The following is a 141,794-nucleotide window of genomic DNA, read 5'->3' on the forward strand; positions in this document are numbered from 1 at the left end:
ATGGAAGGAAGTTGGGTTTCCTATGTGTAAAGTAAAACACCTCTATCCCAAAGCACCCCAACAATGGGACATAAGTGTCACAGAATAAAGTCATATCTGAAAGCCTCCTGGCATCAGTGTGAGTGCCGATATGGGAGAGCACGTGCAACATGGCATATTGGGTTTTAAAAACTAACACAAGAAGTCAGGTGGGTCTATTGGCTTCCATACTGTGAATCTCAAAAATTCTCAGACCCTACTTTATAAGATTTGGTTAAGACCATTCCCCATTTTAAACAATGAAGGGACTTAGTCAAGAATGTGAGAACTCTACTCCACCCATACTTAAGCATACTTTAGGGGAAGATAAAGTTGTAAACTCCTTGCTGAACAATGAAAAGTACTTAACCCATACTTATAGTGAGGCAAAAGTCCTTAAGCTGGGCCTATTTTTAAATCTAATACAAAGGGGTGCTAAGTACCTATAAAGGTCAGGCAACTTGTTAACTTACAAGGGACAAAGAGGTGAGAACTTACTCAGAGATTTGAGTCTACTCAGGTGTGAATTACTCAAAGTTTAGTCTACTCAGGTGTGAATTCAGAATGGTCTGTCTTTTGGGAAATGTCTGTAGATGTAAGAACTTAGGGGAGGTGACATAGGAGAAAATTTGCTTTAAAAAGGAGCTCAGAAAGGGCTCTGGGTTGCATTTCAGCTGGGAGATCATTCAGCTGAGAAGCAGCTGGAGATTCAGATGGGAAAAGCTGAATTGGAGAAAGCAGCTGGCCAAAGCTGCCTTGAAGGGCTTGGTGGCCGAACTTGTTTGAGCTAGCTGAAGCTGAACTGGTGTCTCTCTGAACACTAAAATCTTGCTTTGGACAGATCTTGTGGTGAGTTGATAAAAGACTGACTGATCTCTCTCTTAGGGCTTTCAGCCTAGGCTGGCCTAGACTGGCCTAGGCTGGTCTAGCCCTTTTATCATTATTTCCTCTTACTCTCTCTCTCCCTTTCATTAATTCCTTAATTTGTATTAATTAAATCTCTAAAAAACCCAGCTGGTTTGGGTATATTTCATATTTGGGAATTTTTCCCTGGCGACCACTATATTTTTGATTTGAAACCATATTTACGCGGTCACAATTTAAGCCAACCACTCTTTTATCTGTCACAGGTTATGCCATACACTACTTTTAAATGTTACAGTTTATGGCTCCAACTATTTTAATCATTACAATACCTGCCATGGGACTGGCATTTTTCTCTCAGAGCTGCTTCCTTATCTCATCATGCCAACTCTGGCAAGTGGCAGCACCACCTGAGCAAGCTAAATGAAGTATCAGTTCTATTAAGGCTGAAATTTCTCTCTCTCTCTTACTCTTTACAAATAAATGCTTACAAATCTGATAAATAGTCTCTATATCAAGTTTTATTTATAATACCTATCTCCCAATTTCTTCCTAGTGTGCTATTAATTTGTTTGTGAGTTTCACTGGCCCCATTTGTCCTTTGTCAATCCACCAGCCATAGAATAACCCAGCATCATGGATCTCTTCTACCTGTTTCATCTTCTCTAAGAACTTTCCAAGTCTACTAGGTGTACTGTTGCCTTAGATCAGGTGCCTTTATAGTCAGCTTTTGTAATTTATCACCCATGAGCTTTTCCCTTAGAAACCAGATCTTTGGGAGACAACTGGCATGTTAATGTTATACCCTTTCCCCTCTTTTCTAATGCCATCCTTGCACCTCAATAAGGGACTACCCTCTCTAGTTTGGCATCACCCAGAGAATAACCTTCTATGCAAATAGATTGTGTTGATCCATAGAAAGATAAGTCTTTCTTGGATCAAAGAGGGGACTAATAAGTTTGATTATTGATTAGAAATTACTAATTGATGAGTATAATTATTAAGTTGAAACTGTTGTTGATTAATCTAACTTTGTAGTGAGAGATGGTACCAGGTATTATTATTTAATAGCTGAGTTGAATTGACTCTACTATTTAGGATTAATAGTAAGCCAACTATTTAAGTAGATAGATAGATAGATAGATAGATAGATAGATAGATAGATAGATAGATAGATAGATAGATAGATACATATAGATAATATACATCTATCCCGCATATAAGAAGATACTCATGTTAACTATTTAGATATCAGAGTGACTGTGTCAAAATTCCCTGCTGTCAACAACCTGCAGTTTATTGTTAATTTGCAATTTCAACCCCTCCCTTCTGAAATACCCTTTTCCCCTCATTTCTTCATAAGCTAACTGAAAACTGGCCAAGGGGATGGAGATTTCTTGCTTTCAGCAAGACTTTAGATCTCTTTTCCAGAGGACTATGTAAGTGGGAGGGGGGATAAGGGTTTATTTCTAAAAGGGTTGAACTGGATTATTTAAGAGTGTGGTTGCCAAGAATTTAATTTATTCCAAAGAGATTTAGTTATAATTTATTTACAAAATGTAGAAAGAGTGAAGTAAGAAAATCAGAGAGAGGATAGGGTAAGATATCTAGCTTAAGCACTAAGTAGTTAAGAGTTAGCTTTTCACTCACCACATGTCAGTTCAAAGGAAGAGATGTTAGAACAGCCTCACCAGGAACAGGGCCTCAGGTCCAGCCTCCACTTCAAAGAATGAAGAATTGTCTCCAGCCTCTACTCCAAAGAATGAAGAATTGTCTCCAGTCTCCACTTCCAAAGAATTCTGAGACTTCTTCACTTCACTTCACTTCACTTCTGAGACACAGAACTGTGTCTCACAGGAAGTGACAGCTCCTTTTAAAGATGCTTCTTTTGCATCACTTCCTGTGTCCTCCCCTAATTTTATGTTTATTAATCACAGTTGAAGCTTTGCTTTAAGCCTGCCCAGGGGTAGTTAGTTTAATTCTGATTCATCACTCACTACTGCACACATGGGTCACAGACTCCCACTTAATGATTAAGTGCAATATTTATACTTTTGGTGATTAAATCTAAAAATAGGCAGGGGTTATAATTTTAATCTTCATAATCAAGGGAGAGTTAATTTTAATCTTCACAACTATCAAAACTCCCTTTCCAAACAACATGACCACATGATGGACATATATTCTAGTGCAACCCAATATTGGAGTTGTCAGTGGCCCCACCTTAGATAAACTTTGATCCTCCCTTCCTTGCAAAAAGTTATAAATCACCCATACTGGAAATCCCCAGTCAACCCCCTACCCTGGATACCCATTTCTCAATTTGTTTCTGAAGTCTATGATAGAATTCCTTGTTTTGGTTTTGTTTGTTTGTTTGTTTTGTCTATTATAAAAATCTGTTGAAGTTTATGCTTAGGGTCTCAGACCAAACTGGATGTGTCTGCAAACCCATCGACTTTGTATGCCTTACAAACATATTTAAGTCAATGCATTCAGAAGTTTTGTTCTCCACTGTTTACAGTAACAGCAATATTGTTCAAGGATCAACTATGAAAAACTCTTGGCAATACAATGATCCAGGACAACTCTGAGGGACTTATGACAAACAATGCTATTCACCTCCAGAAAAAGAATTGTTGGAGTCAGAATATAGACTAAAGTACACAATTTTTCACATGTTTATTAGGGTTTTTATTTGGGGGTTTTGATTTTATATGATTACTTTCTTACAAAAATGACCACTATGGAAATGTGTTTTGCATGATAATAATACATCATAGAAGAAAGCACACAAAGGCAATCGTCATCCTTGGTTACCGAAAGACTACTACTATACTAATACATGTATACCCCAAATCAAATTGTTTGCCAGTTCCAGAAAGGGAAAGGGAAGGGAGAGAGGGAGACAATTTGGATCATATAATCTAGGAAAACTTATGTGGAAATTTGTTGTTACATATAATTGAAAAAATAGAATATAAATATAAAAAAGAAGCTTTGTTCTCTCGGTCTTTTTTTCTTCACATCTGGCTGAGATGCTCAGAGTTATATCCTATTTCTGTATTTCCCAGGCATAGGGTTATAAAGGCAAAGGGGCCAAAGATTTAGGAAAAGCAGTTTTAAACTAGAAAAAAACACAGAACTATTAAATAGTCAGAAAAACCACTCTTTAATTATGGAGAGGAGTTCAGTGCTAAATTAAGCCACCTCACAGGACTGCAATACAAATCCAGCTTTGGTCACTGAACTCCTAGGAGGGCCACTGCAGGAGATGACAATGACATGGACACTGTACCCCAGAAACCTAGGAAAACTATTGTCAAGGGAACTCCCTTGTTGTTTTTCTAACTCTGAGACTAAAAACATCCAATGACCCCACCTAGAGTCCTGAGATGACTATCTTCCTTTGATCGTCCTCTAGATGGTCAGAAAGATGCACCTTCAGACCACACCTCGATCCTATCGGACATCTGTTTGTCCCCTAAAACTAAGGAATCTTTATGTCCCCAGGCATCACCCTACCTCATGCCTGAGTGACTAACTGTTGTGAAGAATGTGTAAAATCCCCAGAACCGATGTCATGGGGGGAACAGCCTTTCCTTTCATGCTATCCTCCCAGGGAACTGCTCCCCATCTTGCTGTTCTACCTTGCTATCCTCCTGGCCACTCTCAACATTACTTTCTAAATTAATAAATCTCTTTTGTTTTTTTAAGCTAAAATTTGGAGTCATTGCATGCTTGCAAAAGGCATCCTTCCCGAACCCCAAAGGGTATCCTTCCATGCCCATAACAACAACTCCAAGAAGCAAAAGAATTTGGGGGACTTATATACCATTTGGGGAATCCAGGGTCAGGGAAAGATGATTGATTGACATTTCCATGGCTACAAGGAAATGTGAATGTTCAGCCAATACCAACTGGATACAATCAAGCTTGGGAAAGGAACCATAGAGACCTAGGGTATAAAGGAAGGGGCTATTTACAATGGATTCTAAAGGATGGTCACTACCCAGGTGTGGGTCTTCTTCTGGGATAAAAGAACATTTTAGCATTTGATTAAAATCTGTTAACTCCACCTAGCTAAATCCATTAAATATCAGAAAGTCTGTTGTTTTCCTTCAGAGTGGGTTCTCCTGGGAACTGGGCTAAACTTGGGATCTCCAGCTTACAAGCTAATCCTAAAACTTGGGGTTCATAAGATCTTACTAGGCTACCAGTTTGGGGATTTCTAGATTCCACATCGACAGCAGGCAGCAAGAAGAATCAGTCAATGATTGCTACTTCCCAGGAGTCTGCATCATAAATATTAATACCAAAACAATGTTCCTGAGAGGCTCCCTGGTCTAATAGTTTATTGTTTCTCTGTATAGTCAAGTGATTTTGTAAAGAAAAGTGAAAAACAAGGAATTCTTCAAATATATCCATATCAGGAGAAAGGAGGGGCTGCCAATAATACCATTGTATTGTGAAGTATGGAAAAATAAAATAGAAGGAATAAAGGCAGGGCATGTTTGCTTGGAAACCCAGTCAGACCTCAAAAGAGTTTTCTAAGTTTGTCTTGGGAAAAGTATCCATTTTCACTGCTGAAGCTGTCACTTTGAGACAATTGGACTCTGTCTCTGTTTCTATCTCCTCCCCTCTCCTTTCTCCCTCTCATTCCTTCCTTCTTTCTCCCTATTTCTCTTTCTCTCGATCTCTTCCCTTTTTTCCTGTCTCTCCCTCTTTCCCTTCCTTTTTCTTCTGATGTCCCTCTCTTACTTTTCTCTCTCTCTCTCTCTCTCTCTCTGTCTCTGTCTCTATCTCCCTCCGCATTTCCCACTCCCATTGTCATAAAAATAATATCCCTCTAAGGTTTAGAATAGTTCTTCCTGGCACCTGCTTGGCCCCATTAGCCACTCACTTGCCCAAACATACCTTCTGACTATCTCTGAGTCATTTTTGATCTTGTGTTATGTCTTGGCTATTCATCCCTTATCAGAGACACAGGACTTCTTGGTACTTTCTTGGTGCAGAAACTTTCTCTTATCTAGAATTAATTCTCTAGGCATAACTTTGAAAGTCACCTGATCTGGTTCATTCTCTCACTAATGACATGACTTTTTAACATTTGGATCATATCCATCTGGTGTTTATTGTGGTTCATGGTGTCAAATGATAGTCTAAAACTAATTTCTGCCCAGTTGCTTCCTAAGTTTCCAAGAAATTGTGGTAAAGAAGGGAGTTCTTTCCTAAGCAACTTATATTCTTTGGTTTATCAAACACTGGGTTATGGAGTGCAATTATTTCTGATTCTTCTATTTTTTTTTAACTAGTACCAAATATTGTTACTACTTGAAATCTAGAAATACTACCATTTTCCCATTATTCCCTTTCCCCCTTTCTTTATACTCCTTGATATCCTACCTATTTTGCTTTTTTTCTGGCTCTACAAAATATCACCTTGGCAGTTTGGTATAGCAATAAATGTGTGTTTAATGGATTTATCATTTTTATTATATTGGCCCAGTCATTTATCACTGGAAATCATTCCAATTATTTGTTGCCTTTTACTGATTTAAGAAGCATTCTGCTTCCTGGATTTAGTTATTTGCATACACTGTACACATACAGAGATGGAGGAGAGGAGGAAAAGAGAGGGAGGGAAAGAAAAAAAGGAGGGGGGAGAAAGACAGAGACAGAGAGAGAGAGAGGAGAAATTTCTGAGTAGGTTCATTTTTTATCCTGCCACTTCACTGATTCTATCCTAATTAGTATTTTTGCTGATTCCCTTGAATTTTCTATGTAAATCATCATGTTGTACAACTGGATTTCTTGGCTTACATTTATGCCTTCCATTTCTTTCTCTTGCCCCTCTTTTGCATTTCTAGTACTATGCCAAATAACAGGGAAAGAAGAATTCTTGATCTACTCCTATAGTTAATAATAAAAAACTAAAGTATTCCCCTTTGCATATGATGTCAGCTTTTGGCTTTAAGTTTCTTTTTAAAATCATAATAAAAGTCCTTCTGAATCTGTTTGATAAAATTGACAGTATGGTGCCTGAGACATAGGCAGCATTCAAAACATATCAATTAGCACCAATTAGTAGACTTTATCAAGTGCTCTTGATAGACATTCTTTGAAATAGTGTTTGAGAAGTTGTTTCTATTTTGTTGACTCACTGTCCAGAGAAATGGGGCATCTCTGTCTTTATTAATCTCTTTCTTGTGTCAAAATATCACTTTACATTATTTCCTGCCTTTTTCTTTGTTTCTCTCCAAATGATGTGGCTTAGTGCAAGGGCTTTGGCAATAAAATTATTGTTATTATTATAATTAAATTATCATTATCACCATCATCCGTAATAATCTTTTTGTGTCATAGGACCTATTGGGAGTCTGGAGAAACCTATAGACTATCCAGAAATCTGATGTTAAATGCATAAAATAAAATATATGGAATTACAAAGGGAACCAATTATAATGAAATACAGTGGTCAAAATCTTTTTTTAAAAGATAGTTTTAAGCACCCCTGAGTAGCTAGGTGGTACAGTGGCTATAGAGTGTTGGACCTGGAATCAAGAAGACTCATCTTCATAAGCTCAAATGTAGCCTCAGACTCTGGGCAAGTCACCCTTGCTATGTGGTGCTAGACAAGTCATTTCACCCTGTTTGCTTCAAGTTTCCTTACCTATAAAATGAGTTGGAGAAGGAAATGGCAAAGCACTCCAGTATCTTTGCCAATAAAACTCCAGGGCTGGAGATGAGAGGTCCTAGGTTCACGTTTGAGCTCTGACACACCTTAGCTGTACAACTCTGGGCAAGTCACTTAACCCCAGGTGCCTAACCCTTACTACTCTTCTGCATGCAATTAATACTTAGTAATAATTCTAAGACAGAAGGCAAGGGCTTAAAAAAACCTGCTGGCATAATAGGCAAAAAGGCCACCTCAAGGCCAGGAAGATATAGATTTATGCCCTGCCTTTGACTCCTAGAGGCTTTGAGACTCTTAAACAAGTCACAATCTCTAGGTCTTCTAGATAACCACCTAAGAATAAAAATTACTGAAAAACTGACACCTCTCCCCCCCCATTGATGGAGAGATTTTCTATGTATATCCTATACATTTCAGATATTTATTCCTTCATATATGATATATGTGTATATATAGAAATAGATAAACACACAGATACATAGACAGACAGGTCAATGAATGCAGGGCTAGTCCCTACTTCTCCAAATATCAGTCCATTCTAATTTACTAAATGGGTTATTACAGCAATCAGGTTCCTCCTTTTAGTGCTTTTAAAAAAACGTATCCCTTGACAACAGAGAAATGAGTATCCTGATCAATTTAATTCTTCTTGCAAGGCTGTTAAGGTCTTTTAAAAATTCTAGTTTCAATCTGATACTATCTGGAATTGCTGACACCGCTTCCTGGTGGTCTTGATGGGACATTAAAATGACCGACCAGTGTCATCCACATTCAAGTCAGCCCTTCCCAGATTGTATAGTCCCTAAGTAGAGCTTGCATTTAGTTCCCTTCCTCAGTGATGTCGCCCTTCACCCTGGGCTCAGCTTCTGCCTCCCCCTTAGAGAAATGGGCATCTAGAGAGGAAGCTGCCATCTGACAGTGAATGAGGAGATGGAAATTAAGGCCTAGACGTTAAGTGACCTATTCAGGATCCATAGGTAGCAAGGAGTACCATCAGGCTATGAACCTAGATCAGTAGTGAACAGAGAGAAGGAGACTGGTAGATGGAATCTCAGAGAGTAAGGGTTATTCTCAAGGGTATTGGAGGGGCCAGTGTCCTTCTTATATCTCCTTCAGGCTCCAAAAAGCTCACTTCAAATTCTGTGGACCTACTAAGTAAGGAGTCCTTAACCTTTCTGGTGTCATAGTATCCCCCTGGCCATTTGGTAAGACACCTTCCCAGAATCATGCTTGTGCCTCTATTCATAATTAAAGGAAATTCAAATTTTTAGCTAAAGATTGGGAAAAATAAAGATGTCTATCTATCAAGATACAGATATCTATAGATCTGTGTCTATCTATCCATCTGTCTGTCTATCCCTCTATCTATCCCATCTACCTATCTATCCTATCTAATCTATCTGTCTGTCTATCTGTCTGTCTATCTATCTATCTATCTTTTTCTCCATCCAAGGTCTTGTACCCTGAAAGGGAAAAAATGGATTATTTATTATATAAAAGGGTTGGACTAGATTGTATTTAAAATAGGGACACCAGGAAATTATATTAATTCTATCTATCTTTTTCTCCATCCAAGGTCTTGTACCCCTGAAAGGGAAAAAATGGATTATTTATTATATAAAAGGGTTGGACTAGATTGTATTTAAAATAGGGACACCAGGAATTTATATTAATTCTATCTATCTTTTTCTCCATCCAAGGTCTTGTACCCCTGTAAGGGGAAAAAAGGGATTATTTATTATATAAAAGGGTTGGACCAGATTATATTTAAAATAGGGTTGCCAGGAATTTATATTAATTCCAAAGAGATTTATTTATAATTTATTTACAAAATATAGAAAGAATAAAGTTAGAAAATCAGAGAGAGGATAGGGTAAGATATATAGCCTAAGCACTAAGTAATTTTACTCCTGGCCCCTGGCTCAACCCAGGCAGGGGAGTTAGTCCTTAGCTGGCATCAGCAAAGCCAAGGACCTGGGATACAGGGAGCCTCTCTCAAGAAGACAGGTCCCTCCTGAGGCTAGTTTCTTCAGAAATCCAGGAAAGGAGTCAGCTTTTTTACTCACCACGTGTCAGTCCAAAGGAAGAGATTTAAGAACTGCCTCAACAGGAACAGGGTCTCAGGTCCAGTCAGCAGATTTTTCTTCAGCCTCCACTCGAAGTAGAACTCCCAGTAGAACTACAGAAAAATCCAAAGTCCAAGTTGAACTCCACTCAGGAAGTTGTCACTCCCTTTTTTAAAGACACTATCTTTTGTGTCACTTCCTGTGTCTTCCTCCACTTTTTACATGGACAATTCATAGTCTAAAACTTTGCTTGGGACTGCCCAGGAGGCAGTCAGTCAATTCTGATTCATCACCCACCATTGCACACATGGGTCACAGACTTCCCACTTAATCATTAAAGTGGGATGTTTACACTTTTGGTGATTAGATCTAAAAATGGGCAGATTTCCCTACCCAACTTTTAAGTAGGGTGCTTAGACTTTTGGTGATTAAATCCAAAAATGGGCAGGGGTTACAATTTAATCTTCACAATGAGGAGAGAGTTAATTAGTTTCATTTTCACAATCAGGGGAAGAGTTAAATTTAATCTTCACACCTCTTACAGGAACCTTTGTTGCTGTTCTGTGTCATCCAATTCTTTATGATCCCATTTGGGGTTTACTTGGCAAAAATACTGGAGTAGCTGGCCATTTCCTTCTCTACCTCATTTGACAATAAGGAAACTGAGGCAAAGTTAAGTGCCTTGCCCAGAATCACACAGCTGGAAATCTGAGGCCAGATTTGAACTCAGTTCTTCATAATTCCAGGCTGTGCCACCTAGCTTCATAGGGCCCTAGCTTAAACCAAATCAAAAGTGATGGGGGGGAATACATTGTAAGCACTTAAGAAAAACTTTTTCATTCATTTATTTATTCATTCATTCATTCATAATTTTCCCTTAGTGGAAGTCTCTAGAAAAGCCTAAGTCTTGGCCCAAGCCAGAATGAAGAAGAAGAGATGATGGGAAATAGAATGGGGGCATCACTTTGAGAAGACGAGGGGAAGGCCAAAGTTTGTCCTCCTCATCCTTGGTGTTTCTGCTAAGTGGGAAGGAGAAAGGAGGAAGGAAAAGACAACAACTAAGGTTGGAAGATCCTCTAATTTCCAAAGGGATTCAGGGAATGGTAGTGAGAGACATGAACGAATGAATGAAAAAACACAATTCTTAAGTACTTACTGTGCACAGATTGTACTGTGCTAAATGCTATAGATACATGCAGAAAAGACAGAACCTATTCTCAGGGAATTACCATCCTAGTGGGGGAAATGACACATATGAAATCTCAACATCCCACCCCAAAGTGAATCACCCTAACATCCCCAACTCATACAGTGAATCTGGCTGGGGGATGACACAGATGAAGCCAAAAGATAGAAATGGCAGCTAGGTGGCACTGTAGTGCACAGAGCACTGGGCCTAGAGTTAGGAAGACTCATCTTCATGAGTTCAAATCCAGACTCAGACACTTATTAGCTGTGTGACCCTAAGCAAATTACTTCACCTTCTTTGCCTCAGTTTCCTCATCTGTAAAATAAGCTGGAAAGGAAATGGCAAACCACTCTGGTACCTATGCCAAGAAAACTCCAAATAGAATAAAAAAAGAGTCAGACATGTCTGAACATAAAATAAAAACAAATAGCTCCAAAGGAGAACTACTGATTAAACATACATGAAATCACCTCTTTTAGAATGAGTCACCAAGAGATCATGGAGTTGTGTGTTTTTTTAATATTCATTCTGTATGCCTTTGTATTCCTGTGGATAGAGAGAAAATGTCCTTTCCAAGATTTGTTTGAGAAGACAGGCATTCTTTGCCAAGTACAGGAGTTCCTAAACTGATTTCAGGAGGTCTTTGAACTCAGATGGGGGGAAGACGGAATCTTTATTTATATTAACTTCTAATCAAAGTTTAGCATTTCCTTCAAATGTTTAAAAACATGATAAAAAAAACCCTTTCCTTCCACCTTAGAATCAATACTATATATTGGTTCCAAGGTAGAAAAGCAGTAAAGGCTAGGCAATGGGGGTTAAGTGACTTGCCCAGGGTCACAAAGCTAAGAAATATCTGAGACCAGATTTGAACCTAGGCCCTCCCATCTCCAGGCCTGACTCTCAATCCACTAAGCCACCAAGTTGCTCCTCTAAATACATGATTCTGAGAAACAGTCCATAGGCTTCACCAGACTGCCAGAAGGGTCCATGGTTAACAAAAAGTTTAAGAATGCCTGGATTCATTTTTCAATGTTGGCTTCTTTCTTTGTGTTATTTCTCAGATGCTACCCAAATATTGGGGTCTTTGAGCTTTTTTCTTCCATAGCATCTAATCTATTGGCCAAAATGCTGTGTTAGCATCTCCCTACCTCAGTCACTCAGACTTCAGAATTCTCCAAAAGACCAGCCAAAAGCCTTGTTGGACCCTCTGACAATAAATGGCATCTGTCAAGGAATAGATGCCTGGGTGCCCCCTCGGGAGATCCAACCCAGAGCCCAAGGGCAGGTTCCCTGTGGATGGGGAGCTCCTCTACTTTGCACCTGATTCGAGCTAACATGCTTTTGGAAGCAGCAATCCTCAGACCACTGCAGAGCCTCCTAAGTGAGCCAAGGAGTTTGGACTTTCCATCCCCACAGGAAAGAGCAAGGAGATGAAGAATAATGGCTGCTGGCCAGATTATGCTAAGCAGTTGGTGGGGCTGCTTACCTTTAGAGTTCCTCCAGAAATAGCTTTAGCTGGAACAGACTGCAAATGGGCCCAGAATCAATCATCCCTGAAAAACTGCCGTTTAAAAACAAAGTCTTTTAAGAACTCTTTGACTCCCTAGCGTTTAGCTCCCATTGAGTGCCTAATAAATGCTTGTTGGCTTAGCTCTGAGCATCTTCTGAAACAAAAGCCCGCATCTTCGGATACGAACATCCTACTAGAGGTTTAGGATTGATTATGAGTCATGAGACACTGGAGTCTCTGAGCAATGGAAAGTCAGTCTCACCCAACAGGTGAGGCAGGAGCTGTGTGAGGAGACCACAGCAGACTATAAACAAGGGATTCGTAAGGAGAAGCAGAACACAGGAGAGATCATCAGAGAAATATGTTGAGTGGAGGGAAGCCTGTAAAGTGTCAAGAATAAGGGGTTAGCCAGTGGAATTGCTCATCAGCTCTGGGAGTGGGAAAGGGGAGGAGAGGGAGAGAACATGAATCATGTAACCATGGAAAAAATATCCTAAATTAATTAATTACATTTTAAAAAATGTTTTTAATTTAAAAAAAGAATAAGGGGTTAGTAGGAGATAGCTCCTATGATTCATTAGTAGCTCATAATGCTAAGGGAAAAGAAGGAAGGCCCTCAGTTTATTTTGAGAAACTCTCCAGTGGTAAGTCAACAGGAAAGCATGCCTACGCTGTACATGATACATGATTTGGACCACCTTAGCATAGATGAGGCCTTTCCATGTTTATGGCCTGTTTAGAGTATATGCCCAGGAGTCAGGTGGCTATGCCAAAGGCTATCAACAGTTTTTATTTCTCCTAATTCCAAATCACTTTCCAGAAGCATTGAATAGTTCCACCAACAATGAAAAATAGGTCTCAAAACCACTCCAGGATTGATTCTGTCTTCTTAACATTGTCAGTTTGATGGGTAAAAAGTAAAAAGCTCAGAGGGTTTTTGGGGGGGGGGGATTGGTTTATACTTATCTTGTTATGATTAAAATTGTCTTAAGAGGCTGATTTGGGGGTAAGAATATAAGTTTACCAATTATATCAGGTTTATTGGTTAGGCCAGCATCATAATCAATAAAAGTGATATACAATAATATGGAATTGGGTCTTGACCAATGACACATGTAAAACCCAATGGAATTGTGTGTCAGCTATGGGAGGTGGTTGGGGGGAGGGGAAGGGGAAGAAAAGAACATGATTTTTGTAATCCTAGAAAAATACTCTAAATTAATCAATTAAATAAAAAAAATTTTTTTAATTTAAGTGATATAAGTCTCCATGGTTTCTCTTATCACCAGGGATGACCTGGACTAGGTCAAGGAACTAAAAAGGTTAAAATTAATGATTGGAAGATGATTATATGAAATTATGTGGTCACACATTTATTATATCTTGAGTCAGAAGTCACAGTATTTATTATATCTTGAGTCAGAAATTTATTTCCAAATAGAGAGGAAATAATAAAGAAGAGAAATGAGAGGGGGGTAGAGAAGTTATCTATTCTATCAACCTAAATGTTTTGCTCTGGGTCTGCTTAATCCAGGCCGAGATTAATTAGCTCTCAATCAGGAAGGCTGGTAGTGAATAACCAAGTGGCCTCCTCCAAGATGGAAGCTAGTCTCTCCAGAAACTAGGAAAGGGGTCAGCTTTTTATTCACCCAACTAAGTAATCCAAGAGTTAGAGTCCAAGTAGAAGTCGAGCTCCAAGCCCACAATCCAAATCATAGTCTCCAGCAAAGCTCCCTTGAAGACTATCTAAGACTATCTCCAGAAGACAATCTCTTCAGACTATCTTCTCAAAGACAATCTGCCCTAAAGGAGTTTGGGGCTTGCTTTTTATGATGACTTCTTGTCCCTTCCCCTCTTCACAGGGGCCAATAACAGTCTAGCACTGCCCAGGGGGCAGTGTCTATAGGATCAACTTCTTATCTTCTGAAGGTTAAGTTCTCATCAAAAAGATTCCCAGATTCCTGATTTGATTGAATTTCTAAGGATGTGAATTCTCTAAGTACCTTGCTAGCTTCTCACCTAGTACTAAGTAGGATGTTCAAAAAAAGACAGTAGACTGTCTTCAGTCTAGTGAGGTATTAAGTAGGGGTACTTAAGTTAGTGTTAACTCAGGATAGACAATAGAGTTAATAATTCTCTTTCACAGAGCTTAATAAATATATTTTTAGAAGCTCATTATTCAGTCCCTCTCTTGAACATCCCAAGATATCTTTAATTGAAAATAGCCAATTAAATGGTGGTCCATTCAAATGTGGTCTCAGACACTTCCTAGTTGTATAACCCTGGGCAAGTCATTTAACCCCCATTGCCTAACCCTTACCACTCTTCTGCCTTACAACCAATACATATATTGACTCTAAGATGGAAGGTAAGGGTTTAAAAATAAAAAAATGATCCATCAACTTATCCTCTTTATCTTCTCCATTTATTAACCAAATTCTGTTTAAAAGGAAGGACATTCCTTGGAATTCCCAAGGCAAAGAAAATGCAAAAAGCAGCAGATCGGATGGCACCTTTAATATAGACAGAAACACAGGAATACACAATAATTCTCCCTAATATATAGGAATTAATATAGTATATGAAAAAAAATTCTCACAATCTTTACAGTTAGGGATTTGGAATATGTTCTTAATCACTTTCTTCTGTAAAATGTTCATATCCGTCCATCACTTGCCTCTTCATCCCTTAGATTTGAGTCTATTTTCTTTTTTATTTTAACCCTTATCTTCCATCTATTGATTCCAAGGCAGAAGAGCAATAAGGACTAGGTAACTGGAGTTAAATGACTTGTCCAGGGTCACACAACTAGGAAGTGTTTGAGACCAGATTTGAATCCAAGACCTCCCATCTCTGGGCCTGGCTTTAAATCGACTGGGCCACTTAGCTACCTCTTGTGCCTATTTTCTAAAGATCATAAAGACAGACTTTTATCAGATCGCTTTCTCCACTAGAAAGCTCTTAGTTACATTTATTTTTTTTAACCCTTACCTTCTATCTTAGAATCATACTAAGTATTGGTTCCAGGGAAGTTCAATAAGGGCCAGGCAGTTGGGGTTAAGTGTCTTGTCCAGGGTCACCTGGCTAGGATATCACTGAAGCCAAATTTGAACCCAGGATCTCCTATCTCTCAATATACATACTGTTTTTTTTTTCTTTCATATAAAGGCTTCTAAATTTTTGATACTCAAAGCCTTATTTTAGGATCTTTTCTATGCCTTTTGTTGGTTAAGATTCCTCTTCCTAACCACAGTCATGAACAGTTCTTCCATTCTCCTACAATTTTTTTAAAATGCCATCTTTTCCATTCCTCTTGAACTTATAGTTTTTAAACTATAAAGTGCTGATCTTCCTAAAATTTAAATTATATGTATACTATATAATTATAGAAATTACATATCTATCACTATGAAAAATGCTATCCACCTCCCAAAAAAAGAATTAATGGAATATGAATGCAAATTGAAGCAGACCATTTTTCACTTCATTTTCTTTGTGGGTTTTTTTTAATATGTATCTTCTTCCATATCATGACTAATATGGAAATGTTTTGCATGATTGCACATGTGTAGCCTATATTAAATTACTTACCATCTCAAGGAGAAAGAGGAGAGAAAGAATTTGGAATTCAAAATGTTAGAAAACAAATGTTAAAAATAGTTTTTATGTGATTGGGGGAAAAATGAAATATTGCTGAAAAATAAAATAAGAAGTTACATCTCTATTTATATAAATAAAAATTTTGACATAATTAATGACAAAAAATGCTCTCCACCTCCAGAGAAATAGCTGATGGAATCTGAATGCAGATTGAAGTATATTATTTTTTACTTTCTTTTTTGGGGGGGGAGTCCTATATTTTTCTTCACAACATGAGTAGCATAGAAATGTTTTATATAACTTCACATGCATAACCTATATCAAATTGCTTGTCTTCTCAATGGAAGAGGAAAAGAGTGGGGGAAGGGGAAGAATCTGGAACTCAAAATTTAAAAAGAAATGTTAAAAACTGTTTTTACATGTAATTAGAAAAAATAAAATATTTAAAATCAAAGTAATTTTACCTTATATATTTATTGATGCCTTAATTTCAATACCACATTCATTTCTGAATATCCCCCCCAACATCTCTTTTCACAAAAGTTTTTAAAATGAAAGTGTGGCATTTCAGCAAAACCAACATTTGAAGGATCTCTGGCAACATAAACTGGGCTCTTGCCACCTTCCTCTCTATTCAGTGAAAGGGAAAAGTCTTTTTCCTAACTCTTAGCCAGGGCAAACTTTAGTCATTCCATTTACCCTTTGGTAATACCCATTGGGCATACTGCTTCTGATTCTGTTTTCTTCCTTCTAAACCATCCATACGTCCCATACAACTTGCTTGGCTTCTTCTCTGGACCACAAGCCTACTTTGCTTCCAATTCTTTGTTAGCGCAGAAAGTAATGCTAGGAATATTTGGATATCTGTGGGATCTTTCAGTTTGCCTCTGACATCCTTAATCTTTGTCTAGCAGTAATATAAAAGAATTCTGAGCCTGGAGTTGGGAAGACTCATCTTCATGGGTTAAAATCTGACCTTAGACACTCCCTGGCTGTGTGACCCTGGGCAAGTCACTTAACCCCCACTGCCCAGTCCTTGACACTTTTCTGCCTTGGCATCAATACACAGCACTGATTCTAAGATAAGGGTTTAAAAAAATATACAGAAGGCATCTGGCCCTGCACTACTTCTTTCCCCTGAGAGTAGAAGGTAACATCCTTCAGGCTAGGACATGTTTGGGACTTTTGGGTGCAGAGAATATGGAATAACGGCTAAATGTGCATTTGGGGGCCAAGAGGAATGGGTCTTCTGGGTATACAAGTGTCTCATTAATGGGTCCCTTCTCTCAATGTTGCTTCTACCAGTCAGTCAGTTAATAATCATTTATTAAGCACCCACTATGTGCCAAGCAGCATGTGTCCATCCATTGTTATCACCAGTATTCTTCCAATAAGCGGAAACTGACCACCTCCCAAGGCAGGCATTCCACTCTTGGGCAGCTCCAACTTGGGGGAAAGCCCTTCCCCCGAGAGCTCGCTTCAATCCTTCCCGGGCTTAGGCTGCCTAACAAGGAGGGAAGAATCTCTGGAGCGCAAGTTACAGTATACGACTGAGAACCCTGGAATCACATAAATAGCTGCCAGGAGGAGGTGGTTTTTTCCTGATGGAGAAAGATTTTTATAAAGACAAAGTGCAGCCTCGGGGTTAGAAGAAGGGCCAAAACAGCCAAGCCTTATTTGCCAAGGGATCCTGTCCAGGGAGCATTTATCAAGCACCAACATGTTGCTGGGGACTAAAAGTACAAGGAAAAAAATGGGAGTCCTTGCCCCGGAGGAACTTATATTCTGTGCAAGAGACAACATGTGAAAGGGATGTAGGAACTCTTTGCAAGAGGACCCAATTAAATGTCAGTTTTCACCTGCGTTCAAATCTGGCCTCAGACCCTTCCTAGTTGTGTGACCCTGGGCAAGTGACTTTAGCCCTCAAGGCCTAGCCCTCACTGTTCTGCCTAGGAACTTCTAAGACAGAAGATGAGGACTTAAAAACAAAACAAAACACTAGGGGGCTCTCGGGGTCAACCACTGAGCTCTCTACCTCCCGAAGCTGCTTTTCTCCCCTTAGCTATGCCCCTTTGGGGGTTGGGAAAGCCCAGCTGGTTTGTACTGACCCAATCAGAGGTCTGCCCCCTATCCTACACTTAATTTCTCTGCCTCAGGACCTGACTGGGGACCACCCCTCTTGGGCTTGGTTCAGAGAAACCCACTCACCATCTTCGAGCTTGGAGCCCAGTCCTAAGGCTGAAAAGGATTTCTGGCTGCCCACAAAAGACAGAAATCTCTCCAGTGTTACTCTCTTTGATCCCTCAGAATTAGTCTGGTCCAGAATGGACTTAGCTGACCTTGAAAGAGGAGGCGGCGCATTGATCCCAAGGGAAAAGAAAGGTAGAAGCCACTGATAGGCACTGTAGAAAAGAGGGTGTTCTGGGCGTGAGCATGCCCGATGAAGGAGGGGGAGAAACCTGGAAGGGAAGGGTGGAGAGGAGGCTCCTTACTACTGTCAACATGGAATCTAGAAACTCCAAACTTGTGGCCTAGTGGGATCTGGTGAGCCCCAGGTTTCAGGACTAGCTTGTAAGTTGGAGACCCCAAAGTTTATACTTGTTCCCTGTTTTCCCCTGAAGGGAATCCCAGGCTAGCAGTTTCAGACTGAGTGGAGGACCCTCAGGTGAAAGACAATCCACTGTAGGTGGGGGCTAAGCCCAAGCCAAGTGGCTCTTCTTGTCTCCAGAAGCCTCTCCCAGTATATCAGTCAGTCAGTTAATAATCATTTATTAAGCACCCACTATGTGCCAAGCAGCATGTGTCCATCCATTGTTATCACCAGTATTCTTCCAATAAGTGGAAACTGACCACCTCCCAAGGCAGGCATTCCACTCTTGGGCAGCTCCAACTTGGGTGAAAGCCCTTCCCCAGAGAGAGCTCCTTCCAAGGATCGAACTGGGGACCTTCAGCTTACAAGACTGACACTCTGCCTACTGCACTAAAGAGTCACCCTAAAGGGTTGTTTTGCCAATTACAACTGGTGACTGATTCTTCCTCCCCTGTCTTCCTGGGCCAGATGGGAATGTTTCCCAATCTGCTTCACCACCATCATCATCCTCACTAGCATGTATAGTACTTTTAAATTTTGCAAAGCCCTTTACAAATATAATCTCATTTAATCTTCACAACTATGAGAAGGTGGTGCTATTATTATCTTTATTTTACAGTTGAGGAAACCGAGGCAGACAGAGGTTAAGTGTCTGTCTGTGGTCATAAAGTTATTCAGTGTCTGAGGCTGAATCTGAACTCAGATCTTCCAGCCTCTGCATTATTGGCTTTCTGACTCATTTTTGTTTTAAAGCTGCCTTTCCTAAGATAAATGTGGTTAACCAATACATTGCATTATTAGTCTTTGCATTTCCTTCCTTAAGTGCAGCAGAGGAAAGGCAGTGGAGCTGAGGAAAGAGAGACTAATTTAGAAAGATAGATTCATATATATTTTTATGACTTTTCTGAGCAAGAAGAAAAAATCCAATTTCTAGAAAAATAAGTTTAATAGCATTGCTTGGGAAGATATAAAAGGTGGGACTTCACTTCCTTCACCCATTGTTCTTTTCTCACAGCTGACTGGAAAGAAAAAAACAAGCCAATCTTAAGGAGTGGAACAAGGGAGTTAATTTTAGAGAAACTTGCCCCTCCCCTAGGAGCTAGGAAGTAGTGTCACCAACTAGAGGTTAAGAGCCTGTGAAAAAAAGTGGCTTTAAGAGCCCCTATCCTATAAGTAGTAGTAGTCTCTCTGTGATGGAGAATGACTATCCTATACATTGTAACTACTGCTAATTGCTTATTATTATTTTTATTTCCTGGGTAGTCCCAGGACCCTGCTGAGACACATTCCCAACTCTAATAAAGTGTCTGAAATGCGGTTGGGAAGAGTGTAGGTTCTCAGTTCAAATTCTGACTGTCACTTAATCCTCTCTGGGACTCAGTTTCCCTAGCTGTAAAAAAAGGAGGAGACTGGTATAGACTGGCCTGAGGCATGGGCATTCCAGCTCTAATCCTAAAATCCTATGGCCTATGGGCCTCAGTTTCTCCAGCTAGAAAAGAAAGGACTGGCCTGTGGGGGGCCCTAACAGCCCCAGATGCCAGAGGGCCTTAGTGGTGATGTCATGGCCTCTTTAAGAAGTCCCGCCCCCGTGCTCTCCAACCGGAAGTTTCCGCTCACCCGCAGCCGGAAGTGCACCTGAAAGAGCCCATCCAACATGGCTGCCAGCTGCTCTTCCGGAAGCGGCCACCCAGGATCTCAGAGGCACCGTCCGCTCCCAACGCTCTAGTACTTCACGGCGGCTGTCCATGGTGCCCTCGTCGGCCCCTGGAGTCTCCGCTTCCTGTCAGGCCTGGGCCGCCGGGCGGGAGGGGAAGCCGTTGGAGGAGGCGAGCGACGTTGGGGGGGGGAAAGGAACACGCGACGCTCTGGGCCGCTTCCGGGCTGCCTCGATGGCCGCGCGGGCGGCGCTCTAGGCGGGCGGCCGCTTGCTCTCATGGGCCGCTCGTGGTGCTCTATGCTCTGGTAATCCGCCGGGGGCGGGGTCGGAGCAGTCTCGCGAGAGCCAGGAGGGGGCGGGTGCGTGGTCCCGCGGTGGACGGAGCCCGAGATGGAGCCGGAGAGTCTGGAGTCCAGGATCAGTGAGTGACCCCCCTGGGGGGCGGGCGCGCGGGCCGGGCCGGAAGCGGAACCGGAACCGGGGGGCGCACCCCTCTCCCACCCACTTTGGGCGGCCCCCCTTGAGTTGGTCCTGGGCCCCCTCAACTGTCTGCTGACGCTTCCAGGAAGCTCCTCCTTAAGCAGCTTCCAGGACCCCCAAATCGTCCATGATAGCGCTCCAAAACTGCCTCACCTCTCTTGACTACTCCCAGGGCGCCCCCACAAGGGCCCCCGATCCGTTCCCAAGGTCCTCCCCAAAATGCCCAGAGAGCCCTCAAAACTTCCCCGAGACCACATCCCTTACCTTAAGTCTGTCTTTGTAATCCCACAATGCGCCCTACATCCCCCTCTATAGTTATCTCTGAACCCCTAGGTAGCCCCCAAATATGTCACCAGGATCCCCCAAACTTCTTTGAGACCCTGGGCCACTCTCCAAATATGGCTTCAGAAAGAAGCAACCCCCACTTAATTCGTCTCCAAGATTCCCCCATCCGACCCTCCCAAATGTGCCCCCACCACCACACCTGGAATTTCCAAATTTACCTCAGTAACCACCTTCCACTACACCCCAAGAGTCTAGCCCATTACATTCTTGCAGGCCACCTATTTCATTCCTCTAAATTTGCCACAGAACCTTCCTTTACACCAGCCTCCTGATCTAAATCTGCTTCCAGAAATTCCTGCACAGCCACCCCTCATCTCCAGCCACCCACCTAATCTTCCCCCCACATCCCTTAGGGAACTCCCCAAACCTGTCCCAGGTCTTCCCTCCTTAGACTTACCCTCCTGAGACTTCCATCTGCCCTCCTAATCCTGGCTGCCCCCTGCAGTCTGCCTTTAGCATGCCTCATGCCCCCAGAAACGCTGGGGGCTTTGGGGCTGCTCCCCAAAGTCTCCTACCAGCACCTTTACCCCTTCTGATACCCCTAGCCTAGCCTTATCAAAACTGCCATAGATACTCCCAGACTGTTGTCCCCCCTCCCCCCCAAAAAAAGAAACCTGCATTCCCACCCATCCCTAATTCTCCCCTCACACACACTGAAGTTGTCCCCATAACCCACACCCCAAATGATATTCTCATTCTGTCCCCCCAAAACACTCATATGACCTTCTAAAATCCAACCAGACTTCCTCCTCAGACCTATTACAAAGTTAAGAACCTTACTCTAGCTGCCCAAGACTTCCTTTGGCCACCGACAAAAGGTTCTCTTCATCCTCTCACGTGTGCCCTCTCAAGATGCTCCTTATCTCCAGCTTCCTTCCCACACCTCTGCCCCCCCCCCCCAAATCTTCACAGGCCAACCCTCAAACTCCCAATGGTTTATGTTTCTGGGATGCCTCCCCCTGACTGCCCTTAGGCACATACCTGAGTAGCCTCTCACACCACCTCCAAAGGCCCCATGGCTGCACCATATTCCCTTCTGAATTATTTTGTGGTCCCCAAAAATACCACTAAATCTTCATCTTTACACCACACATTTGAACTGGCCCCCTGGAAGAACACATGTTCCCACCAAACTTTGCCCAAATTTCTCAGACCCATTTTGTTGATGAGAAAAGATGGATTTAGAGGAGCTCCTGACTTGGCTAGGTCTGAACAAGGGGATCTGAGAGAGACCCCACAATTTAGGGAGGTCAGACCTAAGAATCTGTAGGGGGATGGACAGGGAAAGACCCTACTCCTTTCTTCAAAGGAATAATTTAGGGGGAGATTGAGGTGAAATACATGGAAATATATAGGGATATCAGGGAAGATGTGGCAGAATTGAGGGAGACATGGTTTTAAAAAGGATGGGGCATATCTGAGCACTATGAATTTGAGGATTCAATATATCTGAACTTTCCCCTCCACTCCCCTGGGTCCTCATGACTTGATACCCACAACTCTACCACTTAGACACACCCCCTGTCCCCTCCTTTACCATGTGCCTAGGTCAGCTGCTACCCTTTTTCTGTCCCAGCATTCCAGAGCAGGGACTCTAATCTTGGTGTCTCCTCTCCCTGGCCCACCCACCCCTGGAACACATGCCTATATTTCGCACTTCCCCCAGGCCCTCCCCCCAGTCATCTTGGCCAGGAAAAGGCCTCCCAGATCCCTCATCCCATTGTAGACCAATTATTCAGGAAATAGAAGACCTTTCCCCCCACCCCACCCCCAGTCTCCTCTGTGGAATCTTTAGTAGTTGAGGGAGCTTGTGAGCTCGTCAGGGATATGGGCCCCCTCCCCCTCCCAGGATCTGCCTTTATGGTTAGGAAAAGGTGGGTGAAAAGAACCTGCTCTTTTGAGTCAGGCTCTCTGAGGTTGGCCTGTCCCTGGCCAGGCCTGAGCTTGGGTATCTTCACCTACCTTCTGTGCCCTGGACCTTGTATGGACCATGAATGAATGAGATGAAAGTTGATAACTTACTTTGTGACCTTGAGGACATTACTTGAGCCTTGGGTTGTTTGGGGTTTTTTAATGTTTTTTTGTTTGTTTGTTTGTTTTTGACCTTGATTTCTTTATCTACAAAATGATAGGAATTGGAATAGATGTTTCATAGGATCCTGACCAGCTATAAAATTCACCTCCTTGGAGGGAAGGAACTCTATGTCCCATCAGTGAAATTGCCCATACTTTGCATTTCCAGCCTGAGAAATACAGGCCCAGGGAAAAGTCCTCTTGGAAGGCTTTGGAGGGTAGCCTAGAACCCTGTCCCTCCTTCCACTGTTTACTTTTCTTTCGGTCCCAGGATGAGTGGAAGGAGAAAGCTGCCTGGCAGCCCCTAAAAGTAGTCTCCTTGACTTTTTGATATAGCATCTCTTCTGGGTCTTTTTCTCTTCTTTCCTCCAGATGTGAGTTGGGCTGTCTTTGAGGAAGTCATTGTTTCAGGCCTTGGGACAGGTATCTGTCCTCTCCTGGGCCTAGTCCCCAAACACTATTCAAGGGTGTAACTAAATTAGCATATTAACCAGTAGCATTAATGGGGAGCCTCACTTAATTTAATTCAACAAGCATTTAGTAAACACCAGCTGTTTTGTAGATACTTGCAAACAAGGCCCTGTTTTCAGGGAGTTTGTGTTCTGCTGGCCAGCCAGCTGGAGAGCATCATCCTATCTCAGGCCAGTGAGTACTGCCCCACAGGTCTCCCTGGGAAGTGAACATCTTCTTAAAGGTACAGAGGTCCCTCTCCTGGATCCCTTAGAGCTCCCAGAAAGGGGCCCATGCCCAAAGGGACAAAACAGCCCTTTTTCCTTATCAGGGAATCCCCAAAGCAGACGTCATCAAGCTCTCATATTCTTAAGCTGAATTTGAGGCCCAAATCTTGGTGTCGGAAGGGTTCTGCCTCATACCTTGGCCAGGGTACTTCCTAAGTTCTGAGGTGGCCCCTGCCTACCAGCTCCTATTATTAGTTGTATTACACCAAATAGATTACACAGCTTGTCCTCTCTCCTTTCAATAAGTCCATGAGGGTGATAGACAAGGATTGTGATTCCCTTTTGATGGATGGAAAAACTGGGTCAGGAGTGTGAACCTTGCTTAAGATCACAGGGCTGTTTGGAAGCAGAACCAGGCTCACTTCCAGGCCTTCTTGATTCTCATGGCCAGAACTCCCCAAAGCAGCTCAGGCAGACAGTATACTCACTCTCTTTCTCTCTCACTCACTCACTCAACCCCTATCAGAATCCCTGGACATGATTCCCAAAGGTAAAAGAAAGGTGATGATGTTGCTAGAATTCCCTGCTACCATCTTGTCTCCCCCACCCTCTTGGGTTTAGTGGAAGGAACACTGGACTCAGTTGCTGAAGGCTGAGAATCAGGGCCTAGTTCTGGCACTTCCTACCTCTGTGTGATTTCACCTTGCTGAGCCTCAGTTCCCTCATTTGTAAAATTGTGATGGTGATCTTTTTCCCAAAAAAGGGGAGGAAACATTAGTTGCTTCTGACTTGGGGGATGAGGCTGGGGCTTGGGTAGATCCGAGTGCTCTACAGGGGCTGGGGACAGTGGCTCCTAAGGTCTTGCTTTGTTTCATCTACTTTATCCAAAGCCTTCTTCAGGCCTCCACCTCCCTTGTCTTCTGTGCCTGTCATTACAGTTCATTCTTGCTGAGGCCAAGCTAGTCACTTGCCCAGAGTCACACAGCTCTAATGCAAGGCCTAACTCGTGACCATTTTCTTGAACATTTCAATTCCCAGATGTCTGGGAGAGGAAGCATGCTGGGATCCCTAGGAATAGGGCAAGGGCTATCCCTTCCTATAAACCCTAGGAGAAGGGAAAGACTGGGGACCTTCTCTGATTAAGCACCACTGGTTCTGCTCCCTGGTGCAGACAGAGCAACAAACCCCCTCAACAAGGAGTTGGACTGGGACAGCATCGATGCCTTCTGTGAGCAGCTCAATAAGGAGCTAGAAGGGTAAGACATCTCACTACCTCTCTTCCCCCTTCCCCCCCACTGCAGGGGGTGTGGCAATTGGGGCTGGGGTGGAGAAGGGTTTACTCCCCTCAGCACCAGGAAGATCCTGCATTCTTGGGCTGCCTTCAGTCACTGCCTGCTTGTTCCTATGACCATCCTGTGGCCACAGGGAGATGGAGACAGATGTGCTGGCCTAAAGGAGCTCCCCACCTTCCTCTCCATAAATACCCCAAAACATGAGGAGGCAGTGGAGCTGCAAAGGCAGGTTCCCCTTGTGGGGAGTGGCCTTTCCTCTTTGTCTCTCTTTCCTACAGGCCTCCACTGGCCACTCGCCTGTTAGCCCACAAGATCCAGTCTCCACAAGAATGGGAAGCTACCCAGGCCCTGACGGTGAGAGGTCCAGGGAAAGGGAGGTCCTGCCCCTAGCCTGACTCCTGGACAGGCCTGGGGTACCCAAGGCTTGAAGCCAGAGCTAAAGCAGGTCTGGCTAAGGGGATAATGAGTAGGAATCTTTTTTAAGAGTTCTATTGGTGCCTTTTATTTTGACCTTACAATTATTACTAGATATCCCCTCTCTCCCTCTCCAATCCTATATACCTTCTCTCATGTTAAAAATTTTAAAAGGAAAAAAATTAAAAAATAGTGGGGCAGTGAGGTGGCTCAGTGAATTGAGAGTCGGGCCCAAAGATGGGAGGTCCTGGGTTTAAATCTGACCTCAGACACTGCCTAGCTGTATGACCCTGAGCAAGACACTTAACCCCCATTGCCTAGCCCTTACCACTCTTCTGCCTTATATACACTACCAATACATAGTATTGATTCTAAGACAGAAGGTAAGGGCTTAAAAAGAAAAGAAAAAAAGAGTGGGCCAAGGCGAGCTACCCCATTGACCACATTTGAAGTTAAGTCACATTCCATACCTTCAGCCCCCAGGCTCCATGATAGGTAAGAGCTCCATTGTCTTATCTCTTCTGGGCTGTGCTCAGTTTTGTTCCAAGGTCCCAGACCAGAAGTTCACTGCCCTTGGGGCCTAGAAGCCAGAGAAAGTAGATGAGAGGAAAGAAAGGACATCTCACTATTCCCTGGTCAAAAGGGCCTATCATCCCAGCTCTACATAGAGGTCTCTCCTGAGCTCTCCATTGTCAGAGTGTAGGGTTGGGGCCAGCAAGCCAGGAGGGGAGCCTAGCCCTATCAGCAAAGGAAAAAGGGCCCTGTTGGCCCAGGCCAGAAAAGTCCTGGAGCTGGGCTTATTCCTATAGAGATTGGGCTGATGGTCAGGGAGGAGAAGCAGATACTGCCTTGCCTGACCTTGTTCCACCTTCAGGTTCTGGAAACATGCATGAAGAATTGTGGCAAACGTTTCCATGATGAGGTTGGCAAGTTCCGCTTTCTCAATGAACTCATCAAAGTAGTATCCCCAAAGGTGGGTTCTAGTAGACACAGACATGGGCCCACTTCCCTCTGCCCACCCCACTCCCCAGGAATTTGGGCTCTCTCCATCCCATCCCTCCCCATGGGCCAGGGTATGAGCCCAGGGTATTTGGGGTGGAGGTACCCGGGGTTAGAGATTTATATGACTGCTCCATCCTTGTTGGGTGGGCCACCCCTTGAAGGTCCCACAGCTGCTTGCTAATAAGAGACTGAAGAATAAGAACCATGCTCAGATGGGACCTTGTTTCTCTTCTCCTCCCTTCCCTCCCCTCCCTGTCTCTGTCACTCTGTTGCCCCTATCCCACGTATTCCATATTTGTGCCTCCACCCTGGGTGCCCTACGCCTTTTACAAATCAACAGAGATGACTTAAGCGCTTCCAGCTCCCTCCTTTTTCTCCTCCGTCTTGGGAGAAGGAATGGCCATGAGGGATGTGTCAAATCCGTGGACCAGAGGGCTCCTGAGAGAGTTGTGGGGGCAGTGACCAGGTCTGGGGTCATGGGGATGGGAAAAGGGCCTTGGAGATGGACGAGTCAGGGGTCTTCTTCCTCCTTCCTGGCACAGTATCTGGGCACCCGCACCCCAGACAAGGTAAAGGACAAGATTCTGGAGCTGCTTTACAGCTGGACACTAGGGCTACCTCAGGAGGTGAAGATTGCTGAGGCCTATCAGATGCTGAAGAAGCAAGGTAAGCAAGCCATGCTTCCTCATCTCCCAGGTGAGCACCTGACATCCCTGAGCAGAAGAAATCCCAAGGCTGATAGAGTTAAAGGATAATGACTTGAAATCCTTGTCCCTCTTGGGCAGTCAGAATGACAGTTGTCCCTAGATAAGGCATGAGAACTGTCTGGCCTTGGGCCCAGTGACAGGGGTCTGGTCCGTATGCTATTCCCATAGGGATTGTGAAGATTGATCCCAAGCTTCCAGATGACGCTCCCTTCTCTGCACCCCCCACGCGGCCCAAGAATGGGATCTTTGAAGATGAGGAGAAGTCCAAGGTAAGGCAGCTGCAGAGGGAAGCTGACTACTGCTTTGAGGCAGCTTTACCTAAGCCAACATACCAGACTCTTAGGTTTTGTCAGAGTGCAGTACAAGCCAGGAGGGGGACCCAGCCCCATCAGCATCAATATCCCAACCTTTTCCTTCAACCTCCTATCCTAGGCAGATCTGGGTTAGAAAGTTGGATGGCCTTGCTGAGAAGATATGTATGGTAAATGGGGTGCTCCCAGTCTTCCCACACCTCTTTGCCAGCTCCCATTGGCCAAAGTTTCCCTCCCTTCCTTCTTGGGCTCTGTTCCACAATGGCCCTTGACCCTGCCCCTCACACCCCCATTCTCCTGTGTTCCCAGATGCTGGCCAGGCTGCTAAAGAGCTCCCACCCAGAGGATCTGCGAGCGGCCAACAAGCTTATCAAGGAGATGGTCCAAGAGGTGCCTGACTGCTGAGTACATGGCAGCTACAGGGAGGGGCCTTCAGAGCTCATGGGGAAGGAAGGGGGAATGTGACTTGTTTGGGGCCAAAGTAGTAGGTGAAAGAGATAGGGAGAGAAAATGGACTTGAGTTTCATGAGGGCCAACACCTCCCTTCTTTAGCTTGGGCAAGTCTCCCTTCTCTGAGAGAGAAGACTGTAACAGGTAGGGCAGTGGATATAGTACTTGCCCCGAGAGTCAGGAAGACTCCTCTACCTGAATTTAAATCTGGCCTCAGACACACTTCCTCACTATATGACCCTGGGAAAGTCACTTCACCCTGTTGGCCTCAGTTTCCTCATCTGTTAAATGACTTAAAGAAAGACATTGCAAACCACTCCAGTATCTTTGCTAAGAAAACCTCAAATGGGGTTTCCAAGGTTTGGACATCACTGAAACACCTAAACACCCTCCTCCTAGAGTTGGGAAGATCCCCTGAGAGGATGTCCAAGAAAACACCTTGTTAACTACAAAGGCCTATTATGATGCCTAGGCCAGACAGAAGCATAGAGTCCTGTGCCAGGGGCCCAAGCACCTAATGAAGGCCTGTCCTGGGACCCTAGAGCAAAGGTTGGCCCTGGGATGGGAACCTTCATCACACTGGCACACCCTTATACTCTCACACACTGTCCTCCTGCCTTTACCATGTCCTTCCGTTTCCCCACCAGGCCAGCTAGGAGAATGACCATTTGTTTCCCATCTCTCACACATACCCATTGGCAGTCCCACTCCCTTAAGTTCATTTCTTTCCATCAACTATTTAATCATCTACAGAGTTGACTCATCTCTTTCCCCATTTATACATCAGGAAACTGAGGCCCAACGTTAAACAGAAAGGTCAGGATTTGAACCCAGGCTCTAACTCAATGAGTCACATTCTTCATGTAGAGTGTCCTGAGCCTTGGGCACTGCCTGAGAGGCCTTCCAGTAGGACAGACAGCAACCTCAGTGGTTTATGGAGGCAGAAGAGGGAGGTGCAAGCTCAGGAGACCTGTGAGCCATGTGGACATGGACACACCTCCCTCCACCCTTTGTTCGGCCTGTCCCCAGGATCAGAAGCGGATGGAGAAAATCTCCAAGCGGGTCAGTGCTATCGAAGAGGTGAATAACAATGTGAGACTACTGACTGAGATGGTGACCAGCTACAGCCAGGGCGAGACCTCGGTGGGCAACGATGAGCTCATGAAGGTGAAGCCTGGTCTTCTGGGGCCTTCACCCTGCCCCCACCCCCTGTGGCCAGGGCTTCTCTCAGTCCTGCTTTCTCTTCCCTTTGGCCTTTCAGGAGCTGTACCAGCGCTGTGAACGGATGAGACCCATGCTGTTCCGTCTGGCCAGTGACACTGAGGACAATGATGAGGCCTTGGGTGAGCCTGGACAGACAAGGGCTGCCTGCCTGCCTCCTGCCCTCTCTGGGAGGTCTGCAAGTTCAGAGAGTAGCCACAAGGGGGCCCTTACTGCTTAGCTGGGCCTCCCACTGCAGAGGCAACCAGGATTTCATTTTGAGCCTCTTAACATTTCCTTAGGGATTTTTTGGAAACCCCTGGGCGAAGCCATGAGTCACAAAGCCCTAGCCTCGGGCCCTCCTCTCCTTTCTAGATTAGCCATGGCTCTCTCCTGGGTGGTCCTACAATTCAGTAAATATCCATTAAGTACCTACTGTGTACAGAGCCTGGTATTCAGTGCTGAGGGAGAGCCAGGGGAGATCCCTGAGCAGTGCTGACTCTGGATTCCTTCCGCCTCTCATTTCTCCCTCTTGCCCAATCCCAGCTGAGATCCTGCAGGCCAATGACAACCTGACACAGGTGATCAACCTCTACCAACAGCTGGTGAAAGGAGGAGAGGTCAATGGAGACACAGCTTCTGGCCCCCTTCCAGGTGAGCAGATTAAATGTGCCAGCTAAGGAGAGGGCAGGGAGAAAAGAGGGGGCAGTGATTATCCAAGATAGCTACAGAGAAAGGGGAGAAGGCAGCTCTGAGTACACAGGTTGGAGGGGCAGGGTGGAGTTTTGCTGGGTAACAAGCATGAGGGTGGTGACAAAGGTCTAGAACTCTGGTAACTTAGGATGTGTGACTCTTTTCTCCCTTCTCCCCACAGGTAGCACCTCAGCTCTCCTGGACCTCTCTGGACTGGACATGCCTCCAGCAGGCTCAGCCAGCCCTGCCCTACCAAGCCTGGCAAGTGGCTTGGCCAGACCAGAGCAGCCCACCTCTGTCTCCCTGCTTGATGATGAGCTCATGTCTCTAGGTAAAAAAGGTGGGGAGGGGCAAGGGTCTGCTCCCTAGAAGGGGCAGGGATATGGTGCCACACCCCATCTATGCGCTGCTGACCCTTAGATCTACAACAACCACTCACAGAGGCCCTGAGGGGAGTCAGGCCAAAGGCAAGAAAGAGGGTTTGACTGAGAAAGGAGAGTGAATCCCATTACTGCTCTCTTTCTAATAATATAACTTAGCTTCAGGTACTGATGGGGGAACCAAGCCTGGGAACCCATACCAAAGAGGCCTGATGAAGGGGGTCTCCAGCCAAAGAGCCTCTCAGGACTCTGGCAGGCCCAAGTCACAGCCCCTAAGCCTGGCCTCTAACCAGCCTCCTTGGGCTTGAGGGACCCACAGGATAGTTCTCCCCAAACTGTTTCTTTCTGTTCAAGAAAGACCTCAAGAGCTTGGGAGTCACAGTTGCCAGAAGGGAGGAAGGTAAAGACAACTCATTGACTCTTAATTCCTGGGTGCTGCTGTGCTGTGATGAGGGACTGGTGGTTTGACCAGATTCCTTCTGATCTTCCCCTCCTCCCCATTGGAGCACATTGGGCAGCTGGCCTTATGGGAAGGAGGTCTGAGCCTATCATTCTACCTCCTGCTTTTAGCCCCAGGAGCTTGAGGAGCAAGCCAGACAGCCAGCTACAACTGCTTCCTTCTGGTTTTCTCTCCCCAAAGCCCCTATGTCCAAAGGGAGCTTTGGGGCCAGCCCCAGAAAGACAGAGCAAGACTTTGGGTCTCTAGGTCTAGGCTAGGTCTATGGTCCTCGGCCTTATCACTGAGGACAGGACCCTAGGCTCTGGCCTCCCAGCCTGAATAGGCAGGAGAATGGAAAGCTAGTCTATTCCTATGCTGGCCTGATGAGATGGAATCAAACTCTCTGAACTCATCCTTCAGTTAGAGTTGAGATTCATAGCCTTAGAACTGAGCAGACCCACTGAACCTTGCTGGCTGGGACCTGACCTCACTGTGTCGTCCCATTAAGGATCAGGATCATCTCCAGGGCCAGCCTGGTTCTGAGCCTATGTCTGGTGGGAACCAGTAAGAGAGCTGCCCTTCCTCCATTCTTCCCTGTGATTGGGGTGGCCTTGAAAGGTAGCAGGCAGAGTCCTGCAGTCTGAAAACCCAGCCAGGCCTTGCATGCTTTTCCTGCCCCTTCCTCTTCTGCCCCCCCCCCCCCCCCACACACACACACACCAGCTTTTGGTTTTAGTTGGTGATGAATAGAAATAAAGGAAGGGGAAGATCTCAACTTCTGTGGTTCAAGGAGGGAGGAAACTAGCCCAGAGAGCCTTGACAGCTCTTCTGCTCTTTGGAGCGCTCTTTGTAAGGCCAGCCTGAGCCTCAAGCCTGAAGAATGCTAGCAATCATCAGCATAGTAAACCTGTCAGGTAGATGCAATTGTTATGTGCATTTTACAGATGAGGAAATAGGGGCACAGAGTTGAAGTGACTCCCAGGGTCCCCCAGGTCCTAAGTGAGTTTGTTTTCAGATCTTTCAGCCAGTATATGCCCTTGCCAGCAACCTCAGCAAGATAGATCCCTCCCCTCCCTAAACAGGCATCCCTTTGTGACAAAGAGTTCTGGGCTGGCATATGTCCAGAAGTAATGAGTCCTGAGAAGAGCTATCTCACAGAAAGTAACCCTGGAAAGATTGGAATAGGAAGACACCAGACTTGTCAGGGACATATTCAACCCCCATTTTGTGAGCCATGAGTTCAGAATAAGTCACTTCTTGCTCCATGAGCTTCTTTCCTCATCTGTGAAGAGGAAGGAATCCTGTTTGCAGCAACCCTCACAGGGAAGACAAGGTTTTGGAAGCCTCAGTGACCTCAGAGGGGAGGTCTTGGTAACATGGATCCTCATGCTCCTCACTCAGGACCTTGGGCATCATAAGCCATAATGATGGGGCCAAAGCTCCCCAGCACCCTGGTGTGCCTAGGGATGGCCCCTTGGTGGCCAGCCTTTCCTGACCTCAACCTTCAATTTGCCTTTGCAACTCTTCCCATTGTTCTGGGGCTCTATGGGGCTCATTCCTTGGCCAGAACCTTCACATAATGAAAAACATTTCAACCCATCCTCTGGTGGGTTGCATTAGATGTCTCCTAGACTCCCTTCCCACACTGAGATTCCAATTCTGGAGGACAGGGATGTGGCAGGGGAGCTTGAGGCCCAGTGTAGCCTTTTCCATAAAACCCTGTTCTTATTCTCATCCTTTTGTTCTCAGGCCTCAATGATCCCACACCCCCATCAGCCCCAAGCCTGGACAGTGCAGGATGGAACAGCTTCCAGGTAGGAAAGGGAAAAGGAACAGGTAGTCTAGGAAGCCTGCCTAACCTGTACGGCCTCCTTAGAGAGAGCTAGGAAGTCATGGGGCAGAGCCCAGGTCAGAGAGGGAAGTGACTGCTCAGAACAAAGCAGGAGAGGCCAAGCTTCCTTGTGAGTCTGAGGACTAGCCGAAAGCATAGGGCCTGGCTTCTCCCTTGGAGAGAGGAGCCACACTCCAGACTGTTTTCACTTTCTTCCTGGGGCAGGGCACCCCCTCTGACTGACCCAACCCTGTGGGGCTTCCCAGCCAAGTAGATGGAAGGAGGGTCAAACACCTGGGGGGAGAGGGAGGGAATAGGTGAGTCCATTGGTTTCCAGCTCCGCTCTCTCTGCTCTGCCCTTGCCAGTCATCAGAAAGCTCTGAACTCGCCAGTACAGCTCCCCAAACCGATAGCCAGCCCTTGCCCCAGATGCCTTCATCGTCCTCCAGTGGGCTTGATGACCTGGACCTCCTAGGGAAGACTCTGCTACAACAATCCCTGCCCCCAGAGTCTCAGCAAGTTCGGTGGTGAGGATGGGAGCCCCCAGCCCCAGCCAACTGGGAGGTAAAAGGGCCAGGCCTGAATATACTCAGTGCCCAGCCTGGCCCCAAGGTTGGGTATCCCACAGTGACTGATACTATTCTCTGCCAGGGAAAGGGGTAGCATGGAAGAAAGAAGATGAGTTCTGGTTCTTGGCTAACAGCAGAGCCAGGCCTTGGGACATCAGACCATTGAAGTGCAGCCCAATGTCACAAGTGTGACATGAGGGGAGCAACAGGCCTTGAAAACAGGCACAGAGGATGCCTTCAGCCTCAGCCCTGGAGTAAATGAGAGCCCACTTGCCTCCTTCCCATCAGCACCCACCTTCACCTTCCTCTTCTTCCTCCAAAGGGAGAAGCAGCAGCCAGCCCCTCGACTCACCCTTCGTGACCTCCAGAACAAGAGTAGCACCAGTGCCCCAACACTGCTCGCCAGTGGTTCCTGTGATCCCCTGTCACCCCCACGGCCCCCGGAGCCAGCACAAGAGATCTCCCTGGCCAACCTCACTGTGCCCCTAGAGTCTATCCGACCCAGTAAGTGAAGGCAGGGCTGGGGAACCACAGGCTTTGTCCTTACCCAATGCCAGCCTCTTTCCTCCTTCCCCTCTGCATTAAGAATTTGGGTCTAAGATGTGGCTTCTGTCCTGGCAAAAGCTTTCGACCTCAGACCAGTCCCTTCCCCAGTAAGGACCTCTGCCTGCTCATCTGTAGAATGGAGCTGGCAGTGTATCCCTTGGCCAGAGGGAGTAAGGCCGGTGTCCATCCGTTCTCTTGGCATGTGTGCCCATAGCCTATAGAACAGATGACAGAAGGTGGTCAGGGATGATATAAACCTCATACTCCCCACAGGAGAGTGAAGGTTTGGGGGTTTCTCTGTTATCACCAGATTGTGTCCCCTCCCTAAACCTCCACCCTAGGATACTATCATTCTGGCCTTGGAAATGCCCCTGGGGACCCATAGCCACTCCCCCACAACTCCTGCCCCTTCTTTCTTCTTCCCCCTGCCCCCATGCCCCGGCTGCAGGTAGCATCTTGCCTGTAACTGTCTATGACCAGCATGGCTTCCGAGTCCTCTTCCACTTTGCCCGGGACCCTCTGCCCAGCCGGCCTGATGTGCTGGTAGTGGTGGTTTCCATGCTGAGCACAGCCCCGAAGCCAATACGGAACATTGTCTTTCAGTCTGCTGTCCCCAAGGTGACCTCTTCATGGGGGGGGCTAAAGGGGAGGAAATGGGGATGGAGGATGGGAGAGACCCTTTCTTTCACCTTCAGTGGTGACTAAAGTCATAGGAGACTTCTCTGTCTCTAGGCCTCAGTTTCCACATCTGCTCACTGAGGATGTTGTACCAGAGTCCCACCCTAAAGTCTTTCAGGAGAGGAAATGTTGTGGCCTCCCCTTGTCTCTCGCCAGGGCAGGAGAAGAGGGGGGGAAGCCCAAAGAGTTGAGGGGTTGGGCCAAAGGGCCAGCGTCGGATGGCCTTCTGATACTATCTGTCCATCCCCAGGTGATGAAAGTAAAGCTGCAACCCCCCTCAGGCACTGAGCTCCCTGCCTTCAACCCCATTGTCCACCCCACAGCCATCACCCAAGTCCTGCTGCTCGCCAACCCCCAGAAGGTAAGCAAGAGCAAGTAGTTAAGGGTCTCAGACTACTGGAGAGGGAGTGCTCAGGGGCCAGAGCCCTAACCCTCACCCAAATCCAGGCCTTTCTACTCATCTGGGATTCTCTCTCCTATCCTTCCTCCCCAGGAGAAAGTCCGCCTCCGGTACAAGCTGACCTTCACCATGGGTGATCAGACCTACAACGAGATGGGAGGTGTGGACCAGTTCCCCCCACCTGAGTCTTGGGGCAGCCTCTAGAAGCTGGCTGGGAAAGGAAAGGTTGTATGGGAGGCTCCAAGGAAGCCTGTCCTCCAGGGTGGGGACGGGGGCCCAGCCCAGACCTCCTTGGGGCCTCTACTACCCCCATTCTCACCCTCTGTTGGTTAGGACTTCACTTGGAAACCTGTGCTCCCCAGGATGGGGACCAGCTCCCCCCTCTAGCCATATACACTGGGGTCTGGTGCTTCTCTCCCCAGTGTTTCTCCTATGACCAGCTCTTCCCCACCTTCCTCTTCCTCTTCCTTACTGAGCTAAATCCAGAAGGAGAGGCAGAGGCTAGAGCTTTCCCCTAGTACAACAGCCTCATCTCTTACAGATCCATCCCTTAGTCAGGGACATCCTACTTGGTCTGTTGAGATGCAGGAGGGCAGGGCAGGGAGGGTGAATGAGTGTCTGTCCCTTCTGGGCTTTGGGAAAGGTTTGGGTGGTCAGGACCCTCAGCACCACTGTAGCAGTCTTGGGAGGGGGCCAGGCTGAGGCACCACGGGATGACCCTGGAACTGAATGGGGCCGGAGCCCTGTTCTCTTATGCCTTATGGGAAGGACCAGCCATAAGCCAGGGGTGGCCTTACCAGAGTGGAGATTGTTCTACAGGACCCAGAGCCCTGGGTGTGCCACTGCCGCTGCCGAGCCTCCCCCTCTCCCTTCTCCTATGAGGGATAGCACTCCCATAGGAACTGGGTGGAATTTGGGGGTATTCACCTCCACCTGTTTGCACTTCTCTGGTGTGGGATTAGACTTTCTTTCCATTTGAGTCTATCTCTGGCCACAGTCTGGGTGGAGCAGGTGGCTGGGGAAGGAAATCCCAGGTCACCTGCCTTCCTTCCTCCAGCATCACTTGTAGGGAGGCCTCTCGGCCAATACCCACAAACGAGATGGGGAAGGAATTGCTGGGCCCAGATTGTGCCTCAGTGGCAGGTTGGGAACAGCTGGCAATGGAGGTCCTCCCCGCAGACAGTCTTGGACTTCAAGCAGCTTCTCCCTTACTGACATTCTCCATGTCTCTTCCATCATGGACCCTGCAGGATTGCCACCCTGGGCCCATGTGTGTCTCATGTCCACCTGCAGTCAGAGGGACATGCTGCATTGGGTGTGGTGTATTTATGGGATAAAATAAAGAGAGTTCTTTCCTGGACCCTTTTTGAATTGCTGAGGTTGGGGAGCTCTCTGCAAGCCCTAACATCCAGGGGCTAACCCCTGAGCCCTCCCAAGATGGCCAAGTGTCCAACCTGTGTCACGAGGCTCCAGGAGCAGCCTCTGCACAGGAAAGGACTCATTGCTGTCACCGGCTGGGAGGAAGGTCTGGACTATGGGTGGGACAGGAAGTGCTGCAGCAGTATAGAGATTGGATGTTAGACATCTTGCTGGCAAGGCACCTGTTTCCTTATCTGCAAAGTCTGGCTCCTTTTGTAAGAATTGGCATTTACACAACACCCTGGGGTTTAGAGAACACCTTAGAGCAACCTCTCATTCGACCCTCACAACCCTGGGAAGCCAGTCCTATTACTCTTGCTTTATAGGTGAGCCAGCTGAGGCTGGGGTTCTGTGGCTTGCCTCAGGACCCAGAACTAATGAGGGCCTAGACTGACTGGATGGCCATACTGCTCATCCCCACCGCACAGTTGTGAAGTTGGGCTTTGCCTACTTGGAGCAAGGCCAGACCATTGCCAGATGACATGAGCTGCTGTAGCTGAGAATTCATCAGCTGGCCTCCAACCCAGGCCCTGCCAAGGGGAGAGGAGGAGGGAGATTTTGAATTAGTGTGGCCTAAAATTGGAGAGATGAGAACTTGAACTAATCAAAGAAGCCAAGGTATAGCTCAGTGTTGTGAAGGATGAAGACAAGATGCTGTTAGGAACTGAAAGAGAGTGATGGAAATGAGGCTTGCCATTGCTAAGTTCTTGGACAACTCCTGCCTACTTGGATAATGGGGGGCCTAGAAGCAGGAAGTGATGACTTCAATCAGAGTTAGTGGCAGGGCTGAAATGAACCACATGGTCTTACCACAGGCTGGCATACTTTCAATGTGCTTCCATTTGGCAGTGTGGTCGATTGAATGCCCTCTCTAGTTCTCAAGTGTGATATAGTCACAATCCACAGTCCCTTTGAGTCTTTTTTTTCCATCTTTCAAATTGGGATGATGATTCTGGAGAGCACCATCAGCCCAGGTGTATGCAGTGAATTTCTACAGCTGGCATTCCAGACTCCTGCTTCCTATCTGATGTCAGTCTGGATCTTGATGGGGGACCTTCTGGTCTGTAGATGCCACAAGCTCTGCCCACCACCACTGCACCTCTTTTTAGGCATTAGGTCTTTAATGTAGTGGCCTTTGCAGGCATCATTTCTCAAGGCCCAAGTCATCACAGCTTGTGCTACAGCCTTCTTGCTGACCTCTGAGGGACCCAAAATGGAGCCTTTGGAGTCCAGAATATTCAGTGCTTTGATGCCAGAGAGCATCCCCATTGTTAAACAGCTCAGCTTCTGTATCTGAGGAGCAGCTCATTGCCATTGGACACAATCTTAACTTCCAACAGCAGACCTAGCTTGTTCTACATCAGTATAGTTCTTGCCTATAGGCAAGTGTACTGATGAATTGCCTTATCAACTGCCCCCCAACTCCATCTAGAGTTAAAATGAGATATGTTGGGGGGGAGCGGTTGGCCTACTTGGTTTTTCCTATGTGCATTTCAAAACTTTTTTTTAAAACTCTTACCTTCTTAAAATTAATACTGTGTATTGATTCCAAGATAGAAGAGCAGTGGGGATTAACTGACTCACCCAGGGTCACAGAACCAGAAAATGTCTGAGTTCAGATTTGAACCCAGGACCTCCCATCTCTATCCACTGAGCCACCCCCAGTTGCCCCCTCAAAACTACTTTTGAATGACCTTGTAATCACTGAGATGACCCTAGATGCTTAGGATTTGGTGACATCAACATGTCCCACTCAGAAGTATCTGAAGACCCTCACTATCCATAGAGTCCCTCTTTTACTGTTCAAGATATGCTCCCTGACAGTAGAGCCCAACTGTATCATGTGTGGTATTGATTATCGCCCTAGGCATCCTGACAATTAGATAAGATGAGTAAGTTCTTTTCTATGGTTGCACTGTACCAGGAGCATTATATGGTCATCACGTGCATAGGAAACACCTTTCTGAAGGAAGTCTTCTGACCAAGCCAGATTTATACAAGACTCAACCTTGGGGAAGGAGGATAAAAGATTGCAGTTAGTCAATGTAATGTCCTCCATACCTCCTAGTTCATTGTGTAACTTGGGTCTTCTATGGAAAACACACCAAGAGATCTAAGCTACAAGGGCACCCAAGATGCATGCCAACAAGTATCTGGCATCTGTTCTAAGGCCCCTCCTAGCTATCGACCAGTAATGGTGAATCTTTTAGAGATGGAGTTCCGGGCCTCACCCCCAGACCAATTGCTGTGCCCACCCCCTCCATCTGGAGGAGGAGGGGGTGTCTGGAATTAACCCAGGCGAGGGAGAAAGCACCCCCATTGGCTGCTGGGCAGAGGGGCAGGTAAAGTGAGGAATGTCCTCAGGCTTGTGGAAAGGGGAAGAGAAATGGCTCTGCCCTGAATCCTCTGGCATTCTAGTAACAGCATGCCTACAGATAGGACTCTTGGCATGTACGTCATATGTTAATCACTGCTAGACAGTATTGGAGCCACAGTTGGGATTCACATTTGATTTGCATACCATACATCAGTGATGGTGAGCCTGTGACAGGTGCCAAAGAAAGCACAAAGCTCTCTGGGCACACATGCCACCCTCTTCACCCTCCAGAGTCCGTTACTAGAAAGGCAGAGGGACTCGAGTAGGGCAGCTCCCCTTTCCCTCTCCACTGTGCCTGATGACATTTTTTCACATCCCCTCCCCTGCTGCCCAGCATCCCAATAGGAGTGCATAGGGGGTAAGGTAGGCAGCTCACAGGTGGAAGACCTGGAGGGGAGCTGAGCTCTTGGGCCACTCCCCCTTTCCACATGCTCCTCTTATCACCTGTCCCTCTGCTCAGCAGCTCATTTGGAGCACTTCCTCCTTCCCCTGCCCGGGGTAAAGGGGTGGAATGTGACACTCAGTCTCTGGTGGGGGCAAAACCTGGCACTGTCTTTAAAAGGTTCACTATCCCTGCCATATAGGGTTACATAGTTGTCTCAGGTGATTTTTAAGTTAATTTGGCTTTCCCCAGATGTCACTTATTTTCATCATCGTTCATAGCTGCTGCTATTCCCAGAAGTTAGGAAGCATTTTCACAGGTTTTACTCATTTGAGAAATCCGAAGTACAGAGGAGGAAAGTCTCTGGCCCCAGGTCACCTAGGCATTTTAAAGAGCACAGAGAAGACCCAAGAAATTGAGTAATAGGCTAGAGAAATGAGGAACTTGGAAAAAACACAGAACTACTAAAGTAGTCAGAAAGACCAAATCTTTAAGTCAGGAGAGGGATAGGTCCAATATTCAGCCGCTACACAGAGCTCAGCACCAAGAACCACGCAGGGCCTATACCCTGGGGACTGGGAACATATCCCTGGGAGAAGACACCAGGCTAGGTGCTTTCTCCAAGGAACAATTGAACTTGGGGAACTAGGGGACAGGAAAATATGATTGATTGATGTCACCATGGTTACAAGGAAATGAGAAATTCACCAGAAAGGCTTATCAGGGAGAGGCTGATGCTTTACAATGGATACAAAAGAGAAGGGTCCAGCCAAAGACAGGGCTACCTGGGAGAGGAGGTTGATACCATGGGAGAAACTACTAAGCAAAAGGATACTTGGCATTTGCTTAGGTCTGCTAGTTCCAGCCAACTAGAACCATTAAGTACCTTAAGGTCTATTCAATCTGAAATGGTTAAGTCTGAAACTTCCCTTGGGATGAATTCTCAAGGGAACTGGGGCAGAATTTGGGTCTCCAGGTTTCGAGTTGACAGAGAAAGGGGAGAGTTTTTCAAAAACACATTCTCATGGGGTATTTAGGTGGCTTAGTGGCTAAAGAGATAGGCCTGGAGACAGGAAGCCCTGGGTTCTCTTGAGTAGTCTCAGACACTTCCTAGCTGTGTGAACCTAGACGAGTTACTTAACCCCCATTGCCTAGCCTTCACTCCTCTTCTGCTTTGGAACCGATTCTAAGCATTGTTTCTAAGAAGGCAAGGGTTTACAAAAAAATAAAATGAATATGATATACAAACAAAAAGCAACCAAAAAACCTTTTTGTACATTTTAATTTATATCATTTGCTTTTACACCTTTATTTCTGAATGCCTCCCTTTCCTTCAGCTGATCAGGCAAGCTATCTCTTGTAACAAACACTAAAAAAAGAAAGGAAAAGGAACCATTTGGTAAAACTGACCATGAATTTGACACATCCATAGGCCCCCATGTGTTTCAACAATTATAAGTCTAAGGAATTTTGAGGTTTACACATGTCTGCAAAGAAGGGAGGGAAGCACATTTCCTCAGCTCTTCTTTCAAGACAAGTTGGCATCACTCAAGACTTTAAAATTAAAAAAAAAAAGGAAAAGATATACGGGAAGAAGAATGTGGGGTAGCTCAGAAATGTAAAGTGAGGCAAGGGATGGGATTTCAGCAACCCTGGTGTTCTGGCCCTGAGTACAATCGTACCAAGAGGGTGGCATCTATTTGAGGAGAAGCACTGGCCAGAGGAAAGGTTCTGAGAGAAAGTGAACATTCACTTAAAGGATTCTCTACTTCAGGAAAGGGACCCCTTAAGAGACTTCTATAGCCCTGGCCCATTCAGAAGAAGATTCCATTTCTATCCAGCTTTTCAGGGGTGTATTTATGGCATTCAGTAAAACCTGCTTGTGTAATCCTACCACTGACATAATACCTTAGGCCCTGCCCTATCCGTAGCTGTTTGTGCTATGAAATCATGGCAGTGCCTCAGTTTCCCCACATGCAATTGGAACTCAGGAGTCACTGCTGCCAACTCATGACTCTGGAGTGCTCGGTGAGCTTTAAAAACAAGATACAAACAAAAGGTGTTCCCAGATGCCTGGTGATGGGAAACTGAGTCATCCTTCCAGAGTCTGATACTAAGTGACTTGACCTGCCCAGGTTGGGAGCACACCCAGGCCCTTGTCATCAAGGCCTAATCATAATCTTAGCTCCTATTTATCTAGGCTTCCAGGGTTTACAAAACACTTCTGGACCAGCACCACCCCTGTTCCTCTGGAGACCCAACTTTAAGGGATCTTCAGAACTCAGTAAGGTCCCAGAAACGTTCATCTCCCTATTGGCTAACCTCCTGAGAGAAGCCCCTGTTAGGCTGAATTCACCATTTGACAGGGAGGGGGAGACTGAGACCCAGGAAAGTTAAATGACTTGTACCAGGTCTCACAGCAATGAACTCCTCTCCCATTCTTCCCACTCCCACTTGCCCCAGGCCTAATTGCTATCCCTTAATCAATTAACAATAATTTATTTATATGTTTAAATCCCTTACTTTCTATCTCAGAATCAATATCAGTTCCAAGGTAGAAAGCAGTAAGGTCTGGGCAATAGGAATTAAGTGACTTGCCCAGGGTCTCACAGCTAAGAAGCCTGTAGTTAGATTTGAACCCTGTCCCTAAGCCTGGCTCTTTATCCACTGAGCCATCCAGCTGCCCCCAAAAGCATTTACTTACCTACTCCATGTTCTAGGCATAGTAGATACAAAGGAAGAGATAAACCAGGCCCTTTCCTCAAATCTAAGGTTATGCCTCTGAGATTTTATACAGGCTGTGCCTCCCAAGCCTGGAATCAATGCCCCTCTGTCAACCCTCATTTCAAAGCTTACATCTTCCCTGTCCATGCCTTTGCACAGGCTGTCCCTGATGCCTGGAATGCCCTCCCTTTCTAATCTCCACCTTTGGCAACCCCTGGATTCCTTCAAAGTTCAACTTCCCTGAGAGGCTGGACGCCCATCAGGCTATATCCCAAGGCACAGCCAGAGTTTCTGGGGATAAGGACAACATTGTCTCCATATTTTACAGATTCAGGAATTGGAAAGTGACCAGCCAGAAAAGTCGAATTTGAACCCAGATCACCTAATTCCAGGTCTCGTGTCCACATAGCCTTTCTCTCATCCTCTCACCTTTTAAGATTCAGGGGAGAAGAAGAAGGGAAGTTCTGAGTGTGTCTGCAGATCCCAGAGCCTGGAGAGCTGGAGCTGGAGCTGGGGGCCAGGATGGCGTCAGGGCATCAGGATTTTTCTCACCTTTCAGGCACTGTGGACCTCAATTAATCCCCATCCAGCCAATAGACTCTGAGCAACTACCCCAGGGGGCAGTAGCCAGAACACATAATGACAATAATCACAAGGGGATCTCTTTGCATAATTCCTGTGAAGGAGATCAAGCTAGGAGCTCAGAGTTCAAATCCAGCCTCTGCCACTTAGCCCCTCTGAGACCTTGGGAGGGAAGTGGGCTCTTGTCTTGGTCATCATTCCCCACTGCTCAGGCCTCCCTAAAGTAGTATGTGTTGGGGGGGGGGGTGTTAAAGAAAGGGATGGTGGGAGTCACCGTCTGATGAGAAACCTCCTGCCACTAAACCTTCCGAAGACTTGTGAAAATTAATGTGTATTTAGGGTATTGTGATTGACTGCTAGTCCTGTCTGGTTGGTGGGGGCAGAGGTGAAGGCAGGATGCTTTTAGGGTCAAAGAATTTAGTGCCTGGAGGTTCTCTCAGAAGATATGGAGATTTTTTTACAGATGGGTAAACTGAGGTTTAGAGAAGACAAAGAATATGAAAGAGAGCATTAGGAAGGAGAACCAGAAGCCAAGTGGGCCCAGCATTGCTTCATCAAGGAAGCTCTGGGACTTGAAACAGTATCCTGACTGCCCTCAGGGGGATGTCAGTCTAATGGAGACTCAAGAGGAACAGTGGGAAACAGTGTTCAGCAAAGATAACATTGGGATACATCAGGAGACTTAGACTCTCACTACTGTGGGAAGAACCAAAGACACTCCCCAGCATTTTCTAAATGGGGAAATTGAGGCATGAGTTTTGTGATGAGGCGCCATGATTTGTTAGCAGAGGGCCTGCTGTTCAATTCTGGCCTTATTTCCCACATATTCCCAGGGCAAGTCACTTATCTCTAAGCCTGTCTCGTCGTGTAATGTGAAGGGGCTGGACTAGATAGCCAAAGAGACCCTTCTAGAGCTAGACCTAGAATACTCTGACCTAGGGCTCATCTGGAAGGACGCGTGGGGTCACTCACCCTGGCCCTCCCACCTCACGTCTCAGAAAGGTCAAGACAGCCTGGCCCAGTCTTGGTTCTGCCACTCAGGAACTGTGTGACCCTGCGGTTGTAACAACTCCTCTGAGCTTCAGTTTTGTCATCTGAAAAAGGACTTTGTAAATCTTCAGGGGCTGCGGAAATACGAGTTTGCCCCACATCGCGTCCAGTTCAGAAGTGGCAGGGCGCGGAGACTCGACTCCAGGTCCAGTGGGCTTGGATTGTGCACATGCCAGGCCCAGGGATACAAAGATGAATGCTGTCCAAGAGCTTTGTTCTGCTGGCATGCACTGCTCCTCTCGGGTCATGTGACATGATTTGGGAGATGACAGAGAAGGGCTAGAACCCAGGAATTTTGGATTCCCCATTCTCCAGTGTGAGGGGCCTGTCCACACTGAAGCAGGAATTCACAGCTGAATGTTGGCTGCCCAAAGTACCCTGGAGGCCATGTCATGGTGTGGCGATGACCCTGGGTTCTCAGGGGCTGTTATGCATGCATTCTACAGTACCTACTATGTGCTGGGGAATGCAAGGACAAGAAATGAAACCATTCTAGGACTCAAAGAATTTCTCTAGCCCAGGCAAGCCACTTAGCCTCCTTGCCTAGCCCTGACTGCTCTTCTGCCTTGGAGCCAATACAGGATTGATTCTAAGACAAAAGGTAACGGTTTAAAAAAATAGTGAACCTACTATACAGCCATTTGGCCAGGAGAGCTTTTATATAGTAGAAACAGTCTGAGGAACAGCTAGGTAGCACAGTGGATAGAAAACTAGACCCAGAGACAAGAAGTCTTGGGTTCAAATCTAGTCTCAGACACTTCCCAGCTGGGTGACCCTGGGCAAGTCACTTAACCCTCATTGCCTAGCCCTTACCACTCGTCTGCCTTGGAGCCAATACACAGGATTGATTCCAAGACCTAAGCTGAGGGTTAAAAAAAAAAAGAATTCAAAGAATTTCTATTAAATTGGAAAGACTGCCAGCTCCCAGGAGATGATGGACTGTGGGGCCTGACTCTACCTCTCTTCCTGCTTCAGATTCCCCATCTGCAAAGGGAGGGACTTGATCATGGAATCTTGACTTAAGGACTCGCCATCTTAAGGGAGTCTCACAATTCTAAATCCCCTGACCACTTTTCTGCCTTCAAGCCAGTACTGAGTATTCATTCTAACATGGAAGGTAAGACTTTTAAAAAGAAAAATAAGAAAATAATTAAAAGAAAGAGGAGGTTGGACTTTCTGAGGCGCCATCTGGTTTCTCATCTCAGGGCTCCATGAGAGTGGGTAAGCCACACTTTCACCTCTATTGGCCTCAGTTTCCCCATCTGTAAAATGAGAGTTCTCGAAAGCCATTTCCAGTCACCGAGGGCTCCTTTTGTAGGGACAAAACCCTTCCCTGGCCCCCCAAATCAAAGGTGTTTGGAGTGAGCCCAGAAGGGTCTGCAGAGCTTATCCAGCCCAGGGCTCTTGGTCTGGAGCTTGTGAACCTGAAACCTGTTTGGGGACAGCTATCACAGTAGAGTGGTTTTCCCCTATAATCTGATGTCGTTTTCAGGGTGGGTGGCATAAGAAATTAAATGGGAATCTGGGGAGAGCCGCAGACAACCTGCAAAGGCCAGCAGAAGACACAGAAAAGGTTTAGAAAGCCCGAAATATATGAGAGTATCGTGTGATACCAACATCTTCTCTGAGATTTACACAAGTTCTCCTTGAAAGTGAAAATAAGGGAAGAGTTACCGTTGGCAGAAAGAATGGACGCGGAAGCCCCTTCTGTTGATGGCACACAAAGGCTAGAAATGTGGAAATGTCTTAAAGTGTTTAGTAACTTACAAATGCACCTAAGAGGCTGTCAGCACCCCAGAAAGGAAAGAGAAAGCATGTAGATTTCTCCTCTGGTGGAAAGGGAGGGCAAAAAACGGTTACACAGATTTTCCAGGTCAAGGAAGCTGGCACCCCTAACTCCACTGATATGGAAGGGATGACTGTATTTTATTTCATTCATTTAAAAACATCATTTGAGGGCAGCTGGGTAGCTCAGTGGATAGAGAGCCAGGCCTAGAGATGGGAGGTCCTGGGTTCAAATCTGACCTCAGACACGTCCCACCTGTGTGACCCTGGGCAAGTCACTTGGCCCCCATTGCCTAGCCCTTACCACTCTTCTGCCTTGGAACCAATATACAGCATTGATTCTGAGATGGAAGGGAAGGGTTTTATTTTTTTATTTTAAAATAAAAATCCTACAAACGAAAACATCATTTTGAGATGGGTCCATTGGCTTCATCAGACTGCCGGCCAGCAGGCTCTGGTACCCAGATAAATGGGAATTCCTTTATTAATCCAACCCCTCCATTTTACGGATGAAAACGTTGAAGCCCAGAGCTAAGAAAAGATCCCATAGGCAGGAAAGGAACAAATTCAGGATTCAAACCCAGGACCTCTGTCTCCAAATCTGCCTCTCACCCAAACCCTGGGCCCAGAGGTATGGGTTTATAACATTTAGAGCTAAGCCTTGTGGGGAAGCTAAAGGGCTGCCCGCCCTCTCTTCCTCTACTCTTGGCTTCCACCCGCCTCGGTTCAGTGGGGGAGGGGAACCCCACTCAGCCTCTCTCCTGGGCTCTCTGCCTGGCCTGGGACTGAGCTTTTGATCTTCTGCCAGGAGTTCCTCTTGGCCTCTGGCTCAGGTTTTCACACCCCTTGGAGATCATTGGCAGGAAGTACTTGGGCTGTGACAGCCCTCTAATCAGCCTCTTTTGCCTCCCCACTGGGGATCCTGGACTTCTGCTGGGAAAAGATCTGGGCTTGGAGGACCAGGGTTCAATACTCTGCTCTCCTTATTTACTGGGCAACTTGGGGGGAAATACTTCATCTCTGTGGGCCTCCATTTCCTCATTATAAGATAAAGGCGTTGGACCAAATGATCCTGATTTTGGAGGAGAAGGAATCTTGGAGGCAACGGATTCCCACCCTCTTGTTTTACAGATGGGGAAACTGAGGCCAACTGAGGTGAAAGTGTGGCTTACCCACTCACAGAATCCTAAGATGAGAAGACAGATGGCACTTCAGAGGGTATCTAGTCCGACCTCCTCTTTGCTTCTTCTTTTGAAAAATTTCATCTTTATTTTCTTTAGCTAGTAAAGCCCTGGAGAATGGTGGTTGCTTTTTTTTTTAACCCTCACCTTCTGTCTTGGAGTCAATACTGAGTATTGGTTCCAAGGCAGAAGAGTGGTCAGGGCTAGGCAATGGGGGTCAAGTGACTTGCCCAGGGTCACACAGCTAAGAAGTGTTTGAGGTCAGATTTGAACCCAGGACTTCCCATCTCTGGGCCTGACTCTCTATCCACTGAGCTACCCAGCTGCCCCCACCCCCAGAATGTTTTTTTAAACTGTCAAAACTGGACAGCGACTACTCCAAGAACACTGAGTGATCAGAACAAGCAAAATCTCGGAAACACGTAAGAATCAGCAGGCACTTCTAGTGCTCTAAATGGTGTTCATTTGTCATGCTTTCTCTCTATGCATCAGGAATGTGTGTACTCAACTGGTGCACATGGCTACTAAGGCTGACCCAAAAAGGTTTTAGTGTTAGTAAATTCCTTTAGAAGTTAGTTATTCAATCCAGAACTGCCTCAAGACAGCCACATAGTGGGCCGACTCATCTCCCAGCAAAACTGGCCACGACTGAACCTCCATCACTTGGATCATCTCCAAGTGACCCTCCGGAGGCCTCCAGACGAGCACCATCTAGGTGCGAAGGAAAGAGCTTGATGCCAATGAACATGCCGAGAGATCCCGAGATGTTGGAAAATGGAGCCGGAGAATCAGAAAACGTTTACCCCCGGAGCCTTTCCTCGTCTCATCTCCATAGGCGTAGCGGGTGCTGGGGGCAGCCACTTGGCACTGTAGTCACCAGCGAGGACGGATGGGAGCCCCCGAGGGTGTGTGCGCCAGGGAAGCCTCTCGGGGAGGTCCCAGACAGCCACTCCAACGGAGTTCCGCAATGACACGACATCAACAAGTCCGTCCCCAGTTCATTGGAGGAGGCGGAGGCTGGAGCAGGTGGCACTGGCCGAACCCCCTCCTCACTCTGAAGTTCAGGGCTTTTGTGCAAGCACAGCCTGGGCCCCTTTGGTCTATTTGCCTTTCTGACTGCCAGAATCCCACGAGAACACTTCATCCTGCGGCGGCCGCTGCTGTGGCTGGTGTTCGTTTGGGTCTTCAGTGATGGGTGGTTGTGTTTGTGTCATCGCTGTTATTACCCCAAAGTCAAGCCTACCCGCAGGGGCTGAAGGTCTGTAGAAGTCTTACCGTGTGGTGAATGCGCGCAAATATGCATAGATACATACCCGTAGTAGAGACCTGCAGTTGTCTAATTGATACATTTACATTATTTCTATGAATTCATAGCAAAAAACAAACTATGTAGTTGGGAAAAAGTATTATTTTAGTCCAAGGCAGACATACGTTTGTAATATTTTTGTACAGAATAGTTGCTGACGTGTTCTTTATGAATGCTAGCAAAAATATAGCATAGAAGGGGGCAGCTGGGTAGCTCAGTGGATTGAGAGCCAGGCCCAGAGATGGGAGGTCCTGGGTTCAAATCTAGCCTCAGACACTTCCCAGCTGTGTGACCCTGGACAAGTCACTTAACCCTCATTGCCTAGCCCTTATCACTCTTCTGCCTTGGAACCAATACACAATATTGATTCCAAGATGGAAGATAAGGGTATAAAATATATATATAGCATAGGTTATTTCTCAAAAATATTTAAAAATTATTTCTTTGCTGGTAAAATCAGTGTACAAACAACTATGCGGTCTACTGAATGATGGTGCGTTCAAATGCTAGTCAAAGGAATCCATGTAGAGACAACAATATAGATGTGCATCTGTTACAAACATACTCCAGGTTTCAAGTCGTTAAGCATCCAAGAAGTTCTGCACACCATGCACTGAAGTTATTTTGGCACGAGACTCTGGCACATCGGAAAAGAGCCACATCCAGCTGAAGGCTTGCAGATTTACGCCATGCAGCATCAGTGGGTTGTCAAGTAGGTTTTTCAGCTAAAATGCAGGTTTGCTTGCGTATCCTTCCACTGTCTCCTGTAACACATCAGAGCCTTCAATAGCCTTGACAGCTGACTTCTTTGAGGTTTCCAGGATTTCTCCACCCATGATTAACTCATCAAGGATAAAATATGCCTTTTCGAAATTAAATATACTATCCAGCTCAGACATTTCCAAAACACTTGTCTAGTAATTCCACATAATGATGTACAGTCTCTAGTGGCAATAGTTCATTGTCTTGATTTTCTACTGCACAGCAAAAATATAAGCTAGCATATCTTTTCTAAACAGGTTTGAGCTCCTTCCAGTCAACAAGACTGCTCGTCTTTTGAGCACGAGACAGAATCATCTGTACAATTTCTCCGACGATCTTTTTTTCTCTCTTTATCAGGTCGTGTGGTATGCCACTTCTGCAATCTTAATTTCCCTTGTCGACTGAACAGCAATATAAAATGGATCATGTTGGCAAGGGCTGAAGCTGCTGCCCACCACCTCATGAGGAATGGGACCTGCTGCCTCCCCTCCTCTGTAGCCACGGGCTAACTGAGGCCCACACTGGGCCGTGGTGTGTGCCACGGGCTACAGAGGTGACAGGTGAAGCCTTCCCCCTCTTTTCTTCTTTTGCAAAGCTTCTCTTCCATCTTAGAAGTAATACTCAGTACTGGTCCTAAGGCAGAAGAGTAGTAAGGTCTAGGCAATGGAGGTTCAGTGACTTGCCCAGGGTCACACAATTGGTAAGGGTCTGAGGCCAGACTAAAGTCTGACTTTCAATCTGCTAAATCATTTAGCTTCCCCCTCATTAAAAAAGAAAAAAAGCCTTACTTTTTTGTCTTAGTATCAATTCTAAGACAGAGGAGTGGCAAAGAATAGAAAATTGGGGTTAAGTGACTTGCCTAGGGTCACACAGCTAGGAAGTGGCCAAGGCCAGATTAGAAGCAACCTCCTCATTTTGCAGAGAAGGAAATGGGACCAAGATCTTGACCAGGTCAAAGAATTGTAATAAGAGCAAGGGCTTAAGCCTTTCTACTTTTATCTTCTGTCTCTTTCTCTTCCTCTTCTACTTCTACTATTATCTCCCTCTCTAGGGCCTCCTAGCCCTCTGAGCTTTAAACAGAGGATGGGGTGGTCCTTCCTCAGATTGGGGAACAAAGGATTACTTCCTGAGGACAAAAGGGAGGAGAGGAGGGTGGGGGGAGTCAGGAGTCCAGGATCACACTCCACCATCATGCTCTCGACTTTAGCACCACCAACAGAGGCCCCACTGGGCAGCTCAGGCCAGTGTCCAGTGTCATCCTGGTAAGAGCCCTGGAGTCAGGGGACTCAGGTTCATGTCCCAGAATTTCTCCTAATTCACTGTGTGCCCTGGGGTGAGGGGCTAAGGGCCATCACTTCATTTCTCCAGACCTCAGTTTCCCCATCTATAAACTGATAGGATTGGATTGAGGTTTTTTTAAGCCTTTACCTTCCTTCTTAGAATTAGTTCTATGTAATGGTTCTAAGACAAAAGAATGATAAGGACTGGGCAATGGGGGTTAAGTGACCTGCCAAGGGTCACACTAAGCATCGAATTGCCCCCACTATCTCTGGATTTTAGTTCAGAGGCCCTGGGTTTGAATTCTGCCTCTGCCTCTTAACCACTGGGTGACTGTGGACAAGACTCTTCTCCCCTTCAGACTTTAGTTTCCTCATCTGTAAAATGAGCCTCCAGCTCTGATGTGTTCCCTGTCCTCTCCAAAATTAATGAAGCCCCAAAGAGGAAGGAACGTTAGCCAGAACTGGAGGAGGTGAATGAAGGGGAGAGTCTAGATGAGGACTGAGGGGAGGGAGAGGAGTTGAGCTCCCACTTCCCTCCCTGGTGGGAAGTCCCCTGGGGTCAGTGGTGTATTACTGAGGCTGGCTGAGGCCCACTTCCTCTTCCTGGGGCTTGGTGCACCCTCCCCTACCCAACCAGCAGTGGCTCCCTTCCCAGCCCCTTCAGCAGTGCCATTGGCAGTCCCAGCAGGAGATGGGAGGAGGGGGTGTCTGCATCTTGAGAAAGGGGAGGTCTAGTTCCTCAAGTTCTCTCATAACCAGTACCTATTTCAGAACTTCTCACAGTAAGGTCCAGGCAGGGTATGCCCATTTGACAGATAATGAAACTAAGACCCAGAAAAGGGAAAGGACTTGGTCAGGATCAAGTGACTGGTCTCCTGGTCCTATCCTCTTTCTTCTTTTTAAGGTTCTTTTAGCACTAAACTCATTATCATAGCTGCCATTTCTGTAGTACTTACTTTGGTACATTTTAGCTCTCAAAGCTGTTTACATGTGAGTCTCCTGAATAGGGGAGATAGTTCAAGAATAATTCTCCCCATCATATAGATGAAGAAACTGAGCCGCAGAGGAACATAAATCTAGAACTGAAAGGAAGCTTAGAGATCATCAAATCCCACCCTTTTGTTCAACAGAGGAGGAAACTGAAGTCACACAAGCAAAAAGTGTCAGGAGTAGAATTGGAATCCAGGACCTGGGACTCCAATTGAGCTGTCTCTGTGCAGGGCCCCAGAGCTGCAGTTTTTTTATGGAGCCTAAATAGTCAGGGCCAGGGCAGAGAGTCCAAGGAGAGGAGAGCATGGCTGAATCTCACCTCTGATACCAACAATGTGAGGGATGAAGCTCGGCTCCTTCCTCTTCCTCTTTCTGTCTTTTGCCTTTTGTATTCCCAGCACCTGAACCCAGTCACTGCATGCAGAACCTCTTGCCTCTCGCGGCCAAAGGAGGCAGCTGAATTGGATGGGACCCTTCCATCTACCTCATCGCTGCCTCCATGATCCTCCTCTCCACTTCCCCGTCCAAGCCAAGCTGGTTCCCTCCCCTTACTAGGCTGCCCCCAGGGCTTCCAGTCTAATTGGAGTTGGCATGAGGAGAAGGAAATACCGAAAAACACAAAGAAATGGGGAAAAGGGCAGGGGGAGGGTGGAGGTTAGACCTGCAGAGTTGGCTGTGTAAGAAGCCAGGGATGCCCCATCCAGGAGAGAACAGTAGGCTAGAGCCCATCCCATTCTGGACGGAGAGTCTGGCCATTGAATTTGAACTGGAAGGGAACTTAGTGACTGTCTAGGACTCCCTTCATTTTTACAGATGAGGAAACTGAGGCGGCAAGTGCAAAGACTTCTCCAAGGTCACACAGCAAGTCTGTCAAACCCAAGACCTCCCTCTGTCATGAGCATTCCCTGCAGGTCGCAGGAGCCGCCTGAACAAGCCCTGTTCTGAGGGAGTGGATGAGGGTGGGGGAGCCAGAGCCGGGTCAGAAGCAGGCCCGGCCCGGTGCAGGCTTGTCCCCTCATTCCCCGCTTTCAGGTGGAGCCCGGGAGTTTTTTATGTCACCGGCAGGTGGGGACAGGAGCAGCTAGGGGCACTCAAAGGTGCAAGCAGCCCGAGGGGCAGGAGCAACCAGCCAGCCAGGAGCACGCATGGACTGACGAAAGGACCCCCGGCCAGACCTAAGGGCTGGGGTGCAGTTAGTTAGCAGAGGAGGGTGGTGACCTGCACTGGGGGAGGAGAGAGGGAGAGGAGAGGCCGGGCCAAGGGGAGGAGGAAGAGGAGGAGGAGAAGGAGGAGGGGAGGGAGAGAGAGAGAGAGACCGAGAGACCGAGAGAGGTTGGGCCAGGAAGAAGAGACTGCCTTCCTCCTTGCCTCGGGCTGGCCGTCCAGTTTATCTGCCCGTCGGACTGGCCAGGCAGCCTCCCATGAGCAGTCTCTAACCGGCCGGCCGCCCGCTCCAGCCCTCCAAGATGATGAAGAGGCAGCTAAATCGCATGCGGCTGCAGCTGTCCCAAACTGGCTGCTCGGGACGGTGAGCGCAGCCCGGGCTGGGGGGGGGTGTGTGTGTCTGTCTATCTGTCTGTGTGTGTTGGGGGCGCAGAGTTCGGGCCGAGGCTCCAGTGCCACAGTGCCAGCCAGCACCCCCAAGCCCAAACCTGCCTTTGCTTTGCTTTCTCTTTCACCGTCCCCTTCCGTCCTCCTCCCCTCTGAAGAGGGCCTCCTGGGAAGGGAAGTCTTGTGAGGTGAGGCCGCCGCCGCCGCCACTGCACCCCAGCTCTCTCCGGGGAGGAGTCCGAAGGCCTCTGCCCATCCCCCTAAGCCGTTGGGGAAGGGGGTCTGGGGTAGTCTGGCTGGAAGAGGAGGGGCTAGGAATGGAGAATGCCAGAGCAGCCCAGCTTGGGAGGGAGCCTTAGAACCTGAGGCCGTCAGGTCCAAGCTCAGGGGGCCTTGGCAAGGGAAACTTCTGAGCCAGGAGCCCTAGAATGTGGGGCAGCAGAGTTGGAAGTACCCTCCGAAGAGAGGCTCCCGAACGCCAGAGGGACTTAGAACCCAAATGTCCTAGCTTGGAGCCCGGAGGCGACATCACCTAGTTCGATCCTCTCCCCTTCTCTCCCCTCCCCTCGTTTAGGGTGGAACTCAGGAAATTAGGAACTGCTCCCTGCAGAGCACTCCCAGCCCCCTCCGGGGATAGCTTCTGTAGAGGCTGGGGAGGGGCTAGCCCTGGACTGCTGGAGGGGAGGGTCGATGCCTGGGACCCTGGCCCCGCTACCCAGTCTGCACCGGGCAACGAACTCAAACTCCAGGACCCTCCCGGGACCCTGAGAGGCTCAGAGAGCCCAGGGGAGGAGGGTCTGGCCTGACCCAGGCTCCCAGGAGAGAATGGCCTGCCTGTCCCGTCCTGGCTTTGCTTGTCTGGCTCTCCCTGTCCCCGCCCCCTCGGGATTTCAGCCCTTCTCGGAATTCTGCTTTGCTTTTCCCAGGGTCAGGTAAAAAGCCAGCCCTATTCCCAAGCCTGAGTGTCTAAACATCTGCCTTCCCAAAACCAAAACCAGATGGCCTGGCCTGGCCTTCCTTGCCTCCCGCGCCATCTCCTCCCTGTCCCCCCTCCCCATTCCCTCATGGGACCTAGAGTTCCCTCTCATGTTGGAGAACCAAAATGCTGGACTGGGAATCAGAACACCGGGGTTGGAATCCTGCTAAGCCACTTCACTCTGGACCTTAGTTTCCTCATCCTTCAGATCAGGGGGTTCCAGGCATCTGGCATTCTAGAATTCTGCATTATAGGCTCTGTTGGAGAAGCTGGGGGTGGTGGGGGTGAAGTGAGGAGAAAAGAGGAAAAGAATCCAAATTTTGAGCTGAGAGGGAGCTTAGAGTTTAGCTAGGTTAAGTCCCTCTTTTTTTCTATGGAGGGGGAAACTGAGACTTAGAAGGGAAGTGACTTAGGATCATAGCTGGAAGAGATTCTAAAGGCCATCTAGTTCAATGCCGCTCATTTTACAGAGGGAGAATTGAGGCCTGAAAGAAGAAATGACTTAAGATTATAGAAGTAGGAGCAGCTAGATGGATCATTGGATTGAGAACCAGGGCTAGAGATAGGAGGTCCTGAGTTCAAATTTGGACTCAGATACTTCCTAGCTGTGTGAGCATGGGTAAGTCCTTACCATCTTGTGCCTTGGAACCAAGACACAGCATTGATTCTAAGACAGAAGGTACAGGTTAAAAAAAAAATCTGGGGGCATAGAGAGCTAGAAAGAACCAGAGAAGCCATTTTACAGATTGGACAATTGAGTCGGAGGCAGATTGTCCAAGAGCACAGAGACAACATTCAAACCCCAACTCCCTGGTGACAGATTCAGTGCTCCTACTTTTCACTGTTAGCATGCTGACTTTCTTATGCCCCCAAAGGAAGCCCCATGACCCTGGCTTCTTCCCCCCATCCCCTCCCTCTAATAGCTCCCTCCCCCTCAGGATTCCACTCCAGCTGCTCCCTGCTGTGGCAGCCCTTCCAGGCTTGTCTGGGGCCTCAGAGAAGCTCTTCCTGCTGCCCTGCCCCATGTTCCCAGGTGCAGCTCTGGGTGGAGAAGGAAGCAGCCTGCTTTGGGATTCCCAATTGCTCTGGAATGTGCTCTGGCTAGAGGGGTGTGGGGAGGAACGGGTGAGAGACAGTAACCAGTAGCTGGATCTGGCCAGGAGATGATCCTTCCTAGAAGGACACACCAGCTCCAGCGCCTGCTGTCTTCATTCTCTGCTCAGTTACCCTGAAGTGCCCCCCATGCCACCCTCCAGGCTTGGCAGAGAAGCATAAAATTGGAGTTTCAAGGGCCTCAGAGGCTAACCAGGCCAACTAAGGCACAGAGATGGCCAGTGACTTGCCCTGGGTCACACAGCTAGTGCAAGCCAAGACCTGAATCTAGTTCTTCCTGACTCTTGAACTCCCTATACCACACTGCCTATCAGGGGTTCTCAGGAGGCAGGAAAGTCAGTTGAGTAGAGCCTCCCCACTCAAGCACTCTCTCTGTCCCCCACAGTGCCCAAGACACTGCAGAGTTCCTGAGCGAGGACCTGCTCCAGGTATGGATGTAGACCCAGCGGAGTGATGGGAGGCAGGCCTGTACAGGAGTTGGGAAGGTGGAGGGAGGAAGAAAGGAGAGAGGTAGCCCAGTGGGTGCGATGACTCATCAGAACACTCTTGACTGGATTTCCCTGTGAAGGAACATGGGAAAATGGGGTCCCTGGAGTGGGTCAGAGGGGAGGGAGGAAAGGGCAATGGCCCTGAAGGAGGTGCCAAGATGTGGCCAAGTATTGAGGATGTGGCAGGAGACTCTTTAGGGATGAGGAGGGGAGGGGAAACCAGTCAATCAATGAACATTTATTAAGGGGGCAGTTAGGTGGGTTCAGTAGGTTGAGAGCCAGGCCTAGAGACAGGGAGTTTTGGGTTCCAATCTGGCCTCAGACACTTCCTAGCTGGGTGCCCTGGGCACTTAACCCCCATTGCCTGGCCCTTACTGCTTTTTGTTTTGGAATCAATACAGAGTATTATTTCTCAGACAGAAGGTAAGGATAAGTTGGTTAGTTGGTTGGTTTTTTAACATTTTTTTAATTTAAAAAATTTTATTAAATGCCTACTATGCACCAGGCACTGGGTTAAGCCCTGGGGATACAAAAGGAGATAATAGCCAGTGCTCCAGGAGCTTACTTACCAGCAAAGCCCCCAGCCCCCAGCCCCTGAGCTCTTCTCTGACCCCTCAGGTAGAACAGAGACTGGAGCCAGCCAAGCGGGCTGCTCACAATGTCCACAAGAGGCTGCAGGCCTGCTTGCAGGGCCAGAGTGGAACAGACATGGAAAAGCGTGTGGTGAGTGCCCATGGGACCCATTATTTGGTTGGGGCTAGAATGAGGGCAAGAGATGGTCCCAGAGCTGATGGGTAGCACAAACTGGGATAGAGGGAGGTCATAGGATGTTAGGTCTAGAACTACAAGAGACCTTGGAGTTCAACCCCTTCATTTTACAGATGAAGAAACTGAGGCCCAAGGAGGTGGTGACTTGCTCAAGGTCATCAGGTAGGATGTGTCAGAGGCAGAATTAGAACTCAGTTCTCTAACATCAGAACCTATGACCTTTCCTTGTTTGTCCCCCTACACCCCCCTACTACTTTTTGGTTCTAGAGTAAGAACTCTGAGTCCCTTGTCTTCCCCTGCTCTATCACACTTCATTGGGTTTCTTCAATAATATTCAACAAGTTACACTTAGCATCTATTTGATATAAGACAAAGTCTCCTTTCCTGGGCCTCAGTTTCCTCAACTGTAAAATAATAGGGGTTGGACGAGTTGGCCTGTGGAGTCCCTCCCAGCCCAGGATAAGTGCCTAGGATAGATCTGTGGAAGGGACCAGACTCTTCTTCAGTGCAGAAGAAACTGTTGCTCATGGCCCTGTCCCACTTAAGTGTCAGGTGCTGTACAGCGCTGGGTTATAGAGGCAAGAAGCAGCCTAGCTCACAGGGAGCTTTTTTACTCCTCAGGTCTCAGTTTCCTTGTCTATAAAAGGAGGGGACTGTCCTTCCCAGACCCTGCTCGGACGATCAGATCCAATGCCCATGTTCCGTGGCACACAGAAAAGTCAGTATGGGTACGGCTAGGTAGCTAAGTGGATAGCGCACCAGGCCTGGAGACAGGCGGTTCCAGGTTCAAATTTGACCTCAAACATTGACTCGCTGGGTGAGCTCGGACAAGCCACTTAACCCTATTTGCCTAGTCCTTATTGCTCTTCTGTCTTGGAACTGATACTTAGTATTGATTCCGAAACAGAAGGAAGGATTTTAAAAAGAAAAGAAAAATCAATACAAAGTATCCCCAGAGTAGATACAAAAAGGAATCTGAGATCCCCAAAGACTTCCTTTTGGAGGTCTTGCCCCAGCTGAGCTTTGGGGGAAGCCCTGGGTTCCTGGAGGTGGAGGTAAGAGGAGAGGGCACTTCAGGTGTGCAGCCCAGCCTGAGCATAGGTGCAAAGGGGGGAGATGGAAGCTGAGGCTCAGCAAGAAAGGCAGTTTGGCTGGAAAGTAGAGTGAGTAGAGGTGAGAACTTATGTACTAGATCTGAAAAGTAGACCAGAAGCAGATTGAGCAGGGGTAGAAAAGTCAAATGCGGGGGCTCATCGTGAAGGCAAGAGGGGGCCACTGCAGGCTTTCTCTTGAGCAGAATGACAGGGTGAGTCCTGGGCTTTAGGAAAATCAGTCAGGCTGCCGTCTGGTCAATGGATTGGAGAGAGGAGAGACCGGTCATGTCATGTTACCAAGTGTTTATGAAGCACCCACTCTGGACCAGACACTGGGCTGCACCTGGACAGAAAGTGAAAAGCCAAGAAGCAAACAAATAAACCCAAACCCCACATGTTTACAAGATGTTACAAAATGTTTTCAAGATCATTTCTGCTCTTGGTTTGCCTAAATAAAAGATGGCTGAAGGTTTCCCATCTAGTCTTGCCCAGGTCATCCCAGCATGCCTCTCACCCAGTATGCCCTGCCAGCATCCTTTTTATATGCTGATCTGATAGAAAAAGCCTAGAAAAATCAGGAGATCTGGTTATCAGTCCCAGCTCTGACACTGTCGCTGGACACTCAGGCAAACTACTTGGCCTCTCTGATCCTCAGGCTTTTTACCTGCAAAATGGGGATTATAATAATAGTATCATAGCTGGAAGGGACTTTAGGAGTCATCTACTCCACGATCCCCTACAGTGGGCCACTCAGCCTCTGCCTGATGACCAGAGGGATGGAGAATAACTCACTGCCCCCCTGAGGCAGCTAATTCTACTTTGGTCAGCTCTAATTGCTGGGGATTTTTTTTTCCTTATATGGAGCCCAAATCAGACTTTCCCAGCAACTGGCCTTCCCCCTTGCTCTTGGCCCTGCTCTCGGGGCTGAGCAGAAGAAGCCTAAGCCCTCTTCCTGTGACCACCCTTCAGCTCCTTGAAAAGAGCTGTCATATCCGTCCCTTGACCTGGCCCTAGACTTTTCTTCTGAGGCTAAACGATCCCAGCCTGTCCTGACCTGCCATGGACTTGGCCTTCACTTCTCTTTCTGGCTCCCTCCAAGGTGTAGCAGAGGATGGAAGGCTACCGAATTGCTTTGAAAAGCAGGCAGCACTGGAAAAAGAAAAGGAGATTATTCAATGCTAAGTAGATGCACTTCTAGCATATGTGTTTTGGTGTCTTTTTCACTTATATCCTGTTCTCTACCTAGAGGGGCACTTCTAGGAGGGCAGGGCCTTGTACTAGACCCTTCTGTCTCGGGAGGCAGGTACAGTGGAAAGAGCATTGACCCCAAAGGATTTGGGTTCAAATTCCTACTCGTATACTCAACATCCATATGACCTTGGACAAGTCAGTCTGCTTCCTTGGGCCTCAGTTTTCCTCACTTGTAAAATGAGGAGAGTTGGACGGTTGGCTTCTGGAGTCCCTCCCAGTTGTGGATCGATGGACCCTTGAAGTGCTCAGCCCTCAGAAGGGGCCAGAGCACAATCTCTCACCTCTCCCTTTTTTCTTTGCAGAAGAAATTGCCACTCATGGCTCTGTCTCACACGATGGCTGAGAGCATCAAAGAGATGGATCCTGATTCTAGCATGGGGTGAGTGAGCTGGGGAGGGATCAGCTCCTCGAATTCCTGAAGCTGGAGGTACTTCCTCCCTGCACAGGCTGGGGTGCAGATGTGGAGATGGAGACTAGGGCTGGGGTTGACTTGTTTTTCCCACCCTGGTGGGGCAGAGGACCAGGGCCAGGGTGGGAGGGGGATGCCCGAGAGGAGGGTAGTTGTCTTGGTCTGACTGGGGTCTCTTGGTCCCCACAGGAAGGCACTGGAGATTAGCTGTTCCATCCAGAGTCAGCTAGCTCGGGTCTTGGCGGAATTTGAGATGGCCCTGGAGAGGGATGTCCTCCAGCCCCTCAACCGGCTGAGTGAGGTAATCACTGTCCTCCTCATCATCTTAACAGCCAATGAAACAGTCAGGTTTTTTTAAGCTAAAGGTTTTACATGCATTATAATGGTAAGTGACACTTTGCGACCCCATTTGGGATTTTCTTGGCAAAGATACTGGAGTTGTTTTCCATTTCCTTCTCCAGGTCATTATACAGATGAGGAAACTGAGGCAAACAGGGTAAAAGACTTACCCAGGGTCACATAGCCAGGAAATGTCTGAGGCAAGACAGGTTCTAACAACCTGGAAGGACTTAGAGAAGGGACCAAACTGTCATCTGAGCATTTGCCTAGCCAAGTACTAGAAGGCTCTTCCCCGGGGTTTTGGCCCTTGGATGACAAATTCTTTGCTAAGTACAACACCTGAATTAATAATGACTATTACAATAATTCATTTAAACAGTGCTTTTAAATGTCTTTATTAGTGCTTTCATTATTAAAGTGCTTTATTGATGTCTTTTGTTTTTCCATTGCCTCCGCTTCCCACTATGTCTCTTCTCTATCCCAGAGAGCCAACCTGAGCAAATTACTTCATCTCTCTGGAGCCTCAGGTTCCTCATCTGTAAAATGGAAAGGTTGAATGTGATGACTTCCAAGGTCCCTCCAGCTCTAAAAATATGAGCCAATTAGCAAAGGAAAAAAAAGAGGAAAACAACAGTTTTAGCAAAAAACTAACTAATGTATCAACTAAGTGCAACATTATGTATCATGTCCCACATTTGTCATCCCCTACCTCTGCAAAGAAGAAAGGGAGGTGCATTCTCATAGCTCCTCTTTGGGGGCCATACTTGGTTGTATACTTTCAGACCTTCTGCTTCAATTGTTTTGATATTCTTTCCACTTGCAACATCGTGGTCATTCTTATATGTTTTCCTGGTTCTGATGACTATGCTTTGTATCAGTTCATATAAATCTTCCCAGGCCTCTCTGCAGCCGTCATGTTTCATCCATTCTTGCAATAATATTGCATTACGTTTCAGTGTCATAATTCGTTTGTTCTTTCTCTAAATGGTAGGATTCTACTTTGCTTCTAATTCTTTGCTGCACAAAAAGTTCTGCTATAAGTATTCTGGCATATGTGGGGCCTTTTTTGGACTTCTTCATGGACAAACAATATATAATCTCTGGATCAAAGTAGCATGTTAGTTACTTTCTTTATAGAATCCCAAATGGTTTTTCAGGATGGCTAGACTAATTCACATTTCTACCAACAATTCATTCATGTGCTCATTTCCCCACGCCATCTCCAACATTGTTTGCCATCGTTAGGCATTGGATGGCTGTGAGGAGACACCTCAGGGTTTTTTGATTTGTATTTCTCCTATTATTAACGACTATGTAGGTGTTGTGGGTCTGAGATTCTTCTTTTGGTAAGTGTTTGCCCAGATCCCTTGACACTTTATCCCCTGGAGAATTGTTCTCGGTCTTACGCATTTCTGTTAATTCACTATACATCTCCAGTCTCAGGTCTTTGTTGGAGAAATCTGATGCAAAGATTTTTCTTCCCAGTCATTGTTTTATCTTATCCCGCTTGCATTAATTTTATAATTAATTAGTTAACTAATTGCCTTCATTTTTTTAGTATCTTTTCTCCTTCCCGACCCAGGAAGTCATTTCTTGTATCAAAGAATAAACAAGAAAGGAAAATGAACAGTTTAGTAAAAACAACAAGCATGTTAAATGAGACTGACAGTACATTTACGTTAAGCCTATTAAAAACCAAAACCCCCAAACCACATGATTGTATAAATAGATGCTGAAAAAGCTTCTGATAAAGTCAGTGCTTAAAAAAGCAACCCTACAGGTAGAGAAGGGACATTTTAATTATACGTAAAACTGGGCATCTAAAACCAAAAGCTCTCCTTATGGGTCATGGGAAAATACTTGAAATTTTACCTGTACATATACAAGTATAAAGCAAGGATGCCTTTTTTCTCTACTATTATTTAACATATTTCTAGAAACATTAGTAACAGCAATAAAATGAGAGAGAAACTACATAAAAACAATTTGATCCTGGTTAAAAACTAGAGAAGTAGATCAGAGGAACAGACTTGCAAACAAGGAAGAACCAGAAACAATTGAAATTTTACAACTTAATGTTCTCTAATCCTAAGAACAGAAAGTCACTAGGTGGCTCAGTGGATAGAGTACTAGGCCTGGAGTCAGGAAGACTTGAGTTCAAATCTGACCTCAGGGTCCTAGCTGTATGATTCTGGGCAAGTCACTTAACTGACCTCCCCTGGAAAAGGAAATGGCAAATCATTCCAATATCTTTGCCAAGAATCCCCCAGAGACACAATGATCCATCTAAAGAAGTAGACACGACCAAATGACTGAACAAAAACAAACCTAAGAACACAAATTACTTGGGAAAGACTCTCCCATTTATTCAGGAAACTGGAAAGCAATCTGGTAGAAATTGGGTTTAGAGCTATGTGTTAAATGTATATCACAATAAGTTCAAAATGAGGGGCAGTCAGACAGCTCAGTGGATAGAGAGTCAGGCATAGGGAAAGAAGGTCCTGGGTTCAAAACACTTCCTAGCTGGGTGACTCTGGGCAAGTCACTTATCCCTCATTGCCTAGCCCTTACTGCTCATCTGCCTTGAAACTGATACTTAATTCTAAGACAGAAGGTAAGAGTTTAGAAAAAAATTAAAAATGGGGACAGAAGAGTAGCTCAGTGGTTTAAGAGCCAGGCCCTTGCCAGAGCAACTGTCACTCTCCCAAGTCTCTCCCCTCCCCCTCCACTGTCATTGTTGTCAATCAGTCCTCTCTCCAACATTCCAAACACTTTCTCAGCAATTTTCCCCACAGCCAGGCCCAGAGACAGGAGGCCCTGGGAGTAAATGTGGCCTCAGACACTTCCTAGCTGTGTGACCCTGGGCAAGTCACTTAGTCCCCATTACCTAACCCTCAACCATTCTTCTGCCTTGGAAAAATACATAGTATTGATTCTAAGACAGGGTTAAAGAATAAATAAATAAAAATAAAAAATAAGCTCAAAATGATCTGAATATCAAAAGTCATCCTAGAAAACAACTAGAGCAGAGCCAGATCAGGTATCCTTCACAGTTATGGCTCAGGGGAAAGATGTGATCACCACTTGAAAAAGCTTTTGAGTAAACAAAATCAGTGGGACTAGCTTAAGAGGGAAAGTTGTTGATTGGTAGACAAAAAAAGCACAACAAACCTTTGAATCTCTGTCAAGAGTCTGATATCTAAGATATATAGAGAATGAATAAAAATATATGACTAAGAGCCATTCTCCAAAAGATACATCATCATTGTCTAAGGAAGAAGACCATGCAACTACTAAACCATATGAAGGACTCCTAGAAATTACTAATAGGAGAAATGCAAATTAAAATAGCTGCTGTCTCACCCCCTCCCAGGAAATGGGCAAAGATAGGAATAATCCATATTGGAAGGCTTGTGGAAGACAGTGCTATCACACACCATTGTTAGAACTTTAAACATTCAAATAAACAATGTGTTATTGATCTTGGAAAGTGTTTGGATGGTATATTGGGTAGAATGCTAGACCTGGAGTCAGAAAGACCTGAGTTCAAATCCACTCTCAGGCACTTACTAGCTAGGTGACCTTGGACCAGTCACTTAATCTCTGTCTATCTTAGTTTCCTCATCTGTGAAATGGGGATAATAATAGCACCTATCTCTTAGGGTAGCTGTGAAGTTCAAATGAGAATATAAAGCTCTTTGTAAACCTCTTAGTACTTTGATCCAGAAAGCAGTTAGGTTATGTACCCCAAGAATATCAATGCTGTAGTAAGGCTTTGTCTGCATTCACCTAAAATATTCATAACAGTACTTTTTGTAGTAGAAAGGAATTGGAAACCAAGGAAAGATTCTTCTTTTCCTCCCAACTTCTACGGAAGGATCTCTGAACAAACTTTGACACTCAAATATAATGAAATACTGCCATGCCATGCCATAGGAAATGATGGGCAGGAAGAATTCAGAGGAGCCAGATTTATATGAACTGATATAAGGAGAGTGAATAATCGGACCTATGAAAACAACAGGTACAATGACCAAAATGAGGTAAACTGAGGAAAAAAAGGGCCCAAAATGAGCATTATGTAACTATAATGAACCAGCTTGATCCCAAAGAAGAGATGAAGCAAAGCATTTCCCTCCCTTCTTTGAAGGGACAGGAAATGTGGGCCTGGCTATATATAGTCTGACTTGGTTGACATGTTGGTTGGTGTTGTTCAACTATTTTTGTCTCTCTCTTTTTTTTTTTAATATATTTTATTTGATCATTTCCAAGCATTATTCGTTAAAGACATAGATCATTTTCTTTTCCTCCCCTTCACCCCCCATAGCCGACGCGTAAGTCCACTGGGCATTAGATGTTTTCTTGATTTGAACCCATTGCTTTGTTGATAGTATTTGCATTAGAGTGTTCATTTAGAGTCTCTCCTCTGTCATGTCCCCTCAACCTCTGTATTCAGGCAGTTGCTTTTTCTCGGTGTTTCCACTCCCATAGTTTATCCTTTGCTTATGAATGGTGTTTTTTTCTCCTGGGTCCCTGCAAGTTGTTCAGGGACATTACACCGCCACTAATGGAGAAGTCCATTACGTTCGATGATACCACAGTGTATTAGTCTCTGTGTACAATGTTCTCCTGGTTCTGCTCCTCTCGCTCTGCATCACTTCCTGGAGGTTGTTCCAGTCTCCATGGAACTCCTCCACTTTATTATTCCTTTGAGCACAATAGTATTCCATCACCAACATATACCACAGTTTGTTCAGCCATTCCCCAATTGATGGGCATCCCCTCATTTTCCAGTTTTGGGCCACCACAAAGAGCGCAGCTATGAATATTTTTGTACAAGTCTTTGTGTCCATTATCTCTTTGGGGTACAGACCCAGCAGTGCTATGGCTGGGTCAAAGGGTAGATATTCTTTTAGCACCCTTTGGGCATAGTTCCAAATTGCCCTCCAGAATGGTTGGATCAGTTCACAGCTCCACCAGCAATGAATTAATGTCCCTATTTTGCCACATCCCCTCCAGCATTCATTACTTTCCTTTGCTGTTATGTTAGCCAATCTGCTAGGTGTGAGGTGATACCTCAGAGTTGTTTTGATTTGCATCTCTCTGATTATAAGAGATGTAGAACACTTCTTCATGTGCTTGTTAATAGTTTTGATTTCTTTATCTGAGAACTGCCTATCCATTTCCCTTGCCCATTTATCAATTGGAGAATGGCTTGATTTTTTGTACAATTGATTTAGCTCTTTATAAATATGAGTAATTAAACCTTTGTCAGAGGTTTCTATGAAGATTTTTTCCCAATTTGTTGTTTCCCTTCTGATTTTAGTTATATTGGTTTTGTTTGTACAAAAGCTTTTTAGTTTGATGTAGTCAAAATTATTTATTTTACATTTTGTGATTCTTTCTATATCTTGCTTGGTTTTAAAGCCTTTCCCCTCCCAAAGGTCTGACATGTATACTATTCTGTGTTTACTTGTCTCTTTTTTTTACTCTTTTGCTACAAAGAATGGCTCACTAAGTAAGGGAAGGGTGAGACAATTTCATATCTCCTATATTCAGAAATCAGAATGATTTAAAGACAAAAGAAGTCAATACTTTAAAAAAAGAAAAATCAAAGACATTAGAAAGATGGAGACAAAATTCTCTGTTTTCTGATAACTGGATGATATACTTAGAAAACCCCAAAGAATCAGCAGAGAAACAAATTGAGATAGAAATAATTTTAGTAAAGTTGCCATTGCCTAGGAGGCAGGAAATCAGAAGGCCAGTGTTCAAATCCTGACTCCCATCACTTCCTTTCTGTGTATCCTTGGGAAAATCACTTACTTTCTCTGGTCCCAAGTTTCCTCTTTTGTGAAAAACATCTGAAGGTTTGGCCCAAAAGCTACTTCCCCACCCTGACTTTGACCACGTATGCCTTTTGTCTGCCCTACTAGGAGGAGCTCCCATCCATTCTCAAGCACAAAAAAACCCTTCAGAAATTGGTATTGGACTGGAATGCCTTGAAATGCAGGTGAGTGAGTGGAATTTGTACTTAAACAAAACAAGATGATTTATTCCAGGCTGTGCTTCTTTGGAATCTAAGCCAGGCTGGCTTTGGAATCTAAGCGAGGTCTCCTCTCCCAGCTCACTTTGCTCTGTTTCCCAGCTGCAGGCCATACCCTTGATCCTACCCTGGTCATCTCAACACCCCACCCTCTGACTGGAGGAATCATGGGGAGGCCACCCATCCAACACCAAGGATCTGTTCTTCTGATAGCAGTAGGGTTACCTTCCTAGTCAAAGGGCAAAGCATTTTAATTGTGTGTACAGCCTTCCCTGCACACATGTACCCATGTGTATACTGTGAGGATGCATGATTAGCTCTGTGCATATATATATATATATATATATATATATTTCTTTCCTTCCTTCCCTCCCTCATTTCTTTCTTTTCCTTCCTTCCTCCCTTTCTTCCTTTCTCCCTTCCTTCCTTCTTTTCTTTCTTTCTTTCTTTCTTTCTTTCTTTCTTTCTTTCTTTCTTTCTTTCTTTCTTTCTTTCTTTCTTTCTTTCTTTCTCTCTTTCTCTCTCTCTTTCCCTCTTTCTCTCTTTCTTTCCCTCTTTCTCTCTCTCTCTCTCTCTTTCTTTCTTTCTTTCCCTCTTTCCCTCTTTCTTTATATACCCAAGCATGTTCTTAGATGCTCATGGATGTGAGCTTGTTTGGTGTGTGATTATATAAAAATCTGTTAGTGTTTGTGCAGATGTGTATATGTTAGCATATCACGTATGTGTTGTTGATGATACATGCTTCTACATGTGTGCACAAGTAAGAGCATGTGCTGCAGCCATGGGTGTACTCACACGGTGGGCACATGCACACAACTGTTTCTGTGCATACACATGTACTATGAATAGCCACATTGAAGGTGCCATGGGTACAAAGGCCTTGAATTTTGAGCTAGAAGACCCAAGGTGCAGTTCTAGGCTCTACAACTTCCTAACTATGTGACCCTAAAAAGATCATTTCCTCTCTCTAAGCCTCAGTTCCCTCCTCTTTAAAACAATGACAGTTATAACAAAAATAGCTATAGCCTCTGTTTCTATCACCTTAGAAGGCTAACTCAACACTTTTTGGGGTCTTCACATCACTCCTAGGGATATTGGGTGGGTATAACTTATCAAGGCTAATTCCATAGACTTAGGGAGCAGGATTTAGCTTTGTAAACTCCAAAATGCCCTTCCCAGCAGACAACACTTGTGTAGCTTTAAAGGTCTGACAGCAGTCTTAGATAGGCATGTGGGGGTAGGGGTGGAGGGCTGGAGGAAGAGGAGAGAAGGCACCTTTTTATCCCCATTTATAGATAAAGAAGCTCAGAGAGGTTAATTGTTTGCTCAAAGTCACACAGCAATTAAACCTGGGAGGCTTCTGTGGGAAACCTCTCCAGCCATACTATGCTTAAAATATAAGATGTTTGAGAGGATGCTGTTATCATTGCCATGTGTGTGTGTGTGTGTGTGCATGAGAGAGACAGAGACAGAGACAAACACACAGACACAGACACAGAGGAAGAGGGAAAGAAAGAGAGACACAGAGAGGGAAAGAGATAGAGACACAGAGACAGACAGACAGACAGAGAGAGAGACAGACAGAGGGAGAGGGAGAGAGATGGTGGGCACATATTCATGCCTATGTCCTGTGCTTTTGACAAGGCACTTTTTTTTGCACACTTTGTGTATGGGAGCTTTGGGTGTTGAGTGAACTGGTTGGCCAGGTTTTCTGTGACCCCTGAGGAAAGGCTCAAACGAGGCTGTGCTTCCCAGAGGCCACAGGGGCCATGTATGTGTACATCCCTTTCCTGGCCAAGGGAATACTCTAGCCAGCTAATTTACGTAAGAGCTGCCAGGAACCCTGACTCGGGCATTGTGGCTTTTTCCCCCTGACCCTTCTCCAGGCTCAGTCAGATGGCCAAAACTTCAAGCCTTGGACCAGGTATAGGGGGCCCTGGGGGTCATAATGCCACAACCAATAAGCTGGAGACCCTGAAGGAAGAGGAGGAAGAACTAAAGAGGAAGGTAGAGCAGTCCAAGGTGAGTGGAATTCTCTGGTTCCATGATTCTGGACAGGGAGCTAATGGAGACAGATCTCACTATGGGCAAGTCGTGGCTCATCTCTGAGTCTCAGTTTCTCCTGTGTGATATCAATAATAATTTTTGCTCTGACTGAAAGCTAATAAGGAATGAATTTTATTGAAATGCAATTATAAAAATATCAACTTAAAAACAGTTGGCAGCTAAAAAGGAACGGTCCCATGGTCCCGTGGCGAGTAAGTAGCCAAGGATATGTCGGCGGCCCTGCGAGTTCAGTTCAGTTTGGCTAACACATATCTGGTGCCTATGGTACGCCTGGCCCACTATTAGGTGCTGGGAATGGAAAAACCAGAACAAAGCAGCGGTGGCTGTCTTCCGAGAGCTCGTATTGTGCTGGGGAGGAGGGATCCTTCTGGGCTGTCATCCCTGTCCCAAACTAGAAGCAAGCCCAGGAGGACAGGCTTGGGGGGTGGGGAGGAAAGCTAGGGGCTGACCCCAGAGCCATTTGGAGCCCTGCTACATCTCTTCCAGGATGAGTATCTGTCGGATCTCTATCACTTTGCTACGAAGGAAGACAGCTACGCCAACCACTTCATCAATGTAAGAGACTCCAGGAGTCCTTCTCCAGGGGGTATGGCCAGAATGGGGGGGGCGACCCAGGCCTCCCCAATTGAAGGAGGAAGGAGAAGGAGAGTCTCTCCTAGCTTCCCACCTCCCAGCAGGGGGACAGTGAGCCTCTTTCTGCACTGATGGAGCTCCTCCACCAGGGGGGGCTTGGGAGAGGTGAGGGAGGAGATCAGACCCTGGAATCCCCGACTTCTTGGCCCCCAAGACTCCCCACACTGCCCTCACCTTGTTCTTCTTGAACAGCTGCTGGAGCTGCAGGCCAATTACCACCGAAAGTCTTTAAGCTCATTGGACACAGCCTTGGCTGAGCTGAAGGAGAGTCATGGCCACTCAGGTAGGTGCTGGTGATAGAGGGATGGACAGCTCCCTCCAGGCCTGGCGGCCCAGTCCTGCCAAAGACATCTGGATTTAATGGGGAGCTCCAGACTTTAACCTCCTTTTAAAGCCTCTGTGACATCAGCCAAGTCACTTCCCAGTCTAGCCTCGATGTCCCCTCAGCAGAACAGAACAAGCGCTGGCTCTGGAGAACCAGGAGCTGGGTTCAAACACACTTTCTTATAACTAATATTGTCTGCGTCCTTGGTCAAATGCCCTAGGCCTCAGTTTCCTCATCTGTAAAATGAGAGGGCTTCTGCTAGCTGGTCTCCAAGAGGACCCTATGATCTGGAGCACGTGTTCTTTTTTCATTTAAACATTTTGACTTCTTTGTATCGTTTCACATTTTAGTGCTAGTGTTTCTTTTCAAACTGCACTAAAATTAGGGACTCTCAGTATTTCCCAATATAGCTTTCCTTCCTCCTGCTCCCTGAGAGACCCAGACAGCCTCTATAATAAAGAATCAAATGGGGGAGGGGAAGTGGAGCAGAATTAACCCAAGTGCCAACCAAGTCTGGCTTCAGATGGCAGATATCATGTGGAAAAGCATCATAATGGCACCTGATCTGACTAGCTCACAGCTGTTCCAGGGCAGGGCCTAGATCACCTTTGTCACCAGAGCAGTCTCTTTTTTTTTAACCCCTTCTTTTCTAATTTAGAATTCATGCTAAGTAGGGATTCCAAGGCAGAAGAGAGGTAAGGGCTAGGCAGTGGGGTTAAGTGACTTGGCCAGGGTCACCCTGGGCAAGGGTGCTAGGAAGGGTCTGAGGCCAGAATTGAACTCAGGACTTCCGATTTCTAGGCCTGGCTTTCTATCCACTGAGCCACCGAACTGCCCCACTGAATCAAATTGTTGAATTTGGGGAGGGACCATGAGCACCCTGGTGGCCAGGCTCTGTCCTAGGTGCTGGAAACAGATAAAAATGAGAGCAGTCCTTGCCCTGGAGCAGCTTATATTTTACTGCGAGATTAAAGGCAACACAGAAGACATCCAGAGGAAACGTTTTTGTAAATGCTACAGACACGGAAGGAAAAATTCTGTGATCTCTTTTGTTTCTGAATGAACAAAGTGAGTTCAGACCTACACAGATGCCGAAAGAACAGCAACATCCAGTACCAAACCTGGATTGGATATGCAGGGTGTTCCAAAGGTCTACTCAAACTTCAACTGAATTTGCCATCCATTCTCCACCTGCCCCCCAGGGGCTTCCAGATTTCCAGAAAGTTTACACACATCCCTGATGGAGGAAAGGAAGAACCAGGCTCCCTGGTGGTTGGGGGCGGAGGGGGGAATGGCTCTGGTTTGGGTCACTGCCTCCTAGAAGCAATGGGTGTTGGGCAAGAGGGATTTAAAGGGCGTTGGGGTGGGGTGGTTGAAGTGGAGAATGATGAATAAGGAAAACTTCGCCACCTCTCCCCACCACCTCCCACCTCCAGACTTTTGAAGCTTTAGTCCTGTCTAATGTAAACACGATTAACTAAGAGATTAGAGTGAATTTAGAATTAGAGATCATTTAGTCCAACTCCCTCCAATCCAATAAGCTTCTGTAAAGTGTCTACAAGTTTTTGCCAGTCAGTGTGCTTGGGAAAACAGGATGGCTCCTCTCTCCCTCCCAATTGACAAATAGAGAAACTGAGGTTTAGGATGGGCAAATAACTTGCCCAGCATCCCACAGTGAAGCCAGGATTCAAAGTCATATCTACTGCTTCTGAATCCTGGGTGGAGGGGAGTGGGGGAGGGGGAAGAGAGAATGTTTTGTAAACCCTTATCTTCCATCTTAGAATCAATACTAAGTATTTGATCCAAGGTAGAAGAGCAGTAAGGGCCAGGTGGGTTGGAGTTAAGTGACATGGCCAGGATCACACTGCTAGTTAGTGTCTGAGATCACATTTGAACCCAGGACCTCCCATCTTCAAACATAACTCTTTATTCCCTAAGTCATCTAGTTGCCCTTCTGTATGTATGCAGTTTTTTGTTTTTGTTTTGTTTGTTTTTCAACCCTCACCTTCCTATCCGTCTTGGAATCAATACTGTGTATTGGTTCCAAGGCAGAAGAGTGGTGAGGGCTAGGCAATGGGGGTTAAGTGACTTGTCCAGGGTCACACAGCTGGGAAGTGTCTGGGGCCAGATTTAAACCCAGAACCTCCCATCTAGACCTGGCTCTCAATCCACTGAGCCACCCAGCTGCCCCTATGTATGCTTTTAATGGAAAAGTTTCCAATCCACCACCTTTTGCTTTCACAAATTCCTGTTTCCCTCCCATTGGAAAAAGAAGAAAATCTGCTCCTTTGAGACTAATGAGAAGGAAGGACAGAGTTTTCTCCTATATATGCTGACAGGGACCTGGATATGGATCTGGAAGGGACTTCTGAGGTCAGCTAGTTTGACCGTCTCATTTTACAGAAGAGGAAGTGAGGAACAGAGACCCACAGTGGTACAGATCATAAGGACAGAGGCATGATTTGAACCTAGACCTTCTGATCCCAAGTCCAGCATGCTTTCCATAGCATGAGTTCCCATCTAAGAGGGGATTCCTGAGCTGAGCTGGGAAGAAGGAAGGCTGGGAGGGTCATCTAAGGGCTTAGAAATGACAAATGGAGAGTAGCTGAAGCATCTTTTCAGGCTCATGTCTTGCCTCCATGGCTGTTCTTTCCAAGGAGGGGCAATTCTCTCTTCATCCCATCTGATTTCCTCCTCCCCACACAGATAGCAGCAGCCGGCTGTCAGATGCTCCCTCCACCCAAGTGTTTGGGGTGGCCCTGAAGACCCATCTCCAGGAAATGGGCCGGGACATTGCCTTGCCTCTGGAGGCCTGTGTGTTGATGCTTCTGTCTGAAGGCATGAAGGAAGAGGTAGGAGGAAGAAGGGCTCCCACAGGACCCAGCCTATACCCAGAAGGCTGGTGAAAGCATCCTCCCAGGTGGCAAAGTAAGGCTACCTAGCCCACTTGGCTATAGGGGATTGTAGGAGGAGAGTTTAGAGACTGGTTCATCCAGCCTTCACATTTTACAGATGGGGAAACTGAGGCCTGGAGAAGGGAAATGCCTAATACTGTAGATAGTGAGTTGTGGCAGAGCTGGGATTCAAACCCAGCTGGTATGTTTGCTAAGGACTTTCACATACATCTCTCAACAACCCTATGAGAGAGGCAGGCCAGGGCTTATGTGTCCCAGGTAAGGTGCCCTGAGAGGTCAGATGATTTGGTCAGGGTCACACAGCAGATTAATGACAGGGCAGGTACTAAAAACTGGGCCTCTCCTGCTACTGAAATGGGCCACCTTTGCCCACTTCTGGCTTATCACTAGGGGTGGGAATTCTATCAGGAAGATCTGCAGGCTAAGAACACAGTTTGCTAATAACACAAATGCTCCTAAGGTGGGCTAAGCCACAATCAGTCATGTCTACCTTAGTGTGAATAAGTGTATCGGGTCTTTTCCTGGATGCATGATGTTAGATGGCATGGTTGGAAGGAACATTCCAACTTCAGAGTCTTGAGATTGGAGAGAGAGGCTGCCCTTCTTGGAGCAGGGAGTCCAAGGTGTCTAGGGTCTGTCTTGCTTCCTCTCTCCTTGTCCTCCTTGGCAGCTAGTCCCATCCCCTTACCTAGACTCCCTTCTTCCCATTATCCATCCCTTCTTCTCTTCCTCCGACCTTTGTGGGGACTCTGCCACCCACAAGCCTCTCTTCTCCTTGACCTCTTTGCCTCAATGGGCAGCCCTCCACAACAATGGCCTTCCATTTCCCTAGGGCCTCTTCCGCCTGGCAGCAGGGGCCTCCGTGCTCAAGAAACTGAAGCAGACAATGGCTCTCAATCCCAGCAGCCTGGAGGAATTCTGCTCTGACCCTCATGCTGTTGCTGGTACCAGGGCCCCAGACTGGGCTGGGCATGAGGATTGGCTGGGCACATGCTTGCTTTTCTTTGTGTTTTATTTTTCTTTCCTCTTCCTTCCTCCTTTTAGCCATTCCTTCCTTCCTTCTTTCTTTCCTTCACTCTCTTTCCTTCCTTCCCTCCTTCCCTCTTTCCTTCCTTCCTTCCAATTATTTTCCTTTCTTCCTACTTTCCTTTTCTGTCTCCTCTCTTCTTTCATTTTTCTGTCCTCTTTCTCCTGTTTTTCACATTGTTCTTTTTTATTCTTTCCTCTCTTCTTCCCTCCTTCCCTCCTTTCTTCTTTTCTTTTTCTTTTATTTTTTTGGTCCCTTTAGCTTTTATGTCACTTTCATTTCCCGGAATATCCATCCCCTCCCCCACCCTTGAAACATCCCTTATTACAAAAAACAACAAAGAAAGGCAGAGTGGGGAGAGGAAGTGGAGTTTGGCAAAACTAACCAACAAAGCAACCAACCCCTACAGGATGTGTCACATTTGGGGCAGAATGCTGTTCTGGAGGAAGCATCAAATCAAGATTTTTTTTTAACATTGATTTGGTAGCTTTTCTGTCCTGGAAAATATTTCACTTGCTGGTATGATTCAACCATTCATGTTTCATTCCTTTGGATGAAGCATTTTTCTGTCAAAATGCCAGTGAGGGTGTCAGGTTTAGATGAGGATGGGACCAAGGGGCTTCAGGAGGTATTAGTCTTCACCATTGTGTTTTGAGTGGGTCCAAGCTGGGAAGGCTGTGCTGGGAAGAGAATTTGGTCATAGGAATGAAGTCACCTCTCATTTCCCTCCTCCTTTCTCCAGGGGCCCTCAAGTCCTACCTCCGAGAGCTTCCTGAGCCTCTTATGACATTTGAGCTCTATGAAGATTGGATGAGAGCTGCCAAGTGAGTGAGGGCAGAAAGTCAAGTGAGGCAGAGTGGGTGGTGGGAAGCACTGTGGGGGAGTGGTTAGAATATTAGATTTACAGTCAGGAAGATCTGGGTTCAAGTCTTACCTCAGACACTTAGTGTCTGGGGAAGTTGCTTATCCACTCTGAGCCACTGATGGGGAAGATGAGCCTCAGTGGCCTCCAAGTCCCTTCATATATGAAAATTAAAAATGAAAAAAAAATGAAAAAAGCTCATAAAAATGAACAGAGGCAGGTAGGTGGCTCAGTGGATAAGGAACCAGTCCTAGAGATAGGAGGTCCTGGGTTCAAATCTGGCCTAAGACACTTCCTAGCTATGTGACCCTGGGCAAGTCACTTAACTCCCACCGCCTAGCCCTTCCTGCTCTTCTGCCTTGGAACAAATATGTAGTACCAATTTGAAGACAGAAGATAGGGGCTTAAAAAAGAAGAGAAAAGAAAATGAATGAGAAAGTTGGAGACCTTTCCTTCCCAGTTGTTTGTTCCTCATCCCAAATCCCATGGACTTTTCCAATTTGAATTCCTTCTTTCCCCATTTCCAGTCTGAAGGAGCCAATGGCCCGACTTGAGGGTCTCCGAGAAGTCTGTGGGAAACTGCCCAAGGAGAATCTCAACAACCTGAGGTGGGTCCCGCAGTGCAGTCCGGTGACCCAATCTGGATCTCCTGAGTGGGGGATAAGAGGGAGATAGGAGAGGGAGGTGGGCTTCAGAGAGGCCCATTCAGAGCCTGAGGACGAGGAGCCCCAGAACACTGCAGGCTCCTTCTCCTGACTCTCCTCTCCTCTCCTCCCCAGGTACTTGATCAAGTTCCTAGCCAGGCTGGCCAAAGAGCAAGAGGTGAACAAGATGACTCCAAGCAACATCGCCATTGTCCTGGGGCCCAACCTGCTGTGGCCCCCCACGAGGGATGGGTAGGAGCCCAGAACCCAGGAACCTTAGGCCTAGAAAGGAGTACCTGGACTGGGAGGGGCCGTAGCAAAAGATACTGGAATGTGGACTGTCAGGACTGGGAGGGGCCTTAGAACAGGGAATCCCAGGGCTGGCAGGGGCCTTAGAATATGGACTGTCTGAGCCTAGAATGTCTGAGCTGGGGGTCGTGTCCTGAGAACGGGGATGTCAGGGCTGGCATTTGAGCTTGGTAGGACCTGCTAGAGCCTTGCTGAACCCAGAGTCTCTTCCAGACCATGGGAAGGCATCAGAGGAAGGAAGCCTTTAGTGGAGGCTAGAAACAGAGAGAGTATTTGATCAAAGGCAGAACTGAACTCAGGTGTCAAGGGTTTCTTCAGACAAGTATGTGCTCAGGCGCCTTCCCCACCATGAACCTTGCGGGCCAGGTAAGGGTCAAGTTCACAGGAGCTCCCTTTGCTGGAAAGTCACAGAAGAAGGGCTGAGGGAAGAGAAGCTGAGGCTCGGAGCCCTGGGCTAATGATGACCTCTTTTCTCCCCATCTCAGGGACCAGGCTCAGTTGGACACAGCCTCAGTGTCCTCTATCCAGGTAGTGGGTGTGGTGGAGGCATTGATCCAGAACTCAGACACTCTCTTCCCAGGAGGTAAAGTCTTCTTCTCTGTGTATGTGTGAAAGAGCATGCCTATATGTGTGTTTGTGCGTGTATATGTCTGTGTCTCTGTGTGGGCCTCCTGCCAGCTACCCCAGAGCCCTATTCTTAGTGGAAAACTGATGCAGCTGCGTGGCTCAGTGGATTGAGAATCAGACAGGGAGGTCCTGGGTTCAAATCTGGTCTCAGACACATCCCAACTGTGTGACCCTGGGCAAGTCACTTCACCTCCACTGCCTAGCCCTGACTGCTCTTCTGCCTTGAAACCAATACACAGTACTGATTCTAAGATGGAAGGTAAGGGTAATTTTAAAAAAAGTGATGTGTCTGTGTTAGGGGGAAGGGAGTGCCTGGCACGGTCAAACCGCTTGCAGACAGCCACACCCATATAAACCCCCTCACCCCGACCAGCACCAGAGTTCTGGCTCTGGAAACTAAGGAGCCTCTCCTCTCCCTGCCACCCTTCATCAGGAGGCTTTGGAACAGAAGTTAGAGCTAGGCAGAGCTGCTCCACCCACTGGGCTCTCCCTCTTCTATCAAACTCACCCTCAGTTTTCAGGTTTCTTCTCACAACAAAACTGCCCATTCTGTGTGTGTCTGTGTATTTGGTTGTCTATACATATTTTTGTGTCTGTATTCATGTTTGTGTATGAGTGTGAGTGTGTATGTACATACACGTGTGTGTATGAGAGAGAGAGAGAGAGAGAGAGAGAGAGAGACAGAAACAGAGAGAGAGAGAGACAGAAACAGAGAGAGAGAGAGAGAGAGAGAGAGAGAGAGAGAGAGAGAGAGAGACAGAGAGAGACAGAGAGAGAGAGAGAGAGGGAGAGATGTGAGGGAGTCAGAGAAGTAGGCTGATTCAAGGCAGGAGCAGGGAGGAGGTGGTGGCAAGGACACGGTTCTTCAGCCATTTCCTGTCTCCTGGAACCTAATCTGCTCCCCTGTTGGTCCTACTGGAAGCTCTGCCCCTTCCCTAGTCCTCCGCAATGTTGAGCCTCCCTCTGGAACAATAGAAAGAGTCTGAAGACTCAGAAGACTCAAGCAGGTTGGCAGAAATTCGCTTTAGACAAACAGCTTGAACCATAAACCATAAAATCAGCTCAAAATGCATGGATGATGTTTATATTAAAGGCTGTAACTTTTTTTAAAGAGAAAGAAGAGAACCGCGTAAAAAGGCGTGCTCAAGGGGTGAATGCTTTATCAAAGAAGCAAGAGGGGTGATGGCAAAAGACGAAACTGATCATTTCAGTTTCATGAAATTGAAAGACTTTGGCACTAACAAAATTAATGCAGCTGTGTTCAGCAGTAAGCTGAAAAGGAAAAAAGAAAGCCTTTGCATGAAATAGCTCTGCGGAGGGTGTGATATCCAGATAGGAATAATGAACAGAAAAATGTAAGACCCAAAGCCCCTCTCCAATACAGAATGGGTAAAATGCAATGAACAGTTCTCACAAGAAGCCTGAATGAATGAGTTAGGGCGTGTGTAAAGAACCATTTATGAAGTACTCACTGTGGATTGGGCTTCCTGGGATACAAATAGAAAAACAAGCCCCAGGGGTAGGTAGATGGCCTAGTGGATAGAGTGCCAGTCCTAGTGAGGAGAGGTCTTGGATTCAAATATGGTCTCAGATACTTCTTAACTGTGAGACCCTGGGCAAGTCACTTAACCTCCATTGCCTAGCCTTTACTGCTCTTCTGTCTTAGAGTTGATACTAGACAGAGGGGAATGGTTTTTAGGAGGGAAAAACATGCCCCACTGTCAGGATGCTCAACACATGTGGCTGTAAAGCCTAGGATCTTTAGTTCATCATAGCAGAGCAGGTAGGAATATTTCATTTTCTTCAATGTCATTTCCATGAATCAAACCAAATCGGTTTCTGATAAGAAATCATTGGACTTTGCTATGCCGGGGCAAGGGACAAAGAGAATCAGAAGACTTGGTTTATGTCTCCTCTCTGACACTTGGCTAGTCACCGCCTTTCTAAGTCACAAATTTTTCTTCTGTAAAATGGGGATAATGATATCTGTACTGCTCACTTCACATGGTGGTAGAGACAGAAATTTGAATGGACTAGAGAAATGGGAGCTGTTGTTTTATATTTTTAATCAGTGTGCCAGACCCTGGGCTAGGAGCTAAGGATACACTTCTTGCCCTCAAAGAGCTTCCATTTTAACGAATACTTTTAGAAAAATCTTACTTTTTACTAATGTCTTATTTTTATATCACATTTGTTTCTGAATATATCCTATCCCTGACACTAGATGACCTTGGGCAAGTCCCTTTCCCTTCCTAGGCCTCAGCTTCCTCATCTGTAAAACAGGGGTGGGTTGTACTCAATGGCCTCTGATGCCCTTTCCAACCCTAAATTAAGGACCCTCTCCTGCTTTGTGAGATATTCCTTGTAACAAGGTCTTTAAAAAAAAAAGGAAAATGGCAACTCAGCAAAATTCACCCGCACATACATAGATGGTGTCTGAGAGTGCACGCAGTGTTTCTCACTCATGGCCGATGAAGGGAGAGAGGGGCTGGGATGGACCATAAGCTCCTGGAGGGAAGCATTTGTGTCACTTTCCCTCTGCATCCACACCAGCCCAAGCAGTCCTTGACATATGGCAGCTGCCTCATCAGAAGTCACTGAATTAAGCTGACTTGAATGCAGTTCAGTTGACTGTGTCCCAAGTCTTTGGAGTCCCCCCTCTTCTTTTGCAGATATCGACTTCAATGTCTCGGGCTTATTCACTCCCCCCACTACCCTGTATCAACCCCACCCCCAAGAGAAGGTGGCCGACAGTCCCAAATCAGAAGAATTTTCAGCCACGGCACCCTCTCCAGCAGCCAAGGAAGGGTAAGAACTTTGGGACACCAAAATGGCCTCAGGGGATCACCCAGCTTAAGTCTTTGACAGGTTGAAGCAGGTCACTTCCAGTTCTGAGGATTCTTCCTGGGGCAGGAGGGAAGGAGGGAGGGCTGGCCTTGTGAAGCCTTCCTTATGTTTGTTTGGGCTTTTTTCAACCTTCACCTTCCGTCTTAGATTCTGTGCTGTATATCCGTTCCAAGGCAGAAGAGTGGAAAGGGTTAGGCAATGGGCATTAAGTGACTTGCCCAGGGTCACACAGCTGGGAAGTGTCTGAGGCCAGATTTGAACCCAGGACCTTCTGTCTTTGGGTCTGGCTCTCAATCCACTGAGCTACCTAGCTGCCCTCTCTCTTATGTTTTATAAGTTTAGGAAAGCCATCAGACATCTCCAGCCTCTCTCCTTTGTAATGATAATACCAAGAGCAGCTAGCATTTCTATATCTCCTACCATGTGCCAGGTTCTATGCTCAGCACTTTACAATTTGATCCTTAGGACAATCCAGGAAGAAAGGTGCTGTTATTCTCCCTGTTTTATAGTTGAGGAAACTAAGGCAAACAGTTAAATGACTTGTCCAAGGTTAAAGAGCTAGTAAAGTGTCTGAGGCTGGATTTGAACTCAGGTTTTCCTGATTCTGGGGTCAACAGTCTATACACTGTGCCAATAGCTGCCTCAGTGGTAGATAGCAGATGTTGCAGACCCATAATTCTGAATTGTTCCAGACCTACTGGGAGATTTACGTACAGTGGGAGAACAGTTCAGGAAGGACATCAACCTTAACATAATTGTAGGATCAGAGAGTTTAGGGCTAGAAGGGAATTTAGACCATTTAGTCCAATCTCAATCCTGGGTCCCAGGCTCAGCTGGGGGCCCCATGGACTGCATATTTCCTTGCTCTCCAACTTCAGGTTCCCAGGATTTGAGGAATTGGGTAGGAAAACCCAGGATAAGTAGCCCAGGGACAAGGGATTTCTTCTGACCTAATGATTCCAAGAAGAGCCTGGAATATAGAGTTATCGAGATGTCCTAGCCCCTTGCCATGGCCAAGCTTTGGGATTCTAGAACCTGAGGCTTGGAAAACTATTACTGTGCCTCAGTTTCCTCATCTATAAAATGAGAGGATTAAACTAGATGTGAAATTCTTTCTAGTTTTACATATAATCCTATGGTTTTTGACACCACTGCTTCCCATCTAGGCTAGGAATCCCCTCAGACTTTTGAACACCTAGGTTGATGAGGAACTCACTTCTAGTCCATTCCTTTGTGAGGGAGCTATAGTTGTTATATTGTGCAGAATTTGCCCACATTTACTCCTATCTCCCTCTCTCTGCCTCCATTCCCCTCAGGCCAGGCAGGCTTGCTTGCTTGGTTTTGTCAGGCCCCTGCCAAAGAGTTGAGATGAGGTCACTGAATGTCCCCCGGTCTGCTGGACACTGGCAAAGGCGCTTCTCTAACCGTGACCACAAGGCAGCAGTGTGATCCTTCACATGACTGGTCCCTGAGAAAGTCCTCATCCTGAGAGGAGGGAGTCTCTTAGGGTCTAGGAGCTGCCCTAGAAAGCTGCCCCTGGGGCCTCTGACTCTCAGGCTGAGGTTCTTACTGCCATTTATCTCTTCATCCCTCAGCAAGGTAGAGTCTGAACCTCCACCAAGGCCTGCCTCCCCAAAGGTCAGCAGGAACCCCATAGAAGTTTCTGGATCAGCCGAGGATACAACCCGAAAAAGTGAGTCTCCCTATGGTCAGGCATGGCATGGGAAATGAGTGCCAGAGAAGTCAGAGTCTCAGGGGCTTGAAATCTTGTCCAAATCCTAGTCTCTGTGGAGAGAGACAACATGGCCATCATAAAAGGGAAGAATCATGTAATGAAAAAGATGCTGGCAGATCAGAGCTAGAAGAGGCCTTAGAATGGGATGTCAGAGATGGGAGGAACCTTAGAACAGGGAATGCATGAGCTGGGAGGAACCTTAGAACAGGGAATGGCAGATCTGGGAAGGAACTTAGAACAGGGAATGTCAGAGCTGGGAGGGAGCTTAGAACAGGGAATGGCAGAGCTGGGAGGGAGCTTAGAACAGGGAATGTCAGAGCTGGAAGGAACCTTAGAACAGGGAATGGCAGATCTGGGAAGGAACTTAGAACAGGGAATGTCAGAGCTGGGAGGGAGCTTAGAACAGGGAATGGCAGAGCTGGAAGGAACTTTAGAACAGGGAATGGCAGATCTGGGAGGGACCTTAGAACAGGGAATGTCAGAGCTGGGAGGAACCTTAGAACAGGGAATGGCAGATCTGGGAAGGAACTTAGAACAGGGAATGTCAGAGCTGGGAGACACTTAGAACAGGGAATGTCAGAGCTGGGAAGGAATTTAGAACAGGGAATGTCAGAGCTAGGAGGAACCTTAGAACAGGGAATGGCAGATCTGGGAAGGAACTTAGAACAGGGAATGTCAGAGCTGGGAGGAACCTTAGAACAGGGAATGGCAGATCTGGGAAGGAACTTAGAACAGGGAATGTCAGAGCTAGGAGGAACCTTAGAACAGGGAATGGCAGATCTGGGAAGGAACTTAGAACAGGGAATGTCAGAGCTGGGAGGAACCTTAGAACAGGGAATGGCAGATCTGGGAAGGAACTTAGAACAGGGAATGTCAGAGCTGGGAGGAACCTTAGAACAGGGAATGTCAGGGCTGGGAGGGAGCTTAGAACAGGGAATGGCAGAGCTGGGAGAGACCTTAGAACAGGGAATGTCAGAGCTGGGAGAGACCTTAGAACAGGGAATGTCCACGCTATCAAATGCCTTAGGATGCAGTCTTTTAGAAGACAGAATGAGAGGGACTCTTAAACAGCATTATACTCCAAGCCTCTCCTTCTACACAAACATGGGCCACATCAAGTTTTTCTCAGAGCCAGGACCTGAACTGGTCAGCAGCCTCTTGGCCCTGCGTCCTTATAGATTGAGCTAGAGTATGGAGAGATCACTAGTGTTGAGCCAGGGGAGAGGCAGGCCGGAGTGGACTGGAATAGTCAGGGAAGTGTTAGAGGAGCAGGGCCCCGAGTGATGGCAAGACCGAGGTCAAGGGTCGGGTGGGCATATCTGGCATCCCTAAACTAACTCTCTTTCCCTCTCGCTTTCTCTACAGCCAAACGCCCAGCCCCTGCCAGACCTATGGTGCCTCCACCCCAGGTCTCAAATCCCCGATCTTCACCCCCAACCCTTCCCTCTTCAGCTCCAACCCCAGGACAACCTCAGTGCCAGCCCCAGCCTCAGCCCCAGGCCCAGACCTCTACTCCAGGGAGTCCAGCTACTCCCAGGGCCCTTCCCCGTCGGCAGGCAGGCAGCAATATTAAGGCCCCCTCTGTGCCACCCCCATTGCCTCCTCAACCTCCCCAGCCCGTTCGTCGCCTAAGCCGACCCTCTCCTGCTTCCCCCAACCCCGCCCTCAACCCTGATGCTGAGACGGAAGTTCCCAGGGAGCCCAGAAGCTCTGAGGGGGGAAGCTGTGCAGCCCAAGGAGGAGTCACCATTCCTCCGCAGCCCCGGCCTAGGACTCTTGCCTCAGAGACTGACTAAGCCAGGAGCAGCCGACCGAGCAATGGCCGGCCACCTCCTCCCCTCATGGTGCGCTGCCCATCCGCTCCCCCATTGCGCCTTCTGTTCTCTGGGACCTCTGTTCCTTCGGTCTCACCCTTGCCCCCATCCCATCTGGGAGCTCCAGTGACTCAGCCTTTAACTGCCCACTAGAGAGGATGGAAATTTCCCAGCCACACACAAGTGCCTCTGGCCCTAGCTCCAGCTGGGCTGGTCCCCTGCCTCGGGAGCTGAGGAGGAGCCCGGGCCCCTTCCGTCTCCCTCTTCTTCGGACGCGCCTGGATCTGGGCATCCAGGGCCTCCCTCCCCATTGCCTGGCCGGGCCCCGGGCAGGGAGGGAAAGAAGAGGAACTGAGAGGGCCTTTAGTTTGACTTCACTGAGAGAGCAGCTATTTTTCTTTCCTGGAAATGTTTTGGGGGGGTTTTGTGTTTTTTTGGTACGGCTTGTAAATTATTTTGGATTAAACTGGAGCACACTCAGCATGGCTGCTTCCCCTTTGTCCTACAAATAAACGTGACTATTGAGAAAGAGGCGGGCGGGCGGCTGCTTCTGTGGCTCAAGGTCGGGTTTATTCTGGAACCAAGTCAGGGCGCCTCGTCTCAGCCAAGCGGGGAGGGTCCGCGGTCATCTGCTCACAGACGCCTGCATTACACAGCCTCTGCTGGGAAGCTCACCGTCTCCTGACAGTGAATACCAGTAACTGACATTTATATACTGCCTCCTGTGCACCAGGCGCTACGCTGCCAAGCGCTTTACAAACATTATTTCACTTGATCCTCACTCCACCATCCTGCGAGGTAGGTACGGTTATTGCCCCCATTTTTCAGTCCAGGAAACTGAGGCAAATGGAGATCAAGTGTTTTGCTCAAGGTCACGGCTAGTGTCTGGTCCTGGTTTGAATTCAGGCCGTCTGCTTCCAGGTCCAAAGCTGTCGAGGTTAGCACCTAACTGCCTCTATTCAATGTCTCTGTGTGTGTTTGTAGAAGACACATTGTATAACGATGATTACCTTTCTCTGTATATATACACACACAGAAACATAGTATACAGTGTGTATATATGTACCCACAAGTATATAGGTTACATTCTAACTAGTACTTCCTTTCTTCTTTGTTAAATATTTTTATAAAAATCCTCATCTTCCATCTCATACTGTGTATTGGTTCCAAGGCAGAAGAGGGGTCAGGGCTAAGCAATGGGGGGTGAAGTGACTTGCCCAGGGTCACCCAGCCAGGAAGTGTCTGAGGCCACATTTGAATCCAGGACCTCCCGTCTCTAGAACTGGCTTTCTGTTCACTGAACCACCTCTCCGCCCCATTATTACTTTTCTTTGTGGGTGGGTGTGTGCACGCGCATACGTACATACAAACATAAATATACAAACATGCACGACTAATACCTTTTGTATGTGTATATACATACATATACAATGGATATGCACACATTTTTATATCTACAATGTATGTATATGTATCCACACAAGTATAGACACTGGCTACCTTCTAGAGTATCTGCATATGTACACATATACACATATGTACAATGTATGTACACAGATTTATAGACATCATGACTCCTTACCTTTTTGTGTGTATATGTACACATACACAAAATGTATACATATAAATTTATGCATATAGTATATGTGGATATCAACACAAATAGAGAGACTTATTATCTTACCTTTTATACCTACGCACTGGATATATACACTAATATATACAATATGTGTCTGTGTGGAAAGACAGAGGCAGAAATACACATATATTATGACTACTATTTGTATCTCCACCTCTCAGCACAGTACCTGGCACATTTCTATGTCTATATTCCTTCAGTTGTGTCTGACTCTTCCTGACCCCATCTGGGTTTTCTTTTACAAAATTTATTATTTTAATAAAATTTTAATAATTTAATAATAAATAATAACAATAATTTAATAATAAACAGTAAATCATAATATTAACAAACAATAAAAATAATAATTTAATAATAAATTTCCCAAAGTTATACAATTTATCTTATCTCCCTCTTCTTCCCCAAACTGGCAAGCAATTTGATCTGCATTATATATATATTCTTACATAAAACATATTTCCATGTTATTCATTTGTGTAAGTGAATAATCTTATAGAACCAAAACCCCAAAACAACAAGAGAAAAAGCATAGGTTTTCATCTGCATTTCTACTCCAACAGTTCTTTCTCTGGAGATGGATAGCATTCTTTTTCATAAATTCCTCAATATTAGATCATTGTATTGATCATTCCATAATATTGCAGTTACTGTGTACCATATTTTCCTGGTTCTGCTCATTTCACTCTGCGCAGTTCATGGAGGTCTTTCCAGCTCTTTCTGAAATCCTCCTGTTCATTATTCTTTAGAGCACAAAAGTATTCCATTACCATCATATACCACAATTTGTTCAGCCATTCCCCAATTGAGGAATATCCCTTTAGTTTCCAATTCTTTGCCACCACAAGAAGAGCAGCTATAAATATTTTTGTACAAACAGGTCCTTTCCTATTCATTTGGAGTTTTCTTAGTAAAAATACTGGAGAGGGTGGCCATTTCCTTCTCCAGCTCATTTACATATGGGGAAACTGAGGCAAACGGGATAAAATGAGTTGCTAGTTTCTGAGGCTGAATTTGAACTAACATCTCCTAACTACAGACTCTGTATTCGTCCCCCAAGTTAGGGGGTTTAAAACTAACCAAACCCCAAATATCTGGCCTCTTACCCACAGCCTCCGGAGCCATGTGAGCAAAAGAACACGTCATCTTCTCCCCTCCTTTCCCTGAAGCGGCCACGTGGTCCTGCCCACTCAAAAGAATTTTCGGGGGAAAAATCTGACTTTAGTGTAGCAATCACCTCTTTTTCGCTCCTGATTGGTCGGGGCATCACTACCCCATCTTTTCCATATAAAGCCACTTCTTATCCTCTCTAGGTATTTATTGACTAAATCAATCCCAGCCCTCTCAGGCTCACCCTCAAGAAGTGGCTGAAGACTGTTAAGTCTCCATTGGTCAACTCTGCCATTCGGTCCCACCCCTTCACTCCCTTCAAGTTTCCCCGCTCTTACTCCGAACTAGCAGCCATCATCGCCAATCTCCCGGTTCATTGGCTGCTACCTCGAGCCTCCACCCCCACCCCGAGACAGAAAAGTAGTCAGAGATTGGTTAAATTTTTTGTAAATCTTCGCATTCGTAAAAAAACACATTCCCATTGGACGTCGCCTCACGCTGTAGCCCCGACTTCTCCGCTACCCCGGTGCCCTTTGGCCGCTTCCAGAGGGAGAGCCCGGGGACACCACAATTGGGCCAAAGACGCTGTCCCTCCCTCAAAGTTGGGCTTGTTGCCCACTAGTCATCTCTACCATCAGTTTTGGCTTTAGTCCCGCCTCCTCGCTGGAGGGGTCAGATAAGTGCTGCTTTCAGCCCATTGGGCTGTTTTCCTGTTGTTCGGCTCAATTGTTCTCTTTCCTCGGGTATGTAGTGTCTTTGCTCTTTCATTGGCTGTCACTTCGAGCCGTGTCCCCACCCACTTCGACGCTCAGCGCCCATTGGCCTCTTTCTGCCCCGAGAACTGTGTAGGTTGTGGAGCGAAACTATTCGTCCATTGGCTAGTTGTCTCTGCCCTCAGCGTGTATTTGTACCTCTCTTCCGCTAAGCCCTCCCCGGGGCAGCTGAGGTGGAGGGTAGGGCCTTGGGAAGAAGGCGGTGGACTTGAAGCTTTTCTTCCATTGGCCCACTGTTTTGAGCCCGTTGTAAGTTTCCTGGGCGCCTTTCCCATTGGCCACCGCCCTCACGCGCGGCCCCGCCTCCCCGGCGATGCTCTGCACCCATTGGCTTCGGGATATTGGGCAGGGCGCCAGGCAGCTGGCGGTGACGTCATCCCCGCGGGAGAAAGCCTCCCGGCTAGCCGGGGTTTGGCTGCTTGCGCCGCGCCGAGCCGGCGGCTGCATGGCGGTCTGTGAGCGACTGGGCGGCAACGCCCTGCGGGAGCTGCTGGCCCGCACCCAGGGCGTGCTGTTCGATTGCGACGGGGTGCTGTGGAACGGAGAACGCGCCGTACCAGGCGCGCCGGAGCTGCTGGAGCGGCTGGGCCGCGGCGGCAAGGCGGCGCTCTTCGTGAGCAACAACAGCCGGCGCTCGGTGGAGGAGCTGGCGGCCCGCTTCGCGCGCCTCGGCTTCCGCGGCGTGGCGGCTGAGCAGCTTTTCAGTTCGGCTCTGTGCGCGGCCCGCCTGCTGCGCCAGCGACTGCCAAGGCCCTGCCCACCTGGCGCAGTCTTCGTGCTAGGTGGCGAAGGGCTACGTGGAGAGCTGCGGGCTGCGGGCCTGCGCCTGGCCGGAGACGAGCCGGGGCCCGTGCGTGCCGTGCTCGTGGGCTACGATGAGCACTTCACCTTTGCAAAGCTGAGCGAGGCTTGCGCCCACCTGCGCGACCCTGATTGCCTTCTGGTGGCTACCGACGTGGACCCGTGGCACCCGCTCAGCGACGGCCGCACCACCCCCGGTGAGGGCCGAGAGGGGCCAGGGGGCCGCAGGGCAAAGTCTGGGGGTTACCGACGACCTCTGGATCCAAGGGGCCAGGAGAGAGAAGGGAGGGCGAGATTGGTAGACATGGGGTAGGTGGTGTGCCAGGCTAGGGTCAGGGTATGGTCTGGGAAGAGGGAGATACCCCAGGATTCCGTGGAGTCTTGGAGGGTTGGTACCTTCCCAGCTGCAAGGTTCTTGGGAAAGGAAAGGAAAGATGGGTGGACCTGGGCTGGAGTGGGATCAAGAGGCCAGAGAATAGTGCCAGACCAAGGTCAGGGCTCAGCCTATGAGGGAAAATGGGGAGGGGCCCTGGGATTCTTGGAGTGGAACCTCCCAGGGGGCAACACGGGGGTAGGAGGGAATGAATCTTGGATGTGGAGAAATCAGACCCTGGTAGTAATTGTAGACACAGTGCCAGCCTAACATCTGGGCTTAACCTGGGAGAAAGAGACCCCAGGATTGGCAGTCAGTCATGATAGGATGGCACCTTTCCAGATGCAAGATACCCAGGGGGAAGGGAAATTGGATTTCAGGTGGGGAGAATCCTGGAGGCCTGTGGAGGTGGTCCAGTCAAAGGTCAGGGCTCAACCTGGAGAAGGAGGAGCCCCAGGATTTGCTGGGTCAGCCCTGTAGTATGGTAGATCCTCTGTAGAAAGGTGCCTAGAAGAGGGCAGGAGAGTCTGGACTTCTGGTTAGTGAAGGCAGGAAACCTAGCATAGTACCTTTGGGGAGGGCCAGGGGATGGAGGAAGCAATATATATTGGGGAAGGGGAGAATATTGACTGGAATAATGCATAAACCAGAGTAAGGACAGCCTTGGATGGAGTCTAGGACCTGGGAGGTTAGGGAGGAGAACTGCACTTATAGGCTGTTGGGCCCCAGAAAAACTCCTGGGGATATTCTGAAGATTGTAGGGAGGCTGCCATGGGATGGAAAAGGAAGAGAAAGGTATGGATGGCACCTCTGATCATGAGGCCAAAGTCCAGTTTCAGTATCAGGATGAAATCGAGGCCAACCTGGGTCAGGGAGGAATAGAGGGAAAGGAGCACCTCCTCTGTGATGAGGGCAATGCAGAGCCCATGAGGTTCTTTTTTTTTTTAACCTTCATTAAATATTGGTTCTGAGGTAGAAGAGTGGAAGGGCTAGGCACATGTGGATAAGTGACTTGCTCAGGGTCACCCAGCTAGGAAGTGTCTTAAGACCAAATGAACCTAAGACTTCCCATCTCTAGTTCTGGCTCTTTGTCCACTGAGCCACCTCGCTTCCCTGTCAGATTCTTATAAATCAGATGGCTTTCTGGGGAGGACGGAGCAGAGCTTGGCCCACCTCAGGCCAGCTATGGCCAAAGGCTTGTGGAGTGGAATAGGAAATACAGACTTCTTGGTGAGGAATGGGTGCCCGAGTTCCTGGGCCTAGGATGGTGCCAGGAGTAGCACCCCCTGGCCAAGGTTGCTTGGCCATCATCAGATGCAGTGGGGAAGCTAAGAGGACCTGGGACAGGCCGAGCTGAGGCTTTCCCCGAAGTCGGAGTGAAGGATTGGACATTTTTCGAAAGCTCTCATTTCTAGATAGCCTTAAGGTTTACAAAACACCTCCCGAGGAGAGCCCTGGGATTCTAGAGAATTTCCATGCATCCATGAGTTAAGCACATAATTGTTAAGCAGCTTCCCTCAGGAACCCAGGACCAGGCCTGCCGACTTTCATACCAGCGGACTGCCCAACACATCCTGCTTTGTAGGATTGATTCCGGCCAGCTTCCAGGAATAACTTTGATTTGTATTCCCCTGGGGTCACTAAGTTACTTTCACAGCCCCTGGCCTAGGACTGGCCTGTTGTGGACACTCCTATTTTTTACATGAACACATCGCTCTCAGCCTCTGTTTCCCCAGTTTTAATTGGGGAAATTGAGGCAGAATGGAGCTAGGGCCCAGGTTTCCCAGGGTTCTCAGCCTCTTCTGTGATCCTGCCATAGAAGAAAGAACGAGCTTTTAGAGTCTAGCATTATCCTGACGAAGGTTCCAGGAATGTTTTCAGAGAGAATATTGAGACGGAGCAGGGCTTTAGTGGCTTCCATTTTGAGGGACCCTCAAGAAGTTCCCAGGCCTGGAACAATTAGTATTTGCCATTGGAGGGAATGAGGAAGGAGCGAGCTTGCTCTCTGTCCGACTGCCCAGAGTAAACATGTCTGGGAGAGGAGTCCCCTCTACGACAGAGCAGGGTGCCAGCTTCTGCTTGGAAGCTCCCAAGGAGTCATGCTTGTCCCTGTGACAAGGAAATCACTTTAAAAGACTGATATATATTAATTTAAGGTTGCCAAGGAATTCAGCTATGTAATTCGTAAATGAAACTCAAGTCAGCAGTCAACCTTTTATGGAGTTTTTAATTACAAACAGGAGGAAGAAAGGTGAGAGAGAGAGACAGACAGACAAACAGAAAGAGAGAGAGAGAGGTAGCTGAGGCAAAGAAAAGAGATCAGTCCCTATCACTCATGTGACCAAAATGGAGAAACAGTCTCAGGGGCCTCCACCTCCAGCTTCCTTCAGAGCAAGCTTCTCAGAGCACAGCCTCTCAGAGCAAAACCTCTCCAACCTCTCTCAGTCCTCAGACCCCTCTATCTTTAAGGAAACCATCTCAGTTCCCTCCCCTCAGTTCTCACATCTACCAATCACTGTCCATGTCTTCCCTGTGCCAATGGTGGTTCTAGCTTAACCCAGGACCACCCACAGGTCTGTGGCTTTGCACATGTCTGTTGAAGGTCATATTCTCAAATAATTAAATCTTGATCCTTTGCTGCAGCCCTTCCTAAATCCTGTTAGGATTGAGTAGGGTGGAGATTGGAAGTTCCAAGACCTGGTTCTGTCATTCCAAGTATCTTTATTGTATCAATTCTAAAATCAATCATGACTCAAAGAACTTCCTGTTCTATGCTTAAGCATAGGTCAAAGCCCTTTCCATTGTTCAGCAAAAGGTTTCTGTCCTAAAGTAATCTTAAGTAGGGAGGAGAAAGACCCTCCCATGCCAAGGGGGTTCACATTCCAATAGACTATCAGTAGGAAAATTTTCAAGTATGAAATTTCCCAATGGTGAAATTTCCAACATTTATAAGTCTAAGAAATTTTAAGGTTTACATCCCCAGCTCTCCTCACTGTGCAGAGGGCCGTCCCCACTCTGGGGTGAACCTGATTACTTCTGAGATGTTCAGTTCTTGGCCAGTTTGGGAGGGCAGGCAGGATGGCAGAGGGCCCAGAGATGGTGAGTTGAAGGTGATGGGGATGGTTAGCCTGGAGGAGAAGCTTAGCGGGAGGGAGATGGCCATGGAGAAGAATTTGAAATGCTTCCCTTGCACTTCTGTCCTCTGGGGCCAACCAGAACCATTCGTGCTGGTGTAAAAGGTCTGCCTTCAGGTAGTACCTGAGCCAGCCCTTCTCACTGGTGGGCTGGAGCCCCCTGTAACCCTCTGAGCACGAAAGTGGTTCTGCATATCTGTCTGGGAGGGGCTGCAGGGAACCAGTCGGGAGGCCTCCACTTTCCTGGCCCAGCTGGGAGATCCCACCCACAAAGCTCCCTCAGATTCAACCCCCAGGCCATCCCAGTGTCCCTCCTTGAATGCGGGAAGGCGTCAGGGCCCCCTTCTCCCCACCTGTCTCAGGAGCAGGGATGCCGGCCTGTAGCTGAATGGGACAGGGCTCTGCAGCGAGGAGGGTGTCCTAGAGCTGAGGAGTCTTGAGGGAAGGAAAAAGCTGGTCCGACACCCAGCAACAGGAATGATGGGGGCGCAAAACCTGGGTGGAGAGGCAATGATCATCACATGAGGGGTTCTGGATCACTGTGGCTGCCTGATCATTCAGTGATCTGCGGGGCGCCTAGGTAGCTCAGTGGATAGAGAGCCAGGATAGAGATGGGAGGTCCTGGGTTCAAATCTGGATTCAGACACTTCCTAGCCAGGTGACCCTGGGCAAGTCACTTCGCCCCCACTGCCTGGCCCTGACTGCTCTTCTGCCCTGGAAGGAATAAATATTGATTCTAGGAATTAAAAAAAGGAAGTGACCTTTGTCCTGTTCCCAGAGGCCCAAGATAAGAACAAAAACTCCCAGCCCTCTGGAAGCTTACGTGTTGCCAGAGGAAACTCGGGGCGAAGTGATTTCTGGAGCAGCCGGGGACCAAAAGGCCCTCCTGTAGGATCAGTGCTAAGTGTTGAAGGAAACCGGACATTCTAAGTGACGGCAGGAGAGGAACCCTCAATGGATGGGCCAGATAAAAGCGGGGCGAAGGGTGGAATCCCCTTCATAGTCTAGGAAGCTCCTGACAGACATTTAGCTTTTCTTTGTAGCCTTTGTTAAGTCACCTTCATTTCAGGACCATTTTCTTCACTCTACGGTTTGTTTAGCCATTCCCCGATTAATGGACATACCCGACCCTTCTAGGACCTAATAGGACCCTTTGGGGGTTTTCTTGGTAGAGATACTGCAGTGGTTTGCCATTTCACAGAAGAGGAAATGGAGGCAAATAGGGCAAAGCTACTACGTATTTGAGCTCCTGTTCTGACTCCAGGGTGCCGGGCTGTCCACTGTGCCCTCTCGCTACCCAATTGGGAACCTAATTCGCTTCCAGTTCTTGGCTACCACAAAAAGTACTACTCTAAGTGCTTTGGTGCGTATGGACATTTTAGTCACTTTATTTCCAAAATTCCAAATTTCCCGAAGTAAACAACTCCACCAATTATGGACTAGTTTGTCCATCTTCCCATATCCCCTCAGATGTTAACCTATCATTTTTTATTAATAATTTTCAATTCTTTGAGAGTTATTTATTTCTATCCTTTGACGGCTTATCTACTGGAGAATGGCTTTTGGTATTTAAATATCCATTAGTTGACTATATATCTTGGGTATGAAACGGTTATCTGGAAGTTTTAATACAAAGATCTTTTCCCATTCTACTACTTCCTTCCTATTCTAGGTACATTAATTTTGTCTGTGCACTAGCTTTTCATTTTCATGTAATCAAAGTTATCTCCTATCTTTTGTAACTGTCTCATGATATTTCTCTTATTTTTTATGGTGTACTCTTTAATATTCATTTCCTATTTCCCCTCAATTTCCTCATATAAAACAAAGATGCCAAACAATTTACTTTTTCATAAGGTTATACTCCTTTAGAACATATTGTTGAATGTAGTGTGAGGGGTTGATCTAAGACTGCTTCCCAGTTTTTCCAGCAGTTTTCCAATTAGGGAGTTATTTAACTAAGTAATTCATGTTTTCCACTTTATCAACTCCTGCGTGAATTAGATTCCATTGTTGTAAGTCTTCCTTGTTTAATTTTTTCCATTTCTCCATCTCTTTACCTATACCAGTTGGTTTTGATGGCAGTTGCTTTATTAATATAATTGAAGATCCTGAAGTGCTAGTCGGCCTTCATTCTCTGAAGTACTTTTTTTTTTTACTCGATACTAAGTATTGGTTCCAAGACAGAAGAATGCTAAGGGCTAGGCAATGGGGGTCAAGTGACTTGTCCAGGGTCACACAGCTGGGAAGTGACTGAGGTCAGATTTGAACCCAGGACCTCCCCTCTCTAGGCCTGATTCTCCATCTACTGAACCACTTAGCTGCCCAATCCCTAATCACTTTGGCTGATTTATTACCTACCATGGGTTGTCCCCCCAACACGGAGTGCTTGTCCTCTTCACCTTGGCCTCCTGGATCCCTGAAGCTCCTTCAAAGCTCAGGTCAAGTACCACCTCTGGGAGGCCTTTTCTGATGCCACGAGGCCCTCCCCCACATTCCCTGGGCACACTTTGTAGCTTCTTACCTCTAAACACGTTGGTTTTCTCCAATGGAATATCCGTTTTTTGAGAGTAACCGCTGTATTTTTTGGCTCCCCTCTCCACCCTGGTGCCTCGTCCAATACCTGGACGTCTTTGTTGCTATTGAGTCATTTCAGTCCTGCCTGACTCTTTGGGACCCCATTTGGGGGTTTTCTTGGCAAAAGTACTGGAGTGGTTCTCCATTTCCTTCTGCAACTCCTTTTCCGGACGAGGACACTGAGGCCAAAAGTGCAGTGACTTGGCCAGGGTCCCACCGCTACTAAGTGTCTTGAGACTGGATGTGAACTCGGGCTTCCCTGATTCTAGGCCCAGCTCTCTATTTACTGTACCCCCAGCTGCTGCTTGGCCCACCACAAGGGCTTTTTTAGCATTCATAAAGCCCTTACCTCCTGTCTTTGAATCAGTGCTACGTACGGGTTCCAAGGTGGACGGGCAGAAAGGGGAGGGAAGCCTGGAGGGGCGTCCGGCGGGCTGGCCAGAGAGGGATGGTGAAAACCTCAACCTGGGGCTGGAGGCGAGCGTGACAAGGAGCTGAGGCCAAAGGCAAAGGAAGGCCAAAGAGGCATCCGAGGCAGGATGTCGCCCCAGTCCTTCCTGACTAGGGCTGACCCTTTCCCTCCAGACCACATGGCTTTGGTGGGCGACCAAAATTAAAGGCTGTTTAACAGAGAATGAAGATAAGCTGGACAGCTGATCCGACGTTTGGATCTGGGTAACACAGAGGATGGGACAGGCTCGAGCTGGAAGGGTCTCCGGAGGTCATCCGGTCCACCTCCTTCATTTTACAGAAGGAGAAACTGAGGCTCTGAGAATGTAACGACCCTCGGCCTCCGTAAGTGCCGCCCCTTGAGCCTCCAGCCACTTCTGCACCAACGGCCTTTAGCTGGAGTTGGTCCATCCCTCCCGGAGACCGGAAGCTCCTCTTCTGCTAAGCCTTTCGTTTTGGCATCAGTGTCCAGACACGGACCTCTCTGCTCCCCAGAGCCAAGGAAGGGGGGCGCCCGCCATCCGGCCTCCCCCGATCGGACCTCCGGAGCCCCTTCCCGCCGGGCGGGTGGAGGGTGAGCGGCCTCCGCCTGGAGCCTCCCTGGGAGTCTGCCCGGGGCTGGGGGACAGGCCCAGGATGGGAGAGGAGGGGATGCAGCCCCAGCCCTGCGGGGGAGGCCGGGCCAGGCCTTGCTGCCCTTCCTTGGGTCACGATGGCCGGAGGTCCCACGATTCGGGCAGGGCTTGGAGCTGGGGTTTCGGCGGGGGGATGCCAGCCTGAGAAAACGCCTCCCTCCTGTCCCTGGGCCGCTCTGGGCTCGAATCTGGGCCCGGCTAGCAGGGCTCCGCTCCAGCCTCACCGGCGCTGTCTCGCTAGAGGGGCCTGGCGCAGGGAGCCCCGGGGTCCGGGCGCTTCCTCCAGCGGCACCGGCCCTGCCAGCTCCCTCCGGTGCGGGGTCTGCGCCTCCCGGCCAGGGGCTTGACCTTGGGATCCCCTCGGCTGGAGGCCGTGTTGGACAGGCGCAGAGCTCGGCCCTTCGGGGACGGGCGGCTGAGGGGTTTCGGTCTTGGTTTGGCTGGGCCTCCCGCCACCAACACGGCAAGTCGGAGGTCCTCGCTGGAACCTTTCGCCTGGGCTCAGGCCCCCTCGCTGGCCGGTGACGCCCTCCCGGCCTCAGTTTCCTCGTCTGATAGGAAGGGGCGACGCTAGACGGGTTTCTTCCTAGTTCTGCAGCTGCACTCCTAGCGTTAAGGCCGGTGCCACAGAGATGAAGAGGGTGGAGGGGCCGGTCTGAAGTCAGGAAGACCCGAGTTCAAATGTGGCCTCAGACACCAGCTGCGGGACCCTGGACAAGTCACCAAACTGCCTCTGTTTGCTCATCTGGAAAATGGGCAGGCGAGGGAAGTGGCAAAATGACTGCCGTATCTTTGCCAAGAAAACCCCAAAATGGGGCCTTAGAGGGAGAGACGACGATGGCAAAACAATTGTGTTCACCTAGCCTGACTCACATGTAGGGCAGCTGTGGGCAGTGACAGAGACTCCTCCCCGGGGTGGCCCTGAGCCAATCACTGAACCCCGTTTGCCCGCTTCCTTATCCTTAAAATGAGCTGGAGAAGGAAATGGCCAACCACGCCAGTAACTACCAAGAAAGTCCTAAACAGGGCCAGGAGGGGTCAGACACGAGTGACAACCAAACCTCGAAGTCTGGAGCTTACAGAGCCCTTCTGTTTCCTCACAGACCTGGTGTCGGAGGGAGGGTTGGGGAAGCCTTCCTGGAGGAGGCGGCTTTAGGAACTGGGAGGGAGTCAGCGGGGAAAGTGGGGAGAAGAGCCCCGAAGGACAGGCAGGGAGTTTGGGCTTAGCCGGCTCCAGGGGCCCCTGACGGCGTCAGAAGAGGGTTGTGGGTGAGCTGACTCAGCTTCCTTCTCTCCCTCCACCCCACAGGCACGGGGAGCCTGACGGCGGCGGTGGAGACGGCGTCGGGACGCCAGGCCTTAGTGGTGGGCAAGCCCAGCACTTACATGTTCGAGTGCATCACGGAGCGCTTTGGCGTGGACCCGGCCCGCACGCTGATGGTGGGCGACCGCCTGGAGACGGACATCCTCTTTGGCCACCGCTGCGGCCTGACCACCGTGCTCACCCTCACCGGCGTGTCGAGGCTGGAGCAGGCCCAGGCCTACTTGGCTGCGGGGAAGCCCGAGCTGGTGCCCCACTACTACGTGGACAGTGTCGCAGACTTGATGGCGGGGCTCGAGGCCTGACCAGAGTCAGGAGAGAAGCGCGCCCATTTCGTTCCCACTTCTTGTCCCCTGCTCTTTCCCAGTGTGGTCACAAGGGCCCCTTCCGGTCCCGCATTGTGAGCCAGTGTGGACGCTTCCCTCCCCCGGGCCCAACAAACACTCGCGCGCACACGCGTCTCCACTTTGGGGATCAGCAGGCCAAGCCCTGCCTCCCAGCCCCACAAGGAACCCGGTGATCCCTTCCTCTCGGTCGGTGAGGTGTCCTCCCTCCATCACCCCCTGCTTCCCTGTGTCAGGTGCCACTTCCCTCATGGCAGCATCCTCTCCCCCTTCTCTCAGCCCTGACTTGGTTGATGCTGCCTTAACTTTTCTTCCTCCTCCCCACTTTCTTCTTGACCAGAGCTATGCCTCTGGGAGCAAGAGGCACCTCAGTTTCCTTCTCTGTAAACAATGAAGGTGTTGGACTGGATGACCTCTGAGGCTCCCTCCAGCTGGGATCCTGACTGAGGGATCCTGTGAACCCCAACCCTCGCTTGGAACACTCTGCGCCATGAATTCCCCAAAGCCCTCTTCCTGTCTGCTTCAGGGGCTTCCCTTCACCCATACACGTGCACTCTCCACTGGGTTTAGCTTGGGGTCCTGGATCTGAATGAGCCCATCGGCGTGATTCAGAAGAGCATCAACTAGTACGGGTCATGGAGTCTTGTCTCCTAAGGGACCAATCCAAAACCTGCAATCCACAGAAGTTCCAGGTTCTAGTGGGCCAAAGGGAGGGGATGCCCCGAGTGCCAATGGACACAAGCCGATGCTTTTTGAGGGCTGGGTGCATCCAGCCTAGATTTTAAGTGGAAGGAAGACCCTGCTCTCCAGGGGCTGCGATGGACATGGTAGGGCCCTCGGTCTCTTTCCCTGGTGCTGTGGTTGTGCTCTCCTTCCCAGCCCAGTATTTATTTGTTTACTAATTTATTAAGGTGTTAGGATGCTCCAGGAGGGGTCATCATGGCCTCTTTACATGTGCCCAACATGTAACATCTCCCCCACAGAAAATCAGTATGGAATAAAAAAGCCTGGAATCTCTGTGTACCTGGTCATGGGGGGAGATAGCCCTGGGGGTCTAGGCTTCCTCAGCGCTGTCTTGCCCAAGCCCAACTGGCAAGTGTCTGGGCTACAGCTGCCACTCCACCCCTGCCAAATGCTGGAAAATCAATCCATTACCTCTTGAGTCTCTAGGATGGGCCCCTGAGCTGTCATTGGGCATAACGAAGGATAATCCTTGCTCCCTCCCGAGATTCTGGGTGTAGGTTCTTAGTGTGGTGTGCAGGATAAGTGGCAGAGTAGAACAGAAACTATTAATAAACGTTGAAGTAGCTATGAGAGCTTCCTAGAGGAAGGAGTGGTGAGCAAGGATTGGAAGGGAGCTGGAGGGGTGGTAACCTGGCAAAAGACGTCTAGAGGGATGGCTCAGGGGCAGGAGATCTCAGGGCATGAGGCCAATTGTGCCCAGAGCACCCTAAGGCTTGGCCAAGTGCATGGTATCTGGTTTCTGCTATAGGGAAAACTGGAAGGAAGAGGGATCTCAGTGGGCTCAGATGGGGTACTTGGATGAAGGGGGGTGTCGATTTATAGGTAGATGAAATCATTCAAACCATCTAATCCAAGTTTCTCATTTTACAAATGAAGAAAGGCAGAATTGAGTAGTGGCACACAAGGGTGAAGTGGCCAAGGCAGGATTTGAACTTGAGCCCTTTTCCAAATCCAGCACTCTTATCAGCTCCGGCGAAGCAGGATGGGAAACCAAAGGTTCCTGCACTAGCCGTCCCAAGGGATGAGATGGTGGGAGCTGTTTATCTGGAACTTGGACCTGGGTTAAAAGAAACAGTAAAACCTCCTGATTCTGTATCATCCAAAGGTTGGCTTTGCTCTATTTGGCTCTGGGGGTCACAACAAAGAATGTGGATTAGAGGGCCATTGGATCTAACATAGACTTCTAGCTAGAAGGTGATGAGATGAAATAAGATGAAAATTGTGAGGCTGGCAGTAAATGTAATGATTTTATTTAGAAAGGAGCAGGGGAAATTTTAGCTTATTGTTCTGCAGCAGCCTTGTGGGCCTTCCAGTCAATGTCAACAAACAAGTCATGAGACTGAAAGTCCAGACTTGCCTCAGTTTATCAAACTTTCTACCCATTGACTTTCACACATCATGCCTTGTAAATCAACTGGCCCTTACTCTTGCCTGGGCCACCCCTTGTCTGGTGATCCCTTATCTCAATTGCTGGCTTTTCCAGCTGACTACAGGGGGCGCCAGAGTTTCCATTCTATCCTAGTGATCAGTGATTTCCTTCACACAGATCTGAGAGGTTATTTGAATCCATGGCATCATTTTATAGTTGAGAAATTGAGTGATTTGTCCAAGATGGCAGAGGGAGTAAGTTGGGGAGCCAGTATTTGCTATTGGGTTTTCTTTATTTTACAGTTGGGTCTTCTTGGCTCCCCCAGGGTGGAAATGCAGGTGCTACTCATGGACCTGTGCCATTCCCCACCTGGACATATCTGCCCCCCCCCCCCCCAGATACCCCGGTGACCTTAGGCCCCTAGCAGTGATGCTCACTGTACTGGTGTCATATTAGCCCAGACACTGAATTGGCTTAGCCTACTGGTGCTCAAGACTCCCAAGAATGGCTCAAGAGATCTGCCAGCCTTAATCTCTCCAGTAGCCCAAAGAGACACCACATCTGCCCCAGACCTTGGATTGGCACAAGATTTTTCTACTGTACTCTGAACTGTATTTGCCAAAAGGCAGATTTCAGCCAGATGTGAGGAGGAACTTCATAAAAACCAGAGGTTTCCAAATGGGAGGCAGGAGGTCTTGGGAAGTAAGTATTGTGCTCCCTGTTATAGGATCAATCCAAACAGAGATGGGTGGATTTCTCTGTAGAAGATGCTATAGTGGGGATGGCTGCTCAAAGACAGATTGGGTAAGATGGGCTGAGTTTCCTACCTACCTGAAGATCTTATAATCCTGGGACTACAAGACCAAGGCCTTTGGTGCTGCTTTTAGAGTTGGTTTGTTTTTTTGTCAAAAAAAAAATGTATCACTCTCTTGCTTGTCTATCCCCCAAAACGATGGGCTCAACAGCAGCTGAAGGCTCCCTGGGGAAATAGTGAGTGAGTGGATGAACCCAAATTGGCCCAAGGCTAGCTGGAAAAGGTCTTTGACCTTGAAATGAAGAGGTGTTGGTGCCCAAGGACAAAGCTGGAACTGTAACGGATGTGTTAAGGGGGAGAGGAGCATGGAGTTTAGGGCTGGCAGAGGCTGGGAGGGACTGGAATTTCATTTGGAAGAATGTGAGCTCAACCCACAAAGAGCAGCAGCCAAAATTCAGTTTGTGTGTGGGTGGAAGAATTCTGGAGCACACATAATCTCAGTCCATGATAGTCCTAGAGAGAAACAAAAACTCAGACTCTCAAAGATCATTTGACCCAACCACCTTCTACCCCCATCCCAGAAAGAATCCTCATTACAACACGAGAAGACAGTGAGAAAGATGAGAAATGGAGTGACCAAAAGAGAAGCAGAATGGGAGAGATTACAGGTTTATAGTTGTAAAATTCCAGTGGACTTAAGAAATTAACCCCTTTGTTTTACAAATGAGGAAACTGAGGTACAGGGAAATAAAGTGAATTCTCTAGGATACATCATCAGAATCAAGATTCTCTCCCAGGAGAGGCAGTGTGCAAGGTGGTTCAATAGATTGAGAGCATAGCTTAGGGATGGGAGGTCCTGACCTCAGATACTTCCTAGGTGTGTGACCCTGGACAAATCACTTAACCCCCATTGCCTAGCCCTTACTGCTCTTCTGCTTTGGAACCAATACACAGTATTGATTCTAAGATATAAGGTATGGATTAAAAAAAAAAAAGATTTTCACCCAGGTCTCCTGACTCCAGAGATAGTATTCTTTTCAATTGATTATATCGCCTTCCTTAGAACAAAGAAGTATGAGAAGACACAAGGAATGAGAGAAACAAGGGGTGGAAGAAATGAACCAGAAGGCAAGATGAAAGAGTGTAGAAACAAGCCTGAGAGGCAAGGAGATGAAAAACAATGAGTGAAGAATGAGATGGAGAAAGGAAGACATGGAAGATAAGGGAGGAGATGAGAGGGAGTAAAAAGGATTAATAATGGAGAAGGAAAGATGAAAGGAATGATGAGAGAATGAAGAGATGAATAATGGAGGAGAGAGCAGAGACAGGGAGAAAGGGAATCTTGGGATTGTAAATATTTAGCTCAGCCTTCTAGTCAATGAAGAAATGTCCTTCAGGTGACAAACAGGAATAGGGAGGGAGAAAGATAGAGGGAGTGGTTGTCTGGCCAAAGGTGAGGGAGAGGAAAGAGGGGAGAAAAGGCAAGAGAGAGACAGAAACAGAGAGGGAATGGAAGGAGGGGAGAGAGGAAAGGCAGAGGAAATTGAGAGAGAATGGAAGAGATGAATAATGGAGAAGGAAAGATGAGAGAATGGAAGGGATGAATAATAGAAGAGAGTGAAGAAGCAGGGAAAAGGAGAACCCCAGCATCATAAATATCTAGTTTAAACTCTTCCATCCAATGGAGAAATGCCTTCCAGATGAGAGACAGGAATAGGGAGAGATGAGAAATGAAGGAAGAAATGAAAATAAAGGTGAGGGAGAGGAAGGAAAGGGAGAGATGAGAGAGAATGGAAATAACAGTGGATATGGGAAAGTTTGAGCAATACATTCTAAAACAAGAACAAGACAGGGATGCAAGGGATTAGGAAAATTAGAGAAAGAGGAGAGATTGGAGTCAGAGAAAGATAAAGATTTGAGAAAGGTAGAGAGAGGTAGCTAGAACTCCAGGTAAACATGGGTCTGTGGACAGGAGACAATGGAGCCCAGGTCTGAATAAACTGAGTCCTAAAGGGAGCTAAGACCTTAGAGGGGCTCTTGGGGCCATTCTAGGTAAGCTGGGCAGACCTTTGACAGAACACTGAATGCTTTCTTCAGAGAGAGCATATGGTCGTTGTTGGAGGGGAAAAGATGACTAGGGCGAGGCAGAGAGCCTCAACTGAGGGGAACCATCAACCTGAGAAACGTGAGTGACCTCCCAGACCTCTTGGGGTTGCTGTGGCTCACCCCATGAGGAAGGAGAAAGCTTTTCCAGCTTCCTTCTCTGTAAAATGGAGATGATAACCCTATGAAGGGCAGATGTTTCAGATTCAAGGCTCTGGACTCCCAAAGCTGGGGATGGACCTATCTGGCCAGAGCACTGGAGGGGACCAAGGACAAGGCTGAGTAGCTACCTGGCCCAGAACTTGATCAGTCAACAATTTATTAGCATCTACGCTGTAGTGCTAGGTGTTGGGGATACAAAGAAAAAGAGAACACAGTCCCTGCTCTCAAGGAGCAAATATTTCATCATATGTTGTTTTTAAACTGATTGTGTAAGATCATCAGAAGCATATGCCTTCTGGGGTCAAGAGAAGAAATGTTCTACACCATTCATAATGACCATTAGTAACAAACATGGTTCTTTTCCCTATGGACTTGAAGAAGCTTTGCAAAGCATTTTCTGTGTATTTATTTCTTCTTTTGAATTTGTTTGGGGGAGTATTTTGACCCTCAGAGGCTTGTTCTCACCGTCTCTGGGAGCAGGACAGAAATTTTTCTCCCCAGAACAGAAGAAAGCTAAGATCCTGAATGCCTAGAATAATGATAAGAACCAACTCTTATTTCTACAGAGGGTTAAGGTTTGCAAGTGCTTCCTTCCAAACAACACTAGGTGGTAGTAGGGGGGGAGTGAGGGGGCTGCAAGTATTATTTTCTCCTTTTTATAAAGGAGAAAACTGAGATTCAGGGTAGGAATCTAACTTGACCATGAGCCACATAGCTGGCATGCCAAGATGTGATGGAGATGGCCCTACATGACCAATTTTATAATCCTTTGGTTTCTAGAGTCTGAACCAGACATCAATCCCATGATCCTATATATGGTGGAATCTCCTGGCCTCTTATTGGCTGGTAGACCCAAACAAAGGACTTCTGGGGCAGAGTTACTGGTCAGGGTAGATACTGCTATGAACTGGTTCCCGGTAGGAGGGAGAGAAGCCTTCCTAGGTCTCAGTTTCCCTTTATAAAAATATGGGTGTTTAGCTTATGATGTTAGAGTGGAAAGTTGGCTTTTTATAAGGAGGTGTGTGTGTGTGTGTGTGTGTGTGTGTGTGTGTGTATGTGTGTGTGTGTGCATGTTCAAGGCTGCCAATTCATCCCTAGCCCCCAAGTTGATGTAGATGATGCTAGGCTGCCTGGCTGTGCCACATCTGGCCTCACCCTCCCTTCCCTACAATTAAGGTTTCCTGAACTCCCGGGGGAAGGAAAAATGAAAGCTCCTACCCCCACCCCATCCTCCCCATAGCAGTGTGGTCTTTGGAGGAAAATGGAGACTACACCCACAGCCAGAGGGGGCTGCAGCTGCAGACCAGCCCTTCTCCCTCCCTTTTTTAATCTTCTTCCAGCATCCTGGGGGTGTGGGGGTGGGAGAAGGGGGCCCTAAAAGGGAGCACAACTCTGCTAAGGCTGTGGGAGAGATGAAGGGTCTGGAATCAGGATATGAGTCACTTAGATTTGGTGGGGGGCCTGAGAGGAGGGAAGCTGTCTCTATTCTACCCTGTCCACTGTTGGGAGCTCCAAACTCTCTAAGGTTTATGGTGTGCTTCTCTTGCCCTTGGGGTACATGGTGGGGGGAGAAGGAGGAGGAACAGCAGGCTTAGCTACAAGAGATCTGCCTGCAAATGCAGAGGGTGGGCAATGTCCCACAGGAGAGGATTTAACCTAATCGTGCTCAGCTCCAGAGGTAGAGCTAGGAGGAATTCAGGGAAAGGTGCAGAGGGACCTTTGCATTCCGAAAAGGGTCTAGAATAGTGGAATGAGTTCATACCATCGTGAGTTTCCCATGGTTGGAGGTCTTCAAGGGGAAGTCTAGATGACTACTTTGGGGGAATGTTTCAGGGGAGTCTTTTATTTAAATAGGTCCATATGGTCCCTTCCAATTGGAAATTTGAGGATCCTGTTAAGGGACAGGAATAGGGGCCTAATTTGTGATGATGTCTGTACAGGAACTCCCAGGTGAGAAACTACCTCCCCCTGTGCAAGTTAGCACCTTCTCTGCAATGTGTAGTCTTAGAGCTGACATTCTTAGACTGCTTTGTATCACTGACCCCCTCCCTGTTCAATCTGGTGAAGCCTTTCTAAGAAAAATGTTCCATTTTTAAAATAATTGGAGGAAATGCTATATTTCAGGTGGATCTCAGTGAAAACAAAGATGTAATGTGTTTTTTTTTCCTGTCCAATTTATAAATTCCTTGTAATCTATCCATGGATCCCTTGGAAATCATTGAACCCTAAGATAAAGAGTTACCTCAATCACTGAGCGGTTAGATGACTTGAGAGGTAGAATTTGAACCCAGGCCTTCTTGATGTAGAGGGAGTAGATCTTAATTTACTATAATGGAGTACTTTTAATTTTATTATGATCCCCATTTACAGATGAGAAAACTGAGGATCAGAGAATTTAAGTGGCTTGCTTTTGTAGATTTTGGATCTTAGATCCTTCTCACTAGAGGAACAAGAAGCAAGGGTGAAAGTGTAGGAAAGATGAGGAAAATAAGGTCCCTTCTCTTCCCTTAGGAGTCTCATGCTGCCTTCCCCCCCTTAGTGATCCCCCTTTGGCATAGTGTAATCACAGGGGCCTCTAACCTCTGCTTTCCTTAGGTCTCATTGTTAGGGGAAGAGTCTGTGAGTGTCTAGGGGGAGGGGCTGGGGCCCCTAGCCTGGGTCCCATTCTCTGGCTACAGCCATGGGCCCCATTGAGGTCCCTGCCCCACCCTTCCTTGAATTGGCATGGTGGGGCTTTCTGAGGAACCTCAGCCAGCCTCGTGATGCAGACTGAGAAGAGAGGACTCTGATAGCCTGCCAGAAAACCACAGGCTCAGCCTTGGGCACCTTGCCAGTCTTTCTCTGGTTCTAATTAAAGGCAGAGGTTGCTGACTGAAGTCATTTGTTGTGGGGGAGGGAGGGCAATCCCCAGATAGGGTGGGGCTCAGAGGACCCATAGAGGCTTTCAGTAAGGCTGGAGACAACCATAGGTCCCTGGGAAGATGCTCCTGGACCCTGGAGAGACTCTCTGCTCCCTCATCCCAAATGGAGACCAAGCTGATCCTATTCCTTCCTCCCACTCACTGCATTCTTCAATGAACCACCACAAACTCAGGAACCATGACCTTGGCTAAAGTTACTCTCACCCCCAAACATGTAAAACATGTAAAATGTTTTAAACATGGATGTCTAACCATGGGATATGGTGCAAAGAGCCATGAGCTTGTGGTCTAAGAACCTGAGACAAATCTTGATTGGCCTTCTCACTATCTATCTGACCACAGAGCCTCAGTTTCCCCATTTGCTAAGAAATCAGATAATTTCTTAGATTCCTCCCAGCATCCTCTGATTAGGATTTCCCCCTCCTGAGGGACTCTTTGGAGGCCAGGGACTGACTCTCACCCAGACCACAGACGTGCCTTCCCTCCTGCTGCCCCCCAGCCCCTTCCCGCCAATATGAGATTCCAGTTCATACTTAAACTATTTTTCCAATGGCCCCACCAATCTCTCCACCACAGCCCCTCCTACCCCATTCCCCAAAAGACAATTTTTTTGAAAGAGGGAAAAGGCTAGAACAAGGATGGAGCTTAATGCGGAGCGGGTGTGGCCAAAGGGGGCATCTCCATCTTGATTGGCTGCCCCTCTAAGAAAGAAAGCAAAATCCCGCCCCCGAGGTACTCCCCCTCCCCTTTTGTGACTCGGGATTGGTGAAAAGTACAAGAAGGAGTGCCCGAGGGGTGACTCAGCCTAAGCCCTGAGCTGGACCATCTATTTAAAGGGGGGACAACGCCCTAAGTTACCAGCTCGGAGTTGGACGCTCTCCTTCGGGATCCCGTTGCAGCCGCATTGCTCATCCTTCGTCATGGCCAGCGTGAGTATGCCAGGGGCTGCTGGTCCAGGGCTCAGGCTGAGGGTCCGGGGATGAAGAATTCTCATGGGGTAGCTTCCAAAGAAGCGCGACACTTGAGAGAGGTGTGTCCGCGAGGGGATGGCGATGCTGACCCCTACGGAAGCTGTGTGGGCTCGGGCTCCTTACTCTTCCCCTTCTCTGCGCCCCGAGCCCTTACAAGGACTGCCACTCCCATCCCCTCCCCCTCGCAGCTGTCGGCTATCCCGGGCTGCTGGTCCCAAGGGCTTTGACAACCTGCCAAATTCAGAGAGATCCTGGGGAGAGGGGAGCCAGAGCGAAATGCGCGTTGCCATGGGCTGGAGTTCGGATGTTCCCTAGCTGTGAGGGGCCACATCTGCATCTGGGGGAGTGGGAAGTTGTGGCAGAAAGAATAGCTTTCCGTTAGATGAGAGGGAAGGGGAAGAGGGGCAATGAGCAGAGATGAATCTTCCTCTGCCAGAGGATTAGACTTTCTGGAATGAACGACCGTCTTCTAGAGTTCACTCCAACCCAGCCTGATGCTACACAGAGTCCAGGCTGAGCAGGCTCCATTGGAAAAGGAGGAAGCTGTAGAAGGCAGATGGCATGGGGCACTGGGGCAATTAATTCCTTAGATCCTTCCAAATTCTAGCCCCCTCCTTCTGAAAAAGAAGACAACATAAATCTTCCAAATACAATTCTGGCCTCTTCTCTAGGAAACCAGCTCATAAGATCACCCCCCGCCCCTTGTTACACCAGCCCTTACTTCTTTACTGATTTAGATTTAGGGAGGAAGGTCCAAACATCTGGGCTAGTCTGGCTCCCTTCCCGTTCCCCAAAGGGCAGGAGAAGGAGAGGCTAAGTTTACGTACCTTGGAATTTCTGCCAAAGGCCCCCTTGATTCCTCATTCCTCCTGAGAGCCCCTCCTTTGCCAACACCCTTCTCCTGGGCATGGTTGGCTCCTGCCCTAGATTGGGACTAAGATTGGCTCTGGAGAATGGGGGAGTTTTTTCCCCTGAAAACTTTCCTGTGGAGGATTTCTTTCATTGCTTAATTAGGTGACAGCAGGTCTGGGAGGATGAAGAAGAGGGCAAGAAAATGGATGAAGGAATGGGGTAGAATCACAGTCCTCCCTTCCCACTCTATCCTTGCCCAAGTGCCAGAATCCATATGATACCAGCCTGAGAGGGGATAACCAATGGGACAGAGAGAGCATGGGTCTAGGACCCAGAAAAACTTGGGTTCCAGTTCTGATACTGTTCCTCATCTCTGTGACCTGGGACTAGTCATTTCTGGCTTCTTTGAGCCTCAGTTTCCTGATCTGTCAAATGAGGAGTGGGCTAGATCAATTAGCTAGACTAATTTCTCATTTAACAGATAGGGGAAACTGAGTCCCAAAGACATGAAAGGGACAAGATCAGAGAGCTGGGACTGACTCCCATTTCAGCAATAACTAGCCTAAGAGGGGGAACTCTGCTTTTCTTGAACTTTTCAGGAAGGTGACTCGTCCCTAAAATGAAGCTCTGGGTCCCCTTAGCTCCCAGCCAACCCTAAACTTGCTCTGCTTGGTCTCTTCAGGAAATACTTGCCTCTAACTTGAACCTCAAGCCTGGAGTCTGTGTGAGAATAGTGGGAGATGTTCTGCCTGATGCCAAGAGGTAAGTGGGAGATGGAGGGATGGGACTGAGGATGCAGTTTTTGAGATCTGTCAGCCACCTCTGCAGGAGCTGGGCAGGCAGAGGGTGTGGCTTGGCACGTCTAGATGTAGACTAGGGGCTGCAACTGAGATCTAGTGCCAAGGCCCAAGGACATGTGTCCTCTGACATCACCCAGCCCACTCATATGGAACAGAGAGTAATCTAGAAGGCAGCATCTTCTATATTGAATCACTTTGTGCCACATCCTTGTCAGGTCCTGGGCTTTCTCTCCCTTCAGCCCTTTCCTTCACCCATTGAGAAAACAAGGCTTATCACATTGTGAACTAGGAAGCTGCTCTCAAGGGTATTTTGAGTTGTGTTGCCCAGGACTCAAGAGGCTACCAATTCTGCCTGTCAAAAACCCTTAGATTTCCTTCTTTTTGTTGTGATCAGCAGCAGCCGGCTGCATGGGCTTTGGGGAAGTAGATTCTAATATGGAGGAAGGGGCAATGTTGCCCAGACCAGCCCATTCATCCCATGGACTGGGAGGGACCTTGCAATAAGATCATATCCTTGCCCTACTGAAGTTGACAGTCACTGGGGCACTGAGAGAGATACCTACAAAGCAAGGAGCTAATAATAAATTTTAGGGTTTTGGTTGTTGACTTGTTTCAATTGCATCCAAGTTTTCATGTCCACTTTTGGGACTTTCCTGGCAAAGAAACTAGAGGAATTTACAATTTCCTTCTCCAGCTCATTTTTCAGATCAGGACACGTAGGCAGACAGAATTAAGTGACTTGTCCAGGGTCACACAGCTAGCAAGTGTTCTGTGGCCAGATTTTAATTCAGGAAGAAAAGTCTTTCTGACTCCAAGCCAGGTGCTCGATCCATCCATTGAGCAGTCTAGCTGCTCTATAGAATAATAATAATAATAATAGTTAATATTTTAATTTAGTAGGATTTTTTTCAAGGTTTACAAAGTCTTCTCCTCCTAGCCCTGTGAGAGAGAATATACTCCAGAGTATCTGAGCTTGGAGTGACCACAAAAGTCACCTAATAACACTTTTTTCTTTGGGGAGAAATAAGGACAAAGTGTTAAGGAGAGGAGAGGATAAGTCAGTAGAATAGCTGATTTCTCCTCTAAATCACACATTCTCCCTGGCTCCTTGTACACTGTCCCAGCAAATAACCTCAGCAGTCATCAGATGATGGCTGCCAAGAGAGCAATTTGCAGAGAGCTGTAAGAGTTCAGAGGAGGGAAAGGTCAGTGGGAGCTGAGCAATCAGGGGAGACTCCCTGGAAGTAGAGAAACTCAAAGCTCAAAAGAGAGAGCTCTTCTATCCAGAGAAGTCTTCTTTTCCAACCCATGTGCAATGCAATTCAACAAGCACTGCATACCTGCTGGATGGCGTCCTGCTTTTGAGGAGGGACTTCTGAGGCCAGCAACCAGGGATGTGCTGGTAAATGTTTAACAACCAGCTCTGGAGGGAACTCTCTACATGATACTTTTAGTTTTAATGAACATGGCTTCCATTTCTCCATCACTTTCTTAAGTCTAAACAATAAATGACACCCTTTTAATTAAATTACAAGGGCTTTGTAGCCCTTGCTGATTTCTGAGGTGGAAAATCTCCCCCTAGATTTCACCATGGGTGAGACCAGAATCCAGGTCACTCCTGTTTACATTTGACCCTCGATTAGAAGGATCAGACTTGCTTTGCCTTTGTCCCACGTAGCAGAACCAGGACTGAGCCTAAGGCAACACTGCCCAACTGGAGCTGTCCAATAGCTGGAATGGACAGTTTGGATAGGTAGTGAGCTCTCTGTCTTTGGATGTAGTAAGCTATGTGTGATGGTGGCTTGTTGGGAAGAATGGCTGAGGGAGTGGTACTGAAGAAGAGAAACCCTGGTGCTTCAGGTCAGCACATTAGGTGCGAATCCCTTTGGCAGTTTAGGAGCTCAGAGATTCTCCAAGTAGGAGGTTTCCAAGGCTCTGGGCCACGTCTGTGATGGAGATGTGTTCTCGCTCCCCAGCTTTAGACTGAACCTGGGCAAAGACCACGAAAACCTCGCCTTGCATTTCAACCCACGTTTTGACTGCTTTGATGATACCAACGTCATCGTCTGCAACTCCAGGCAGGAAGGCTCATGGGGCGCAGAACAAAGGGAGACCAGTTTCCCTTTTTTGCCAGGGAGCCAAGTAGAGGTAAGAACCCCCAATCAGAGTGTAAAATATTAGAGCAGGGAAGGACCCAAGAGGTGATCTCATCTATCCCTTGAGCTTGATGGGGTCCTGGAATTAAACTCTGCTGGGGGAGGGCAGTAAGGTGGCTCAGTGGATTGAGATCCAGGCCTGGGGACAGGAAGTCCTGAGTTCCAATGTGGCTTCAGACACTTCTGTGTGTGTGTGTGTGTGTGTGTGTGTGTGTGTGTGTGTGACCCTGGGCAAGTCACTTAGCCTCATTGCCTAGCCCTTACCACTCCTCTGCCTTGGAGCCAATACACAATCAGTATTGATTCTAAGACAGAAGATAAGGGTTAAAAAACTCAGATGAGGATAAGATGGCAAGCTAGAGGACAAAGGGGTCACTGGGTTTCATAGATCTACAGCAAGAAGCCCAACATCCCTTGAGCAGGGGAAACCAGGGAGTAAGGGTGGATATGGTGAAGGACCTTAGCTGAAATAAGATCAGAGACAACTCTGGGCTATCCCCTCTCAGATGACAGGATCCTAGAGTTAGAGCTGTAAGGAACTGAACGGGTTCTCTAGTCTGACCCCTCATTTTATGGAAGAGAAAATCGAGGCTCAAAATGAGAAATGATTCACCCAAAGTTACCCCATATCTTAGAATAAGTGTCAAGGTGGAATTGGAATCCAGGTATTTGCCTCCAAGGCCAAATCTCTCTGTTCAGTAACTTCTACCCTCTGTTGATCAGGTTTGCTTCGCCTTTGAAGGGAGTCATTTTACAGTGAGGCTGCCTGATGGCTCCGAGTTCAAGTTCCCAAATCGCCTTAACTTAGACACTATCAACTTCCTGGAAGCCAATGGTGACTTTAAGCTAAGATCAGTGAATTTTGATTGAGCCCTCCAATCAAGCCAACTTCACACCATTCTTGATCTTTGGGCCTCTCCTATTACTAATAAAAGTAATGATGATGATAACAATTGACATTTTTTGTGTTATTCTAATCCAGGTGCTAGAGGGCTGGGTTTGGAGTTGGGAAGGATGGCTGTGTGATCCTGGACAAGTCCCTTCATGTCTAAAGACCTCTGGTGATGTTCCAAGACAGGGGTTCTCTACCTGGGACCCATAGATGGATGTCAGCTGGGAAAAATGCATCTTTATTGTCACTAACTTCTGGATTTCCTAATATTTTGGGTGTTCTTTTTTAAGCATCAGAAACTATGATTCTAATATTACTTTCTCAAGTGGGTGGGGAAATAAGGAGAGAGAGAATTTGGAACTCAAAAACAATTTTTGTAAATGTGAACAATAAATAAAACACTCACAAAGTGAAAGCAAGCAATAAGATAATATTCTGGGGAGGAGTCCCTGGGCTTCGCCAGACAGTCAGGAACCCATGCCAGAACACAAAAATGGGTGACCAGGACTTAGAAGTCATAGATAAGGTGTGATTAGTGCTGGTGAAGGGATTTCCCATAGCAGGGATTGCAGAAGAACCTGTAGATATTATTGAATAGAGGGGACCAGAACTCAGACTATGGTCAAACTTACTTGCTATAAAGATATTGAATACACACCTGGTGAAGAATTGTCTTTATTGTCAGGTATCAATGTATTAAAGACCATCCTAATGAAGCTCAGAGAGATCTGGAGACCAGTCAGCAGGATAGTGGAGAGCCATTCCCTGGCTCTGGAGTCAGAGGTTTTGGGTTTAAATTTGACCTCTGATACTCACTGCCTGTCTGACCTTGGATAAATCACTGGACCTCAGTTTCCTCCTCTCAAATGGGGAAGTTGTGCTCCTTGCCCTCTTGGGTCCCTTCTCTGCTCCTACTATGTCTCTTCTCCTCCTTCCAAGTCTAATCCATTCCTTTAAGGTCTCATACATTCCTGTGTCTCCCAGCTCTTTGCAAGGTGCCCTTTACTCAAATGGGTTCTTTGAAGGCATTGGATACCAGATTTAATGCTCAAAGGCACTTTAGAGGTCAGAGTCTAAACCTTTTTATTTTGTCCACTGAGGAAGGTGAGCCCCAGAGGAGTGAAATGATTCACTCAAGTAGTAGTGCGTGGATAAGATGGGATTTGAACCTAGATCTTCCTGACTCCAAATCCAACTCCTTATGCCAATGAGTCAGAAAAGCTGGTTTTGAATCCTAGCTTCCAAACATAGGAGATGGGGAACCACAAGCCATTCATTCAACATTTCTAAGGTTCAATTTCCTGTTGTTATTGTTTGGTTGATTCAGTCATATCTGACTCTTCTAGACTGTGATTTAGGATTTTCTTGGCAAAAATACTGGGTTTTTTTTGCCATTTATTTATCTAGTTCATTTTACAGATGAGGAATTCAGGCAAATAGGACTAAGTGACTTCTCCAAGGTCATCCAGTTAGTAAGTGTCTGTAGCAAGATTTGAACTCATAAGGGTGAATCTCCCCAATTCTAAGCCCCAAGCACTATCTGCTGTGACACCTAGCTGTGCTGATATTTCCTAGCCACCTGCAAAATTAAAGACTATTTATGAGAAAAGTGATGCATAGACACTGGAAAAATGGGATATCTTACTATTTGGAATCAGAAGAATTCGGGTTCAAATGCTAACCATGCTATTTACTGCTCTGAGAAGCCATTACTTAAACATCATAAATGATGGAGGTCTCACTTCTTTTTTTTATTTTAATTTTTAATTTCAAACATTGTTCCTTGGTTACAAAAATCATTTTCTTTTCCTCTTCCCCATCCCCCACCCCTCCCATAGCTGACATGGAATTTGACTGGGTATTGCATGTGTTCTTGATCAAAACCCCTTTCCTTGTTGTTAAGGTCTCACTTCTTCCTGAGACAAGCAGTTCCACTGCCAGACGGTTCTAATTTTGAGGACATTCTTCCTTACAAAAGGAAGAATCTGCCTCCCTCTAACTTTCACACATTGGTTCTCCCTGGGAGCACAAGAAGAATAAGCCTATTCCCTTTCCCACGTGACAACCCCTAAAACACATGTGTAGCCCAGGTTCTGGGCTCATGTTCTCAACTCCCATCCTGACCAGCAGGCTGAACCCACCAGGGATGACTCCTGCTTCTCCCCTCAGTGTTCTCAAGCTAACCCTGAGAGGTTGAAGGTTTGAGCCCCCATCAGGGGTGCTGCCCACGGTAATTGACTGGTTTTTCCCTTTTTCAGCTGGACTGAGTCAAGCAGGGCCAGATTCAGCTACTGCTGCTAGCAGTGCTGGTCACTGAAGGGACCTAAGATGACTCTTCTCTCCTTTCCAAGCTTATGAGATTATACCAAAGTCCTTTCTGGACCCCAAATGTATTTGCCTTCAATCTGAAAAGAGGAAAGATAAAAAAAAAGGCTCCTGTGCTTGAGTGGGGAGATGAGGCAGCTGTGGCCACTGCTACTGACCTTCCACTCAGGATGCTCCCAGCATTCCTTGCTAGCAGGCAGGGGAGAGGGGAGAGATCAGCTGTCACACCTTTTCTATGTCTATGGGTGATTCAGCACCCAGTGAGAAGGTGTCTGATCCCCAGAGTCAGCCCACAGGAAACTGTCAGAGGCTACCTGAGGAAAGTGCTAGGAAAGAAGACAGGGCCGGCTGCAATGGGAATGCCCAGAGAGAGGCTTGCCAAACCTTAACCCTTTGCTATAGGGGTGGTTGGATGGTGATAAGGGGTGATCCTCCTGTCACTAGCTACAGGCCCACCCATCACAGCTAATCTAACCTCAGCAGAATTGGGATGGAGGTAAGGTGGAATGAGTATGCAAACATCTGTTAATCTCTCACTCTAAAGCAGGGCCTGGCTCAGACAGAAAAGGAGGTGTAACCTCCAGCCCTGAGAGAGGGAAGAGCCTCCAGGTGCCTGGGGAGCAAAAGCTTAAAGCAAGATTCCAGGCCAGCCTATGCTAGGAATCCACTGGGTGCCTTAGGGCAGGCCTTGTTGCCTCTCTGAGCTTCCTTTCTTCTGTCAGAGGATGGCCATAGTCCTGAAATTCATTCAGTATGGATTTCATCTCTCTACTTGAGCAGAGCCCAGCACTGGGACAGAGAGGGGTGGAGGTAGGGGGGACTTCAAGAAGTGGTTTTAATTTGGAGAATTCCAGAAGAAGAAAAGCCCTCCTATTGAGCCAGGACAGCTGCTTCTCTGCCTAGAGTGCACCGAAGAAGAGTCACTCACTCAGGGGTCATTTGGCCAACACAGACTTGAGCCTGGGTACCACTGGAACTCCATCCACCACAACACACTGCCTCTACCTGGGAGGAAAACATTGGGACGCTTTGGCTTTCACTCATGGAAATCAAGGTGCAGGGTAAGAGTAGGGCAGACCCAGAACTGGAATACACTGATCCCTCACTTAATGTGGGAGTTACATTCAGAGACCCCTGCAATAGGTGAAAACCTGCAAAGTAGTTGGAGAGCAAGCAGAACAAAGCTACCGTCACTGAGCCAACCAGCACCCAGGATTCAGAACACAGAGTTGTGGTAGGTCACCTTTCATTCCATCAGCCAATAGTGTGCTGTGTACAATCCTCACATTGGCAAACTTGCGCAAGTGGTAGTGGTGTACTCCATTTCCTTTGTGCATAGTACGGTATGAATCCACAAAGTCCTGTGATATAGAGAAAACTCCATGATACAGAATTAGATATATAGTTTTTTAAACCTCGTCATACAGTGGAGCCAAGACAAGTGAACCACAACAGGGAGGGATGACTGTATTCAGTGTTGTGGGAACCCCCCCCCCCATTTATTTCCTTCTTAACAACAGAGAAGGGCAAGTTAAGGGATTTGGCAGATAGACTGCTAAGCTTAGAGTCAAGGAGACTCCTCTTCCTCTGTTCATATGCACCTCAGACACTTATAATTCATTAAAGTCAAGATTCTCACTCAAATGTCCTGATTGCAGAGGTACCATTCTCTCCACTGTACTGTTGTGCCTTCCTGGGAGAGGAGGAGGAGGAGAAAAAGGAGACAAGAAGTGACAGGTGAGAAAAAAGGAATAGAAGAGATGACTCAGAAGGAGAGAAGAGAGATTCTGGGAGAGGCAAGGAGATGAGAAACAGAGAGCATGTGCGAGATGAGATGGGGGTTCAGGAAGGCTGAAGAGACCCACAGACCCTGGGGAGATTCCTGTGGCCATTGTAGAGACTCATTAATCCCTCATTCCAAATGGAGGCCTAGTTCATTCCATTCCCTCCTTCTACCCATTTCAATAACCACCACAAACTCAGTAACCATGACATTAGCTAGGTTATTCTCATTCCTCATCTCTGTTTCCCTCTTTGTAAAACATGGATTTCTATCCATGTGATATGGTGTAAAGAGCCTGGACTTGGTGCCATAGAACTTAGACAGAAACCCTGGTTCAGCTCCTCACTGCTCAGGTGACCTCAAGCCTAGACATTTCCCATTTGTTAAGAATCAAGATGGTTTCATAGTTACCTCCAAGCTATGAACATTGTTGGATTAGGATTTTCAAGTTTAGATAGACGTTTTGGAGGTTGTGGGACTAAATCTCATTAAGACCAGAGTATGATTCAGCCTGAAACTTCCCCCTACTCTGCAATTATCAGATTCCAAATCATTCTAAAAGTATTTTTCCATTGGTTTCTCCAATCTCTCTATTACCTCTCCCAACCCCTTTTCCAAAGGACTGTTTTGTTTTTTTGTTTTTTTTTTTCCTGTTTGGATGGGACTCCTTTGAGTCCCATCACATCCAGGATTATCAAAGGAGCATTTCTCATCCTCAGTGATGAACCCTGTGAGGGTTCCTGTGAGGGACTCCTTGTCTAGGATACAGGCAGATGCCCTGTGTTTGGGGGAATACTCTAGGGTTGGGGCTTGAAAAGGAGGCAGAAGACTTGAGAAGAGTTTGTTCAGAAGGAGGTAGGGGTGCTGTACTCTCCCTCACTCTGTGGCCTTGGCCTCTTTTTCCTTCTCTAATCCCTCAGCTTCCCCTCCTTTGCCCTTGCAAGGACTGTCCCTTTCTCTGCCTGCCCAGCTTCCCTTGAGCTATGGGCTATCCCTATCTCCAAGTCCCAAGTATTTTGACAAAGTGCCAAATCCAGAGAGATCCTGGGGAGAGTGGGGAAGTGAGACATGTCATGGGATGGGATTATGGTGTCCCCAGCCTGTGAGGGGCTACATCTGTCTAGAGGCAGGTGGAGTGCATATGGGGGAATCCCCCTTCCTTGAGTTGAGAGGAAAGAGGTAGGGGTCAGGTGGATGGGTGGAATGGTGGGGGGAAGCAGAGATGAATCTTATGCCACAGAATTAGTTTCTGAAATGAATGACTATCTTATAGAGTTCACTCCCACACAGCCTCGTGCTACAGAATTGGTCCATGCTGAGGAGGCTCCATTAGAAAAGGAGAAAGTACTAGATGGTAAATAGGATGGGGCACTGGATAAGAGATTCCTTAGCCAACTCTAAATTCTAACCCTCTCACCTTATAAAATAAGACAGCTTTAACCCCAAAATACACTTCTAGGCTCTTCTCTAGGAAACTAGCTTGTCACATTCCATACACACACCCTGCAAAACCCCATGAACCCCCAGCCTACCTTCTCAACTGATTTATTTCAGGAAAGGTGACACATCAGTGCTATCCTGATTCCTTTTCCCTTGCCCAAAGGACAGTGGAGAAGAGCAGAAGAACCCAAGTTCCTTTATCTTAGTGTTTCTGCCATGATCCCACATTCTTTCTGAACCTCCCCTTCCCTTTCCAACTCCTCTTCTCCTTGACATGGTTGGATCTTGCCCAAATAGGGAACATGATTTTTTATGTGGAGAATGGTGGAATTTCTTCCTGAAAACTTTCCTAGGGAGGATTTCTTTCCCTGCTTAATGAGATGAGGGCACATCTGGGAACCTGATGAAACAGGGAGGACACTAGCAGGTGGCATGAAGGGGATGCATTGTAAAGTTCACCTACTGACCAGGACATTTCGCCATTGATCTGTATTCCATCTCCTACCCTTTAGGTAGAACTATAGACATTCTTGCCCCTCCATCCTTGCCCACTTGCCTGAATAAATATGATTCCAGCAGAATAAATATGGTTCCAGCCTAAGAGGGTACTGAACCAATAGGGCAGGGGGATCATGGGCCTGGGACCCAGGAACAACTTGGATTCCAGTTCTGACACTGTTGCTCACCTGTGTGACCTGGGACAGGTCACTTCTTCATTCTATGATTCCTAGTTTCTAGATCAGTAAAATGAAGAGTGGACGAGATTAATCATCTAGGCTAGTTCCTCCTTTAACAGTGAGGCCCAAGGACATGAAAGAGCTTTTTCAAGATCAGAGGACTGGGACTGACTCCCACTTCAGCAATAACTTGACAGGGGAAGTTTCCATCCCTGGAACCTTCCTGGAAGGTAACCTCTCCCCAAATGGAAGCTCTGCCTCTCCTTAGTTCCCAGCCAGTCCTAACATTGCTTTTATTCTTCTCCTCAGAAATTGGAAATTAAGGACTTGAACCTCCAACCTGGAACAGAAATAGAAATAGAAGGAGTTATACCACCTGCACCCAGACAGTAAATTAGAAAACATAAGGATGGGATTGAGGATCCAGTGCTTAAGCTCTAGTAAGCACCTGTGTCAGAGTTGGCAGGCATAGGGTGTGGTTTAACCAGTCTAGCAGCAGACTAGGACTTGCAGTAAAGATCTAGTGCCAAGTATCATGGGCATGGATTCCCTAATATCAATATATCAATACCTGCCCTCTTACGCAAAGCAATATAGAAGGCTACCACATATTCCTGAATGAATCACTTCCTCCCAAATCTATGCCTGCATCTATGTCTTGGGCCCTTCCTCTTTAGCCCCTACCCTCACTCAATGAGAAGACAAGAATTATCACACTGTGAATTATAAAGCTGATTTGAAGGGTAATTTGGATAGTGTTGCCCAGGGATAAAGTTTGTTCTGACTACCAATCACTCAAACTTCTTTCTTTTTGTTATGGGTAGCAATAATCAACTGCAAGGGATTTGGGGAAGTAGATTCTAATGTGGGAGGAGGGGAGGCATAATCCAGACCTGCCCATTTCTTCCATGGACTGGGAGGGACCTTGAGATCAGTAAGATCAGAACTTTGTCCTGTCAAACTTGACAGTCTAACTGGGAAACTGAGAAAGACATCCAAGAAGCATATAGATACTAATAATTTTTACTTTGTTATTCTCTTATCTAAATCCTTTCCAATTCTTCCTAATCCCATTTGGGCCTTTCTTGGCCAAGACAGTGGAACAGTTTGTCATTTCCTTCTTTAGCTTATTTTACACTTGAGAAAACTGAAGTAAATGGGGTTAAGTGCCTTGCCCCAAACCAAAAAGCAGCAGGACTGGGGAAGCTGTTTAGCTATGAATCCCCTTTCACTCAGGGAACAAACAATCCAATTAGGCAACCTTCACTGACAAAACTGCCTAGATTACTCTTAATTAGAAGTGAGGGAAACCTGGAGAGAGTTTTGGTCTTGTCCTGCTCCCCACATGTTTTGTGAAGCCTGCTAGGCATATAATTACAAGATATATGAATACTATATTCTTTGACATTTATATGGCAGTTGAAGAATTAGGGACATTGAGGAATTCAGGATACCTCCAATTTTTTGTTATTAGGTAATGTCATTTTTGTACTTCTCAGTACTGTGTTAAGAGAAACTAACATAAAAAATTTATTTGAAACTGAAATGCAGAAAAACACGCAAAATTTCAAAGCTAAAATACAAGAAATTATGTAAAAATCTGAAGCTAAAATACAGAAAATTATGCAAAAATATGAAGGTAAAACACAGGAAAACATAAAAAACTTGCAAGAGAACATGCAAGTCCAATTGGATAATTTAAAATGCTTCTTACAGGATCAATTGGTAAACATCCACCCCACCAAAAACAGGTCTGAACCTGACAGAACTGTTTCTGGACCTTTAAATGAGGAAATTTCCTTCCCTGAAATGGAGATGGAAAATACTTTCCCTATGGCTCAGCTAACAGACTGGTTCTCTCATGGTCTTAAAATCTTGGCTGAACTTAATCCCCAAGACCTTCTCCTGAAATCCCAGCTTCTCCCCTTCCTTCTCCTACACAAAAACCAATTCCAACCCCAAGGAAATCTCATCCTTCTAAAGAAACTCGTCTTAGTCAAACTGACCCACAGGTACCAAATTCAATTAGAGGCCTGTTTCCTCTAAGAGAAGTATCTGAAATAGGATGACATAGGGATGTAGTGACTTTAAGGCACAATATACCATTTACTTCCCAAGAAATAAATGAATTTACATGAACTATTCCCACGTATGAACAAGATCCCTTTCTGGTAACAAAAAATATGACAGACATATTTTTTCAGTATAATCCATCTTATAAAGACTTTGAAAACTTGCTATAGTCTTTTTTAACTGAACGTGAGAAAAATAAAATAATTACTCATGTCAATAAAACCTGGGGGCACAATGCAGCACACTGGCCATCTCAGGATCACAAATGGGACTATAACAACTCTGAGGATAATTTACAACTATTCTGTTGTAGAGAGTCCATCTTAACATCAATGAGAGAGTGTGCAGACAGTACAGATAAGTGGACAGAATTTGAAAGGATTGAGCAAAATGAGGAAGAGACACCCTCTAGATTCATGGACAGAATAATTGAGTTTGGGGGTAGATACCTGGATTTTGACCTATCTAAAGAAAATTGCATAAGACAAGTTAGAAGGCATTTTGTCAATAACTCTTGAAAATGATATGGGATAATTTTAGAACACATTGCCCAAGATGGCCAGAGATGGACCTTGAAGAATTACAGAAAACAGATCTATATGTTTCAAAGGGAATGAAAGAAAAGGAGGAAGAAAACAATGATCTCATGGAGGAAATGAAGAAAGAATTGAGATATTTAAAAAATAAGATTGCTAAACTGGAAAGTGGGCATGATACTCAACCAATGGCACTTGCCCATCTCCAGGAATCTAATTATTGATCCATTACCTGTCAGTTCTGTGAGAAGAAGGGCGACAGAATGATAGAGTGTAGAACTTTATTCAAGGCACTCAGAAGGAATATGCAGTTTAATAACAACTACAGAAGTGATAATTATAGAAACAACTATAATAATGATAATGGAAAGCACAACTTTAGGAATGATAATTATAGGAAAAGATATTGGGAAAATGATAACTCAAACCAAAAGACTCCACAACAATATAACTTAAGTGGTACTGTAAACCTCAAAATTTCTCAGACTTATGAATGTTGGAAATTTCCCCATTGGGGAATCTTCTACTTTAAAAAATTCCCTAGCAGATGGTGAGAACTCTACTTGAGTGTGGGGGCTCCTTGCCTTTGGAATATCCCTACTCCACCCTACTTAGGACTGCTTTAGGACAGAGAGCTCCTTGAGAACAATGAAAGTACTTTGATCCATGCTTATGGAAAGGACAGGAAGTTCTTTGAGTCACAACTGTTTTAGAATTGATACAATGGGATACTAAGTACCTATAAAGGTGGGGCAACTTGTAAACTACTTAAACCTAAAAAGGGTGATAACTTATTCAGAGGTTTTTTCTAATGAAATTTGTCGACACAGCAGCATTTTTTCCTGACATACTAAAGAGATTAAAACTACTCAGCTGTGAATTCAAAATGGGTGGTCCTTTAGAAACATCTACAGTGATGGGTAGATGTAAGGACTTAGGGGAGGTGACAAAGGAGATTTTGCCCTTAAAAATAAGAGCTCAGAGAAGAGCAAGTAGGAAGGATCTCGATTTCTGACTCTCATTCTGAAGGAGAGCTCCTTGAGGAGCTCCTCTGAGGGGCTCTGTCCCTCTGGGGTAGGAGCTCTGGAGGCTCTTGAGAGAGGCCCTTTGAAACAATCTCTGGCTGGAAGACTCTTTGAGGAAGGATGCTGGCCTGGTGTCACTAGTATCCTTGTTTAGTCAGACCTTGTAGTAAATGTTAATAACTGACTGATTTCTCTTTTAAGACTCAGGTCTAGGCCATATTGGCTTGAGGCCCTTCATACTTATTCCTTTCTTACTCTCCCTCTCTCTTTCTTTGATTACTCATTGTATTGTTAATTAAAATCTCTATAAAACCCAATTGACTTGGGTATTTGAATAATTGGGAATATTTCCCTGGCAACCACCTTATATTTGATTTTAAAACCCAAGACACTATAGTGAAACATATTTCTGCAGTCAAATTTACTCACCCTCTCTTATATCTATCACAATTTATATCTTCCCCCATTTTAACTCACTACAGTTTAAGACCTCAACCATTTTAAATCTCACAGTACTCACCCAAAAAATACTCGGGGTGCTAATGCCCCTCAGGGAGGTGCTCCTCAGGGGGGTGCCCAAGGAACTTTCCAAATACAATGAAGGTATGGGGGGCTGGGGCACAGGAATCAGAGGATACAACCTTTGATTTTCCAGACCCCATGTCCTACTACCCATTGTCTCTATCCACTGCCCCCACTATACTAATGAGCCCCATGTTACCTTAAAGGTGGGTAATACCTATTATGATTGTCTTTTAGATACTGGAGTTTCCAGGTGTGTATTAAAGAGCACACCTGATTTACATTGTTATTCTGTTGGCTCAGAGAGTGTAATGGGAGTGTCAGGAATACCCCAATAGTTAAAAAACTTTCCCCCAGAATGATGTCTGTAGGACCCCTAGAGGTACAACATTCCTTCCTTCTAATGCCTGACTCCCCTTTAAATTTTCTGGGGAGGGACCTTCTATGCAAACTCAGAGCCACAATAACTTGCTCCCCAAATGGTTCCTTATCATTGGAAGTACCTGAGGAATCTTTAAATTTACTCCCTGTAATTCTCTCAGAAAGTCAGGAGGGGAAAGAGCATCCCTCCTTTGTAATACCTGCAGATATACCAGAGTCTCTTTGGGCCACATCTTCTTCCGATATAAGCTTACTTAAGTCGGTTGTTCCTGTGCAGATAAAAACTAAATCTAGCCCACCTCCTTCCTCAGTATCCCCTCTCAAAACAGGCAATTGAGGTTATTACCCCAGTAATTAACTCATCAGTTGACCAGGGAATAATAATCCCTTGTAAAGCTGAATACAACATGCCCATCCTGCCCCTTAAAAAACAAAAAGGGGGCCTGATGGCAAGCACCTCTATAGATTTGTATAGGATCTAAGGGCTGTAAACAACCACATTATTAAGAGACACTCCATAGTTTCCAACATATATACAATTATTTCATCTATTCATAGCACAGCTACATACCATACAGTATGAGAATTCCAGGCATTTCTTTGCTTTCACCTGGAAGGGCTCCAAGTATACATGGAGTCTGCCACAAGGGTTCATGGAATGCCCAAGTTTATTTGCACAAATTTTGAGCCAAGACACAGATAAAATAACATTTAAAAATAGCAAATTAATTTAATACGTAGCTGATCTACTCTTGGCAACAGACACAGAAAAATGCCAGGAAGATAGTAAACACCCTTTTCTGGAATTGCACAAAAGAGGACATAAGATCTTGAAGGACAAAGTTCAGTGGTGCCTCCCTAAAGTAGAATATTTGGGGTTCATCCTGACTGTGGGTGCCTGCTCTATTTATCCCAAACGAATTGAAAATATTTAAAATTTAAGAGCTCCTACCACTATGAAACAGTTGAGAGCAATTTTAGGAGCAACAGGGTTTTGTAGACAATGGATTCCTTGCTATGGGAAAATTACTAAACTCCTTATAGCACTAACAAGGGATTTGGTCCCTGAACCCCTCAAATTAGAGCCGGAAAACTTGTCATCTCTATCAGATCTAAAACAGACTATCCTGTCTGCCCCTGCTCTAGGCATCCCAGATTATAACAAGCCATTTACTTTGTATGTACATGAGCAAAGAGGGGTAGCTTCAGGTGTTTTAACTCAGACTTTAGGACCTTCTCAGTACCCAAGTGCTTTTATTCTGCCCAACTGGACCCAGTAGTATCAGGAGCACCACCATTGTCTTAGAGGAGTAGCGGCTACAGTCTTACTAGTGACAAAAACTGTTGATCTAGTATTGGGATGCCCATTAACAATTATGTGCCCACATGAGGCAGAAGCAATGTTGCTAAGGCATAGAACAAAGGCATTTTCTGATCAGTGTGAGATTTAAAATGGTGGAGGTCTTAAACTGTAGTGATTAAAATAGTGGAAGATATAAATTGTGATAGATATAAGAGAGGGCGAGTAAATTTGATCGCAGAAATATGTTTCACTACAGTGTCTTGGGTTTTAAAATCAAATATAAGGTGGTCGCCAGGGAAATATTCCCAATTATTCAAATACCCAAGTCAATTGGGTTTTATAGAGATTTTAATTAACAATACAATGAGTAATCAAAGAAAGAGAGAGAGAGTAAGAAAGGAATAAGTATGAAGGGCCTCATGCCAATATGGCCTAGACCTGAGTCTTAAAAGAGAAATCAGTCAGTTTTTTAACACTCACCACAAGGTCTGACTAAACAAGGATTCTAGTGACACCAGGCCAGCTCCATTTCAGCTGACTTCACCAGAGAGCCTTCCAGCCAGAGACTGTTCCAAAAGGCCTCTCTCAAGAGATTCTTCCCAAGCAGTCCTCATCAGAGATCCTCCAAAAGGCTTTCTCCAAAAGGATATCTCCAAAAGGATATCTCTCCTCAAGAGATTCTGCTTTTTCTTATATAGGGGTTTTTCTCCCATGTCACCTCCCCTAAGTCCTTACATCTACCAATGCTTTCCAAAGGACTGCCCATCTAAATTCCTGCTAAGTCGACCAATCTCCTCAGTAAGTCTGAACGAGAGAAAACACAGCTGAGTCAACTAATCTCATCAAGAGAAAACTTGCCCGACCCTTTTAGGTACCTAGCATCCCATTGTATCAATTCTAAAAACAGGCCTGGCTCAAAGAACTCCTTGCCCCACCATAAGCATGGATCCAAGTACTTTCTTTGTTTAGAAATGAGTTTTCTCCCCTAAAGCAGTCTTAAGTACGGTTGGAGTAGAGGTCCTCCCATTTCTGATCCTGGCGAGTTCTCACATCAAAATGGGAAATGTTTCTCAGTAGGGAATTTGTTCCAATTAAGAATTCCCTGATGGGTAAATTTTTAACATTCACAAGTCTGAGAGATTTCAAGATTTACATCAGTGAATTACAAGGTATGAAATAACCTCGTTAAATTGTGAAAATATCACCTTGAAACTCTGTACAACCCTTAACCCCACCACCTTGCTTCCAGATTTACCAACTTCAGGAGAACCATTACACAATTGTGAAACACAATTGTGTCCATGGCAGAAAAGCCTCGAGATAATATCTTGGACACTCCCTTAGACAATTCAGATCTGGTCTTATTTACTGATGGTTCCTCTTTTATGAGGGATGACATACACTACACTGGAGCTTCTGTAGTCACAGAATTTGCCACTGAGTGGTCAGCTTCACTGCCCTCTAATATTAGAGCTCAAGTTGCAGAACTCACAGCTCTGAAACATGCCTGTATAATTGCCAACGATAAAAAGGCAACAATTTATATGGATTCTAGATATGCTTTTGGAATTTGTCACTCAGTTGGAATGCTATGGCTCCAGAGAAGATTTTTAAACTCAGCTGGAAAATCTATAGCTAATGTAGAAATTATTAATGAAGTTCTTTCTGCTCTCCAGCTTCCTGAAGCTCTAGCTATAGTTTGTTGCTCTGCTCATACAGGTGGCACTGACCTTGTCTCTAGGGGAAATGATTGAGCAGATGCTGCTGCAAAGCTAGCAGCCACAGAAGGGCCTGAATTAATTTTAACATTAACAACCACTGATCATTTACATTTATCACTCTCCTATAATGAAAAGGAAGTGGAGAAATTGAAACAAAAATTCAAAACAAAACAAATTAATGGAGTATGGGTGCCATCTGAAGGGAAACCCCTGTTCCCTAGAAGTTTCTATCACCAAATTTTCGAATATGTTCATAAAAATGGTCACTTTGGCACCCAGGGAATCGTGGACTCTGTTAAGAGAGTATGGATAGCCCCTGGTATAACTACTATAGCCTCTAAAGTGTGAACAGCCTGCTCTACCTGCCAGGCATATAACCAACATGCTTTTCATGGCAAAGCCTTTGGTGGGCATCCTCTGGCTTATACACCTTTTGAGCATCTACAGATAGATTTCATAACAATGCCAAAGACTGGACATTATAAATTTTATCCAGTCATAGTAGATCAACTGACCAGATGGCATTTCCTGCGACCTGAGTCACAGCAGCTTTTGTTGCTAAGGTACTTTTAAAAGAAATTATTTCTTGCTTTGTCCTGCCAGCACGTATTGATTCAGATAGAGGAAGTCATTTTACTGATTCTGTCCTAAATCAGATATATTCTTGCTTGGGGATAACTCCCAAATTTCATGTTCCATATCATCTCCAGAGCTCAGGCCAAGTTGAAAGGATGAATAAAGAACTTAAAAATATCATTGGCAAATTATGCACTGAGACCCATTTAAAATGGCTTGAAATTCTCCCTCTGACCCTATTTTTATCTTAGAATCAGGCCTAGAGGAAACCTACACATCTCACCATTTGAAATGCTTTTTGGACATCCACCTTTACAAGCTAAGCATTTCTCCCCTGCATATACATCACTATTAGGGGGAGATACTATTATTGCTTCCTATATACAGGAATTACAGCAGAAACTGCATGAACTCCATGAATCTGGAGCTGCAGTACAAGTCAGACCACTAGACTTTTCACTTCATGACCTGAACCCAGGAGACAATGTGTATATTAAGAATTTCCAGCATACTGGAACAACTCAGCCTTCCTGGGAAGGGCCATTCCAAATATTGACTACTCCAACATCTATAAAGATTGGAGAGAAGGACTCTTGGATTCATTGCTCATATGTAAAGAGAGCATCTTCTGTTGAGAATGATTGATTGTAGTCTATCACATGCATTGGAGGTAATAGTCCATTGACAAGTGGATGCTGTTTTTCAAGAACACATTGAATTCCTGATTACCCCCCCCCTTATTTTTGCTTTTCTTTTATTTTGATTAGAATATTTGATTTTTCCCCTTTTTCTCATTTCTTATACTAAAGGTACATACAATTAATATTATTTTTTCTTCAGTAATATAAGTTTTACATATACATATATGCATATATATATGTATATATATATATATATATTCACTATAATATCAATATATACCCAAAACACTTTAAACTGTGGCAACCTGACATTTATTGATAAAATTTTATGGGACTGTGATTAATGTTTGTGTATGATTCTAGGAAACGGGATAAAAACAAGGAGCACAGACTTAACTTGAATAGTTCCAAAAAGAGCACACTTGAAAAATTAGTGTGAGACTCGAGGTTGCGAAGCTTGACATATGTTAAGTTGTAGGACTTCCTTGTATCTACACTCTTTGTGAAGTACTCAGACAAGTACCAAAGTTTGACTATCATCCTGGCTCCCCATATCCCTGAGAATGACAAAAATCAGACCAGGGAATGACACTTTCCTATCAAAATCAAATTCTAGTTCTTTTTCTTCTTATAGTATGGCAACTTCCTGTAGTCTTGGTTGCAAATGAGTAAGTGAAATATTACTGCATTCTGTCCTACAGACTTGTGGGATAGAAATTACTTTAAATTGGACCTAAAAAAGGGCCTGTTTGAAATTTATTAAACCCAAATAAGGGCCTATTTTGAATTTTTTTCCTTTCTCCCAAAAGTTTAACTTTCTTCCATTTTTTTCCTCTTTATATTTTTGTTTTTTTGTTTTGTTTTGTTTTGTTTTTCTCTTCTTTTGATAATTGACACCTACACTCCCATAACTCAATCATGCATCCTGAGCTGACCTGGATGTGTCTTAACACCCATTTTGGGGGGTGATTGTAGTTTAATAAAAATCCAAGATTGTGAAATTTTGTTTGAGAAAGATCAAGGAAAGAAGCTTGCTACCTCCTAAATCCAGAGAATGAACTGTTGCAGAAAGATGCCAGAAAATCTACACATCATCAAGAAGATCAAGAATGAATTTTGGGTGTGGTTGATTGAACTGAAGTTTGATTGAACATTATTGTAAATGTACACTTTTATGCCATAGGGGACTGCCCCTAATTTGGCTTTTTGTCAATGTGCCTAGCAAAACATTGGTTTTGCTTTCTCTCTTTTCTATTCCTTCCTAACTATAGTAATTAGATGACTCCACCCTACTTAGATCTTACTGATTGGAGAAGATGAAATTGTAATCTCCTGATTGAACAATGAAGGTATTTAGTTCTTACTTTATAGTGAAGCTAGAACTTTAAGCTAAGTCTATTTTAAGATCTTAATACAAAAAGGTGCTAAGTAACTATAAAGGGTAAATTAATCACAAAAAGGTTAAGTAACTAACAAAAGATGAACTTAACAAAGAAGTGTTGAGTAACTCAAAAGATATAATCTAATCAAAGAAGATGAGAACTAAAGAATGGGCAGTCCTGGAAAAAAGCCTCTGATATGATTGGTAGACATGAAAATTGAGAGGAGGGGACACAAGAGTAAAAAATCTATATATTTCTCCTCACTTCCTCTCTCCGGTACCTTTGGCAGTGGAGAGATGGCTGGTGGCAGTGTGCTGGACCTTTCGGCATCTTGGCATGGATATAGCTATTGTCCAGTTTGATGGTGAGTTTCTGGCTGAGTTTCTCCTCCTTTGCTTTCCAAACATTATCCTCTTATCAGCCTCTAATCTCCTTCAGAGACCTAGCAGCGGAGATCTTGAACTCCCCCTGGCACAGGCCAAGTGGGAGGAATTCTATACCCTCTTCCCTCTTTCTCCTTAAATCCTTCCCTCTATATTAATTACAATTACCATAAATTTACAGACAGATTTGGGTATTTTATTTGGGATTTTTCCCTGGCAACCAATTAATTTAGATTTTAAGTCATGACCATAAAATTATCTCTACAGTTCCCACAGCTAACAATTGTCTGAGGTCACATTTGAACTCAAGAAGAAGTCTCCCAGACTCCAGGTCTGGCAATCTATCCATGAGTCACCCTTGTGTAGTAATAATAGTAATAATTAATAATACTACAATATAGAAGGTGTTTTTAATGGTTTATAAAGTTTGTTCCTCATATTTCAGTGATCAACAATATACCCCAGAACACCTGAGTTTGGAGAGACCTTGGAAGTTATCTAAGAGATGTTACCCCTAAGGTCACAGAGTGACAGAGTCAGGAGCAAAGCTTATTTGTTCTCTAAACAACTCATTTTGCTTTGATCCTTGCCCACTGTCCTAGCAAATAACCTCAGTAGGCATCAGATGATGAATACCAAGACAGCAGTTTGCATGAAGTTGTAAGAGTTCAGAGAACTTAGAGTCAGTGGGAGCTGGGTAATCAGGAGAGATTCCCCAGAAGTAGAGGAACTGAAAGATCAAAAGAGGGAGCTCTTTTACCCAGACAATTCCTCATTTGCAACCACACTCCAACCTATGTACAGCAAATATTACATACCTGCTCAGTGGCTTGCTGTGTTAGAGGAGGGACATCTGAGCACAACCAGGAATGTGCTGGTAAATGCTGAATGATCAGCTCTAGAGGGAACTGTATACATGATGCTTTTAGGATTAATTAATATCTTTTTCATTTTCTCCATCACTTTCTTAAATCTTAATATTCAGTAAATTAACTTCTGCATTATGGTCCCTGCTAAGTTACAAAGTGTTAAAACTCACCCAAAATTTTTCATGGGAGAGACCTGAATCCAGTACACACTTGTTTACCTTTGACCTTTGATTAGAAGGACCAGACTTGTTTTGTCTTGGTCCCAGAGGACAGTACTAGAACTGGGTATAAGGGAATATTACATGACTGGAGTTGTCCAATAGCTAAAATAACAAAGTTTGGAAAAAATAGTGAACTCTGTTTCTGGATGTAGTAAAATCTGTATGATAGTGACTTGCTGGTAGAATGTGTGAGGGAAGGTTCTAGAAGAAGAGAAACTGTGATGCTTTAGGTCAGCAATAGGTGAGAATTCCTTTGGGGATTTTGGAGCTGAGAGAGTCTCTGAATGGGAGGATTCCAAGGCTATGGGCCCATATCTTTAACAGAGATGTGTTTTCACTTTCCAGCTTTGTCTTCAACTTTTCCCAGGACCATAACACCATTGGATTTCACTTTAATCCAAGTTTCCACAGAGATGATGATGACAGGAACATCATTGTCTGCAGTTCCAAGAAAGATATTGGATGGGTTGTAGAACAAAAGGAGACCAATTTCCCCTTTCAACCAGAAACCAAGACCAGGGTAAGCCCCTTGAATCAGAGCATAAACAGTCCAAGCATGGAGGGATCCAAGAGATGGCCTCATCCACCCCATGAATCTGACAGAGCAGTCCAGGAATTAAACTCTGATTGGGGCAATATGAAAAGTTAGAAGACAAAGGGATCAATGGGTTTCCATGAGTCTATGGCAAGAAGTTCAGCATCCTCTGAGCAGAGGAGCAGGAAAAAAAGGGAGTTGTGAAGGGTCTTGGTCCAAAGAGAATAAGAGAAGATTCTGGGATACCCTTGAGAAAAAATAGATTCCTACATTTAGAGCTGGAAGAATCTTCAGAGGTCATCTACTCTTACCCCCTCATTTTACAGAGGAGAAAATGGAGTTTCAAAATGAAAAATGACTTGCCTCAGGTTACCCAGTATCTTGGAGTAAGTGTCTTGAGGTAGGGATTTGAACAAGGCCTTCCTGCCTCCAAGCCCAAGTTTCTCTCTTCAGCAACTTCTGCTCTCCATTAAGGTTTCCTTCCTCTTTGAAAAGAGTGCCTTTCATAAGACAATCCCTGATAGCTATGAGTTCCAATTCCCAAATCACCTCCACTTAAACACATTTAGACTCCTGGAAATTAAAGTTGACTTCAAGCTAATATCATTGGTATTCAACTGAGTCCACCAATCAAGCCTACTTCAGACCATTATTGGTCCTTGGGCTTCTTATTATGAATATAAATTATGATGATGATGATAATGATGATGGTGATGATAACAGCTGAAATATTTTTGCACTACTCTGATCTAGAGGATAGAGGTCTGGGTTTGCAGTTGGGAAATATTGCTGTGTGATCTTGGACAAGTCCCTTCACATCTAAGGTCCTTTGGTGACTCTCTAGGATGGGGGTTCTCTGCCAAGGGTCTATGAATAGATTTCAAATGGGGGGAAATGGCATCTCTATTGTCCCTAACTTCTGATTTTCATAACATTCCTCAGTATTTTCTTTTAAGTACTGAAAATATTATTCTAATTGATGCCTTCTCACTGAGTGAGTGAAGGGTGAGATGGAAGGAAAGAATTTAGAACTCAATCATTTTTAAATGAATGTTAAAAACACATTTTTAAGAATAAAACCTTGAAAAATGAAAGCAAATAAAAAGATACTCTTCTTAGAAGCAGTCCCTGGGCTTCACCAGACCGTCAGCAACCCATGCCAGACCACAAAAATGGGTGACAATAGACTTAGATGTCATATGCAATGTGTGATTAGCAATGGTGAAGGAATTGCTCATGGTAGAAATTCCAGCAGAACCTCTGGGTATTATTGAATGAAGGGGGTCAGACCACAGATTACGGTCAAGCCTACCTGCTTTAAAAATATGGAATAAACACTGGGTAAAGAACTGTACCTACTCAAGGACCTAATGAAGCTCAGGGATATTTGGAGACAAAAGGAGGCATTCCCTGGCTCTGGAGTCCAAGATTTGCACTTCATCTCTGATACTGACTGTCTATATGACCTTGGATAAATCCCTAGACCTCTGTAAAATGTAGAATTTGTACTTCATAGCCTCTGAGGTCCCTTCTATGCTCCCATCATCTCTTCTCTTCTCAAGTCCATTCCTTCAGTGTCTCATACATTCCTGTGTGCCCCAGCCCTAGCTCTTGGCACAGTGTCCATTATCCACATTGACCCTTAAAAGCCACTGGAAGCTGGATTTAGGACTGGAAGGGACCTTACAGGTAAGAGAGTCTCAATCTCTGATTTTTCCTCATAGAAAGGTGAGCCCAAGAGGAGTAAAGTGATTTGTCCAGAGAGCAAGGGGCTGAAGTGGAATTTGAACCCAGATCTTCCTGACTCCAAGCCTAGCTCCTTATCCCTCAGAAATGAGAAAAGTTGGTTTTGAATCCTAGCTCCCAAACATAGAACCTGTGTGACCACAGATCATTCACTAAAACTCCCTGAGTTGGAAATTCCTCATCCATCAAATGGGGGAAAATGATATTTTCAATACAATTCATACTAAATTAAGGCTGATCTGAGGGAAATGATTTATAAAAATCATATAAATGAGATGTGTTATACTTCAAATTAATATATATTTACCAGTTATTGTTTTCCATAAAGTTTATTAATAATCATTTGAGATAGAAAAGGTAGATAAGCATAGTGTTAAAGTCTCTTCCTTACTCTAAGTTGAGACCATGTGTTGCCTAACCTATAAGAATCTCTCTCCCTCACCTCCTCCTCCAGCCAAAGTCTGGGGCAGAAGCCCCAGTGGGCTCTTCGCACTCTCTTTTATTGACATTCACAGACATTCACAGATGCAATTCTGGTATGATAAGAATGTTGATCAACTGGTTGGCCCTCCAGAAGGGGGAGCAGATGAATTTCCCTTGACCCAAAAACTCCCCCCTGTGATCCTTTGGGAGACCAGTTTCCCCAATGGATCATTTAAACATAACTATCATATCTCTAAAGATCTTCTAGGTAAAAGTTACTACAATATTGCACTTTCTAAGAGGAAACTACAATAGTTAGAGATGAGAAGGAAATATGGGAAGAAGAAAACAAAAAAATGATTGATAGATGCTTTGACAAAATGCCAATTAGGGGGTAGTCCCCTTTGGCATGAGTTTACATTCAGAATAAGTAAGTTCAACCCCCTTCAGTTCAGTTCTTTATATCCCACAATTTATTCTTGATCTCTTGACACATTGTGTGCCTTCTGTAGGCATCTTAAAGCACCTTCTCCAAAAGGATCCACTTTCTTGATTCGAGGTGTTGGCAAGTTTCTTTTCCTGAAATTTCTCCAAAAGATTTTAAATAATGGATTTTAGGATAATCGCACAAATCCCCCTGAGGAGGGTATTGACCAACACCAGAATCACCCAGGGATACATGGCTAAGTTATGAGATGTATGAAACAATTGTCAAAAGAAACCCCCCCCTCAAATCCCAAATATCAAGAGCAAAAATTAACTTCTGTATAAAAAAAAAGTACAAAAATAATTTAAAAAATAAACCTTATGTGTATAAAATTCTGAGTAAAAAATAACCCTATAATAGATCTTTGAATTATTAGCAAGGCCCAATTAAAGTGATTTAGTTCCCACAAGCCTGTAGGACAATAGTGGTGATATAGAACTTTACCCATTTGCATCCAGGACTACAGAAAATTGCCAAACTATCCCTGGTCTAATTTTATCTTCACTGTCAAGGATAGAGGGAGCCAGGAAGATAGCCAAAATTTGGCACTTGACTGAAAATATTTCACAAGGAGTGTGGTACAAGGAGTCCTGCATCTTAACATGTCAAGAGTCACAACCTTGAGTCTCACACTAGGCTTAAGTCCTTTCATATTGGCATAGAATTTCAACAATCCTCCCTGGATTGGTTTGGTTCTTTTTGATCTCGCGCTACTTAGCATTGTAGAGTGGCTCTTTTGTTCCCTTCTCCTGGAATCAGACACAATCATTAAGCAAAGTCCCATAACATTTATCAATTTATGGCAGGTTTCCATAGTCTAAAGCTTTTGGTTATTCATAGTTACTAGGGCTAGTAGATACTGTAAACTTGTCCTTCAAGTCAAAAACATTAATATTGATTTCATGTACTTCAAGTACTACCAAGAATAGGAAAAAAGAAAAAGAGAAAATCAAATGTTCTATTGCAAATATAAAGGAAAAAAATTTTAATCATAATTTCCTAGTTCACATTCTATGTGACAATGTGCTAGCTAAGCAGAGACACAACACAAATGTTTCTCAATCAAAAATGAGATTTATTTCCTTTATAACTTGGCCAGGATACACAGTGTGAGTATACATGATTTTTTCACCAGGTAAAAGCCTTTTAAAAACAGTTTTAAAAACTAATAAAGATTCTAAGTACCCAAATCCCCAAAATTATAAGAGCCTATTAATGACAAAAGCAAACAAACCCACTATCATTAGAATTCACATGGGTTTTTATACTTGCTGTAATGACATTTAAAAACCTTTTGAAGCTCATGGATATTAGTCACAAGTTCTATAGATTTAGCCAATCTTTCAACCTTGGTTGATATATTGTTAGCAAAGTCTAGTATTGCCATAATTCCAAAATTTGGCAAGAGAGCCCAGAAAAGCAACATAAACCTCTCTACTGCTGATGAATACCTTTTGGGTCTAAAATGTTACCAAGAATTTTTATCATTCTGGTGGAAGAGCAGAATAAGCCAAAGAGTTACAAATATAATAAACCCATTTCAAAGTACTAGGTTTCACAGGAAAAATCATTCCCACCTCCTGGATGAAATTATAACCCATTTCAGGGTAACTAGGCCACTTGGGCAACTTCCTCCTTCTTGGTATGAGACCGTAACATTGTAACAGAATTGTCTCCAATACGTCCCACCCATTTTCATGTAGAACTGAGGAGTAAAAAGTAAAAACCACGGGGGCAGCTGGGTAGCTCAGTGGATTGAGAGCCAGGCCTAGAGATGGGAGGTCCTAGGTTCAAATCTGGCCTCAGCCACTTCCTAGCTGTGTGACCCTGGGCAAGTCACTTGACCCCCATTGCCTAGCCCTTACCACTCTTCTGCCTTGGAGCCAATACACAGTATTGACTCCAAGATGGAAGGTAAGGGTTTAAAAAAAAAGTAAAAAACACTTCAGATGTCTCATCCATTACATGTTTAATAAATGTGGAGATGGGAGAATACAGCAGTGCTATTGCACTTTACTTCAACTACAAATGAACCCCTACCTCTTGTTACAAATAACTCAGAGGCAGGCAAATGATTAGTTAGAGGTAGGGATACTCCCAGATATCTGAAAATAAATTCTGAAGACCTGTTAAAATCAATTGAGATTTTTAAATAATTAAATTCTCCAAAAGTTACTGATACAGGTGGTAACCAGTTTGATGCAGTCCATTCATCATCTCTGTATGACAATTAACCAAGGAAAAAAAGAACAAAAGACTGTTTATGGGCTTGTACAATATGTTCTTCAGGATAATCATAAGGAAGGTGCAAATAAAGACAGTGTAACAGAACATTTCCAGTCTGGTAACTTATGAAGTGGTTAATAGCAAATGGCATACATATTGTATTTAGAATTACATTACAGAGACTTCATTATGGAGAGGGGAACAAACTGAAACAGTTCACATCAATAAGGCAATGGGGTCTGAAAGTGCTTAAAATCCACCTGCAGACTCTTTGAGGTTCCTTCCCCTCCCAAGTACCATCATTCATCTAAATTCCTTTGTCCAAACCTCTGGGGTCCCCCATACTAAGGAGGGGTTCCCTCATTGACTACAGGTGTTTGGGTATGAGTTTTTATTTCCCTCATTCGAATTGAAATTCCTCCTATCACTATCATTATTCCTGAAGCTTCTATTTCTATTTTCCTTATTTCTCTTACAATTCATAATTACATGATACATCTTTCCATATAAATAACATGTTAGTAGTTGTTTTGTGTATTCTTGTAAGGGAGCTTTGATCTCTCCCTGATTTGCCTTTCCAACTGTTTCAGTTAATTCTTTTATTTCCTTACTTAATGTCTCCACTAAAGTAGAATTCTCTTTATCCTCCTCTCCATGTTTAGCAGTTAATTACTTTATTTTCTTCCTTAATGTTTCCATTAAATTAGTGTTCTCTTTCTCCTTTTCCTTATGTCCCTCAAAGGCATGAACTGCCACTCTTTTTAATTCGTTGAAGTCCATATTAGGCCAGTTTGGACAGCTAGTCATAAAATAATTCCTTACTACCTTACAACTGGTTTTCACAAATTGTATTCTGATTTGTCTAATATCTCTTTCCCCTATAGAGGAGTAGTATGGATGAGGTCTAAAGGTCGAGTCCTAGTAAGGGTGGGATTTGATCAGGGAAAAGGACGGCCAAGAAAATAAGGATAGACACGGTTCAGGCCAGGATAGGGAAGATGGGTAGGCACTGGGCAGTGAGAAGGAGGCAACTCTCAAGGGTATGGGTAGTGGGATGGTAAGTGAGGGTAGTGTGAAATTTAGATTACTCCACCCTACTTAGATCTTACTTTATGGAGAAGATAAAATTGTAATCTCCTGTTTATTTTTCCTTTTAAACATTTTATTTTGGTCATTTTCAAACATTATTCATGGTAAACCAAGATCATTCTCTCCCCCTCCCCTTCCCACTACTCCTCCCATAGCCGATGCATGATTCCTCTGGGTATCACATGTGTCCTTGATCTGAACCCATTTCCATATTGTTGGTATTTGCATTAGGGTGTTCTTTTAGAGTCTGTCCTCAATCATATCCCCTCACCCTCTGTAGTCAAGCAGTTGCCTTTCCTCCATGTTTTAACTCCCACTGTTTGTCCTCTGCTTGTGGGTAGTGTTTTTTTCTCCTAGATCCCTGCAGATTGTTCAGGGACATTGCATTGACACTAATGGAGAAGTCCATTACATTTGATTGAACCACAGTGTATCAGTCTCTGTGTACAATGTTCTCCTGGCTCTGCCCCTTTCTTTTTTTTTCTTTTTTTCTAATATTTTATTTGATCATTTCCAAGCATTATTCATTAAAGACATAGATCATTTTCTCTTCCTTCCCCCCATCCCCCATAGCCGACGCGTAAATCCACTGGGCATTACATGTTTTCTTGATTTGAACCCATTGCTATGTTGATAATATTTGCATTAGAGTGTTCATTTAGAGTCTCTCCTCTGTCATGTCCCCTCAACTGTTGTATTCAGGCGGTTGCTTTTCCTCGGTGTTTCTACTCCCACAGTTTATCCTCTGCTTATGCATAGTGTTTTTTTCTCCTAGATCCCTGCAGATTGTTCAGGGACATTACACCGCCACTAATGGAGAAGTCCATTACGTTCGATTATACCACAGTGTATCAGTCTCTGTGTACAATGTTTTCCTGGTTCTGCTCCTCTCGCTCTGCATCACTTCCTGGAGGTCGTTCCAGTCTCCATGGAATTCCTCCACTTTATTATTCCTTTTAGCACAATAGTATTCCATCACCAACATATACCACAATTTGTTCAGCCATTCCCCAATTGATGGGCATCCCCTCATTTTCCAGTTTTTGGCCACCACAAAGAGCGCAGCTATGAATATTCTTGTACAAGTCTTTTTTGTCCATTATCTCTTTGGGGTACAGACTCAGCAGTGCTATGGCTGGATCAAAGGGTAGATATTCTTTTGTCGCCCTTTGGGCATAGTTCCAAATTGCCCTCCAGAATGGTTGGATCAGTTCACAACTCCACCAGCAATGAATTAATATCCCTACTTCCTGGCTCTGCCCCTTTCACTCTGCATCACTTCCTCGAGGTTGTTCCAGTCTCTATGGAATTCCTCCACTTTATTATTCCTTTTAGCACAATAGTATTCCATCACCAACATATACCACAGTTTATCCAGCCATTCCCCAACTGAAGGGCATCCCCTCATTTTCCAATTTTTTGCCACCACAAAGAGCGCAGCTATGAATATTCTTGTACAAGTCTTTCCCCTCATTATCTCTTTGGGGTACAAACCCAGCAGTGCTATGCTGCATTAAAGGGAAGACAGTCTTTTATCACCCTTTGGGCATAGTTCCAAATTGCCCTCTAGAATGGTTGGATCAATTCACAACTCCACCAGCAATGCATTAATGTCCTGACTTTGCCACATCCCCTCCAGTATTCATTACTCTCCTTTGCTGTCATGTTAGTCAATCTGCTAGGTGTGATGTGATACCTCGGAGTTGTTTTGATTTGCATTTCTCTGATTATGAAAGATTTAGAACACTTTTTCATGTGCTTATTAATAGTTTTGATTTCTTTAACTGAAAACTGCCTATTCATGTCCCTTGCCCATTTGTCAATTGGAGAATGGCTTGATTTTTTGTACAATTGATTTAGCTTTTTGTAAATGTGAGTAATTAGACCTTTGTCAGAGGTTTTTATTATGAAGATTGTTTCCCAATTTGTTGATTCCCTTCTGGTTTTGGTTACATTGGTTTTGTTTGTACAAAAAGTTTTTAATTTGATGCAGTTGAAATTATTTATTTTACATTTTGTTACTCTTTCTAAGTCTTGCTTGGTTTTAAAATCTTTCCCATCCCAAAGGTGACATGTATACTATTCTGTGTTCACCTAATTTGCCTAATTTTATATTTTTGTAAATATCCATCCATATCGCCTAGATTGGCATATGCCATATAATTGGGCAAAGACTTTTTAATGATTGCCTTAATTTTCTCTTCATTGGAGATAAGGCCCCCCTTTTCATCTATGATACTGTTAATTTGCTTTTTTTCCTTTCTTTTATTAATTAGATTGACCAGTACTTATTTTTTTTTCTTTTTTCTTTTTTTTTTAAATATATTTTATTTGATCATTTCCAAGCATTATTCGTTAAAGACATAGATCATTTTCTTTTCCTCCCCCCCCCACCCCCCATAGCCGACGCGTAAGTCCACTGGGCATTAGATGTTTTCTTGATTTGAACCCATTGCTTTGTTGATAGTATTTGCATTAGAGTGTTCATTTAGAGTCTATCCTCTGTCATGTCCCCTCAACCTCTGTATTCAGGCAGTTGCTTTTTCTCGGTGTTTCCACTCCCATAGTTTATCCTTTGCTTATGAATGGTGTTTTTTTCTCCTGGGTCCCTGCAAGTTGTTCAGGGACATTACACCACCACCAATGGAGAAGTCCATTACGTTCGATGATACCACAGTGTGTTTGTCTCTGTGTACAATGTTCTCCTGGTTCTGCTCCTCTCGCTCTGCATCACTTCCTGGAGGTTGTTCCAGTCTCCATGGAACTTCTCCACTTTATTATTCCTTTTAGCACAATAGTACTCCATCACCAACATATACCACAGTTTGTTCAGCCATTCCCCAATTGATGGGCATCCCCTCATTTTCCAGTTTTGGGCCACCACAAGGAGCGCAGCTATGAATATTTTTGTACAAGTCTTTTTGTCCATTATCTCTTTGGGGTACAGACCCAGCAGTGCTATGGCTGGGTCAAAGGGTAGATATTCTTTTGTCGCCCTTTGGGCATAGTTCCAAATTGCCCTCCAGAATGGTTGGATCAGTTCACAGCTCCACCAGCAATGAATTAATGTCCCTATTTTGCCACATCCCCTCCAGCATTCATTACTTTCCTTTGCTGTTATGTTAGCCAATCTGCTAGGTGTGAGGTGATACCTCAGAGTTGTTTTGATTTGCATCTCTCTGATTATAAGAGATGTAGAACACTTCTTCATGTGCTTGTTAATAGTTTTGATTTCTTTATCTGAGAACTGCCTATCCATTTCCCTTGCCCATTTATCAATTGGAGAATGGCTTGATTTTGTGTACAATTGATTTAGCTCTTTATAAATATGAGTAATTAAACCTTTGTCAGAGGTTTCTATGAAGATTTTTTCCCAATTTGTTGTTTCCCTTCTGATTTTAGTTATATTGGTTTTGTTTGTACAAAAGCTTTTTAGTTTGATGTAGTCAAAATTATTTATTTTACATTTTGTGATTCTTTCTATATCTTGCTTGGTTTTAAAGCCTTTCCCCTCCCAAAGGTCTGACATGTATACTATTCTGTGTTTACCCAATTTACTTATGGTTTCCTTCTTTATGTTTAAGTCACTCACCCATTTTGAATTTATCTTGGTGTAGGGTGTGAGGTGTTGATCTATTCCTGGTCTCTCCCACACTGTCTTCCAATTTTCCCAGCAGTTTTTATCGAATAGTGGATTTTTGTCCCAAAAGCTGGGATCTTTGGGTTTATCGTATACTGTCTTGCTGAGGTCGCTTTCCCCCAGTCTATTCCACTGATCTTCCTTTCTGTTTCTTAGCCAGTACCAAATTGTTTTGATGACTGCTGCTTTGTAATATAGTTTTAGGTCAGGGACTGCAAGGCCCCCATCATATGTGTTTTTTTTCATTATTTCCCTGGATATCCTTGATCTTTTGTTCTTCCAAATGAACTTTGTTATGGTTTTTTCTAAATCAGGGAAGAAGTATTTTGGTAGTTCAATGGGTATGGCACTAAATAGATAAATAAGTTTGGGTAGGATGGTCATTTTTATTATATTGGCTCGTCCTATCCATGAGCAGTTAATGTTTTTCCATTTGTTCAAGTCTAGTTTTAGTTGTGTGGCGAGTGTTTTGTAGTTGTGTTCATATAGTTCCTGTGTTTGTCTTGGGAGGTAGATTCCTAGGTATTTTATTTTGTCTAAGGTGATTTTGAATGGGATTTCTCTTTCTAGTTCTTGCTGCTGAGCTGTGTTGGAGATATATAGAAAAGCTGATGATTTATGTGGGTTTATTTTGTATCCTGCAACTTTGCTAAAGTTGTTGATTATTTCAATTAGCTTTTTGGTTGAATCTCTAGGATTCTTTATGTAGACCATCATGTCATCTCCAAAGAGTGATAACTTGGTCTCCTCCTTGCCTATTTTGATGCCTTCAATTCCTTTATCTTCTCTAATTGCTACTGCTAGTGTTTCTAGTACAATGTCAAATAGTAGAGGTGATAATGGGCATCCTTGTTTCACTCCTGATCTTATTGGGAATGCATCTAGTTTATCCCCATTGCAGATGATATTAGCTGTTGGTTTTAGATATATACTGTTTATTATTTTTAGGAATGACCCTTCTATTCCTATGCTTTCTAGTGTTTTTAATAGGAATGGGTGTTGTATTTTATCAAAGGCTTTTTCTGCATCTATTGAAATAATCATGTGATTCTTGCTAGTTTGCTTGTTGATGTGGTCAATTATGTGGATGGTTTTCCTAATGTTGAACCAGCCCTGCATCCCTGGTATGAATCCTACTTGATCATGGTGAATGATCCTTCTGATCACTTGCTGGAGTCTTTTTGCTAGTATCCTATTTAAGATTTTTGCATCTATATTCATTAGGGAGATTGGCCTATAGTTTTCTTTCTCTGTTTTTGACCTGCCTGGTTTTGGAATCAGTACCATGTTTGTGTCGTAAAAGGAGTTTGGTAGAACTCCCTCTTTGCTTATTATGTCAAATAGTTTGTATAGTATTGGGATTAACTGTTCTCTGAATGTTTGATAGAATTCACAGGTGAATCCATCAGGCCCTGGGGACTTTTTCTTAGGAAGTTCTTTGATGGCTTGTTGGATTTCAATTTCTGATATGGGATTATTTAGGAATTCTATTTCCTCTTCTGTTAGTCTAGGCAGTTTGTATTTTTGTATATATTCATCCATTTCTCCTAAATTGGTGTATTTATTGCCATATAATTGGGCAAAGTAATTTCTAATGATTGCCTTAATTTCCTCCTCATTGGAGGTGCTGTCCCCCTTTTCATCTTTAATGCTGTGAATTTGCTTTTCTTCCTTCCTTTTTTTAACTAGATTGACCAGTACCTTGTCTATTTTGTTTGTTTTTTCAAAGTACCAGCTTCTTGTCTCATTTATTAAATCAATAGTTCTATCACTTTCGATTTTATTAATTTCTGCCTTAATTTTTAGGATTTCTAATTTGGTTTTCTGCTGGGGGTTTTTAATTTGATCGCTTTCCAGTTTTTTCATTTGCATTTCCAATTGATTGATCTCTGCTCTCCCTTGTTTGTTAATATAAGCATTCAGGGATATGAATTTACCTCTGATTACCGCTTTGGCTGCATCCCAAAAGGTTTGAAAGGATGTTTCGCCATTGTCATTTTCCTAGATGAAATTATTAATTGTTTCTATGATTTCTTCTTTAACTAAACGGTTTTGGAGTATCATATTGTTTAATTTCCAATTGGTTTTAGATTTGGTTTTCCATGTACCATTACTAATCATTATTTTTATTGCCTTGTGATCTGAGAAGGCTGCATTCATTATTTCTGCTTTTCTGCATTTGTGTGCTATGTTTCTGTGACCTAATGTATGGTCAATTTTTGTGAATGTGCCATGTGGTGCTGAGAAGAAGGTGTATTCCTTTTTATCCCTATTTATTTTTCTCCATATGTCTATTAATTCTAATTTTTCTAAGATTTCATTCACTTCTTTTACCTCTTTCTTATTTATTTTTTGATTTGATTTATCTAAATTTGATAATGGTTGGTTTAAGTCTCCCACTAGTATGGTTTTATTGTCTATTTCTTCCTTCAATTCTCCTAGTTTCTCCATTAGAAATTTGGGTGCTATATTATTTGGTGCATACATATTGATTAATGATATTTCCTCGTTGTCTATAGTCCCTTTTAACAAAATATAATTACCTTCCCTATCCCTTTTGATCAGGTCTATTTTTGCATTGGCTTTATCAGATATCATGATTACCACTCCTGCCTTCTTTCTATCAGTTGAAGCCCAGAAGGTCTTACTCCATCCTTTAATTCTGACCTTGTGGGTGTCAACCCGCCTCATGTGTGTTTCTTGAAGACAACATATGGTAGGGTTTTGGATTCTAATCCATTCTGCTATTCGTCTACGTTTTATGGGTGAGTTCATCCCATTCACGTTCAAAGTTATGATTGTCATTTGTGGACTCCCTGGCATTTTGATTGCCTTCCCTAATTCTAACCTTTTCTTCTTCGGCTCTACCTTTTAGTCCAGTGATTTACTTTGAAACAGTCCCCCTTGTCCCCTCCCTTGATGTTTCCCTTTTTAGTCCCTCCCTTTTTGTTCCCTCCCCCTCCCCCCTCTCTTTCCCTCCCTTTTTGTGTTCCCTCCCCTCCTACCCCCCTTGGTTTTCCCTTCTCCTTACCCTTGTTGGGTAAGATAGAATTCAAGATCCCAATGGATCTGGATGTTTTTCCCTCTCAGAGCTGATTTCCCTGAGATTGAGGTTTAAGTAACCCCCCCCCCCTCTCTTCCTCTCCTTCTTATAGGAGTTTTCTTCCCCTCCCCTTCCCATGTGAATCTTTGTGTGAGAACCATTATTCTATTTGGTCTTTCTTTACCCCCTATTTATACATTACATTTTCCCCGCATGTTAGTATACATAGGTTGATATAAATGTAGTCCTTATAGAAGAGAGTTTGAGTAAAAGAAGAAGATAACATTTTTCCCTTTCCTTAATATTTACCTTTTCAGGTATTCCTTGCTCTTTGATTTTCGGTATCAAACTTTCCACAGAGCTCTGGTCTTTTCTTTGCAAAAAGTTGGAAGTCTTCTATTTTGTTGAGTGCCCATACTTTCCCTTGGAAGTATATAGTCAGTTTTGCTGGGTAGCTGATTCTTGGTTGGAGACCCAGCTCTCTTGCCTTTCTGAAGATCATGTTCCATGCCTTACGATCATTCAGAGTAGAACTTGCAAGGTCTTGGGTGACCCTGATTGGCATTCCTTTATATCTAAATTGTCTTTTTCTGGCTTCCTGTAGGATTTTTTCTTTTGTTTGATAGCTTTGGAATTTGGCAATTACATTCCTGGGAGTTGTCTTTTGGGGGTTTAGTGTAGAAGGTGTTCTGTGAGCTCTGTCAGTGGCTGTATTGCCCCCTTGTTCTAGAATCTCTGGGCAATTTTCTTTGATTATATCTTGTATCACCATGTCCAGTTTGGTGTTTATTTCTGGCTTTTCTGGGAGTCCAATTATTCTTAAATTATCCCTTCTCCCCCTATTTTCCAGATCTATCACCTTGTCGGTGAGATATTTTATGTTCTCTTCTAATTTCTTGGTATTTTGGCTTTGCTTTATTGATTCTTGCTCTTTTACACGATCGTTGTCTTCCAGCTGCCTGATTCTGGCCTTTAAAGCCTGGTTTTCTTTTACAGTTTGGTCAAACTGGTTTTGTAGATGCGTGAATTTCTTTTGCATTATTTCCAACTTTTCCTCCCAGAAGGCTTCCATCTTTTTGGTCATTTCTGATTCAAATTCTTCATAGGTTTGTGGAGAGTTTCCATTTCCTTTGGAAGGTTTTGGAGCATTTTCTTTTATATTATCTTCTGTCTGCTCTGTATTTTGTATTTTGGCTCCATAGAATGTGTCCAAAGTCGCCCCTTTCTTCTTATTTTTCTTGGTATTTTGGGGCTTCTGTGGTTCTGTGGAGTTTGCCATTTCTGAATGTGGAGGATTAGTTTTTCTTGTCTCTGTCTGGTGTTCAGACGCTTTAGTCCTGGGCAGATAGTTCTATGAGCTTTCCCTGGGTTAAACTGAATATGCCTCACTGGAACTGGAATGGAAGGGTCGGACCACGAGGCCACACTCTCCCCCTGGCTCGCTTTCCGGAAGTTGCCTTCAGAATCGCTGGCCGTGAGGCTGTTTCGTAGGCCTGCGTGGGGATGGGCTGCAGCTTTCCCAAGCTCCGGGCAAGGACTTTCACTGAGACTTGGATAGCAGGATCCAGCCCGTGAGGCTGTCTTGCCCGCCCTGAGGGTTGCTGTTGTTTCGACCAGCTCTCTGCAGCGGAAGCCCCAGGCAGTAACTTTCACCGGGACTGTAGAAGGCCCTGAGGGTTCTGCTCTCTGAGCTCTGCCGGGCTGCGGCTTCCGGGAGCCTTGGACTCTGCGCTCCTACCCCTGAGGTCCGAGTGATCTCGGGTTCTGGCTTTTAAGGGGAGCCGTACCTTTTGATCCGGGTCCAGGTCCAGGAGGAGGGTTCCCAGGGTCTGTGCTGTTGATCGTTTTGAATTTTGGCGCCTTAGGAGCTTATCGTTTGAGATCGGTCGGGAAGGGTTTTCAGGAGATCTGAGCTTTAGCTTTCTCTAAGCCGCCATCTTAACCAGAAGTCCACCAGTACTTATTATTAGTTCAATAGTTCTATGGCTTTTGATTTTATTAATTTCTCCCTTAATTTTTAGGATCTCTAATTTGGTTTTCTTCTGGGGATTTTTAATTTGTTCGCTTTCAAGTTTTTTGATTTGCATGTCCAATTAATTGATCTCTGCCCTCCCTAATTTGTTAATATATGCACTCAGGGATATGAATTTTCCTCTAAGTACTGCTTTGACTTCATCCCATAAGGTTTGAAAGGATGTCTCACCATTGTTATTTTATTCAATGAAATTATTAATTGTTTCTATGATTTATTTTCTAACTAACTGATTTTGGAGTATCATATTATTTAATTTCCAATTGATTTTTAATTTTGCTCTTCATGTACCCTTACTAATCATTATTTATATTGCCTTAGATCTGAAAAAAGTTGCATCTATTATTTCTGCTTTTCTGCATTTGTATGCCATGTTTTTTATGACCTAGTGTTTGGTCAATCTTTGTGAATGTGCCATGTGCTGCTGAAAAGAAGGTGTATTCTTTTTTCCATATTTATTGTTCTCCATATATCTATTAACTCTAATTTTTCTAAGATTTCTTTCATATCTTTTACCTCTTTCTTATTTATTTTTTTATTTGATTTATCTAAATTTGATAGTGCTTGGTTCAGATTTCCCACTATTATAGTTTTACTATCTATTTCCTCCTTGAATTCTCCTAGTTTCTCCATTAGAAATTTGGGTGCTACACCATTTGGTGCATACATGTTGATTAATGATATTTCCTTGTTGTCTATACTCCCTTTTATCAGGATATATTTACCTTCCCTATCCCTTTTAATCGGGTCTATTTTTGCTTTGGCTTTGTCAAATATCATGATTGCAACTCCTGCCTTCTTTCTGTCAGTTGATGCCCAATAGGTCTTACTCCAACCTTTAATTCTGACCTTGTGAGTATCTACCCACCTCATGTGTGTTTCTTGAAGACAACATATGGTAGGGTTTTGGATTCTAATCCATTCTGCTATTCGTCTACGTTTTATGGGTGAGTTCATCCCATTCATGTTCAAAGTTATGATTGTCACTTGTGAATTCCCCAGCATTTTGATATCCTCCCCTAATTCTGACCTTTCTTCTTTTGCTATAACCTTTTACCCTAATCTCCTGATTGAACAATGAAGGTACTTAGTTCTTACTTTATAGTGAAGCTAGAACTTTAAGCTAAGTCTATTTTAAGATCTTAATACAAAAAGGTGCTAAGTAACTATAAAGGGTAAATTAATCACAAAAAGGTTAGGTAACTAACAAAAGGTTAAGTAACTCAAAAGATATAATCTAATCAAAGAAGACAAGAACTAAAAAATGGGCAAACCTGGAGAAAAGCCTATGATATGATTGGTAGATGTGAAAATTGAGAGGAGGGAACACAAGAGTAAAAAGTCTATATATTTCTCATCACTTCCTCTCTCCGGTACCTTTGGTAGTAGAGAGGTGACTGGTGGCAGCATTCTGGGCTTTTCAGCATCTTGGTGTGGCTATTGTCCAGTTCAGTGGTGAGTTTCTGGCTGAGTTTTTTTCT

At 45.5% G+C, this 141,794-nt stretch overlaps 4 protein-coding genes, 3 long non-coding RNA genes and 1 pseudogene across 8 annotated transcripts; 4 read left to right on the plus strand and 4 right to left on the minus strand.

The window, feature by feature from the left end:
* Positions 1-19,461: 19,461 nt before the first annotated feature.
* LOC103096056 (uncharacterized) lies at positions 19,462-20,280 on the minus strand. Its single transcript, XR_472600.2, has 2 exons — positions 20,152-20,280; positions 19,462-19,553 (listed from the first exon to the last, which is right to left on the minus strand). It is a non-coding gene; the product is annotated as an uncharacterized LOC103096056 (long non-coding RNA).
* Positions 20,146-36,038, plus strand: GGA1 (golgi associated, gamma adaptin ear containing, ARF binding protein 1). Its single transcript, XM_007503457.3, has 17 exons — positions 20,146-20,612; positions 24,938-25,022; positions 25,337-25,412; positions 26,347-26,445; positions 27,017-27,140; positions 27,350-27,450; positions 27,802-27,882; positions 28,972-29,109; positions 29,204-29,285; positions 29,689-29,796; positions 30,017-30,166; positions 32,404-32,468; positions 32,852-33,012; positions 33,377-33,558; positions 34,049-34,218; positions 34,529-34,639; positions 34,772-36,038. Exons 1-17 carry the CDS (start codon positions 20,582-20,584, stop codon positions 34,880-34,882), a joined length of 1,875 nt encoding a protein of 624 aa, XP_007503519.1. The 5' UTR covers positions 20,146-20,581; the 3' UTR covers positions 34,883-36,038.
* Positions 36,039-48,209: 12,171 nt separating this feature from the next.
* Positions 48,210-48,673, minus strand: LOC100025654 (AP-1 complex subunit sigma-3-like; annotated as a pseudogene).
* On the plus strand, positions 48,467-80,837 carry SH3BP1 (SH3 domain binding protein 1). Of its 2 annotated transcripts, XM_056798902.1 has the most exons (18): positions 48,488-52,044; positions 54,542-54,584; positions 55,263-55,367; positions 58,060-58,136; positions 58,356-58,467; positions 64,442-64,518; positions 66,438-66,573; positions 67,105-67,173; positions 67,444-67,534; positions 70,283-70,428; positions 71,324-71,435; positions 72,261-72,342; positions 72,908-72,988; positions 73,160-73,276; positions 73,819-73,916; positions 76,633-76,768; positions 78,403-78,500; positions 79,908-80,837. In XM_056798902.1, exons 1-18 carry the CDS (start codon positions 51,983-51,985, stop codon positions 80,336-80,338), a joined length of 2,073 nt encoding a protein of 690 aa, XP_056654880.1. In that variant the 5' UTR covers positions 48,488-51,982; the 3' UTR covers positions 80,339-80,837. The 2 variants fall into 2 exon arrangements, with proteins under 2 accessions (XP_056654881.1, XP_056654880.1); XM_056798903.1 differs by lacking the exon at positions 55,263-55,367 and having other exon boundaries at positions 48,467-52,044.
* Positions 80,838-82,319: 1,482 nt separating this feature from the next.
* Positions 82,320-83,935, minus strand: LOC130454535 (uncharacterized). The gene is made up of 2 exons (XR_008912147.1): positions 83,099-83,935; positions 82,320-82,735 (listed from the first exon to the last, which is right to left on the minus strand). It is a non-coding gene; the product is annotated as an uncharacterized LOC130454535 (long non-coding RNA).
* Positions 83,936-84,022: 87 nt separating this feature from the next.
* PDXP (pyridoxal phosphatase) lies at positions 84,023-94,527 on the plus strand. Its single transcript, XM_007503459.3, has 2 exons — positions 84,023-84,873; positions 93,155-94,527. Exons 1-2 carry the CDS (start codon positions 84,189-84,191, stop codon positions 93,469-93,471), a joined length of 1,002 nt encoding a protein of 333 aa, XP_007503521.2. The 5' UTR covers positions 84,023-84,188; the 3' UTR covers positions 93,472-94,527.
* Positions 94,528-95,100: 573 nt separating this feature from the next.
* On the minus strand, positions 95,101-101,973 carry LOC130454536 (uncharacterized). Its single transcript, XR_008912148.1, has 2 exons — positions 99,108-101,973; positions 95,101-95,311 (listed from the first exon to the last, which is right to left on the minus strand). It is a non-coding gene; the product is annotated as an uncharacterized LOC130454536 (long non-coding RNA).
* Positions 101,974-102,119: 146 nt separating this feature from the next.
* LOC100025748 (galectin-1) lies at positions 102,120-107,295 on the plus strand. The gene is made up of 4 exons (XM_007503458.3): positions 102,120-102,492; positions 104,069-104,148; positions 106,163-106,334; positions 107,066-107,295. The coding sequence occupies exons 1-4, from the start codon at positions 102,484-102,486 to the stop codon at positions 107,210-107,212; spliced, it is 408 nt and encodes a 135-aa protein (XP_007503520.1). The 5' UTR covers positions 102,120-102,483; the 3' UTR covers positions 107,213-107,295.
* Positions 107,296-141,794: the final 34,499 nt, after the last annotated feature.

The sequence above is a fragment of the Monodelphis domestica genome, chromosome 5, assembly GCF_027887165.1.
Source record: "Monodelphis domestica isolate mMonDom1 chromosome 5, mMonDom1.pri, whole genome shotgun sequence".
Taxonomy (NCBI): domain Eukaryota; kingdom Metazoa; phylum Chordata; class Mammalia; order Didelphimorphia; family Didelphidae; genus Monodelphis; species Monodelphis domestica.

Bases quoted from the DNA above. Each gene is read 5' to 3' on its own strand.
- LOC100025748 (XM_007503458.3), top strand. The intron at 104,149-106,162 runs GTAAGTGGGAGA...CTCGCTCCCCAG, and splicing joins GTTCTGCCTGATGCCAAGAG to CTTTAGACTGAACCTGGGCA. The intron at 106,335-107,065 runs GTAAGAACCCCC...TCTGTTGATCAG, and splicing joins TGCCAGGGAGCCAAGTAGAG to GTTTGCTTCGCCTTTGAAGG.
- PDXP (XM_007503459.3), top strand. From the start codon at position 84,189: ATGCTCTGCACCCATTGGCTTCGGGATATTGGGCAGGGCGCCAGGCAG. The intron at 84,874-93,154 runs GTGAGGGCCGAG...TCCACCCCACAG, and splicing joins CGACGGCCGCACCACCCCCG to GCACGGGGAGCCTGACGGCG.
- GGA1 (XM_007503457.3), top strand. From the start codon at position 20,582: ATGGAGCCGGAGAGTCTGGAGTCCAGGATCA. The intron at 20,613-24,937 runs GTGAGTGACCCC...TCCCTGGTGCAG, and splicing joins GAGTCTGGAGTCCAGGATCA to ACAGAGCAACAAACCCCCTC. The intron at 32,469-32,851 runs GTAGGAAAGGGA...TGCCCTTGCCAG, and splicing joins CAGGATGGAACAGCTTCCAG to TCATCAGAAAGCTCTGAACT.
- SH3BP1 (XM_056798902.1), top strand. From the start codon at position 51,983: ATGATGAAGAGGCAGCTAAATCGCATGCGGCTGCAGCTGTCCCAAACT. The intron at 72,989-73,159 runs GTGGGTCCCGCA...TCTCCTCCCCAG, and splicing joins GAGAATCTCAACAACCTGAG to GTACTTGATCAAGTTCCTAG. The intron at 76,769-78,402 runs GTAAGAACTTTG...TTCATCCCTCAG, and splicing joins TCTCCAGCAGCCAAGGAAGG to CAAGGTAGAGTCTGAACCTC.